Source organism: Pan paniscus, chromosome 9 (assembly GCF_029289425.2).
Source record: "Pan paniscus chromosome 9, NHGRI_mPanPan1-v2.0_pri, whole genome shotgun sequence".
In the NCBI taxonomy this organism is placed as follows: Eukaryota; Metazoa; Chordata; class Mammalia; order Primates; family Hominidae; genus Pan; species Pan paniscus.
In genome coordinates this window covers 92,717,379-92,861,557 of record NC_073258.2, presented here as the reverse complement: position 1 = coordinate 92,861,557, position 144,179 = coordinate 92,717,379, and positions in this window count along the sequence as shown.

The following is a 144,179-nucleotide window of genomic DNA, read 5'->3' as shown; positions in this document are numbered from 1 at the left end:
TATGAATACCTGAAAGGCAAGAATTCAGGAGTATTTAGTGTTAAAAAAATCTAAACACTGAACACTCCTGTGTAGTGTTTAGTTTGTTTTAAAAGAATTGGTTCTGGGGTAAAAAACTATATCAAAATTCATTTTACTAATTGCTGTGGCATGACCTTAGGTGAGTTACCACTCTACATCTCAGTTTCCTTATTTATAACGTGGGGATAATTACACCTGTATGAATGAATTTTGTGAGGATTAAAATAAAGTGTGAAAATTTAGTTTACTTGATGCTTAGTTCATAATGACTCAATTGTTTCTTGAAATAAATGACATATTGGGTGACAGTAAGGAAGGGGCAGGGGCTTAATCATGAAAAATAATATGAATCTCAATTCTAGGGTTAGAAGACAAGGGTGGGACTTAATCATAGAAAGAAGAAATAAACTCTATAACTAAGATATAAGATGAGAGTATTTACAGTGATTTGCCTTAATGCTAAATTCCCAGAAGGGAGGCTCTGAAGGTGGACCCCAATGCCCTCAGGTTGGTGGGCACAGGTGATGCAGAGCTGGGGGACTAACAATATCCCTATAAAGTGGCCTGTAGTCACCTGTATACAATGCAGGGTCATGCTTTCCATTTCACTTTTTGTTGTTGTTGTTAATTTTAGTTTTTTAAGAGACTTGTCTTACTCTGTGACCCAGGCTGGAATGCGGTGGTGGGATCATAGTTCACTGCAGCCTTGAACTCCTGGGCTCAAGCAGTCATCCTATCTCAGCCTCCTGAGTAGCTGGGACTACAGGCATGCAGCATTATGCCCAGCTATTTTTTTTTTTTTTTAGAGACAGGGTCTCGCATGTTGCCTAGACTGGCCTTAAATTTCGGACCTCAAACAATCCTCCCACCCCAGCCTCTCAGAATGCTGGTATTCCAAGAGTGAGCCACCATGCCTGGCCCTTTCCATTTCATTTCTAATATCTTTCCTGGTGACATCCAACATTTTGTGGGTCTTGGCATGTGAGAAGAACTTAATTTTTTCCTTTCTTCCCTCCTTCCTTCATTTTCTCCACCTCCTTCCCTCCCTCTCTCTCTCCCTTTCTCCCTCTACCTGTTTTTCTTTTTATCTCTATTCCCCCTGCTGAAAGTCTCAGAAAGCTTGAGCAGAATTAGCTTAGTGACAATGAATATTTGTTCAACATACACTCAGTTAAAACCAACAGACAGAGCACACACGGTTGGAGACAATTGCTTGTCATTATCAGCACTGACAGATTTGAACTAATGTCCTAGAATGCAAAGAGTGGCCTGCCACTTTCTGAGTCAAATGCAGAGATTCTGATTAAAGAAGGCAGTGTCAATTGGAGATATAATCCATATAATAATAATCCTAAACAAATCTTAAACCTTAATTCTAAAATATGTCCTTAAAAAACTTTGTCTTTGGAATGTTTATTTAATCATACAACAGATTCTCCTTCACTCCAAAAGGAAGTAGGAAGTGAGGAAGAGATGCGTTTCCTGGATTCCAGCTTGGGTAGCTAGGACTCAGACTTTAAGATTTCAAGGGGAACATCAGGGATACACAAGACTTCTCACTCTTGAGCTGTCTGGAGCCCAGCAGCAGGCTGAGCTTGCAGATTACCTAAATGCAAGGGCTTTGGTCATAGTCATGTACCTGGTTGCTTTCATGGGTGCACTGCTGCATTTTAACTAATGCATATTTGTTTTTGCTACAACTGAATATATATAATCCTATATATATACATATATTCTATATATATATATAGTTTTAGGGATATGGATATTGTTTTAGGACATGGTATAGGGTTGGGTGCAATGTGTTGCAAGAAAGAAGAGGCACAGTTAGATACCAAACTGGTACCAAAGGAAGAGTGGCACTGATTGCATCAGGTGGGACCTCGGCCTTGTGAGTGTGGGATGAGCACAGAGCAGTGAACAGTTTTACTTACACATAGACATGATGCTGATGTGCAGATGACAGTGTGAATAAATAATGTGACAACTGTGGGTGATTTAATGTGGCATTTTTATGCTATTGTAGTGATTGGGTTGCAGTTTTTGCTTACAGGTCTAACTTTGTGCTGAGTCTCTGTTGTTGTTGTTGTTGTTGTTGTTTATAAGTCTGTACCCGTAATTCTAGAATTTAAATATGTCCCCAAAAATGAGTTAAGAATCACTGTGGCAGTGCCATTACTGTTTTTGTTCTTTTATTTTTATAATTTTTAAGAAGTATGGGGACAAGATTAATTCTTATTGCATGGCTAGTATATGTCAGTCTGTGCCAGGTATTTTGCCTGTTATTTGTTAAATCCTTAAAGTTTTTAAGGTAGGGATTAACATTTCCATTGTATAGGTGAGAAAACCAAAGTTTTGAGAGACTGAATAAGTCGTTCAAGGTCACAAAGAAAGCAAAGCTGAGCAATGAATTCATATTCCTTGTCTTTACATTCTAGGCCTTTCTCTACTATTGTAAGTGCTTGCTTCATCTTGTCATCCCTCTAGATGGGAACAATAAACAACATTATCTGATTGAAATAACACACACACACACACACACACCCCTACACCTATATGTAACACATATTTGAGACTTATTTCTGGCCCAGGGCAATGACTCATGCCTGTAGTAGGTTCTGGGATGAAGAACTATATCAACATCCATCCTCCCACCACTCTGGGAGGCTGAGGTGGGTGGATCACCTGAGGTCAGGAGTTCAAGACCAGCCTGGTCAACATTGCAAAACCCTGTCTCTACTAAAAATACAAAAATTGGCCTAGCATGGTCATGTACACCTGTAATGCCAGCTACTTGGGAGGCTGAGGCAGAAGAATCCCTTCAATCTGGGAGACAGAGGTTACAGTGAGCCGAGATTGCGCCACTGCACTGCAGCCTGGGCAACAGAGAGAGACTCTGTCTCAAAATAATAATAATAATAATAATAAATAAATAAATAAATAATTTATATGACTCTTAGATGACAAGATCCACAATTTTTGGATAACCTGAGACAGACACAGGCTTGGGCTCTCTTCTTGGCTTCAGTACGAACTGTGTGAATTTAAGCAAATGCTCAACTCTTCAGTATCTCAGTTTTCTAATTTGTAAAATTAGGAGATTTTGGCTATTAGCTTTCAACAACCCATTCAAGTACTAGTCTTCTGTGTCCATATAAAGCTTATGAATAAGAACTTCTACTTGAACCTTTATTTGGGTACAAATAAATAAAATAGAGTAAATAGAGACTTGAATTGCACCAGTGGAAACCTTTAGGGGACCAGAACTCATGGCTTACTAGGTTTTAGTTCAAGTGCTGAGTCTAGTTCCAGCATCGTGTATTTCATGATAGATGAGTGAGAACTGGGAAAGTTCAATTAGTAATAGCCACTACTGAGACACATTGGATCATGGTAAATCAGAAAAATATGGTTTTTGAATAACATAAATTTTAATTTGAATTCTGGGTTGATCATTTACTAGTTACATAAACTGAGCATAACTCTGAGTCTCAATTTCTTGCTTTGTAAATTGGGAGTAATTGTGAGGCTCTTGTGAGAATCAAATGAGATAATGAGAACTAACCAGCCAGCACATGACATGGCACACAGTAGATGATAAATGCTAATTCCCTCCTCCTCCCTTCTCTGTATATGTGACACTGGCTTACACTTCATAAAAGTCTGAGACATATCTGTAAAATATTCCCCAGATGACATCTGTGGACCATAGAACAATTACACGAAGATTAGAATTGCAGGAAAAGAATCTAGGCTAACTCCATTGCCACCTCCTCTTTCAGAAGAACCACACTTTCCTTTGCATGGTTTTTCCGTTACTGTCAAGTGCCTGAGTAATCTCTTTTGCCTTGCTCAGGAAAGTTTGATGTGTGAATACATAGAGGCCTGGTTACACACCATGGATGCTTGATTTTCCTTCTCCTACGATCTCTCATGAAGAAGCCTTCATCAGAGTTGTTGCCAGGTGATGAGATATTCACATTCCCTCTAGCAGCTGCTATTTGTGTATGGTGTCTGGTGGTGTTTAAACACCTGGTTCAATATTTACCTGTGAGGGCTTCATTTTGCCCTCTGACCTTTCTTGCAGAATGGAGCTGTCCAGAAAATGATACCTTGGAGAGTACTATTAAGTATCCCCAAAAGCGGAGCACTCCTTTCCAGAAACATTCTCCCAGGTAGCAAGTTCTGGGATGAGGGCCACTGCCATCTTTCCTTGGACCCTTGAAGCTGTGAGTACTAGGAACATGATGGCTTAATTAAAATAAGCAGGTCCCAAGTTTGTGGGGAACAGAAAGAAACAAGAAAATGAAGTGTTTTGTTTCCTTTCACTATACCCTTATATGGGTTAAGAGAAAAAACAAAACATAACAAGGTCCTGGATTCTGTAACTCTTCTTTTGCTCTCGTACTTGCAAAGTCACATTGTTATAGCACCTAGCAATAAATAGTGTTTGCAGATCCACCCTTTCACTCCAGCAACCCCAGGCTGCTTGGATTAAACCCCAATCAGCACATGGCTGATGTTATTATCCTCATTTGTTGAGGAATAAATGGATGTCTAGAGGAGTTATTTACTGGGCCAAGTCATTTCAAATCCTCTGTGGAATGAAGTGGGCAGTCATTAGACAAAGTAAAACATGACTTTTACAAAGCACCCCATATCACCCCTTAATAACCAGATGTTATGGTGATACTGTTACCATTAACTCATTTTACAGAGGAGAAAACATGGTTACTAATCATGGCTTGATTTGCCCAATTATATCAAATACTTTGAAGGATGATGGAGAAGATGCATTATACATTGTTAAAATAAAATATTCTATGGTAGGAAGTGTGTCATGGAATTTGAGAACGAGGATGTGGATTCAGATAACCCTGTCTTTGAATCCTTGCTTCATTATGGGCAAGTGACTTAACTCATCTGGTTCTGATACTAGTTGCTAATCACTATGTGAGTTCCTGGTCCTTCTGTGCCTCCGCTTCTGATTTTGTAAATGGAAATTAATAATTTTAAATGATCACTGCTGTAAGAACTGAAGTTAACAGTGTGTCTGGCATGTGGTTAGAGACTCAATGCTGCTTTATCCACTGGGAAGTTTGTTGTCAGTGTTTACAATTCCAGAATGGCTCTCATAGCATATTGGTTTGTCTGTATCTTGGCTGGGCCTCTGGGAGTTGAGGAGAAAGAACTGGCTTGAAGCAAATCACCCCTGCACGTACATAGTCCTGGCCTGCTGGCCAGGTCTGAGTCCTGTGTAATTACAATGACATCTCAATATGTTCTCATGTCTCAAGTGGTCTTGCTTGTATCACATTTGCATTTGAAAGTTATAGCTCCGGAACCATAAATGCTGAACAGCCTCCAGGTAACTTGATGCCATGCAGAGCAAAGAGCTCGCCTTCAAAATGCTGCCAGGAAGATTCACTTTTTATAGCACCTTTTATAGAAATTCCCGGGGAAGAGAATTCTCAGGAGAAGAATTTGGCCTCTTGGTTTGAAACACATCTGGTTCTTTGAGTTGTCAAAGAGTAAGTAGTCCATAACAATTGAGAGAATGAGGTAAATATGAAATTGGAGCTAGACAAAGTCAGGAGAAATTCAAACTGCAGACAGCTTTGTTTATCTTTCAAAACATCCTGCTGGTTCATAAAATAGATTTAAATTCTTAAACTGAATCAGAAATGAAAATCCAGTGGAGTCCCAATGAGGCTATGTTGATGTAATTAATTCTGATTATTCAGAGGCTACTTGCTAATTTGTGGACTTCTCAGGGCCCTTGCTTTCCCTCATATACCCAACTGTCAACCTTTGGGTCAATTCCCTGCTTAACTATTTTTAGTAATGTATGGGTAAAGAAGGAAAAATGACCCAGTAAGTTAGCTATCATTGTAATCTAAGATCTTAGTCTCGGTATTTGGTAGTCATTTATGAAATATTTGCCAGATAAAGGAAATCTGCTATGTGTTAGCAGATCTAGACTAACTGAGTTCTGGAGTTGCCATGAGTTTTGTTAGCCCATTTGGTTCTCAGTCTCTATGCAGGTAGCTGATTGGGCCTCAGAATTCATAATCAGAGATTTTCCTGTGGGCACTGGGGCTTCGTCATATTTCCATGATAACCTGCAGGTTACAGAAAATACTTAGATTTGGAATTCTGTGAAAATTTAGTTGTAACCAAGCCAGTAGAAATATCTAATTATCCTAGTCAGAAGGAATTCGTGTCTCTTGATAACTCTTAAATAACTATATTTATGCACTTCCTTTGGAAATGATCACATACTGTCCTGGATTGTACTGCATTGTACAGCCCCATCTCCTTCCCTGGGCTGCAAGGCAACTTGGAGGGCATCTCTGTACTCATACTTGTCATCTCTGGAGCTATATTTGTAATTTTAAATTTTCTACTAGCCATATTAATAAAAATCAGAAACAGGAAGACAGATGAAATTAACTTTCATATAGTAATTTCCCCTTATCCATAAATTTGATTTCTGGTCTGAACTGAATAGAAAAATATTCTTAGAAATAAATAAGTGTGATACCATCTTTGAACTTCCCCTCAAATATTTATTGAGCTGATGGAGATTTCCTGTGATATCAAAACTGATAATTGGCTTTAATAGGACAATGGTGGGCTCTGAAGAGGGGATAAAGTGGCTGTGATTGCGAGGCAATGGAAGTTTTGTAAAAACAACCTCTGAAACTAATGTAACTCACACATCTAAACTGAAGATAATATGTTCCTTTCTCACTGTGGGTCACAGCTGTGTAGGGCACCAGAGATTCATGAAGGGTGTAACATTACCTAGGATTTAAACTTAGATAAACTCTCAGCCTGCAGCTGCCAATCACAGGACATTCCCAGTGTTGGCCAGAACTGAACTGTCACAACATGAAGTCTCCTTTTGCTTTTCAGGTTTGGCTGTTAGGAACACATAAATGTTGACCCTAAGAAGCTTCTCCAATCCTTTCTCTTTCTGTGGATGACGCTCATTTCTTAACTTCCACCAAAAACATGGAGATGAGACTGGGGTCAGAATTGCTGGAGTTAGGCCAATCAATTCTATGCATGGTAATATTGTGTAGAAGATGTTAAATTTTATTTGTTCTTGCTGTTCATTATACCTGATCTTGACTGACATCATCATCTTCTCATCCTTCTGGTACAGCTTAGATAAAGGTAAACAGTTAAGTCCATCAATAAGTGTTTACTTATCGCCACTGAAATTCAATCACAGTATTAGGTACTGGGGCACAATGGGAAGTATTGAATAGGTGTTTGCTATTGTTACCATCCAAAAAGATGATTCTTTGACATGTATTGGTTTCTATATTTTTTTGCAATGGAACTGACTGTGACAGAATTTCACTTTGTATGTGCACTGAAGGTCTTCTGGTAACAGAATGAAAATTCATATATATATATATATATATATATGCACATCCAAATCAGGATTTTATAATTCAATTCAAAGCTGAACAGAAGAGAAACTTGTTCTATCAGTATGAAGAAATATTACAGAGCCAAAACAATTTACAACTTACGATATTACTGCAAGAATAGTTGAATAGATCAATAAAACAGAATGAGTAATTCAGTGTCTAATTTATATAACAACTTCATATGTGATAAAGGAAGCATCATACATTAACAAAGAAAGAATAGAATGTGTATTACACTGTATTGGGAAATTTGCAATTTGGATGAGAAAATCAACATATGCTCTTTTTTTCAAAGCCTGTAAAAAATACAATCCCTGTGGTTTAAGATCCAAATATTAAACATATATATAAGTACATACACAAGATAACACATTTGATCAAATATCTGATCTTTGATTGGAGAGATGACTTCCCATTGCCTTTCAGCAAAAGTCTAACATTTTTATTATAGCTCAAGAGATTTTCTGGTCTCTTCCTATTTCTCATTCTCATCCAGAATCATTTTCCCACTGCTGCCTGCCCTGCCCTGGTATAGGCAGACCTCTCTCATCTCCCAGAATATGCTATGCTCTGTCCTGCTTGCTGGCTTGCCTTTGCTATTACTTTGTGTCAAAGGCCTATTTCTTCTCTCCAACTCACCCCCGTTCTCCAATCTCTAAACCCAATTTATTGAGCCAGCTTAATCATCATTTCTTATATAGTAGCTCTCTCTTATTTGCAGTTTTGCTTTCCACACTTCCAGGTACCCGCATGGTCCAAAAATACTACCTAGAAAATTTCAGAAATAAACAATTCATAAATTTTAAATTACACACAGTTCTGAGTAGCAGGATGAAATCTTTCACTGTCCTGTTCTGACCCATCTGGGACATGAATCTTCCCTTTGTCCTGCATTTCCACAATTTCTACACTACCCACCTACTAGGCACATAGTAGCCATCTCAGTTATCAGATAGACTGTTGTGGTCTCACAGTGCTTGCGTTCAAGTAACCCCTATTTTACTTAATAATGGCCCCAAGGTGAAAGGGTAGTGATGCTGCCATATTGTTATAATTGTTCTATTTTAATATTAGTTATTGTTGTTAATCTCTTACTGTGCCTAATTAAAAAATTAAATTTTACCATAGGTATGTATATATAGGAAAAAGCATAGCATATTAGAGTTTGGTACTATCTACAATTTTAGTCATCCACTGGGGTCTTGGAATGTATCTTCCATGGATAAGAGTGGACTACTCTACTTTATATGATGTTAAATACCTTTTCAGTATGGTTGCACAACATTCTGAACTTTTCTTTTCATAACAATCCTCACACATATAACTACAAGTTGGTGTCTGTCTAATTATTGCACCGCAATGTAGATGAGAGTGGAGGCCATGTCTGTCTGGTTTACTGTTGTTACCCTAGTGTCTAAGCAGTGCTTCACACACATTGGCCACTCAAAAACTATTAGGCCAAATGAATTAAACAGCACATCAAGCCAAGACAGAGATTTGATTAGTTAAAAAACTAAAACAAAAAAACCCTTTTGTATCATTATAAATAATTGTAGAATATAAGCAATTTCATGATAGAGAAGACATCTTTCCACTTTTTTCTATATTCAAAAATCACTCCCAAAATAAGGAGAACAAAAGTCAAAACACAAACATCTTCAATGAAACTCTATGATAAATGGAAGAACGGTAAGTAAATCTGTGGCACAGAAGAAAATTAAAGTGTCTGCAGACTGTGACGCCAATGGGAAACACTACCATTTACCCCACAAACTTGTATAGTCATGGAATTGGAAGCTGCAAGCATTGAGGAAGTTATGGATAAAGTGTTATGTGTCTGTGTGTGTAGCAGGGATTTGTTTTAAGGTTTACTTAAGAAGCAGTTAGATTCCTAGATACTCACTCCTTACTGAGAATAAGCTAGTAAACCTGGCAGAATGGAACCAGAGGAACTAGAGGGAATGGCAGGCACATAGAAATGGAATACTGAGGCCTAGAACCGAAAATAAGTAGACCAAGTGCAAGTCTTCTGATTGAACAGTGCCCAGTTCCAGAGTTTATCAGCCATGCTGGTACTTCTCAAGAAAGAGTTGAGAGAAGACTTCCTTGGAAAGCTAGCACCACCAACAGGAAAGACTAGCAGGTACTGACTGGGAGCATCCCTGTTGGGAAAGGCAGCTGGCCATCAGGTCACCTCATATTGACACATGTCAGTCAAAAGCCTTGCTTCACTCCTAGACCCAGAACCTTCAGTCTGCAATTTAGTGTCTCGTTCAAGAAAATGTAATCTGGCAGGTGTCATTAGTATGTAAGGAAGCCTCTAACATGCAACAAAGAGATTAAGGTAGCCAATAAATAAATTAAAAATAAAATAAACAGGATAGAGATTTGGAGCAACATAGGGAGACCCCTTCTCTACAAAAAAATTAGAAAAACAAATTATTCAGGCATGGTGGTGCACACCTGCGGTCCTAGCTACTCGAGAAGCTGAGGTGGGAAGATAGCTTTTGCTTGGGAGGTTGAGGCTGCAGAGAACCATGATCGTGTTACTGCACTCCAGCCTGGGTGACAGAGTGATACCCTGTCTCAAAGAAAAAAGAGAGAGGGAGAGAGAGAAAATGTAGAAAGAACAAAATATTAAAAAACAAATAAAATCTACCATTAATATATTTAAAGAAACATGAAAATATATTGCATTCATGAAACAAGAAAAAGATATTGTAAAAAAAAACAAAATTTCCCAAGCGTTTAGCAAAGAACAGCTTCTAAAAATAAAATTTTAAGTTTTAAATTAACATTTTAAATGGAAATTAAGATATATTTAATCAAGAAATATGCAAATATGCACTAAATGCTTGCTATATGCCAGGCACTGGTGACATGAAAAGCCCTGCCCTCTGGCAGCTCACATTGCATCATACAGAGATAGGTCATAATGAAATGCAGTTACAAGTAAAACAGAGAGACTGTCAGCTGGCTGACAAGTTCTATGGAGAAGAAAAGTGGGATGAAAAAGAAAGAGCACCAGGAGTAGGGTTGTTTTTTTGTAAAGAGTGATCAGGTAACACTGGTGCAGAGATCTGAAGTAACTCAGATGGTAAGCCACATGGATTTCTGAGCGGGGAGCATTCCAGCCAGAAGGAAAAGCCAGTGCTAATGTCCTGAGGTGGGACTGTGCCTTGCTCCTAGACAAGGAAGCTTGTAGAGGTGGAAGTGATAGGGCCTTGGGGACATAGAGGTGACACAGTACAGATTTTGTAAAGTGCACCCATCAGACCCAGTGGCCTATACCATAGCAAATAATTTGCAATGTTTCCTATATTACCTTGAAATGAAATCCATAGGTAATAGAACCTACTTACACACACACATAACTAAAAAAAAAACCTAATGTTATCCTATAATAGTAATATATGTAAGAAATTACTAAAAAGATATGTAAACCCTAGTGTATGATTACGGTGGAAGATATAATGAAGTAGTCAAGTTCTTTACCCTTAGTCAGAATCATCATAAATGTGACATAAAAATGTTGACTGATACAAGTGTGATATAGTGGTGACTCAAATATGAGTGGCATTTGTGAAGAGAACAATGTTTGATAAAGTTTTTAAAAATGAAGTGATATATGATGTCCACAGAGGACACCAAAAAGTCATGCAAGAGACAAGAAGATTCTTCACTGTATGGGTCATCCACTCATTGCAGAATATCTAGCAACCCTGCCCTGCTCACGAGATGAAGAGTGGCACTCATGGTGTGTCAGGCCATTTTTGTGATATTATAAAGGAATACCTTCGGCTGGGTAATTTATAAAGAAAAGAGATTTAACTGAGTCATGCTTCTACAGGATGTACAGGAAACATGGTGTTGACATTGGCTCCTGGTGAGGGCCTCAGGAAGCTTACAGTCATGGCAGAAGGTGAAGTGGGAGCAGACATGTCACACGGCAAGAGGGGGAGCAAGAAAGAGAGGGGAGAGGTGCCATGCTTTTTTAAACAACCGTGTCTCATGTAAACTACCAGAATGAGAACTCACTCATTATCACAAGGGCGGCACCAAACTATTCATGAGGGATCTGTGCTCTTGACTGAAACACCCCCCACCAGGCTCCACCTCCAACACTGGGGATTACAATTCAACATGAGAGTGGAGGGGACAAATATCCAAACCATATCACATGGTGACAGCAACACCTCCAGACAATTTTACAAAAGACCCCCTTCATAGCATTACCATCCTCGTTGAGAAACACTGATGGGAGGCCTGGAAAGCCATTTTAGATGTTTTTGGCATTTACTAGGAGCAATATGAAAAGCTACTGGAAGATGCTCATGAGAGAAATATGATTTTTCTCATGTTTTTAAAGACCTCTCTAGTTGTGTTAAAAATAGACTTGGGGAAAGGGCAGAAGCAGTTGCATTGTTTGGAGGCTCTGGAATCAGCCAGAGTGGCCGTAGCTCAGGCAGTTGGTGAGAAGTGGCTGGATTGTGGATATCTTTTTATGCAGAGCTAGCAGGATTTGCTGATGAATTTCATGTGAAAAATAATAAAAAGGGATGACTCAAGAATGGCAATATTAGGTACTGGGCTTCTCTGAGGCAGTGTTCTAATGCACTGTCCATGATTCTTTTGTAGTGGTTTCTTGGCATGAAGGCCAATCCAAAGTTGTTGGTTTTTGTGAAACTGTGTCTTCCACTTGTCACTAGTCTGGAAGGTTGTAAGGCCTTCACTTTTGCCTTTCACTTGTCACCCAGAAGCCTTCTTTGGAGATCAGAGCTCTGACTATAGCATTAGAATGGTTACTCTTCCTGAATTTCTTTAATAAAGACTTGCTTGTGGTCTAATACTGCAAATCTCATTAACCTGACCAATATATTCATTCCACCTGATCATCTTACCATTGCACAGCTGGTAAACTAAAGAAAAAGGTGAAATGAGTTTTCTAGTCCTCAAGGGAATAGGGTGAGAGCTGCACAAATCCTCTGTTTTTCATGGACAGAAAACTTCAGTCATAGAGACTAATTACTAAAAACAGAAAATATAACAACAATTTAAAGTGAACATTTTTGTTGTTCACATGCAGCTGCATGATGTTGCTGCAAAGGACATAACAGCATTACAGCAGAGAAGAATCAACTTGTCCCAGTGGTTGGATATAAGAATTAGGAATTATAGCTAAAAATGACCTTCAGTGTGTAATTTACTTATTTTATCCATAAAATTCATGTAAATTTTATATTTCACTCTCTATTATTTTATATTATTTTTAATAGAAAGGTCATATTTTAAATTACTTACTATTAAGTTGGTGTAAAAGTTATTGCATTTTTTGCCATTAAAAGTGATGATTAAAAGTGTGCATCTTCCAGTAGCTTTCCATATCGCTCCTAGTAAATGCCAAAACCTCTGAAATGGCTTTCCAGGCCTCCCATCAGTGTTTCTCAGTGAGGATGGTAAAGCAATGAAGGGAGCCTTTTGTAAAATTGTCTGGAGGTGTTGCTGTCACCATGTGATATGGTTCGGATAATTGTCCCCTCCACATCCCATGTTGAACTCTAATCCCCAGTTTTTGTCATTACTTTTAAGGGCAAAAACTGAAGTTACCTTTGCACTAACCTAATATTAAGTGAAATGGATAAAATCGGTACATACATTATGTGTTTTCAGTGGCTTCCTATACCCATACTGCTATGTATACCCAAAGGGGATTTGTATTAGATTGGGTATAAAACATGGCACAGTCAAATAGAGTAATTGAGGAGGTTCTAAAAAATACACCTATTTTTTTGTTTGTTTTTATAATTTCAACTTCTATTTGATATACAAGGGGTACATATGCAGGTTTGTTACCTTGGTATATTGTACGATGCTGAAGTTTAGGGAATGATTGATCTTATCATCCAGGCACAGAGCATAGTACCCAATAGGTAGTTTTTTAACCTTTGCTTCCCTCATTCATTCTCCCCTCTGGTAGTCCCCAGTGTCTCTTGTTTCCATCTTTATGTCCATATTTATTCGATATTTAGCTCCCACTTATAAGTGAGAACATGTAGTGTTTGCTTTTCTGTTCCCGCATTAATTCTCTTAGAATAGTGACCTTGAGCTGCATGATGTTGCTGCAAAGGACATAATTTTATTTTTTAATGGCTTCATAGTATTCCATGATGTATATGTACCACATTTTCTTTATCCAATCTACCACTGATGAGCACCTAGATTGATTCCATATCTTTGCTATTGTGAATAGTGCTGTGATGAACATACAAGTGCATGTGTCTTCTTTATAAAATTATTTATTTTCTTTTGGATATATACCCAGTAATGGAATTGTTGGGTTGAATGTTTGTTCTGTGTTAAGATCTTTAAGAAATCTCCAAACTGCTTTCTATAGTGGCTGAATTAATTTACACTCCCACCAACAGTTAATAACTGTTTACTTTTCTCTGCAGCCTTGCCATCATCTGTTGTTTTTTTGACTTTTTAGTAATAGCCATTCTGATTAGTGTGAGATGGTATCTCATTGTGGTTTTGATTTGCATTTCTCTGATGATTAGTGATAATAAATATTTTTTCATATTTTTGTTGGCTGCTTGTATGTCTTCTTTTGAGAAGTACCTGTTCATGTCTTTTGCCCATTTTTTGATGATGTTATTTGTGTTTTGTTTGTTGAATTGTTTAAGTTCCTCATAGATTCTGGATATTAGACATTGGTCAAATGCATAGTTTAAGTATATTTTCTTACATTCTGTAGGTTGTCTGTTTATTCTGTTGATAATTTCTTTTGCTGTGCAGAAGCTCTCTAGTTTAATTTGGTCTTATGTGCCAAATTTTGTTTTTGTTGCAATTGCTTTTGAGGACTTAGTCAAAAATTATTTCCCAAGGCTGATGTCCAGAATGGTGTTTCCTAGGTTTTTTTCTAGCACTCTTATAGTTTGATGTCTTACCTTTAAATCTTTAACCCATCTTGAATAAATTTTTGTATCTCATGAAAGGTGGGGATCTAGTTTTATTCTTCTTCATATAGCTAGTCAGTTATCCCAGCAACATTTATTGACTAGGGAGTCCTTTCCCCATCACTTTCTTTGTCAAGTTTGTTGAAGACCAGATGGCTGTAGACATGTGGTTTTATTTCCGGGTTCATTATTCTGTTCCATTGGTCTATGTGTCTGTTTGTGTACCAGTACCATGCTATTTTGGTTACTGTGGCCTTAGAGTTTGAAATCAGGTGTTGTGATGTCTCCAGCTTTGTTCTCTTTGCTTAGGATTGCTTTGACTATTTGGGCTCTTTTTTGGTTCCATATAAATTTTAGAATAGTTTTTTTTTCTAGTTCTGTGAAAAATGATATTGGTAGCTTGATAGTAATAGCGCTGAATCCATAGATTTCTTTGGGCAGTATGGCCATATTATTGACATTGATTCTTGTAATCCATAAACAGGAAATATTTTTCCAATTGTTTGTGTCATTTACGCTTTATTTCATCAGTGTTTTGTAATTCTCCTTGTAGAGATCTTTCACCTCCTTGAATAAATGTATTCCTAGGTATTTTATTTTTTTGTGGCTATTACAAGTGTGATTATATTCTAAATGGGAGTAGGCAGAGCTAAGGAAAACCATCACAGATTAGTAACATACTGCAATGGGTTGAATGGCAACTTTCTTCACAATATGTCCATGTCTCGATCTCTAGAACTGTGACTATTTACTTAAGAGGAAGAAGAGTGAATATAAGTATGGTATTCACTTAAATACCATTAAACATGGTAACAGATGTAATTAAATTAAGAAATTTGAGATAAATAGATCATCTGAGATTAGTCAGGTGAATCCTAAATGCATTCACAAGTTACCTTATACGAAAGAAACAAAAGGAGATAACACAAACAGAAGGGGAGGAGGCAATTTACAGACGAAGGTAGAGATTAGAATAATGTGGCCTCAAACTATGGAATGCAGACAGCCGCCAGAAGCTTGAAAAGGGAAGGGAGGAACTTTTTCGTAAGTCCTCTGGAAACCACTCAATGTCATGGCAATATGGGGGCAGCTACAAGAAACTAATATAAGCACCCTTGGGCTAGCAATCCTAAGGGCCATTACCTATATCAGGCCTGAATTGTCAGAGGGAGGGAGTGGCTACCAGCGCTGTGGCTGCAGCCCTAGCTGAAGCCCTAGGAGAAGACTACTTGACAAGTGCTATGGCCTTTGCTAGAGGAGGGATTGGGGTGGAGTGCAGTGGGGGAGGCAGATACCTCAATCCTCTAATATTTTCTGCATGACCCATTGAAGCCAAACAGAAGCCTGGCATCAGGGGAACCTGGCTGATCCCATCCATAGAAATCAGCCTGTCTGGAGAGAGCAAAGTGAAGCAGAGTAGAGGGAGATCAAGGAAGGTGAACAGAGAATATTTGTCATGCTTGCACTCCAGTTTGATAACCTCTGGATGGTGAAAAGAGTATTGCCTTATCAGTCAGGAGACTTGGATTCCAGTCTTTCTGCCACTAACTACCCATGCACTCATGTATCTCTGCCCTTCATTTTCCAATCTATTAAGAATATGACATTTGTTTTAAAACTTGATGAGTTGAAGAGTTAAGGATGTCTCAGGGATGATCAGCCACTGAGGCTCAGAAGGGGAAAGAGACATTTTATGCCACACTACTGACCACGTCAAAGTAGGGACACAATCTCACAAGTGTTAATGCTCAAAATAGTTTTTCTAGGCTTTGTGGAAGAGATCTGTTGTTATGCACTTAGAAAAGTGGAAAGTGCTACCAAGAGTGAGGTGAGTGAAAGAAATGCTCTTGTTGGAGTGGGGGCCCTCATTTCCTGGGAAATGCTGTGTGCCTTTGTTTCTGATCCTTTCATTGTTCTGCTCCCCATGCCTCCTGTCCTGCTCCTCACTCCATCTTACGTGTCTTTCTCAGCAATGCCTTTCCTGACCAAAGTTGACTTAATCTTAAAATTCTTTGGGCCAACTATGTTCTTTGCATATTTCTCTATTATTTCACTATCACACTGTACTGCAATTATTATACTACATGCTATCTTTTGACAGTAAGACACTGAAGGCAAGAAAAGTGCTATATTTCTCTTTACCTTCGGATCTAGTACAGTGCCTGGCACCTAGCAGATCCTCAGTATTATTATTGAATGAGTGGATGAAATGGCAGAGGCCAGGCACAGTGGCTCACCCCTGTAATCCCAGCACTTTGGGAGGCCAAGGCGGGAGGATCACGAGGTCAGGAGATCGAGACCAGTCTGGCTAACATGGTGAAACCCCATCTCTACTAAAAATACAAAAAATTAGCAGGGCATGGCTGAGGCAGGAGAATCATTTGAACCCAGGAGGCTGAGGTTGCAGTGAGCCGAGATCGTGCCACTGCACTCCAGCCTGGGCGACAGAGCGAGACTCTGCCTCAAAAAAAAAAAAAAAAAAAAAAAAAAAAAAAAAAAAAAAGCAAAGCAAAAGGAAATGGCAGAAAAATGCCTGAAATTTTGGAAGTAAATGACTTTCTCAGAATCTTAGATGTACCCAACTATGTGCTTCAAAGAGTGTTCAGAGATAGGTGAGGCAAAACTTATTAATCCAGGCTGGCTCCTTTTCTGTCCCAGTATTCTCCGATCACCAAAGTGTTCTCATAGCATCCTGGATGAACATAGATCTAGAATATACCACAGTGCATGAAATCATCTCTTCCTGTATGTGTCCTCTGCTATACTGGGAGCCCCTGAAGATGGATGTCCAGCACAGAGATACCAATTGAGTTTTATTAAAATTAACAGAATGTCTACATAGTTGAGATATTTTTTAAACCTTGACAATGGTCATAGCACATAAAAAATGGCTAGATGAATTTTTACAAATTTTCGATGATACGTGTGGAATGGTATGACACAAATTTTAAAAAATGTGTAGCATATGCAAGATTTAGTTTTGAAGGGGGTCCTAGTAAGAAACTCAACGAGTCATCCTTTGGAGTTGCTGAAACTGAAGATCAATGAAGAGCCCCTGTGACTTTGGATCCAGAGAGACATGGCATATGTATGAGAAAACAGAGCATGCTTTCAAGTAGAGCCCCAAAGTGAAAGTCAGGCCACTGGGGTAGGTGCTTTAAATAGTCAGTATTGATTTATGTCAAGGCTGCTTCTCAATTGGACATCTCTGTGTTGCCTGCTCCAGGGTGACTAGCAGCAGGGATTTTTAATTTAACTACAGGTAATGATTCTCACCAGCAACAGGGGACAGCCAGCTAATCTTTCTGATGGCAAGGGCTTTACAAGGACCTTCTAAAACATTAGTTCTCCCAACAACCCTGTGAAGAAGTAATTTTATGTTCAATTTCTATAAGGAAGCTGAAGCTTGGAAATTTAAGTGGCTTGCCCAAGCGCACAGGACTAGCATGTAGTCAGCTGGGATGCAGCTCACCCTTTTCTAATGACAAAGGTGAAGATTATTTCTTTAACTAATGCTGGCTTCACCAATAAAAGTTGTTAAAGACTGTCAGCCTTTCAATGGATTCAGTACTCTGATGAATTGGAGTCCTTTTTCTCTCTCTTATTGATGGATACAAATGTTAGTGAGAAGGAAGCCTCAGTAACTCAGGGTTTAACCTCCAGCCTGACAACTCTCAGGTTTCAGATGTAGCCTTTTGTCTCTTAGCAAGTTTTTAATTTAGTCTTACAATGGTGTCTAAAGGCACAGTTAGAAATTAAGAGATAAGTTGCTGAGAGAAAACCTCAAAGTTTTCTTGAATGTGGCTGAATCCACAACATAATTTCCCTGACTGTACTCTGTGTTAGAAAATGAACAGGAAGAGTGAGCCCATGAGAGACTCAGATGCTTAACGGGAGGTGATGCAAGTAATGAGGACCTATTGCACGCTGTCAAGCAATGTGTCTTCTACTCTTAGCTTCTTGCCAGAGTTGGGTATTAATCAATTACTTCCTGGTTCTGAGCCTCTCTGACAAGGCTTCTGTCTGTCATTTAATGTCATTTACCACCAATTCCCTTCCCCCTGCCCTCCCTCCTGCCAAGTACAGTTGGAGTGACATTGAGTGAATCCAAGTGGTAATTTTCCATCGATCTATTTGGCAATGTGGTTGAATGAGGAATGAGGTGGCGGTCAAAGGTGATCAGCAAGTAGAGTCTGAGGAACGTGCTGAATACTAGGAGAAAATCTGCTTCTGTTGGGTTCCCTGCTAGTGAATAGCTGAAAATTTTTCCACCTCTAACTCTTAGCAGGGCTGGGATTTTAATCTCTGTTGTCTGGCTTAGCTCATTTTAAAAGCAAAGTCGGATGACTTTTGACCCTATAGTGTGAATGTGATGGTAAAAATTCAGAGAAACAGTGGGTTGACTGAGAAGAATAAAAAGGTGCCACACAGTGTCATGGAAATGACCTGTGGAAGCTCTGCCTTCACAGCATTGGCTGGTAGCTATTAGCATGGACTTCAAAGACAGAGAGACCCAAATCCAAATCTCTCCACCACTATTTTCTAGCTGTATAACCTTAGAAAAAATTTTTCTCTCTTTGAGCCTCAATTTCTTCATAGGTAGAATAATAGTATTTGCTGTGTAGTTGTGTGGATTAATGCTTTACAATGTGACAATGCTTAGTATCTACAAATGATCATTTGATAATAGTTTTTAACAGACCACAGTCTCAAGATTGGCTGTGCATTAGAATGACCTGGAGAGCTTTAAAAGAATCCCAATACTCAGGCAACACTCGACATCAATCACGTCTGGACCTCTGGTATTGGAGATGCAGATATCAGTATTTTTAAAAATCTCCCCTGGTGATTCTAACATGTGAACAAGAATGAGAATGACTGTAAAAATGTATTATTAGCACATAAAATTCCATCTTGCGCAGATTCCATTTGTATAAAAGTGAATAATGGAATGAAGCTAAATTCCATTTAAGACCAATTGTAGGCCTGGTGCTCCTCACAATAGTCCCATTTTACAGATAAGCAAAGCAAGAGGTTTGTGGGAGTTAAAATAAGTATATAATGGAGCTGGGATATCAATTCAGGGACTCTAAATTATAATCAATGCAGTTTTCACTACGTTTGGACCCTCTATTTTCTAGGTTAATCTTATGGCGTGGTGCTTGGATTTAGTTTAGAATCTGCTCTTGTTAAATTCTGGGATAAGTCTGGCAGGAAGCAGCCAGGTGATCAACATAAAGCATTCATTGCTCCTTTTTCTTTATCACATGGCTAACAGGAGATTACAGCAGACAATTTGGTTATTTGATGAGCAGAGGCACAGATATTGAACCTGAGTGTAGGATTCTGTTCCTACTATACCCACGTATTTTTAGGCAAGTCACTTACCCTCTCTGAACTTTCTACTCTTCAACTGCAAAACAGCAATAGACTTGAAAATTCTGTGTATTTCTTCTTCATCTTTTAAAGGTGAAATTAGTAAAATGAGCCAGAACCTCATTTCAGCTGGAGGTTCAGCATGGAGGAACTCCTAATAATTTTTCCTCACATACTTCCACACACAAACTCAAGTTAATCCAGACACAAACAAAAAAGAGCGCTGAGAGGCGGAGTCTTTTCCAATCATTGTGGGCTGGTTTAGGTCTCCAAGGCCACAGAATGAAAAGTTTATTGAGGAGAAAGAAGCGCAGTGGCCAGTGTCGGGGGCTTGCAAATTATCCACCAGGGAGCTTCCCAACCAGTGACCCTGAATTGTTATACATGCAGAAAAACTTTTACTCCTTAGTTCTTGGGGCAGCCAGGAAGAGCTGAGGGTGGCCAGAACCACAGATCATCCCTTTGGCTTACATAGTAGAGATTGTGTGCCATGATCAGTGTTTTGTAGGTCAAGAAGTGCAGAAGGTTGGGAGGCACTGTTTTCCTTGTCCCCTCCCTCACCTCCACTGAGGTCTGCCCTGGTTGCCAGGCACTAGGAAGGTTCTGTGAAAAATACTCACCATAGCACTTTGTTGTCTATTGTAGGCACAAGATCCTAGTAACCTAAAATGACTCAGCAGTGGCCATGGAGCCATAGAAGGTCCATTAATGGCCATGATGCTCTGTATGACACCATTCTTGAAGGCTCAGTGCCAGGCAGTAACAGCCCTTTCAGGGAAGCTTAGCCCAGGCCGAAATCCAAAGAATGTGGTGGAACATGCTGACCTTTTTAGTCATAGTGGGGGGTTGTGTGCTTTACACATTTTATTACAAAGCAAGGAGATTCAAATAACTATCCATTAGAGTTTCTGCCCTTCTGGAGGAAAAACATCAAGTTTTTGAGAGGTTTAGCTAAATTGAAAGTGAATTTGCAGACCTTAAATCAATTGTACTGGAAGTTAGACTGAGAATTAACTATGAGGTCCAGCAAATGTAATGACCAAGAATAAAGATCTTATAGCTGTTTACTTTGTCCTAAACTCTTATTAAAAGTATGGAAAAAAGATAAATTTAAATGTTCGCATGTTTGGCTGGTGACTGACATTACTGGTAAGACTCAGTCCTTAGAAGACTCAACAAAGCAAGTCCAACCTCAAGTATCTACAAAGAAAATGTCCTTCAAAACCCATCAAAAGAATGGACAACAGCTTTGGCAGACAGTAAAATTCCAGTCTTCAGAGAAGCAGGTAGCTGCTTTCACAAGAACCTAAAAAAAAAATGGAAGGGAAGAATGGACTCAATTCTTAAAGAGAAAGAAAAACTTTAGAAAACCCTAAACTGCCTATGGAGTTAGTTCTTAATAATAAAGACAGTCAGATTACGTTTTAGATGAACACTTGCTAATGGTGAGTGATTGAGCTGCTTTTTTCAGGGGAATACAGCATGGATCATGAAAACTTGGAGTTGAATATACTGAAGGCATCTAATGGAGACTTCTTACATAATGGATCCAGAGGAGTTTGGAATGTGGTGTAATTACTGACTTACAGTATCTCAAAGTGAGAGTTCTGTCAACTGAGAAACTTTGACAACATAACAAAAGAAAATGTCCAAAGGTTGACTGAGGAGGAACTTGAAGGTTCTGAAAAATATCCTTCCATTCTTGATGTGCTAAGTGGCACATTTGGCAGAAGCACGATCTAGAATCTCCTGGATGATCAGATCCCTGAGGAAGAAAGACCATCGGGTTGTGATGTTGTGATGTTGCAGGTGCAAATGGCCCAATGACCATTGTTGATCTGTTGTCAGCCCCTGGAGTCCCTCCAGTCTGGCCAATTCCATCCTTAGTCATTAGGTTTACCACGACAGCAAGACAGCTCATCTTGGTGCTTCTCATGCAAGCAGAAGCTCAATAACTTCCTTTGATTCAATCTCCCCACAAGATAGTGGGGCAGCCAGCCCAGGCTCTGGTCCTTTGCATTGTCCTCCAGTCAGAGGTCAGATGTGGAGAGGGGTCCCAGACAGGAGTTCCTTGAAAAGAAGACACCTGTGCTTCCTTCTATTCTGGAAAGTGAGACAAAGCTCCCTCAGAGTCCTTCCCACCAAGGGTTCTCCCTGGCCTACCCACTATATGCCATTAGCAGTAAGGAATATCTCAACACCAACCACTAGATTTGCTCCTTTTTCTATAGAACCTGGAAACACAAGGGGATCACATTCAAGCTGATCTGTCTTCCATTGAGTCTACTTTGAAGGTCCAGAACAACAGCAAGATGTTGTTTTTTTTTCCAAATATTTTTTGATCTCTTTCAGTATTCAGTAAGGGACTAGATGATGGCTCCATTAGAAACATGACAGTTTATAATTAATTGTCAGTATAATATATGAGAGTGGGAGACAGAGTCTCTGTCTGTCACCCAGGCTAGCGTGCAGTGGCACGATCTCGGCTCATTGCAACCTCCGCCTCCTGGGTTCAAGCGGTTCTTCTGCCTCAGCCTCCCAAGTAGCTGGGACTACAGGTGCACACCACCACACCCGGATAAGTTTTGTATTTTTAGTAGAGACGGGGTTTCACTATGTTGGCCAGGCTGGTCTTTAACTCCTGACCTCGTGATCCGCCTGCCTCGGCCTCCCAAAGTGTTGGGATTACAGACGCGAGCCACTGTGCCCGGCCTATAACATAAATCTTATATGCTAATTAATCTCGTGTTATTCAATTCACAGATAGTATAGCTGGAATATTTTTGCTGTCATTAATTGAAATAGATGCACGGTATATTGGTTCTTAATGTTTAACATGTTCCTGTAATATCAATTGTAGTAAGAGTTTTACATGGAAAGTTTCATCAGTGGGAACATTTTAAAGTCGAGATTTTTTCTGAATTTCTTAAGATGGATGGTGGTAATGATTGCACAACAGTGTGAATGTACTTGACACTAAATTTTACATTTATTAAAATGATTAAATTAGTAATTTCTATGTTATATATATTTTACCACAATAAAAAAACTGTTTTTTAAAAAAGAAAAAGAATATCCTAGTAAAATCTGCAGTTTGGTTAATAGTAAAAAAAAAAAAAAAAAAAACCTTTTATGTATAGCAGAAGCACATTACACTCTGGTTAAAAAATTAATATTATTTACCCTTATAAAATTAGGTTAATAAAACAAGCCAAACGCTTTATGAACAAGATGATAGGCCTACATTTTGAAGATACTTTTACTTCTCATTGTTCATGTATAAGAAAAATTAATTATCCAGTTTTATTGAGTTATTTTGGAATTCAATAAATCGAAAATACATTGTAGAATACCACACTATTGTCTGTTTTTATGATGATCTAGCTCTACTTTGTAGCTACCGGTGAAAATACAGCCCAGAGAAGTGTTAACTTGCCCAGCAGGGAATAGTAGGTTCATGTCAGGGTTAGGAATACATCCCAGTTTCCTGAATCCCAGTATTGATTTTTTTTTTCCCTTTAAATGATGCTGTTTTCCACCCCCCAAGATACCTACTAATCAAGAAGTATCTGTGGTGGAGATACACTTTTTTACATTTGGGAGATTTTACATTACTTGCTATGTTTAGAGCATTTGCAGAGTACCAGCTTGTCAGATCACCTGAATCATTCTATTATGCTCACAGATTATTGTAGTCAATAGATCATTTGGTTTTTATGAGTATTGCATAGTTAATATTTGGGTGGGGTGGAAAGGAAATATTTAAGTCAATGTTTACTTGTAATCAGTATTAGAACTTGGACTGAGACTTGAGACCTGAATTAGAAGGCTTGTAGAATATTTAATTTTGGGATTTTGGAACTTATAATAAAGTCATTTTATTTTTTCAGCTTAATGTGTCTGCAAGGTCAGTGATTGTAACTGAGCACTGCAATTCCAATAATCCCTGTGGTTTGGCAGAGAATTCATTCCAGGGTGCATACCCATGCATACCTTTAGAAGAAAATAGCCTAGGGTGAATTTCTGTATGTGTGATGTGCACCCAGGGACTTGAATTATTTCAGTGTGTGTATAAAGGCTGAATTACTATTATACTTACCATTATACAGAGTCACTGTTCATCAAACACATTACAGTATAACAAAAAGGAGAGGGGTTTTGTGCTAGAATGCAGTGGGGGCTTTATCTGGAAAAAGTCATATGAAGGAATCTGAAAAGGTCAGTAACAGGAGCAGGAACTGATAGAATGAGATTCAGTCTTGGCAAATGCAACTTGATACATATGGGACAAAATAATGTGAAACACAGATATTAAATGGATTAGAAAAACCTGGAAAGCTCTGATGGTGAAAAATACATTGGAGTCTTGCTTAGGGTGACAAATTATATTTGGGTTTATAATGGGCACGCTAAATGAGCTCATGCTATTTTTGGCTATGGAGGCCAAGTTAAGTGCCATATTATTTGTGATATAAATCTAGTGTCTTTTTTTGAAAAAAAAAACAAACAAACTATTATTCTTATCCTACTGTTCCCTTTTCCCCAATCTAAGCAGCCCCACTTCCCTGGATTTTGCTGTAATGTTGGAAAGAAAGGTTGCCAGTGTGGTATGAGAGAGGCCTGCAGAGTGTGGGGTTTTGTTTTAGGGACATCTCATTACATAGCTACATACATCATTTAGTGAGATAGAAATGACTTAATTGTTAAAAAAAAAAAGAAAAAAAAAGAAAGCAAAACCATCTTTTCAGGAGTAAGTAATTCCCTTTTTCCTACTAGGTTACATGTGAAGAAATATCCTTATCCTGGGTAGGAAAAGATCATTTTCCATAGAAGACTCAACATGAGCCCATATACATTGCATGTACATTTGAATGCCAATTGGCAGTAGGAGGAGATTTAGGATTTTGTGTGTGTGGCAAAGACAAGAGTCTGAAAATCACTGATTTTGTGCTCTTGCCTTCTTAAGAAATTAATAACTGCATTTGAAAAATTGAAATTCCCAACTTCTGATTTGACTTAAAAAATCAGGTAAATCATTTGTCAACTGTACCTTGATATCCATAGACTATGCCTAATAATGGATTACTTACAAATGATTTTTTATTAGGTCCTTTCTGGTATATATGGGTGCTTTAATAAGGATAAAAATTGTTTTTCAGAGTCTGAAGGATTGACTATATGTAAATATAAGAATTATAATAACAGTTTCTCTATGAAGGTAAAATATAATAAGGCAGTTACATACTGAATCTTTCCAAGGATTCCCATTTATACAAGAAAAGTGATCACAGAGAATGCAGTTTTAGATCATTTAAAAAAATAGAGCACTGGAAAACTTTGTGGGTAAAAGAATCACTATTGCAGTGAAATAATGTTTCTTTCCCCTTCACTAATATATTTGATGGCATACTTGCAATTATATATTCATTCCTTATTCTTTCCATTGGTTGAGTGTCTTTCACATAAACAATGTTTTGCTAGGCACAGTGGTGAACGTAGAGAAGTATAAAACCCTACTCAGGAGGCTGAGGTGAGAGGATCACTTGACTCCAGGAGCTTGAAGCTATAGTGAGTTATGATTGCACCACAGCACTTCAGCCTAGGGGACAGAATAAGACCCTGTCATCACAAAAACGAAAACAAAAACAAACAAACAAAAGTGCATAAAACCTGGTTCTTATACTCTGGAAAAAAAGAGTGATAATAAAATGATATACAGACCAGTGGAAATTGTTGGTGTTTATTAACTCGCTGATCATAGCAAATTATTTAACCTCTCCAATATTCAGATTTTTTGTCTGTCAATGGATGTAAATGTATGCCTAATAAGATTTTTGCTGAAATTCATTTAGCAATGTATCTATACATCCATATAGTGGCTGATATCTAGTAAACTTAACTTCTCTTCACCCTTTTAAATGGCAATGTAAAATAATATATGGTAATTGCTGAAGGTGCTCAAGAGAAGATTTCCGTATAATGAAGTAGTCAGAAAAAGCTTTGCTAAAGATGTGGGGCTTTAAAAAGAGAAAGATGGGGTCTACATAAGTACATTTTTTGAATATATCTTTGAAAGAAGTGAGGGCCCCATTGACCAGACACTGGCACTCTTTCCTAGTGGCAGACACTGACACTGTTTCCTAAAGTCAATCCAGCTTTGTAGAGGTAAAGGCAGACGTAGAAAGCATAGTGTAGAGACTAATGTCCTGTGCCTTAGCATCAGAAAGAACTGGGTTCCTATCTGACTCCACCAGTTACATGCTGTGCGATCTTGATCAAGTTACATAAATTCTCTGAGCATCAGCTGCCTTACCTGTAAAATTGGCAGACTGTAGGGAAAACAGTCTGTGAGGGAGACTGAAGAGTCAATTAATTATATGCAAGGTGCTCAGAACAGATCCTGGCATTAACTATATAAGCATTAGTGGATGTTAACATCTCTGAACTCAGGATACATGTTAAAATCAACTACATGTCCATCTATATTAGCTGGATTATCCTAGAAAACAGAGCCTGAGGCCAAGATTGCATACTGATGCTTTACTGAGGGGTGGGGGTGTGAGGCGGAGATTGCATTCCCAAAGAGTGACAGGAAAATGCAAGTGGATCATGAAAGGAGAGATTTAAAAATGGGAGATGTATTGCCAGGCTGGCCACAACTTCATGAGGAAAGCAGCCAGTTATGAGCCAGAAAGGATATGTCTGGAAAAGCTATAAGAAATCACCGTGTCTCAGAACATTTTGTTGTCTGTGGGAAAATGGTGAACAATTTCCTTCTCATTGCCTGTCTTTCATTGGTCACAGTTTGGTTTAATTCACCCACTTCTGGGCTGTGTTATCTGACACCCTCCAGGAAGCCACTGGGAAAGAGAGAGCCTACAAGGATTTGGGTGGGTTGGATGCTGTGGAACTCCCCACAGCCCCCAACTATTAAGTGAATACAGTGGCTGTTTGCACATTGGAAGGCCTAGGCCTAGGTGGCCCTTCCATTATAACCAGGGGACTGCTTGAGTTACTGGAGCTGGAAGGAGGACAAGCAGTCTAGACATGGGAGACCAGTGAGACATATTAGATCTAGTGAAGAGCACAGCTGGGTTCAGTACAGAGGTGCATAAATTAATTAGTTGCATCTTAGATTCAGTTAAATATTATAATATGAGCACCAACTTTTTAGGGATGTCTTAAAGGATTAAATGAGCTTAGCGTTGGGGCTGGTACAAAGCAAGTTCTCATTCAGTTTAAACTCATGCTATTAACACTGTGGCTCTTATTCTTAGAAACTTAAAGAGAAAAAAAAAAGGTTTAAGCATGGCAGTGGAATAAAATGAAGCTTTATGACTAATGAAAAGACTCTCACAGGAAAGTGTATGGGCACCTGCTTGATTTTTGAACTTGTAGTATCCTTATAACCTGCTCTGGAAATAGAGTCCTTCAGATGTATCAGGGTTTTTTGCTGCTTCTTTTTTTTTCCCCTAAAACCAATGTTGGATTCATTTTACATTTAGAGAGGAGAAATGTAAATTTTATTCAGTTAGTACATCTCCACTTAAAGTGTACACATTTGAAAATCAATAATTTACATACACAATTTCTATCAGCAATTATATATTTGCTCATTATACAAGTTGTATGGATGAGATGAAAAAGCAATGCAAGAGACTAGCAAATTCCCAAGAATGTCCACATGCAAACTGATTTTAAGTTTATGCTACTCAGTTTGGGAGCATATTGCATTGAAACTTAGTATAAATCTGAAGAACTTCTCCTTGGAAGAGGATAGCCTTTGATGAAACATGTATTTTGCAGCATTTAGAGGTGAAATTTCTTGTAATTTTTAGATAGGTTTATGGTTGTGTTCCAATTGCCAATGCAGTCCCGAGTCCCAGATACTTTAATGTCTTTCATTGCTTTCTCTTTACAATTGAATTGAATATGCATAAATTAGATATTTTTACTTCTATCAGATGATGTTATTTCTTTTCTCAATTTGTATATAGCCATAATCATGGTGTACCAGAGAGATCTGTGATCTATGAAGAATACATTGAGTACAGAAATGCCTGATGTTTAAATCCTCTGTGTGTTTAGAGTTTTTCCAAAATCTTTTCAAGCAATTTTCTGGATAGTGTGATATTTCTCTAATTGGCAGAGCATACAATATATGTTAATGAGATGCTTCTTATATAGACTAAATTTGTATATTAAGAACCAGAAATAGGCACTTAAAGATTTGTCTATATGTGCAAGTTCAAATATTTGTCAAATGATCTTCAAAGGACATGTAATTCTTTATACACACATGTTTAAAAATATTAGTTTATGATTGCAAGGAAAAAAATTCTTAATCTCATGCCAAGCCCATTTGGAAAAGTTAGTCTCTAGTATCTGCCTTAGCACACAAGTAAGTGCTAGATAATTTAGAATGGTAGCTTTCCCTTTATCAACAGTTTTCACTTTTATTATGAAATGATATTTAATTCAAACTTAACCCCCAAATACCATATGTCTACCAATTAAGAGCAGGGCATAATAAAAACTAGAGAGAGAGTGGTCAAGGACTGAAAGTATGAAGGTACCCCTGAAGGGTGCCACAGAGGGAACTTTGCTTCATACTCCAGCTGGGAAAAAGTCTTCATGTTTGCATTGCTGGATAATCTTCTCTTTGGAATTATACTGAACACTTTAACAATGTAAATGTTATATCCTCAGTGGGAAGGAATTTAAAAAAAAGAATTGTTGGTCCTTGCCCTTTTACTAAATTATTTAATAATTTCCTATTTTCCTTGAGATCAAGGGCAAACTCAGTAGGAATGTGCTATGGACTGAATTGTGACCTCCCCAAATCCATATGTTGCAGCCCTAAGCCCCAGTGTGACAGTATTTTGGAGTTAGAGTCTTTTGGAGGTAATTAAAGTTAAATATAATCATAAGACTAAGGTCCTAATTCAATAAGATGGATATTCTTATAAGAAGAGGCACAAGAGCTCTTTCTCTTCTACTCTCACCACACTATGTGAGGACATAGTAAGAAGGAGCCTACAAGCAAGGCAGAAAAGAAGCCTATGAATAAAACCCACCTTGCTGGCACCTTAAACTTGGACTTCTCAGTTTCTACAACTGCAGGAAATAAATGTTGTTTAAGCCACCCAGTCTGTGGTATTTTGTTATGGCAACCCTAACATACTACTATAGATTTTGGTACTAAGAAGTAGTGGTGCTACTGGAACAAATTAACTAAAAATGTAGAAATTTCTTTGGAACTGGAATGGGTAGAGGCTGGAAGAGTTTTGAGGTGCATGCTAGAAAAAGCATATATTGTCATGAACATAACGTTGATAAAAATAATGTTTAAGGTTATTCTGTTGACGTCTCAGACAGGAATGAGGAATAGGTTATGGGAAATTGGAGAAAGGGTAATCTCTATCATAAAGTAAAAAAAAAAAAAAACGTGGCTTGTGTTTGTTCTATTGTTTTGTGAAAGGTAAAACTGTCAGCAATGAAATTGGATATTTAGTGGAGCAGATTTATAAGCATAGTGTTGAAGAAACAGCTTAGTTCCTTTACTTCCTCCTGATTGATAATAGTAAAATGTTAGAGGAGTGGGATGTATTGAGAAAGAATTGTTAAGCCAAAAGGAATCTGAACTTAAAGATTTTCAAAATTCTCAGCCAATCCATATTATAAAAAATGATGAAGCTTATTCTAGAGAGAACACCAAAGGTGTAGCTGGACAATTACTCCATACAGGGATTAACTATAATATTAATCAATCATCTCAGCAGAACCCAGGAATGCACATGGAATTGTGCCAGCAGGGCCACTGCCAGTTTGAACTAAAGTGGACAGAGAAAGTCAGACCGAATGAAGGAAGGCCATTGGACCTGGATTTTATGGGAATGTACCACAGAGCTATTTGGCTGTGAATGTGTGCTATTCTTCAAGGAAAGGAAAAAATGACCCCAAAGACAATTCAAAGGTCATCAGAGCTGACACCCCCCTCACAGGTCCACAGGGCAAGGCTGTTTCCTGTTCAGTTTCAGAGAGAAGCGCCACTGCGGAAAACTGTGTGGGTGATGCTGTAGCAGAAAGCAGCAGGGTGGCACCTCACCAAGCTGAAGGAATGAGACTGCCTTCAAAGGGCTGTGGGAGTGATGCTGCCACCGTAGTGGGCCTGGAAGGTGGGACACCAAGCCAAAGAGGGTTGTTCTAGAGCCTTAATATCTAATGAAATTTGCCCTGCTAGGTTTTGGAATGGGAATCTCTATCCTTTACTTGTCCCACCACTGTCATTTGGAAGCACGAAAGACAGCTTCACAGCTAGAGAAAAATTTTGCCTCAAGATGAATCTTACCTTGAGACTCACCCATACTTGATTTAGATGAGACTCTGGACTTCAGTCTTTAGAGTTGACTCTGGAATTAGTCAAGACTTCGGGGGCTACTGGAGTGGAATAATTGTATTTTGTGCATGAGAAGGTCATAAATTTGGGGAGCAGGGGTGGAATGTTATGGTCTGAATTGTGTCCCTCCACCAAATTTATATGTTGTAGCCCTAGCCCCTAGTGTGATGGTATTTGGAGATATGGTTTTTAGGAGGTAATTAAGGTTAAATGAGATTGTATGGCAGCAGGGCATGGGGGTGGGGCGGTGTCCTAATGCCATAGGATCGGTGGCCTTATAAGAAGAGAGAGAGAGAAAGAGAGGCCTTTCTGTCTTTCCATCTCCATGTGTGTGCACTGAGGAAAGGCCATGTGGGGACACAGTGAGGAGGCAGCCATCTGCAAGCCAGGAAAAGAGCCCTCATGAGAAACTGAATCAGCCAGCCCTTTGATCTTCAACTTCTCAGCCTCCCAAACTGTGGGAAGAGTTTCAGCCACCTGGTCTATGGTATTTTGTTATAGCTGCCTGAGCTGACTGATATAGTTTAGGGGCACTCAGAGGCTGGCCACTCCAGTGGTCTTTCAGAATTCTTCTGTCACTCTCCCCAGTTCACCTCAAACCCTACTTCAAGGTGGCTGGAATTACATATTCCGTTCCTTTTCTGTTTAACTCGTCCTTTTCTTATTAGGAAAGACATGCATAAAATGAAACTTGGTTTATAAGCTTTCTCTCATCACTCCAGGCAGTTTCCCTGTCCTGCCTCTCCCATACAACTTTGTACCTAACTCAGATAATAGCCATTTTCACACAATTCTACAATTATTGATCAAAGTATTTCACACATTGCACTGATCCTGAAGGCAAAAATCTCATTCTATTGATATTTAAATTATTTAGCCCCCTAGGGAACCATGGTTCAGTGGTTAAGGTCTAGGAAATCAGAGTTGCAGCCTAGGTCTATAACTTTTTGACGTGGGCAATTACTCAAACTTTCTTAGATTCTTTATCTGTAAATGGGGAAGATAGAAAAGCTAATCATGACTGCAGGGCTTGCTAAAACACAGATGGCTGGACCCTACCAGGATTTCTGATTTAGTACATCTGGGAGAGGTGGGGTTCAAGAGCTACATTTCTAATATGTTCCCTGGCGATGCGGATGCTGCTGGTCAAGGGGCGCAGGGTGAGAAATACAACACCTTGTGAATCATCACAACCAAGTGGTTCATACATTCATTCAACATGTATTTACTAAGGACCCTTATGTGTCAGCTCTGGGTAGGCATTAGGGATACAGGAGTGAATAAGTAAAATTTCATTTCCTCAGAGACCTTAAAAATCTCTTGGAAACAGATGTAAAACAATAAACAACAAAACCAACAAAAATAACTTAGGATCAATGTGAGGGAGATAAGACAGTTTCTTAGGGAGCCAATGATTAGGTTGATGACAAAAGGCCTCCCTAAGAAGGTGACCTTTGATTTTGAGACAGTACAAGGAAGAGACTGAGTCCTGGTAGACAAGTGACAGGGTAACCAATGTCCTGATGGCTCTTACATTCCTCCACTACTTTTTGGCCTCCCTTAACAAGCTGACCCAACTCACATGATCAGGAAGGGGGACCTCTACCTAACTTAGCTGGCCAGGTTGAATTTCTGGCCATAAAAGGAAGAACATAACCATCTAGCTTTTCAGTGATGCCTTCCAAGGTTGCTGAAGCAAGACTTTGGCATTCCTGATAAGAACCTCACCAGATACAGCTTCCTGAAGACAAGATGGGCTCCAGTGCCAACCTTTCACTGACTTTTTCCTCATTGTAATCTCATTGTAGTACTACAGTTTCAGCCCAAGGCAGGGCTCATCTGCTACTTTCTGGTCCTGTGGTGCATGTTAAAGCATGATATCCCACTGTGCAAGCACAGGAAAGACCCTGCCTAAACATGCTTGGATGGCATTCTTTTTCCAGCCTCACTTTTCTTAAAATGACAAGAGCTGAGCCCCTCAGGGAGCTGGTACCCAGATTTCTTTCCTGTATGCCGCTCCCTTTTGTATTTGAGCCACAAATACCTATGCAACATTGCCTGAGAAAAATTTGTTTGACTTGGTGTTCATTTCTACTTACACCAGAGCCAAAGAACCCGGGGTCCAAACTGTAGTAACAATTTGAGACCTGAGGACGGGAAGGAGTCTATGTTGACTACAGGGGATTGAGGAGAGAGGAAAGCAAGTATGAAGTCCCAGAGGCAGGGCAGAACCTGCAGTGTTCCAGGAAAAGCAAGGAAACCTTACTTTGTGCAAAGAAAATAAGAGATAAAGTGAGGTAGGCAGGAGCCAGGCCACTCATTGCCTTACAGACCTTGGTAAATTGGATCTTATTCAGAATACACTGCAGGTTGACACAGAAGAGGGACATCATCTACCTTATTTTTAAAAGATGAGTAGCTGCTATGTGAAAGTTGTAGGGGCTAAGAATACATGCTGTCTTCAGGCTTTGCAAAGTTCAGAGAAGAAATAGATGTGGCTGACACTAGAATAAAGGGATTGGATATGAAGAGCAGTGGACAAGATTTGATAGGGAGTTTGAAAGCAGAGCTTACAAGACCTGGAGAGGGATTAGGTGTGGTGATTAGGGGAAAAAGAATAGATATTAGGTTTTTAATAAGAGGAAGTGTAAATGCCTGAAATGCCTTTAAAAATGTCTATGAAGTCTATGCTTGGCATTTAGTTTATTAAAAATAGTAAGTCATTTTGGATTGAAGATATATATTTTTTTCTAGATAGGGAACTGCTGACTTAAGCTGCCAAGATATTTCGGGCACTGTATCTGAGGAAGTGGGCACAATATCAGGAGCACTGATAAACTTGTTAGGGAGCTTGTGATGGAATATGGATAAACACATTTCTACCCTGAATTCTTAATTGTGAAGCAAGCCAAAGGCTCAAGAGTAAGAATATTGAGTCATCCGGAGGAAAAAGAAGATTGAGCAGTGGTAGGGGCTTTCTTCTATCCATACCTTTGTACCTCCTCTCTATAAGCCCTGATTGCTTGTCTTTTCAAAATACCCTTTTAGAATTTAAGATAATAATAGTTAAAAAATGGTAATGACATAAATGTACGACAGTAGGAAGTAGGTTAAACACATTTTGATACAGATGTACAATGGAATATTATTGAAACCAGATGTTGTTTTGACATTTGATCAAATGTATTTTCTCTTCTTGGTTGGTGTTGCCCCTGAAACCCTTCCTCCATTACTGCCAGGACTTCTGGTTGAGCTTAAGGCCTATGGAAAGAAAAGAAACAGAAGAAATCATTGCTTTGAGTTTCAAAAAATTCTATCTTAAAATTAGTAGCTACACTTTCAACTCATATAGGTAGGATTTAATATATTTTATACCAATGTCCAGAATCTTGATTATAGAGAAAATAAAAGAGTAACAAAGAGGATCCAAGGGCAAGGTCCACAGTCCCCAGCAGTTGGTCATAGCATGATTCTCAAAAGGCCAGATGGTACTAGCTGTACCTAATACCAGATTCTGGCGAAGAAAAACCAGTGGCCAGTTAGGCTAAGCTCTACTCTAGTGAATACTGCAAGGACCTGAAAATACATCAAAAGGCCCATTTTCCCCCATGTAATGCCATAAGACTGTTACCATTGGAGAATTTAAGAGCAGCAAGATGAAACCCTAAGACAGAGAAATTACTCTGACATGAGTGTTTTAAACAGGAGGATGGTGATATTTTTAATTGGCAAAATTTAAAGCTTAATCCACAGTAAATATGAAAGCTCAACAATAAAAAGAGATTTGCAATAAAAAATAAAAAAAATCTTTTTGAGATTTCTTGCTATATTTAATATTTTTGTACATCTGTGTGAATGTTTAATCTAGCTATATTTACACTATGTAATCATTTTTAAAATACTGGAAGAAAACATTTTACACAAAAAACTTTTACCATTGCTAAAGTTTAACATAAAAAGGCCACAAAATGCTATATGAGAAATTTATGGAAAGAGTGAGTATAAAAATATACATACATCAAAATTTAAATCATTATCTGTGGGAGATGGAATTATGAGTAATTTTTCCATTTTGTTTGTGATTCTTTTAGTTTCCCTTACATGTAAAAAGTGTTTTCTTAAAAAATCAACTTTATTGAGATGCAATTTACATATGGTCAAATGCAAAGATTTTAGGTGCACAGCTTAATCTGCTTTGACAAGTGTAAGAGGGGACCTCAAAAAGTTCATGGAGAAATGGAATTAAATAATTAAAATAAAAAATATAGACTTTACTTTTTAACGTAAATTCCATCAAGTTCAAGACACTTTTGTACTCAGTGACATCAGCCAGAGTCCATCCTTAAATAACTGTCCTGGGAATGTAACCAGGTCAATGCAGTATTTTTTTTTTTTTACATTATTAACTGAAGAAAAATGGGAATCCTTTAAATATTTTTTAAGATTAAGAAATAAAAATAATTCAGGAAAAGCCAAATCAGGGCTGTACAGTGGAATCCTAATGATTTCCCCTTAAAACTTGTACACAATTTCCTTTGTTTGATGAGAGGAATTAGCAGGAGCATTGTCATAGAGGAAAATGACACTCCAGTAAAGCTTTCTTGGACATTTTCTGCTAAAACTTTGGCTAACTTTCTCAGAACACTCTCATCTAAGCAGATGTTATTGTTCTGTGCCCCTCCAGAATGTCAACAAGCAAAACGCTTTGAGCATCCAAAAAAACTTGCCATGACCTTCACTCTAGATTAGGCTTTACTTTGATTGGACCACTTTAGGTCTTGGTAGTCATTGGTTTGATTGTGCTTTGTCTTTAGGATGATACTGGTAAAGCCATGTTTTATCTCCTGTTATAATTCTTCAAAGAATGCTGCAGGATCTTAATACTACTTTTTAAAAAATTTTGTTAAAAGCTCTACTGTTTTCTGCAGCTGATCCAGATGCAACAATTTTGGCACCCATTGAATGGAAAGTTTGTTCAACTGTAATTTTTCTGCCAGAATTGTGTAAGTTGAAGCAATTCAGATTTTTATGGTGGTCACTATTGTTTCTGCTGTTAATCATCAGTCTTCTCCAATTAGGGCAAGAATAAGATTAATTTTTGTTCTTGCAAACTGATGTGGATGGTTTGCCACTGTGGGCTTTGTCTTTCATATCATTTTATCCCTTCTTGAAATGAATTATCCATTTGTAAAGTGCTGACTTTGGGGGGACTTTGTCCCAATAAACCTTTTGTAAAGCATCAATGATTTCACCAATCTTCCATCCAAGTTTCACAATATATTTGCTGTTCATTCTTGCTTCAATTTTAGCAGAATTCATGTTGCTCAATAGGGGCTGTTTTCAAACTGGTGGCTTATTCTTCTTAGTGCCTCTAGATAGAATCTGTTCAGACATGTTATAATAAGTTATTATGAGTTTATTTTGGTGCAAAAATTATTAAAATTCATGCATAATTTTTTATAATATGCATTTTCCTGAACTTTTTGAGAACTGCTCTATAAAACCATAAAATATTACTCCTATAAATATTTTTGAATATTCTCTTTGTGCCCTTGCAGTTGAAATACTCCCTTCACCTCACAAAAACACAGGTTTTATTTCTATCACCATAGACTTTTTAGAATTTGTGTTTACTTTCTTTGGGTCAAAATAGTGTCTGTGGATTTTATCTATCGTGCTTTATGTGTCAGAAATTTACTTATTTTCAATTTCTAACTATTATTCAATTATATAAATAGATCATAGTGTAACCCAACCCAGGTTTGGTTGCTTGCCACTTGAGAATAAAGCTCTGGAGAGACAAGAGTTGTTGGGAGGAAAAGCGAGTCTATTTGGAAAGCCAGCAAACCAAGATGATGGTAGACTATCATCCTAAAGTACAATGTTAAGTCAACATAAATGTTAGGCTATTTTTAGGTTAAGGGCAGGGGGAAGAGAAAGGGGTTGAGATGAAGAGCTAACCCATGACCTCAGACATCTGGGCATGAGCAAGGACCTGAGGAGTTTGGGAATTTCTTGGTCAGGTCCCAGTGCGCCTATAAATCTTTAACAAAGAGTTGTTTACATGTTTTACACACTTTCCCTTTAATCCCAGAGTTAGTTTTAAAAACTGTGATTGTCTTTTTGCATATTATCTCAGTGCTCTAAAATTACCCTAGCCCACATGTAGGCATGGCTAGAGGCTTCTTAAACAAAAATGTATTTAGTTGTGTTAGTTCCTTTGCTGTTTCCCTGTTAGAATAGTTTGAATAGAATAGTTACCCGTTAATCTATCATCAGATATTTCTATTGTTTCTTGCTTTCTAAATTCACTTTTAATTGGCTACTCTAGTGATTATCATATGGTATTCACAGTCTTAAATTATCAGAGTCTTCTTAGAATATTAATAATTAAATATTTTACACTTCACCCTTCCAAAATTATATTTCACAAATATACAAAACTTTCAATAGTACAATTCCACTTACCCTATTCTTTGTGCTGTTGTTTTCATATATTTTATTTCTCTATACATAATAGATACATATTGTAGTAATATTATTATTGATTCGGTCATTTGCTTTTCAAATAAATTAAAATTTAAAAAGCCAATCCTTTTTATTTTGCCACAACTTATTCTTTTCTGAGTTCGTCCTTTCTTTATGTAGATCTGTTTTTATCTTACAACGTTTAAGCTGGCAGAAATTCCTGTAGCATTTCTTATTTATTGATTTTATTATATATTATTATTATTTCAATAGTTTTGGGGAACAGGTAGTGTTTGGTAACATTGATAAGTTCTTTAGGTGTGATTTATGAGATTTTGGTGTACCCATCACTGGAGCAGTGTACACTGAACCCAATGTGTAGTCTTTTATTCTTCACTGCCCTTTCACTATTCCCCTCAGGTCCCCAGAGTCCACTATGTCATTCTTATGCCTTTGCATCTCCATAGCTTAGCTCTCACTTATAAGTGAGAACACGATGTTTGGTTTTCTATTCCTGAATCATTTCACTTAGAATAATGGTCTTCAATTCCATCCAGGAGTCCATTATTCCCATGGTCTAATGCTGCAAATGCCATTATTTCATTCCTTTCTCTGGCTGAGTAGTATTCCATGGGGTATATATACCACATTGTCTTTATCCATTCATTGGTTGATGAGCATTTAGGCTGGTTCCATATTTTTCAATTGTGAATTGTGCTGTTATAAACATGCATGTGCAAGTGCCTTTTTCATGTAATGCCTTTTTTTTTTCTTTGTAGATACCCAGTAGTGGGATTGCTGGACCAAATGGCAGATCTACTTTCAGTTCTTTAAGAAATCTCCATATTGTTTTCCATCGTGGTTGTACAGGTTTACATTCCCACCAGCAGTGTAAAAGTGTTCGCTTTTCACCACATCCATGCCAAAATCTATTATTTTTTGACTTTTAAATCATGGCCATTCTTGCAGGAGTGGTGTTGTATTGTGGTTATTATTTGTTTTTCTCTGATAATTAGTGATGCTAAGCATTTTTCCATATCTTGCTGGTCATTTGTATATCTTCTTTTGAGAATTGTCTATTCATGTCCTTATCCCACTTTTTGATGGGATTATTTGTTTTTTCTCTTGCTGATTTGTTTGAGTTCCTTGTAGATTCTGGATATGACTCTTTTGTTGGATGTATAGATTATGAAGATTTTCTCCTACTCTGTGGGTTGTCTGTTTACCCTGCTGATTATTTCTTTTGCTGTTCAGAAGCTTTTTAGTTTAATTTATTTCCATTTATTTATCTTTGTTTTTGTTGCATTTGGTTTTGGATTCTTGGTTATGAAATGTTTGCCTAGGCCAATGTCTGGAAGAGTTTTTCCAATGTTATTGTATGGAATTTTAATGGTTTTGGGTCCTAGATTTAAGTTTTTGATCCATCTGTTATTGAATTTTGGATAAGGTGACTGATGAGGAGCCAGTTTTATTCTTCTACATGTGGTTGACCAATTATCTTAGCACCATTTGTTGAGTAGGCTGTCCTTTCTCCACTTTATCTTTTTGTTTGCTTTGTCAAAGATCAGTTGGCTGTAAGTATTTGGCTTTATTTCTGGGTTCTCAATTCTGTTTCATTGGTCAATGTGCCTATTTTAATACCATGATGATTTGGTAACTACAGCCTCGTAGTATAGTTTGAAGTCAGGTAACATGTCTTTGGATTTGTTCTTTCTGCTTAGTCTTACTTCGGCTATGCAGGTTATTTTTTTGTTTCATATAATTTTAGAATTTTTTTTCTAGTTCTGTAAGGAGTAATGATGGTATTTTGACGGGAATTGCATTGAATTTATAGATTATTTTTGGCAGTATGGTCATACTAACAATATTGATTCTACCTATCCATGATATTGGGGTGTTTTTCCATTTCTTTGTGTCACCTGTGATTTCTTTCAGCAGTGTTTTGAAGTATTCCTTGTAGAGATATTTTACCTTTTTGGTTAGGTATATTTCTAAGTGTTTTATTTTTTTGCAGCTGTTGTATAAGGAGACGAGTTCTTGATTTGATTCTCAGCTTGGTCACTGTTGCTGTATAACAGTGCTACTGAATTGTGTACATTGATGTTGTATCCTGAAACTTTACTGGACTCATTTATCAGATCTTGGAGCTTTTTGGAAGAGTCTTTAGGGTTTTCTAGGAATATGATCATATCATTAGCAAACAATGACAGTTTGACTTCCTCATTACCAATTTAGATGCCCTTTATTTCCTTCTCTTGTCTGATTTCTCTGGCTAGAACTTCCAGTACTTTGTTGAAGAGGAGTGGTAAAAGTGAGCATCCTTGCCTTGTTCAATTCTCAGGAAAAATGCTTTCAACTTATACTTGTTCAGTGTTAATGTTGGCTGTAGTTTTGTCATAGCTGGCTTTTACTACCTTAAGGTATGTCCCTTCTGTGCCTGTTTTCCCAAGGGTTTTAGTCACAAAAGGGTCCTGGATTTTTTCAAATGCTTTTTCTGCATGTGATTTTTGTTTTTAATTATGTTTATGTGGTGTATCACATTTATTGACTTACGTATGTTCAACTACCCTGCATCTCTGGTATAAAACTTATTTAATCATTGTGTATGATCTTTTTGATAAGCTGTTGGATTTTATTAGCTAGTATTTTGTTGAGGATTTTTGCATCTATCTTCATCAGGGATAGGATCTTGGTCTGTAGTTTTCTTTTTTTGTTATGTCCTTTCCTTGTTTTGGTATGAAGGTAATGCTGGCTACATAGAATGATTTAGGGAGGATTCTCTCTTTCTCTCTCTTTTGGAATTGTTTTAGTAAAATTGGTACCAATTCTTTGAATGTCTGATAGAATTTAGCTCTGAATTCATGTGGTCCTGGACTTTTATTTGTTGGAAATCTTTTTATTACTGTTTCAATCTTACTATTTGTTATTTGTCTGTTCACAGTTTCTGTTTCTTCCTGGTTTAATCCAAGAGGGTTGTATATGTCCAGGAATTCATCCATCTCCTCTAGGTTTTCTAGTTTGTGTGCATAAAGGTGTTTATAGTATCCTTGAATGATCTTTTGTATTTCTGTGATATCAGTTGTAATATCTTCCATTTTGTTTCTAATTGAGCTTATTCACATCTTCTCTCTTTTTTTCGGTTAATCTCGTTAATGGTTTATTGATTTTGTTTATCGTCTCAGAGAACCAGCTTTTTGATTCATTTATCTTTTGTATTTTTTTGATTACTTATTTCGATTTCATTTAGTTCTGCTGTGATGTTTGTTATTTCTTTTCTTTTGCTGGGTTTAGGTTTGGTTTGTTATTGTTTCTCTAGTTTCTTGAGTTATAACCTTAGCTTGTCTATTTGTGCTCTCTCAAACTTTTTGATACAGGCATTTAATGCTATGAACTTTCCTCTTAGCACTGCTTTTGCTGTATCCCAGAGGTTTTGATAGGTTGTGTCACTATTATCATTTACTTCAAGGAATTTTTTAGTTTCAATCCTAATTTCATTGTTGAACTAAAGATCATTCAGGAGCAGGTTATTTAATTACCATGTATTTGTACAGTTTTGAGGATTCCTTTTGGAATTAGTTTCCAATTTTATTCCACTGTGTTCTGAGAGAGTACTTGATATAATTTCAACTTTCTTAAATTTATTGAGACTTGTGTTGTGGCCTGTCTTATGGTCTATCTTGGAGAATGTTCCATGGGCTGATAAAAGGAATGTATTTTCTGCAGTTGTTGGGTGTAATGTTCTGTAAATATCTGTTAAGTCCATTTGTTCTACAGTATAGTTTAATTCTAGAGTATAGTTTATATCCATTGTTTCTTTGTTGACTTTCTGTCTTGATGACTTGTCCAGTGCTGTCAGTGGAGTATTGACATCCCCCATTATTATTGTGTTGATGTCTATCTCATTACACAGATCTAGCAGTAATTGTTTTATAAATATGGGAGCTCCAGTGTTAGGTGCATATATATATTTAGGATTATGATATTTTCCTGTTGGCCTAATCCTTTTATCATGATATAATGTCCCTCTTTCTCTTTTTTATAACTGCTGTTGCTTTAAAGTTTGTTTTGTTTGATGTAAGAAAAGCTACTCCTGCTCACTTTCGGTTTCCACTTGCATGGAATATCATTTTTTATGCCTTTACTTACTTTTATGTGAGGTCTTGTGTGTTAGGTGAGTCTCCTGAAGATAGCAGATACTTGGTTGGTGGATTTTTATCCATTCTATCCTTCTGTATCTTTTATGTGGAACATTTAGGCCATTTACATTCAACATTAGTATTGACATGTGAGGTACTATTGTATTCTTTATGCTAGTTGTTGCCTGAATATCTTGGTTTTCATTTCATTGTGTTATTGTTTTATAGGTTCTATGAGGTTTATGCTTTAAGGAGGTTCAATTTGGAGTACTTAAAGTTTTTGTTTCAAGAGTTAGGACTCCTTTTGGCATTTCTTGCAGTGCTGGCTTGGTAGTGGAAAATTCAGCATTTGTTTCTCTGAAAAAGGCTTTATCTCTTCTGCATTTATGAAGCTTAGTTTTGCTGGATACAGAATTTTTTGCTGATAATTATTTTGTTTAAGGAGGCTAAAGATAGGACCCCAATCTCTTCTGGCTTGTAGGATTTCTGCTGAGAAATATCCCATTAATCTGCTCGGTTTTCATTTACAGGCTACCTGATGCTTTTGCCTCACAGCTCTTAAGATTATTTCCTTTGTTTTGACTTTAGATAACCTGATGACTGTGTGCCTAGGTGAAGATCTTTTTGTGATAAATTTCTGGGGTGTTTTGTTAAGTTTTCTGTATTTGTATGTCTAGATTTCTAGCAAGACTGGGGGATTTTTCCTCAATTATTCCCTCAAATAAGTTTTCCAATCCTTTAGCTTTCTCTTCATCCTCAGGAACACCAGTTATTCTTTGGTTTGGTCATTTAACATACTCCCACATTTCTTGGAGGCTTTATTCATTTTTAAAAAAATCATTTTCTCTTTTTCTTTGTCACATTGGGTTAATTCGAAAGACTTCTCTTCAAACTCTGAAGTTCTTTATTCTACTGGTTCCATTCTATTGTTGAAACTTTCTAGCGTATTTTGCATTTCTCTATGTGTGTCTTTCATTTCCAGAAGTTGTGATTGTCTTTTCTTTATGATATCTATTCTTCTGGAGACTTTTTCACCCATATTCTGTATTGTTTTTTAAATTATTTTCAAGTTGATTTTAACCTTTCCCTTCTGCCTTCTTAGTAGCTTCTGAATTCTTAATCTGGCAATTCAGTTTTTCTGGGGGGTGGTGGGGGTGCGGTTTGGATCCATTGCTGGAGAGCTGATTTGATCTTTCGGGGCTGTTATAGAACCTTGTTTTGTCATCCTACCAGAATTATTTTGCTGGTTCTTTCCCATTTGAGTAGATTGTTTCAGTGGAAAGATCTGGAACTTGAGGGCTGCTGTTCAGATTCTTTTGTCCCATGAGGTGCTCCCTTGATGTGGTGCTTTCTCCATTCCTTTATGGATAGGGCTTCCTGAGAGTCAAACTGCAGTGACTGTTATTGCCCCTTTGGGTCTAGCCACCCAGTGGGGCTACCAGGCTCCAGGCTGGTGTTGTGGAATGTCTGCAAGGAGTCCTGTGATGTTATCCGTCTTCAGGTATCCCAATCATGGATACCAGCACCTACTCCAGTGACAGTAGCAGGGGAGTAAATGTGGCTCTGTGGGAGTCCTTCATTGTAGTTTTGTTTAGTGTGCTAGTTTTTTCGAATGCTGGTTATGCTAGCAGTGGAGTTGTCACATGGACAGACTCAGGACCTCTGGTTAGCTAGGATGTTGGTAGTAGGGTAATTAGCTATTGTTTTTTCCTTCTTTGGACCAGGGTTGTTTTGTTATGAGTTGTTGTTTTGGCTTGAGTTGGTTGGCCTCCAGTTAGGAGGTGGCAATTTTAAGAGAGTGCCAGCTGCAGTAGTAGAAGGGTGATATAATCTTGCCTTAGGTTGGCCAGGATGAGTACTCGGGTTTCTCAGGTGATGAGTGGGGTCATCGAGCTCCAAAAAATTATGTCTTTTGTCTCTGGCTACCAGGGAGAGTAGAGACAAATCACCAGGTGGGGGCAGGGTTGGGTGAGTCTGACTTCAGACTATCTTTGGACGGGGCTTGCTGTAGACACTATGGGTGAGGGGATGGTGGTTCTCAGGCCAATGGAGTTATGTTCCCAGGGGCATTATGGATGCTTCTGCTGCATCATACAGGTTGCCAGGGAAGTGGAAGAGACAGGTCTCACCCAGCTTTCACACAGCCAGCAAGGCCAGTCTCACTCCCTCTGTGCCTCCACAACCACATTGAGTTTTTATTCAGGCAGCCAGTGAGCAGGGCCGAGATCTTTCCCCAGGCTACAAGTCTCCCTGCTGAGAAAGCAAGCAGGGCTCTCAGGACTTGTCTCTCCACCTGTCCTCACCTTTGGCTGCTGTTTCTGTGTTCCTATCTGCACTTCCCGTTAATCCCCAACCCCACTGATTCTGCTCAGGAACGTTTGTGCTCAGTTAAAGTTATTACAAAATCAGCTAGGAGCTTCCTTCACCTTGTGGCCCCTCCCCAATTCTGCTGACTGCCTTCCCTTCTCCCAAGGTCCTCTGTGGGATAAAGCCAAGGATAGCTTCCCTGGGGCTCGAACTAAGGACCCGGAGTGCCTACAGGGCTCTTTCTACTGCTTCTTCTACTTTTATATTTTGCTTGACTCCCTAAATCCATTTCAGCTCTTGGTAAGTTTAAATCCTTCTCCTGCGATCTGGATTTTCAGGTTCCCCAGTAAAAATGTGTGTTTGGAGGCCAACTTTTTCCTCTTTCGCACTTTGGGAACTCACAGTTTTGCAGTTGTCTCATGGCATTTGCAGCAGCAAAGCTGCTTCTTTTAAAGGGTCTGTGAATTCTTTCAGTTTTCCTGATATGTTCCTGCGGTGGTTCTTGTAGCAAAAGTTCACAGCATGAGTCTCCAGATGCTGTTCTGTCTGTCTAAGCAGGAACTGCACCTTAGTCCTGTCTCCTACTGCCATTTTTTACCTCCTCCAATAGTATTTTTGGCAGCACATTCTCTCAGCTTTTATTTATCTGAAAATGTCTTTATTTTGTTGTTACTTTGGTGGGATATTTTCACTGGGCTTATAATCCTTTGTGAACAATCCTCTGTTTTGTCCTCCCTCCCTCACCATTCCAGTTCTTTAAAGATATCATTTACTTGAATTACAAACTCCATTGTTTCTAATGAGGAGTCAGTTGTCACTTTTTTGTATGTGATGTTCCATTTTTTTTCTGAGGGCTTCCAAACATTTTCTCTTTAATTTTAAATTTTAGCAGTATGGCTGTGATGTCATACACAGTATGACTATAATGTGAATAGGTTTTGTTTCCTTTTTATTTATTTTGATCAAGCTTAGATAAATATTTGGGGTCTATATATTGATATTTTTCATCAAATGTAGGAAAAATTTGATGGCTCCCTTGAATTGTTTTTCTTCCTATTTTTCTCATCTTATTATGGGACTCTAGTTACATACATATTTAACTTATTGGTTGGGCACAGTGGCTAACACCTGTAATCCTAGAACTTTGGGAGGCCAAGGTGGGTGGATCACTTGAGGTCAGGAGTTGGAGACCAGCCTGGCCATCACCGCAAAACCCAGTCTCTACTAAAAAGTACAAAAATTAGCTGGGTGTGCTGGCATGCACCTGTAGCCCCAGTTACTTGGGAGGCTGAGGCAGGAGAATCACTTGAACCTGGGAAGCTGAAGTTGCAGCAAGCCAAGATCATGCCACTACACTCAAACTGGGCAATAGAGTGAGATTTTGTCTCAACAACAACAGCGACAACAACAGCAGAAAAACAACTTCTTAATGTTTTACTGTAGGTTAATAAGGGGTTATCACTTTCTCTATCCTGTTTCTTTGTTTTTTTTTGCCAGAGAAGTTAATTTCTGTGGGTCTATCTTAAAGTTTATTGTCCCTTCTACTGCTATTCATAATATTTTATTAATGCCAAACACTGAGTAATTGAAAATTTTAGACATTGTAATTGTCTTTATCTGTTCAGGCTGCTATAACAAAATTTTGTTGTTTATAACAAAATTTATAAACAACACAAACTATTGCTCACAATGTAGAGGCTAGGAAGTTCAAAATTAAGGTGCCAGCAGATTTGGTGTGTGGTTAAGACCCATTCCTCATAGGTGGTGTCTTCTAGCATGTCCTCACATGATGAAAAGCACAAATAGGCCCCTTCAGGGTTTCTTTTATAAGGGCACTAATCCTATTCATGTGCACTCTGCTATTTTGACCTAATCACCACCCAAAGGCTCCACCTCTTAAAAATCATTGCATTATGGATTATGTATCAATATATCAACTTAGTGAGGATGCAAACATTCTTACCATAGCAGTAATTTTCAGAGTTTGTATTTCTATTTGGCTTTAAAGAAGTAATTTCTAGTTTCTATTTCCTAGATGAGATTACCTATCAGGTTCATTTACTTATACCATATTTTTGTTTAAATCATTTAATCTATGTCATGGCTTCTTTAAAGTCATTACCTGCTAATTCTGATATCTAGGGTATTTTAGTGTCTTAAATTTTACTTTGATATTTTTCCTGATTATGGATTAATTTCTTGCTCCATGCATATAATTTATATCCTATGTATAGAATTTTTTAAAAAAATATTTAATGCTGGACATTATGAATAATACATCAGGGAATGCTTGGACTATGTTTTCTTCCTTAAAAAAGCCTTACATTTTATTCTGACAAGCAATTGATTACTAGAAGTTCTCATTCATCCTATTGAGGTTCTGGTTAGTATGTAAGGGCAGGCCTGGAGTGGCTTTATCCTAAGACATAGTTTTTACCCCTGAGATTTTGCCATTCTGGTGTTTCAGCTGCACGTTCAGGGTATTAATGTCTTTCCACTCTGACTGGGCCAATGTTTCAACATTTCCTAAAATATCTTCAGACCTCCACCTTATGGAAGTCACTCTGATAAGCCCTACAGAATTTCACTCTGCATATGTGCAGCCTAGACCTTGGCCAATGATCCATAGCATTTCCTCCCTTTGTCCACCCATGGCATTCTGTTGCCTCTCATTGTGTAAGTTTCTCCTTTCTGGTAATCTGTGTTGCAACTTCCAAGTATTAATACTTCAGGAGCCCTGCATGTTGATCTTTGACTCCTAAGTCAGTAGACCCCCTGGCTGTTGTGAGGGGCAGGGTAATATTTCTCTGTACTGTGGTTGGGAAACTGTATGTATCCAGGCAATGACCAGGAGATTATGGAGCGTGCCTCTTCTATTTGCCTTCAGTGAGTGCAGTGCTGTGCTGTGCATTAACCAGAGCCTGAAGGCAGTAGCATTATACATTCTTTCCAGTTTTAGTTTGTTTATGGCAGGAAGGTCAGTTCAGTACCAGTTAATTCATTATCACAGGAAGAAGGAATCCTTCAAGAAAATGCTATCTTTGATAACAGGAATATACATAAATGTTATTGAAAAAGTATTTCATGTTCCATTTTGTTACATGCAAACCTAGAGTTACAGGGTAGATGATTCAATATTAGTTCAAAGATATGGGTATATAGTACATAGTTAGTGCTTAAAAATATTTGTTACTGACTAATTGGATTTCTTTTTTGTAGTCAATATGATTTCTTTTTTCAAATTCAGATTGTGTCTCTTTTATTTACAGATTATACAATCAACTTCACTCTGTGACAGATAAGATTTTTACATACACAATCAGGATTGAGCCAGGAAATGGCTAATACGTGTTGTCATCTATCACAGGAGAAATTATTTCATTTTGCTCATTGTGAATAGCCAAGAAAAGAAATTTTTTTAAAAAAGAGAAATGTTGTTTCACATCTTAAAAACTGGGAGTCTATATAAACTACTTAACTTTTTTTCTTTCCCCTCTTCTTTTGATCTGTATTTAAAAGAATCCTTCAATACATACTGATATAGAATTTGCTTTATTTATCTTTTCCTTATATACTCTATTCTACCTTTTCTACTAGCTCAAAGATATAACTAAATACATTTTAGAACAACCAAATCAGTTTCAAAATCAGATGTAAGGCGTTTTACCTTCTGACAAGTTATTTGAAGGACCCATCTATTTAAGAATATGTCATCTCTAGAAGAGCAATGCCTGAAAAGAGAAAAATGTCTGTTTATTTTAAAATATTAAATCAGGTAATACTTGATTATGCAGCTGATTTCCAAGGCATAGCACAGTATGTCTGTTTGTTGCTGGTGGTGTTTGTGGTCTACTCCTTTTGTAAATTTAGAGCTAATAGTGCTATTTTTGAATTTAGTATGTCTTGCTTCATATTATATATATTTTATATTTTCCCATAAGTCTTTGGGCAAAAAAAATTTAACAAACAACAGTTACAAGTTATTAGTTTTCATTATTGTGGCTTATGGGGTTTCCCCCCACTTTTAAATATAACTATTTTGCTTCTGGTTTCTTAGCATACTACTCAGACTGGTACTTTCCTCATCATTCCTAGAAGATAAATGGCTCTGGAGTCCATTAACTGACAAACCAGTAAACCTTCTTGTCCTGAAATGCTCCTGGAAAAATCTATTCATGGTACACTGACTCAGTGCCACACCAATGGTCATTCAGCTTTGCTAGTAAATTTTTCTCTCAGATACACATTTACACAGCTCCTGTTCTTGGCCATACCAAATTTTAAATGGTGCTTGAAATTTCTGATTCTGTAAGACACAGTGGAAAGTTCAGTGAACGTGGAATCAGAGAAACCTAGATTTGATTCTTGGCTTCATTGCTTGCAAGCTGTGTAACCTCTTTGAAACACAGATTCCTCACTTGTAAAATTCAGATAATAAATATCCTTTGCCACTGGGGAACTCAGAGGATTTATGAGCTAAAGTAGGAGCTCTTAGCTAGTATCAGGTATTTATAATTCTCTACAAATTCTAGTCACTTAACTGTCAGGAAGCTTGGAAGTAATAGGTCCTATTTTCACCAGAGTTGATTTATCAAATAATTTTTTAATGTTTATTTTGCAATTAATTCATCTGCTCTTGGGGAGAGAGCCCTCATAGCCCTTTAGGCCATCTCTGCCCTAGCAGTTGGACCAGTGGACTTTCCCATGTTGACCAAGTTACATGGGAGCTTAAGTTACTTGTAACTTGCCTGGCAATAGGGGTTTTTCAAAGAAAAAAAAATGTTTTTTTGCAAGTTTAAATTAGCTATCCCTTGCTGTAGTTCTCATTTGAAGTCTTACTAGGTTTTCATTAGGACATTTTTAAAGACAGACCATGGGCCTTGCAGCCAGAGGGAACTTAATAAAATCCCAACTTTTCCACTTACAAGCTGCATGACATTGCCCAAGTTGCATATTCTTTAGGAATCTCATTTTTCTTACTCATTAAATGGAAATAGCAGCACCCACCTTTCAGGTGTGTGTCACGATTAAATGGGATAGCTTACGTAAAAATGTTCATTCTTGGCTTTTATCAAATATTAACTCCCTTTCCACCTTCTCATTCTAGCTTTGATATATGCTGTTCAATAATGACTTATAAAATCTGTTGGATTTTTAGAACCCAGCTTATTCAGCCTTATCACCAAAGAGTTTACCTTGTACTTTGGCTTTGGTTTAATAATTCATAGAATTTCTGAATGTCAGTTTCATTTTAAAGTTTTGGCATGAAAACACATGACTGAAATTGTACAGATAGAATTGAACCATTTGGCATTTTTCTTAATGTTATTAAAAAGTATACTTTCATTGTCAGAATCATGGCTCCAACATGATTCCTACAGTCTGGTCAGAAGTCATCCTTGGATCTTTACTCATGTATCAAGATAACCCTGTGTATGCATGATATCAGAGGTTCAGAGGTTTTGAATCAGCAATGAGGAAAGTATTTAAAAAACTTGATTGACATTGGCACAACACTGCCCTCATCCCCCAGTAAGGCTTTATTATTTAAACATGATAACAAATACCTCAGTAAATGTACAGATTTGAGATTACTGCATGATCATCTTTTGGTTTCCAAAGGACTAAACTGTCCATTTTTAATCATTCTGGAAGGTAGTGAATTTTAACACAGGACTTGATGTCTAAGGGGACAAGCTTTGTGATAAAATAAGGGAAAAACTTTTTCCTTTCCCTACTGCTGAGAGACAATTTGGTTCAGGTACTGAGCCATAGAGATGACCTGAGCCTTTTGGGAAGTGAGAATGGGGAACCACATTTGGCTACAGGGAGACAGCCCGTAAAGGAACACCAGGAGTTACCTGGGCATATGCAGTTTGCTATAAATTATTATCTATCTTGCTTATTTCCATTTCGTTGTCTCTGAATCATCCATTAACCCTCATAAAAGTTGTGTGATGGTCTTTCCGGTTTTGTGAGGGATTAAGGGGAAGGTATGTTCTATATTTGGAACAAATTAAAAAAAAAAAAGGCAGGCATGGTGGCTCAAGCTTGTAATCCCAGCACTTTGGGCGGCTGAGGCAGGCAGATCACTAGGTCAGAAGTTTGAGACCAGCCTGGCCGATATGGTGAAACCCTGTCTCTACTAAAAAACAAAAATGAGCCGGGCATGGTGGCGGGTGCCTGTACTCCCAGCTACTCGGGAGCCCGAGGCAGGAGAATCACTTGAACCCGGGAGGTGGAGGTTGCAGTGAGCTGAGATCATGCCACTGCACTCCAGCCTGGACAACCAAGTGAGACTCTGTCTCAAAAAACAAAAAGAAAAGAAAGGAAGCAGCTCTACCCTTTCTCCTGAGGCTAGAGTTGGTGGTCGCAGTATGGTAACCAGCAAGGGTGGCTGTTTACATCAAAGAAGTGAGCCCTAAGCTGTTACTGGCGGCAAAGACAGTCAATGGTGGCCTGCCAAAAGGCGGAGAGGAGATGCATCAAGGAACACAGGGAAATTGTTTTCGAGATGGTGACCTGGAAATCACTCAGACAAACCTATGGACATATTCAAGGGTCTAATTACTAGAAACAAAGGCAGTAAAAATACTTAGTTTTGAAACTTGAATTGCACATTGACTAAATAAAATTCATTCATAGGCTGCTTTGAATTAACAGTTTAACATCCGTGGAGAGAATTAAGGAGAACTCAATTCAGTTATAGATAGTTTTATGTTAATCTCAAAAATGATGTTCTTTAAGTAAAGTCATAAAGATTTCTAATACCTTGCCACCTGGAAAAAGAAATTATTCTCCAGATTGGGAATAGCTTGAATTAAAGGTTAAGATGGGGAGAAGAGACTAAAGAAATAGAAAGATAGATTTTTATTTCTGTGCAGGGAACATGGGCACTGTTGGAAGAGGAGATTCAGAGAAGCTCTTTTGTGAAGATCATAGAAGACAGTTTGTAAAGATATTTGAGATAAATAGAAGGTGCGTGCTGGATGCACTTCAGCTGCATAATTAATGCCACTTAAAAAAGCAAAATTTGTGCATTCTTCCTTAAACAATCTATTTCCAGCCTCTGTGATGGGTTTTCTCCATCAGGTATGTACTTCTTTGTTTGGACAATATTGATTATTTCCCTCTTTTTCCAATGGACCTTAAAATAAACATTTTTTGCTAGAACTCTTTTATGCACTAAAGTATCCGGACACTAGCCACATTTTTACTTCTGGAAGTTAATGTTAAAGTGACAGATAATGATAAAGACTGCTTAAAGTCGTATATTGTTCCTTAAGAAAATATCTCGGCCGGGCGCGGTGGCTCATGCCTGTAATCCCAGCCACTTGGGAGGCCGAGGTGGGCGGATCACAAGGTCAGGAGATAGAGGCCATCCTGGCCAGCAGGGTGAAACCCTGTTTCTACTAAATTACAAAAAATTAGCCAGGCATGGTGGTGCGCATCTGACTTCCAGCCACTCAGGAGGTGGAGGCAGGGTAATCTCTTGAACCTGGGAGATGGTGGTTTCAGTGAGCCGAGATCACACCACTGCACTCCAGCCTGGGCAACAGAGAGAGCGAGACTCTGTCTCAAAAAAAAAAAAAAAAAAAGAGAAAAAAAGAAAACATCTCACTAGGTTACACCTCTTTTCTTCTTTGTGTTGAGTCTTTTCTAGGCACAGAATCTCAAAGGCTGAAGATGTATTCAGTGTAACATCAAATTTTAGCTTTGGAAGTTATCTAAGATATCATCTTGTCTGATCGTCTTATCCATTCAGTACTCTTTTCTGCATTTTTTTTTTTTTTTTTTTTTTTTTACAGAGTCTTGCTCTGTCACCCAGGCTGAAGTGCAATGGTACGATCTCGACTCACTGCAACCTCTGCCTCCTGGTTTCAAGTGATTTTCCTGCCTCAGCCTCCTAAGTAGCGGGGTCTACACACAGGCACCACCACGTCCAGCTAATTTTTATAGTTTTAGTAGAGATGGGGTTTCACCATGTTGGCCAAGCTGGTCTCGAACTCCTGACCTCATGTGATTCACCCACCTCAGCCTCCCAAAGTGCTGGGATTACAGGTGTAAGCCACCGTGCCTGGCCACTTTTCTGCATTATCTTCATCTTTCTTTTGATTAAATGTTCTACTTCCTATTCTTTACAAGTAGTACATTCCATTTGGGGCAACTCTAGTAAAATTTGACATTCACAGGTACCTAAAAGTTATGAGCTTAGTAAAGTTTGAACTATTAATCCTCAAATTACTTACAGGGAAAGCTATAGCAAATTTTACCACCAGCTTGGACCTTGTAGATTCACCAGTCTCTCTTGAACAGTTGTGAACCTCCCTGCTTACCCATGGGAGGTTGAGCCCAGTGATCTCTAAGATCTCTGCCAACCCCAAAGCTCTCTGGTTAATCGGAAGCCTGTAGTCTGTGAGCACAGTTAGACTTTTATGTAACCATCTTACTCTGTGAGAGGATTAACCAACCTTGGAAGATGCTTATGGATAATTGGGAGATCCAGAGCTTTTCAATTACTGTGGGATTATCTGCAACACTGCCTCAGTTGCATCCCATTACTGGTCATAATTAATGTGAATGGAAAGAAACCAGCAGTACAGTATAGCTAGATACATGTTTTAACTATGGTGCATGCTCAGGGATGCAGCTGAATATAGACTGGAAGCTCTAATGAGTAATGGTGTACCTGGCACAAGCAACAGAGGTAAAATGAGGAAAGTTATTATAGGACTTAGTCGGGCAGGATGTTGAAGCATAATCTCTATTGGACTCATGGGAGGTTCCCCTTTTCCGATTTCTGCAGTGTTTCTACATCTCTGCTGCTGACTTGTACTTGGTGAGCTTCTTAGTCTACTCAGCAAGATGTTATATGTAAACCTTTGATGACTTGGTAGAGATGACTTTCAGAGTCATGCATCTACAATGTGTTCAGCAACTATTCGCTGAACACCCATTACCTTCTAGCATAGTGCCAGAGCATTTACCTGCTTCACCTTCCTGTTTTCCTCGTCATGAACTATAAAGCAGATATTATTCTCTCAGATTTACAGATAAAGAAACCAAGACACTGAAAAGATTAAATAATATGCTCAAATTAGCTAATGAGGGGTACAATTGTACTAATAGCCCAAAATCCTGTACTAGTTTCTATTGCAGCCATAAGAAATCACCACAAACTGACGGAAAAATAAAATTTATTATCTTACAGTTATGTAGGTTAGTAATGCAACATGGGCCCTGCTGGGCTGACATCAAGATATCCACAGAGCATGATTCCTTTCTGAAGCTTCTATAAGAATTAATTTTCTTGCCTTTTCCAGCTTCTAGAGACCACCTGCATTACTTGACTTGTAGCCTCTTTTCAAATCTTCAAAGCTAGTAACACAGCATCTCTCTGACCCTGCTTTTATCAGCACATCTCTTTGTCACCATAGATTGGAAAGGTTCTTAGTTTTTAAGGACTCATATAAGTGGATTGGATCCAGGACAATCTCCACATCTCAAGGTTGTTAATCATATTTGCAAAGTCCCTTTTGCTATGTAAAACAACATGTTCACTGGGACATTCCCATCCTCCACAATGTGAAAACAGCTGTCTGTGATATCCAACTTTGGGGGCTAAAAATGTCTGCCACCTTCTTCAGCAACAAAATAGCCTTCCAGGTGCTATTCAGGTGTATCTTAGAGCAGTTCACAGCCATGTTCATGTGCAAGGCCTTCCTGCACTGGTACGTAGGTTAGGGCATGGATGAGATGGAGTTGACTGAGGCTGAGAGCAACATGAAGGACCTGATGTCTGAGTCCCAACAATATCAGGATGCTATGGGCAAGCAGGAGGGAGAGTTTGGGGAGTGGGCCGAGGAGGAGGTGGCCTGGAGCATTCTGTTACTGAGTGAAGGGTGGAAGAGGTGTGAATTTTTCATTCACTCACAACGTGTTCTATGATAGCCATGTCTCACTCCGTGTGCACTTGCTGTGTGTTCACCTCTATTCAATCATTTTCATTTTCATAGAAAAAAAAAGCCCTAGTCCCCAAATTAAGACACAAACATGGATGTGGAAGGGGCATTATTCTTACTGTCACCCCTCCTTTTGATCCTCCTTATGTAAACCTTTTGCTCTAAACTACTTACTAGCCTTGCTTAATCAATTTTATGACAAGTCCAGTGTCTAATCCATTCCAGAAAAATGGTGAATATTCAATAAATATTTTTGAAAAAGTTAGTAAATATCAAAAATACCAGAATTTGGAGGTGTTGTTTTACTACCACACAAATGGACTAATTATGATTGATTTGAGAGGTAATTGTTTGTAACATCATTCTAGACTTTTAAATTGGGAGATAAAGGTTAATCAGTTTACTCAGAGGAGCAGAGTTGCTTATTCTGTCTGCGGTTGAAGCAACAACATGTGCTCTTGCTGTACAGCCCTGGCTAATTAGTTGACAGCATTACTAATGCATGTCCTTTCAGGGGTATTATAGATGTAACTGATCTCTACTTTAAGGGTGATCCCTTTGGTCTTCAATCCTTCTGGGAAAAGCACATTCAGAAGCTCAAGTATGCTAAAAAACACAAACAGAAAACATTGATGAGGTTTTCTTTATGATACTTTAATTTCTTTTTTGGCCTAGTTCAAGTAGAAACTGGGTATAAGCAATTAGTCAAGATGCTAGAAAGTAAGATTCTTATGCATGTGAATTACTTGGAGTCAGTGAGAATGCTGCAGGAATATTCTCTGAGTTCAACTGTTAGTATTAGCTAGGAAAAGGGGAAAAACGAAAGCCTGAACATTTGGTAGGAAAAAAAAAAAATTGTTCCTTGGATTAGGCCTAACTGAGTTGAGGGTGGTAAAGTAACCTAGAGGAAGTGACTGGATAAACAGGAGTTGCATGACAGATAGCTAAAACCAGCCTGAATGCTGAGAATTGACGATGGGGTTGGAGTCAGTAGTCTCCCTTGATAGTGCTGCAAGCAAGTACAATCAGTACTAAACCAATTTTTAGACAAAGAGTGAAATTAGATCAAGGATCATTGAGAGTACATAATGAAATAATACCTTGACTAGGAGTTGGCATCTTTTTGTGATGAAGAGATCGCATTTGAACAGGGAGTGAAAGATGGTGCAGTGCTTTTGGCCGGATTTCAAAATGCCCAGTGTTTCTCTTTGGGTTTCCCCAAGTCTTCCCAGTGACAGGTACCTATGGGCATTACACAAACCAAAACAGGCAGCTGAGAAAGGCAGACAAACTACAAAGGGGAGATGTGTGCCTTTAATGAAAAACTGAAGGTGTAAATTTGGGCTTCCCAAAACAGAGATAAATATATGCATTTCTCAGCGGTACTGAGAAATAACTGTGAACGTAACAGCCATGTCACTTCAAATTACTTGCTGCTTGCATTAGGGGAGGCAAATGTTTTATTAATAAACAAGCAGTTAACACACTATTTGTTCTCAACTATCAGTGTCTGGAAGGGCAGGGGAGGCCAGGCTGAAACATCTGACAAGAGAAATGATTTACCAATTTAGTGTGACTGACAGACCTGGTGATGAAAAGGGACTTTACTGTGTAGCATCAGGGAGTGGTTTAAGAGATGTGGTTCTGCTGAGTGGAGGTGGTCAGAGGTTCTGGGAGGCCCACCTTTGCCAAGATAAAGAGCTTCCTCACAGGACTGAGAGCCTGACTGGATTGATGGGGTTGACTGGAAGCGAGAGAGTAAGGGGAAGAGGAGGAGAAAGGGGAAGAGACAAGGAGAGGGGCAGAGGGAGAGAGGGACAGAGGGAGAGAAAAGGAAGGAGAGATGGGAAGTGAAAGAGGTAGAGAGGGAAAGAGAGAGTTACTGCTTTATTTGGTGCAGGGTAAAGTTTAGGAACTGCACACTCATCCATCACAAGCTGGCTAATAACTGATCGATGACTGCAAAGCACTTGGAAGAAAGGAAGTTTTACACAAATGTTAAATAACAAAAATGTTGGAATTTAGTTGATGATTGCAGCCAAATCTAGCCTGCCAGCAGAAAGCTGGGGAAGTTATTTGTTTGGAGAAGGGTCTGGGTGACTCTTGGTCTCTCACTGCAAACCACAATTGGATTTCCCACTTGTATGGCAGGGTGGGAACAGGATGGGGTGGGGTGGAGTGGTAAGGTTTTCACATGCAATTTAACTGTGCTGTAATTAGGAGTATTATGATCCAGGGGTGGCCCCTCCTGACTCTTCTGGATCCTTTGCCATTACATTAAAACTGGCCTGCTACAGGCACAAGCTCACATGACTCATTGGCATGAATGAAACTTCCCGATTAGGGGTTGCACTGGTTGTAATTTATTAGTGTAGAGCTGTCATAACAAAGTCATTGTAAAGACATTCAGCACTTACCACCAACACAAACACTGCCTTCTGCAAAAGGCTTTGACTTTTCATAGCCACCTGCACCACCTGCCCCTCCCGCCCCTAGAAATGAGACCTGAGTCTGGTGATTTTTCAACCTATTACAGCTCTTTGAAGATGAAAATCTCACACATCTTTCTGACCGAAACTCCTTTTGGTATTTTAGGATCTATAATGGTTCTGCACCCCTAGTTCTTACTATACTTGTTTTGTTTGTTTTTTAGGAGGAGAGAAATAGTTCTTCTCATTTAGGAAATTTAATAACCAGGGTATTAATCTGTCAATTTTAGGCTGCTCAATGAATTCTTATTGCAAAAACAGCTGTAGCCAACAATATTGCAATAGTGTGTTCTTAAGCAAACAGCAATGTCTCTGGAATGTATGCACATAAATATTAATTAGGAAGAGAAACAAGACAGCAATGAAACAGTTTCTATTAATTATTTTGGTTCCTTTTCAAATTTGTTACAGTTTATCTGACTTTCTTTTTCAGAAACTCTGGGAACAATCTGTCTTAGCCTATTTATGCAGTGAAGGTGTCTGAAAGTCAGTGACTAAATTTAATGGTAAGTCTTCCTGAGAAGGAAATTTTTTCTTCTTTGCTAGTCTGGGCTCATGATGAAGGCAGAGAGGACTTATTTTGATTTTCCCTGTTGGGCCAGATGGTTTTTGTGGACAAGCTGTCAGGGGGATTCCCAGGACTTCCTGGCTCTAATTGAGGCCTGTTACCAAAAATTTGCTGAAGAGATCAGATATTTCCCATGATAAGGAAAAGATAAAGTACAAACGCAGTTGCTTCTTAGTTATTCAGAGAAACTTACATGGGGGTATCTATTACCTGTAGCATAGTCAAGACCCAGAAGCAGGTCACCGCATTCTCTTAGCAACCCGAAGTTTGCCCAGAGTTAATTTTAGAGTTAATGTTACATTTTGTTTGGCAAGTTTGATTATCTTTCAATTTTGTCTAGTTTTTAATTTGTGTTTTTAGCTCATGGAACATAAGAAGGTAAATACAATGCAAGCACTAACTATTTGTAAGATTGGTAAGAAGAGGTGATAGCTGATGTGAAGTTTAGAGAGGTACTAAAATGAGCAGACATAGCAAGTGTGAAAGCCAGGGCTAAGCCACTGAGAATATCAAGAGAGAAACCTTTACATCCCCTTCACCTTCAAAGACCTTCCATAAAATATTCTACATTTTTAGCTATAACCTTGTATCATTAAGAAGAGAATCGGGAGGCGGAGCTTACGGTGAGCCGAGATCGCGGCACTGCATTCCAGCCTGGGCGACAGAGCGAGACTCCGTCAAAAAAAAAAAAAAAAAAAAAAGAAGAAGAGAATCCATTTAACTCACAAAAGAAAAATTGCAAATGGCTTATAAACATGAGAATATTTAGCCACAGGTTAGCAAAAAATGAAAATTAAACACGAAGGCAATATTTACTTATCTGTCAAATTGGCAAAGATTTAAAACACAAATGATAGCTACTATTGCCAAAGGGGCAAGAAAGCAGGCATTCACAGCTATCTCAGCTGAGACATAAACTGGTACAACCTTTCTGAAGGGCAATTTGGCAGTGTATGCCAAATGCTTTAATTTTTTTTTTTTTTTTAGACACAGTCTCTGTCACCCAGGCTGGAGTGCAGTGGTGCAATCTCAGCTCACTGCAACCTCCACCTCTGGGTTCAAGCAATTCTCCTGCTTCAGCCTCCTGAGTAGCTGGTACTACAGGCACGTGCCACCACGCCTCGCTAATTTTTACTTTAAAATTTTGTACAAGCATTGACCCAGCATTTCCAAATATGACAATTTATTCCAAAAAATCATTAAGTATGTTCATAAAGATATAACCTCAAAGATTGTCAGCAGAAATTGTTGTAATTGCCAGAGAGAAAAAATATTCCAATATTCTGAAAACAAATTATGATATATCAAAGTAAAACAACACAAGGTAGTTACTAAATGATATGACAATGTTGTAGAAAGTATTTATTAATATGGAAAGATTAGATGTTCCTGATAAATAGAAAAAACAAGCAGATTACAAAAAATGAATAGTATGTCTCCACTTTTTGCTTAAAAACACACAGACAAAAAGAAAAATACATATCAAAATACCACTAATAATCTGAGTACTGTATTTGGGTGATCTTTTACATTTCTTATGTTTACCTTCATTCCTTTACTTTTAAACAAAAATATACACTACTTATGTATTAACATGGGTAAAAGTTACAAACACAGATTAAGAAATGCTGTATATTTTCTGAGGAAAACATTGAAGAGAAACACAAACTCCTATTATACGAGCACATTTAGTTTAACAAATAACAGAAAAGGGCAGAGTACATTTAAGAATTATCTCATTTTTATGATTTCCTCATTCACTCATTCCTTTGTTTCTCCAGCAGTATTTTCTGAGCACCTACTATGGACTAGGCGCTGGGTGTACAACAAGGAATGAAAAGCCAATGGTCCCTGCTATAATGAAACTTACTTAGTGATATGGTTTGGATTTATGCCCCCACCCAAATCTCACATTCAATTGTAATCCCCAGTGTTTAAGGTGGGGCCTGGCGGGAGGTAATTGGATCATGGGGTGGTTTCTCATGAATGGTTTGGCACCATCTCCTTGGTGCTAAGTTCTCCTGAGATCTGATTGCTTAAAAGTGTGTATTTCCTTCCCCACTTCTCTCTTCTTCCTGCTCCAGCCATGTAAGACATGCCTGCTTCCCCTTCCTTTTCCACCACGATTGAGAGTTTCCTGAGGCCTCCTCAGAAGCTGAGCAGATGCTTCCACTCTTCCTGTACAGCCTGCAGAACCATGAGCCAATTAAACCTCTTTTCTTGATAAATTATCCAATCTCAGGTATTTCTTTATAGCAGTGCAAGAATGGACTAATACACTTAGGGAGATGGACAATCTTATAGTCCAACATACAAATTAAAAAGTACAAGAGTGACAAGTATAAACAGAGAGCTACAGAGCCCATCAGAGGGAGTTAGGATGAGGGAGGGAGGTGACAACACTGTAGAGGGCCCTTGCAGAGAGAGGATGTAGGGAACATGATGGATTGAAAGAAGACCTCTTTGGACAGCACCCCAAGTAAAGGGCTCTTATAAAGAATGTGGGCCCGAGACTAAGTGTGTAGGATGAACCATGCTGTCTAGAAGTCCATTTTTAGTTTTCTTTTTATCCCAAGAGCAATGGGTAGCTTTAGACATTTTTATGCATAGATAGGAATAATTTGCCTTTTGGAAAGGTAATTCTGACTTTCTTATGGGAGGCATATCAGAGAGAAACCTGAATTGGGGCAGATATACAAACTAGAATGCTATAAAAATAAGGGAAGCTAAGGGATAGGAGAGGAGGTTGAAACACAGGGTAATGGTGGTGAAGATGGAGAGAGGGATGTCTATCTGAATGTGATTCAAAGGGTGAATTTGATGGTGGAGTGGATATGGGGCAGAGGGAGAGGAAAATCAAAGCTGACAACCGCTGCTTTGTTTGTGCTGCTGACTGAATGGTGATAAGATCCCTTGAGGTATGAGACAGTGACTGCCAGTCAAGTTGGGGGCAGGGTGGGACCTGGTAAAGATTTGAGTTTGGATGCAATAGTCTGAGTTATTGTTGTGACACTGTCTCAGTCTCTTTTATACTGCTATGGTAGAATACTACAGATTGGGTAATTTGTAGTGTAGAAATGTATTTCTTATGGTTCTACAAGTGGGAAGTCTAATATCAAGCCACCGCCGTCTGGTGAGGGCCTCCTTGCTGTGGGATGATGGAAGGTGGAAGGGCAAAAGGAATGAACACGGAGTCCTTACATGGCAGCAGAGTGGAAGAGCAAGCTAGCCAAATGCTGCACAAAGTCTCTTTTAAAAGGGCCTTACTCTCACTAACAAAGGAGGAGCTCTCATGTCTAAAAATTCAGACGGGTACGAGGGCTAAGACCCTCCAGACCATCATGGAGGGTAATAGTGAGACTAAGTTAGAAGCAAAAGGGAAGTGAGTGTATTCTGGTCATTTCATTTTGTGTTGTTATAATCTCCTTTGAGAGCAGGCAGTGTATTTACACACTTGCTTCATTTCTTGAACAATGTCAAACACTGTGCTGTTATTTCAGTATATAGCTAGCAAAGTCAATCAATGAATGACTGGATGAATAATTGTGCAAATTTAATTTATTTCATCACTATTCATTGCTCAGTTACATATGGCAGATGTTGTTATGCATAACAGGTATTTCAGAAGAAGAGATGATGGTAAAGACCTGGAATTCCTGGCTGGTTCAGCTACTGCCTTGCTTTGTTCTTGAGATATAAGTACGGAAAATAGATCTGGAAAATGCACACTGTATTGCTACTGAGAGTTTAGCAGCTAGACCTTAGGTCACCGGGACCAATAGACTTCTCTTGTTCCATCAGCATGAAAACAGTTTGAAGGCATGCTCTGAATGTCCTTTCACCATTTTTTTCAACCTGCGGTGATGGAAAAGTACAAAAGAAAAGAGAGATATTGAATCCACTTTCATGTAGTGGAAACAAGAACATAACCAACAGTAAGAACTTTGGTAGATAAAAAACTAACTAACTTGAGCCATCAATTCACGTACACACCCAATTTACGATTATACAAACATCTCCTAATTTAAGTGTGTGATTAAACAGAAAGTTATAATTTTTCTTATCAGATTTACCACAATTAAAATAGTTGATTGTCTTTTAGCATTGCCAATGGTGTGAGGAATATTTTTGTCTACTGTTGATATAAATTGGTACAATTATTTGGAGGAGGAATGGTGGTCAATTCAGCAGCATACATTGAAATGTTAAGTGCACATGCCCTTGGATCTAGCAAAATCTCTTCTAGACATTGATCATACTCTCAGTAACAGCTAACAGCTCTGAATTCTGGCCATGTGGCAGTTGGCTTTATGATTTTTAGTGGTAAAAGCTGTTTATTTTTTACAAAACTCTGTGAAATAGTTTCTATTATTGCTGATCTTGTACAGATGAGGAAATTGAGTCACAGTGAGGTTAAATAATATTCCAGAGCCACACAAATAATGAGCTACAGAAATCAGATTCAAAACCAGGTAGTATGGCTCTGGAGCTTGTTGTGTGTGTAGGGCCTGCCTTAATTAACTTCTTGTACAGATGGGCAGGCAGGATGTCATGGCTTTGGAGAGTTCAGGCTCTGTGAAGGCTGCCCCACCTTCTCTTCTGATCCACTTATAGACCCATTCCGAGAATAGCAATGGCACTCTGATGCCACCAGACTGACAAGTGGGATTCAGAAATCGGTAGATGTTCTTTGCCTGAGCACAGACACATTGACACTTCTGCACCCTCCTTTCTGGTCTATCTGACACCTGGCACTGTTCTTCATGAATTAATAGGGTACCTGGAACTTCTCTATATATCTTTATTAAGTGCTGGTTCCAGGGGTGGGTATGTGAACAGAAAACTTCTGCTTTCCAGGTGAGAAGACAGGGTGAGACTTACTTTTACAGGTCATTAAATAACAGGCTAAGTTATTTTAATCTTTGTTTTGTAATATGATGATGATATAAATAATTACAATGATGAGAGCTATGCGTGAGTAAATCCTTTAGGTAATTTTTTGTATAGTATCTCAATTAGTCCTCACCAAAAGAAAAAAAAAAAAAACAGACACACACAAAATAAAGACAAAATCCCATGAGATAGGCACTATATTAGTTCCATTTTGCAGAGAAGACTGCACAGCAGTGTGACGTTATTTAACCTATGCTCTCAAAAGGTTTATTTGGGAGCATAGTCAAGACAAGATGTAATGAAGGCCTGACCTTGCTTGTGAATGAAGGGGAAGGGAGCAGATGCAGGCAACATAGTGGGAGTAACATCAGTAGGACTTAGTACCTAAACAAACATCAGTGATAAGTGAGGATAGTGCTGTCAATCTTCTTGGGCCTTTGAACCTATAGTGTACTGGAAAGATAACAGTGATATATATTCATTAATGGATCTCTATCAGATAGTCATTTTGGTAGCAAGTAGTCAAGTTTGTGGGGTTGGGGATACACCATGTTACTCACCCTAGGAAAGGCATGATGTACCAATTGTTTGATTGCTGAAAGGTTCAAAATGAACTTGTTCTTAGGCTAGGAGAAAATGAGTTGAAAATTAGAGCTATTTTCAGAAGGGACATACCACAGTAATTGTTTTCATATTGGGATCAGAGGGAAGGAATCTGATGTTTATTAAGACTGTTTAGTGTTAGGTAAGTTTATCTACTTTGTAGTATGTATTTGTGTAGGCATTATTTTCCTATTGTCATTTATGGATGAGAGAAGTAATTTGCCCATGGTCACATGAATGGTAAATGACAGAATCATTTTTTTCCTCTAATTTCAGCACACTTCAGATCACCAAATAGCCCATCATTGCTCCTTTCTTAATTTTTCTTTTCTATGTTTTAAAATATAAGATTTTACATCTGACACTCTCCTCAGTTTCTTTAGCAGTCTTGTTCATATCCAGTGGTCCTATTCTTAGACCAAAAATCTGTGACTTTTCTGGTCTGTGACTCACATCACTCTTATTGATGGGCCATGGAACCATGCAGTAGTAAGTGATTTCTGAGGCATTTCAGCTTCTTATTTCCCACCATGAGACCTTGTTCTGGGAAAAATGATACAAAACAGTTTGCCTTTGGTGTCTTTGTTTTCTTCCATGTTCTCCATTTCAATGACCATGCCCATCGTTTCTAAATGCCCTTCACATGGTCAGATGTCTGCACTGGGTGGGAACTGATTTTATTGTATTTTATTTTATTTATTTTTGCCTTCTCCATAAACTTATTTATCTTGTATATCATTCCTTCAGAGTCTACGGAGTTGAATGTGGCAATGAATGATGCTGACTTCTTTTTCCTTTTCCTAACAAAATTTGTCCTTTGTATTAATCAGGAATCTCTAGAGAAATGGGAACAATAGGAACAAAAATACACATATACACACACATACATATATATATATATACACATATATATACACACATGTATATACACATATATATACATATATACACATATATATACATATATATATATACATATATATATATATGACTCATGATAAGGAATTGGCTCATACAACTATAGAAACTGGAAAATCCAACTCTGCAGTGTGGGCTGTCAGACTTGAGACCCAGGAGAGCTGATGGTGCAGTTTCAGTCCAAAGGCTGGCAGCCTGGAGACCCAGGAGATCCCATGGTGCATTTCCAATCTGAAGTCCGGCAGTTGAAGACCCAGGAGAGCCAATGGTACAGATGAAGTCCAAAGGCAATTTGCTTCAGAATTCTTTCTGGTTCAGGAAGGCTAGTCTTTTTGTTCTATTCAGGCCTTCAATTGATTTGATGGGGCCCAGTGTGTTAGTTTTCACACTGCTATAAAGAAGTACCTGAGACTCTGGGTAATTTATAAAGGAAGGTGTAATTGACTCACAGTTCTGCATAGCTGAGGAGGCCTCAGAAAACTTACAATCATGGCAGAAAGTGAAGAGGAAGCAAGGAATGCCTTACATGGTGGCTAGAGAGAGAGAATGAGGGAGGAACTGCCAAACACTTCTAAACCATTAGATCTCATGAGAACTCACTATCACACACTCATGAGCACAAGAACAGCATTGCAGAAACCATCCCCATGATCCAGTCACCTCCCACCAGGTTCCTCCCTTGACACGTGGGGATTAAAATTTGAGACGAGATTTGGGTGGGGACACAGAGCCAACCATATCACCTGCCCACAACATGGAGGGAAATAAGCTTATTCAAAGTTCACAAATTTAAATGTTAATTTAGTCTAAAAGCACCTTCTATTTTGACACAGAAAATTAACCATCACACCCCTTTAAGAGGATTTCTGGATAATGCATTTTATATGGTGCAATTGCTGATGTGTTTGGCAGGTTAAAGAGAGGGATTCTGAGTGAAGGTTTTTTCCACAACCTCCTCCCCACCATCAACTGTATAATTAACTGCTTTCAATTGTAATTCATGAGAATGGGCTATTTGGAGGCATCTAGCTAAAACATCTGTCACCTACGATGCCATTTATTTTGCTCTTAAAGAGAGTATGCATGGGCTCATGCCAGGTTCAGATGACACTTATTAGCTCAGCAAATACATGAGGTGCCTAGGTTGCCAATCCTGAAGATAGAGCCTGGTTTTCCATTTGCTTTTTCATTTATTTCCTTAATCCTCATAGCTGATTATCACTGTGAAGACCATAATCTAACTTTCTTCTATGTCTCTCTGAGTCGCCCCAGAACTTGGAAATGATTGCCTGCATCAAGTGTGCTGCTTTTTTGTCTGGGGTGATAAACAATACATCACAGCAGACCCTGGGTGCATCCACAGGGAAACACATGAACAAATAAGGGGAAAACTCTCCAACTTGAAATTCTTATCTAGTTATATTCCCCACTTGATTCTGTAGAATCAAATTAGACACCTGCATTTTTCAGCAGCTTGACATTTTGGCAGCTGTGGATTCCTTCCTTCCTCTTCAGAAGCTACTTGAATTTGGGCAGCCACTTCTACACAGGAGCAAGCAGTTCTACCTGAGACCTAAAATGCTCTTCTCTAGCTTTATAGATCTTGCTGCTGCTGTCAGAAGTTTTGGCATTTTACTAATTATATAGAGCTATGAAGAAATACGTGCCCAGTGTCACCATTTTTTCATATATATATATATATATATATATATATATATATATATATATATAATCCAATCATCTCAAAATTATGTACCCATTTATTTAAAAATTCTATTGATTATTTCTTCTGAACAGGTCATATATAAATGAGATTTTAAAAAATATACACTAAAAAATGGCCATGCTGGGCACTCTTTACTCCATGTCTTTGAGGCTGCCTCTGTATAAGCCCTCCAATTTGACAAGTCCTCCCTTCACTGTACGAATTGACTTACCATTCTGGGCTCTGGTAGATGAGATTGAAATTCTGCCACATAACATTCTCCTAATCATCAAGGTTTGTAACCCTATTAAAAATCCATCCAGGACCTCAAAACACCTGGGCTTTCTAATTATTTTTTAAAATCTGGGTTTATGTATTATCTGTTCAGATGAAATGACAGACAGATTAACAGAATTTTAAAATAAATGGAACATAATGTTATTGAAATTATTAAATTTTTTTTTTCTAAGAGAAAGCTGTAGTGACCCCTAGCTTATTCCATGGACCAAAATAAATTGTAGAATGCTAAATACTGTTAGGCTTTAAAATTCATAGAAGAACCAGAAATCATTATAGATGGAGATTTATATGACACAATAGGGAAGGATTTTCCAAGACTTATAATCAAAGCCAGATCCAGAAAGTGTGAAGAAAATGATGAGTAGATTTTACTACTAAGAAACTAAAGCTTATAAACATTTCTCTGACAAAAAGACGCAATTAAGAAACTTGTGAAATGATGGCAAACTGTTTTTAACATATAGGAGAGGCAAAAGATTAGTGTCCTTATTACATGGCAAAGTATTTACAAATATTTGACGTGAAGAAAAATACTTTTAGAATAATGAGCAAAAGACATAAATAAGTCACAAAATGCAAAAATGTTTAGGCTCACTAGTAATAAAAGCTGCAAATCAAGATATAGATGTTTACCTCCGAATCTGGAAATACTTTGAAATGATTTTTGGGAGGCTGTGTTAGGGGGAAATTAGAAATCACACACATAGCCAATGGGAAATAAAACTGGGAAAATTCTAGGAGATAGTTTGGTAAGATGTATCAAAAGTCCTAAAAAGCTGCTTACCTTTTGACCCAAGAATTTTGCTTTTAGGAATCTATCCTGAAGGGTGTGTGTGTGTGTGTGTGTGTGTGTCTGCATCTGTGTTTATTTACTATGTATCTTTGTATCTATTATCTATCTATCTATCTATCTATCTATCTATCTATCTATCTATCTGATCTCCCTTTTTCCAACTAGAGTATAAGCTCCACAAGGTCAGTGACTCTATCCATTTGATTTACTATGTATTTACCTGAGCATAGAAAATTGCCTTTCCTGAAGAAGATGATCAATAAATGTTTACTGAATTATTATGGTTGTTATTTTTTAATATTTACAAAAGATCTTGGAATCGTATAGCATATCTGGCAAAGAATGACTAGGATGTTGAAGGAATTTGAAATTACATCATGAAGAAGCAAGAGAAAAGAAGCACTGCTGGAGGAGTAGAAAGCAGAGGATCAGACAGTGGGCTTCAAACATTGGAAGGGTTACTACGTGGAAGAGAGGTTTGCTCATTCTGTATCACATTTAAGTGAAGAAGTAGATCAATGAATAGAATTTATAGAGGCAATGTGGGCCTCCACTTGATAAGGTACTTTCAAACAATTAGAGATGTCCAATATTGAATCCACTATCTTGAGAGGAAGTGATTTACTATCCCTAAAAATATTCAAGTATAAGTACTTACACAGAAAAGTAATATACCAGAATAAGACTTTTATTAGATAACTACAAATTTCTTCTACTTAAAAGACTCACCTCCTTTTCCATTCTAACATCATCTTCTATTCCCTCTCTTTTTAAAACTAGTTATTTCTATTCACTCTTCAGATCTCAGCCTAAATATTACCTCTCTGAAACCTTGGCCTGAATACTCCAATAAATCTTCTTTGTTTAGGTCTTTTACAGTCACCTCTCTTTTGGCCTGACTGTTCTGCACTAGATTATGAACTCCATGGAGACAGGAACTTGTCCCTTTTTTCTATCTTATTCACCTTTTTATATCTGGTGTATCGTGCCTGGCGCATAATAAAATGAAATTGATCTTAATGAAGTATGTATACACGTTGAAATAATTTTATATTTCATTTGTTTGATAGCCAAGAGTCATTAAATTAGGGAGGCTTATCTACCTTTTCCCTTTTTTTCATTCAGTTTTCAATTCCTCATGGTTCTGTTCACCTTGCTGGTATACTGTCCTATTTATATACCTTAGAAGATATGAAGCGAGGACATATCACGCCTTCCTCCCTCTCTCGCTGCTCCTGCATACTCCAGTTGTCCGAGATGCATCTTCTTAGTCATCACATGCAGATTTAGCTCTAGCTATTGGTCTAGATATTTTATTAGGGAGATTATATAAAGCTTGGTAAATTTTTTGGAGGTTCAGCATGCTCAGCTTTGATGCAAGCCTTTCTCAGATGTTAAACTCAAGGTCTGGAAGGTGGATCTTTCATTTTTACCAAATTGGAATTTATTTATTTTTATTATTATAAATGTCAAATACAGTTATAAAAATTTTATTAAAACAGAAAAACATAAAGGATAAAGGAAAATAGAAAAATCATCCATAATATACCTGAAGATAAATTTTATTAACATTTAGTGTATATCTTTCTAGACTTTAAATAAAGCATTTTATGACAAAATGCTATCATAATATAGAAACTGTTTTATAATATACTTTTCCACTTGATATATTGAGAAGTCCCTTCCAAGTCAATAAATATATATTTATGATATCACTTTATCATGTCTGAATGCAACTGATGTATTTGACCACTTTGATGCTCTGTGAGTTATTAAGGTAATAAAGTTCCCTTCAACCTACGTGATAAGAAACAAAAAAAATTGATACAGCCCTGAGACAAGATAGCAAATATGTACTGCTGTCCCTGCTAGGTAAAGGCAAATTTTTTTCTAATTTAAAAAAATACTGATAGGAATAGGGGAAAAGCATTTGCTGGGTTAAAAGTTGCATATCAAAAGCCACGGACTGTGTGGATTTATTCGATAAAAATTCCACATTCCAAAGCACACCTGTAATTGTCATTGCCTCATGATTAAAGCATCCAGCGTTCCCTTAGTTGAATAGACCCAGGTACATGAATTGACTTACGTCGTTCTGGAAGTTGTGTTAAAGGCTGTAAATTCTCATGACTGATATTTGAATTAGGTTTTTGTCCACTAGACCTTTAAGTTGTATCTTAGTGGGCTGCATATCTATTTTCCTATTTTCTAGGAAACTTGTGATCAATTAACCATTGTCATGGATCTCTATGGGTCAAAACACTCTGATTTCCACTCTTTCATGTCTTATTGTGGTAATTGCACCTACCTATACTCTGAGAGTTAAGTGCCACAAACTAGCCCAATAGTCCAGCATCCCATTATTCCCCTTGAAGTCAAGGGCCAGCTAATATAGCGATCTCAACCAAACTATAGAGGACAGCTGCATAGAGCTCTTCAAGAAAACTGCCATTTTCCCTCAGCCACCACTCCAATATTTTTTGTAATAGGAAAGAAGTATTTTCTGGTTCCTCCAGTGAAACGTAGTTTGTGGATGAATGGACACACAATTGATTCATTTCATTGCTCCTCTTTCTTCAATACTTGGGTCTTTATTCTAAAATGTACCCAGGATTTTGTTTTAATTCAGTATGGCAAAATGACAGATATGGAAACAACTGCTTTGAAAAAAGAATTTATTATCCACAATTCCCAAAAGAAGGGAAATGCCATTCTATGCAAAACTATATGGGGAAAGTACTCAGGTCATCCAGGAGGCAGAAGGAGAGAAGGGACAGAAGCAGGGGCCCAAGTCTTTATTGTGGATTTCATCAGGGGAAATGAGCAAGGTAGAGAAGGTACATTGAGTAAGTTTAGGATTAAGTGGTCTGAATAATTCAAGGGGCACTGAGAAATAGGGGTGGTCCCAGGTTGTCAGATACCTAGCCCTGGGGTGATTTACAGCAGGGGGAATATTGGCTGGGTGTGTGAGTTTGATAAATAAAGTGATTGGGAGTATGGGCTCTAAATTGGGTGGTTTGCATATCAAAGGTGTGCTCATAGGCAAGTTATTTGCTATCTCTAGAAATGAACTAACCTGGGGAGGTGCAATTCCTCCTTGGGTCTGCAAGGCATTAAGATGTCAAAGCATCATAAAATATAGAAAATTAAAAAAAAACACAATTAATATAATTTTTCTCTATGGCATACTAGAAAAGTTATGGAATTTTGATCTTATTAGCTGTAAGACCACTTAGTAGTTAATTAATGCCAATCTCATACATTTGAGCCAAATTAGGTGAATAAATTCATCTCAATGAATTTGGGCTAATCATGACCTTAATCTGTCTTCCATTTTTTGAACTTAGAACTCACTCTCACAACATAAATTCCAGGGTTATGGTGATACAGAATGGACTGGTTCTATAAATCTTTCTGTATATAGGTTATCTTGTCTCAAATAAGGCTGTGCATTCCTCAGTTTGAACTCTATTAAATTTAACTCTAAAGTATGGACCTAGAGGTATTAACAGATGTTGTGTTGGGACTTTCAGAAAAATTGGGATCAGTGGTGAAACACGTCCTAGCTTTAAGTCATTGAACAACTTTCAAGGAGGGAAAATCTGGTTCCTTCATGGTGGGATGGGCCTCTTTGACCAGTAAAATTGTTCAAGCAGATTTAGGATCTGTCTCAGGGTCTTATTTTTTCCCTGTCAGTGCATAAGAGATATGGTAGACTTCAGCTCTAAATTGAAATGTTATTCTGCTCTCCTTATGATCAAGCCCTGAGATAGCAGAATAGCTATTCTGTGACTACCTACAGGAGATGAAAGAATCCTGCTATGGTGCTATAAGGCTTTATGATTTTTCTCACTGTACTCTAGATTACATGGCTTTCAATTTCTTGTTTTCTATGTTTATTCTTTTGGTTCTCTATGGCCATAAAAGGAAGTTACATAATGCCATAATCTCTATGATCACTATAGCAACTAAGGGCCATAACCCATTTGATGTCCCAAAGGTACTTTCATCTATGGCACCATTGGAGATAATTTGAGTCATATTGTTGCCGCAAATTTTGTGGATTACTCAAGTCCAAGTTGCCACCAACTGGAGATTATCTATGTGTTCCTCAATGATGTAGGCAATCCAATCTCCAAATATCATACTTTGCATCTGTTTCCTAAAATCCTGATGCCAATTACTATACCAGTTAGGATTCTAACAGGAAATAAGCGGCAGCCTAAAACTGAATAGTTTGAGGAGATTTTGATCAAGAAACTATTAACAAAATTGAGGCAGAATGTGGGGAAAGGCACTCACTTGTCCGATGGAGCCACCCTCCAGATTCCACCTTTTCCTTATCTGGTTGATTCTGATTAGCAGGATATAAACTAATATTGTTTGCATTTCCAGCTGATATTTTTGTATATTTTTCATTTACTTTGTAGCTAAAGTTTGGTTGTATTTCATTGGTTATTTGAAATTGACTTGGACTTGTTGCTTGTAGCTTTAAGCCATTAAAAAGTTTAATTGGAGATTCAGGAATGGAATCCATTTAGTTCTCCAGATTTATTAGCCCGTGAGTCACACAGAGGAGAAACAGGATTGGTGGAGCACTCTCTTCCAGATTTTGAGTTACTTCATTGTGGTTTCAAAATAGAGAAGGCAAAGTTTAGGGCTTTTTGCTCCAGGTTTAAACTCTTGACATACAGAGCTCTGGATTCCTTCCAAAAGTTCTAACACTTTAAACAAGTTGTGTACTTTTGTTTTATCGTGGTGAGAAAGGATTTTCATGCATGTAACAACCTTCCCTTAGCTCTTCACCTATCAGTCTTTCTGACCAAGCAAGCATTTGAGCGCATAGAGGTTAACTTGAGAGTGGCCACAGGGCAAGGCTGGAGTAACTGGACCATGCAGAATTGTGCTGAAGAGCTGAGCTTTGTTTTTACCTTGTTAATTGCACTGGACAGAATCGTGAGTCTGCCTGAAGCGAGCTCTAAAACAGACCTGCTCACCACGCGTCTGGTCTAGTATCTGTCTGCCCCTCATTAGGCAGGATGTGAAAACCGGCAGCAGTGGCTGCAAACCCAAGCCTCCTGGAGGGCATCCAGTGCAGCTGGAGGAGGGCACAGCATTGCAGGGAGGTTCTGCTGGGTTTCTCTCAAGATCCCAAGTGAGGGTTATGGCTTCACAAAACTCTGCCCATCATGGAGAACGCAGGAAGGTGGCAGAGGGGAGGTGGCCCTACTTGGGGCCCAGGATAGTCACATGCATTCATCTGAGCTTCCGAGGTCCGAGGTTGGGCAGAATTACAAATTACAGAGTCCCTGATGGAGAAATAGGAAATCAGAATTCCAGTCCTAGCTCTGCCTTTAATTGCTACGTAAGTGAGGTCAAATCACTCAGACTTTTCTGGGAGTTGGTTTCCTTATCTGTAAAGTAAGAATAATTAGTCCTGCCCTATCTCTCTCAAAGAGATGATGAGTACTAAATGAGAACATTAATGAGTGTGAAAGCACTTTGAAAATAGTATGAAGCGCAAGAGAAAGACACTGTTATCACTGGTGCTAATAAAATCTACTGAATCACTAACACCACAATGCTTTCTATTTCAAACACCAACTCTTCACCCAGACTTCAAGTCCTTCTCTCAACTGCACTCTATCTTTGTGAGAAAGGATTATGTATACCTTACCCGGTCTTTGGTTCAGTTAAGCTATTCTGATGATTCTTCTTTCCACATCACATTTTCCTCATTCCTACTTTTCTGCACTCTTCATGTTTTCCATAGTTTATTTCTGGTTTTCCAAACAACTCTATTTTTCAGTTTTCTTCACAGCCCCCTTTATGTCTCTTAAAGCTAGTTCCCTCAAGTGGCTCCATTTAGTCCTCTTCTCACCCAAAACACTCCTTGGAAGGCTCCATCCACTGCCATGGCATCTATATGCTGGTAAGTTAAGTTCTTCCCATTTCACAGTTAATGGCAATGCCATCCTCCCAGTCACTCAAACAAAAAACCTGTAAGTTAGACAGGACATATTCATTTCCCCCTCTTTCATCCTTTCCTTCCTACTCCACATTTCCTTAGCCATTAAGTCCTGTGGCGTTTATCTCCCACATCTGTATATCATTGCCATGACTTTACTTTGGGTCCAAATCTCTGATAACTTGGATTACTGTCACAGTTTTCAGATTAGATTCTCTGTTTCCAGTCTCTTTTCCTGCCAGTACATTTTCCACCCTTCTGCCAAGCTGATGTTTCTAAAACACAAATCTGATCATGCCATTTCTCTGCTTCAAATGCTTCAGTGGCTTTCATGCTTTTCAGAATTAAATTCAAAATTGGCACACTGGCACCCAAGCCTCATCAGGGTCTGCCCATCTTTCCCTCTCCTCACTGTACGTTGTCCCTTTTTAGTTCTTGAGCTCATTTAAGCATCATAGAAAACAGAAAAACGGGTAAGGAAAGATTTGCAAATAAATTACCATTTGCTCCTGGATCCCATCTCTGCCACACTTACAGAGCACCATGTTTGTGGTCCCTGTTCCAACCTCTCTCCACATAGACACTTGGCTGCAGACAGGTAGAGGTTTTTGGAGTTCCCCAGTGATAAGTGGATTTTCCTGCTTGTGCCTTCATAGTTTATGTCTGCTGGTAATTCCCTTCTTACCTTCCTGGCCCAGCTAAAGAGCACTTGTCTTTCAGAACCTAGTCCCAGACATTATCACCTCAGGAAGTCTTCTCTGATCCCATGTCTCATTTACCTATCCCTGCTTTACAGTTCCAGAATACCCTGAATAGTCTTTCGTCCCACGTCCTTCTAATGGAATTTCATCCATAGTGTATTCACTTGCTAGATTATTTAAAGGTTCAGATCTTGTCTTAACTGGCTATGTATTTCTAGCTCCCAGCATAGTATGTGGCATAGAATAAGTGCACAATAAAATGCTTGCTGAATAGAATTGAATTGATTTCATCTGGAATAATTTTTCTCTCTCTTTCACCAGTATACACTTATAGGTCTCTTAAGGTTGATCACAAAGACAATCATTCTCTTTGTGTAATCTTGCTTCATTATCCCACATCATTTAATGATCTTCTATTTGAATTTCTCTGTTGCTAGATGTGTGGCTTTTGGCCTTGTATATTTAGAGGTTGCTTTAAAATATATCATCCCTAAACATCACTATTCTTTAAGCATGTGATATAATGGAGTGTAAAGTGTCTTATGCAAGGCATCAGAAGACTTAGTTCTAGTTTATCTGTGCTGTGAAATATGTGACCTTGGACAAAGCGTTAATTTTTCTCTCCTTGGTTTAAGTTTCCTCATTCTTAAAATGAGCTATTTGGGCAATTTCTAAGATACCTGCCTGTTAAAAGACTATACACTACTAATTAGTCTTGAACTCTTTCATACGTCCTTGCAGTCATACTGGGTTTTTCTTTTTTAAACAGCTCTCTGTTTATCCAGCACAGGCGCTCCTCATCTCCTCTTTCATCTTAGCTTTTGAAAATCAGCAGCAGCCTACCTCTGCCATGGCCATATATATATAAAGGGCTGAACCCTGGGTTACAGATATTAAAAGAGTTGTAGCTGAAACAATTGTAGCTGAAGCAATTCCACATACCCACGAATATGGGGCCCTAAACTCCAAACACTGTCTCTTAAAGAATAAATTCAGTTTTTCCTTGACTAATTCAGATTGGATATGTGGCTAAATCTGCAAGTCATTAAATAGTTAATCCACCTCCATCAGCTGTTTCTTTTCTGTTGGTCAATTTAGGTGGGCAATAGTCTAATTTTCGTAAGATTGGCAATCAGAATTATTTGATTAATTTTATATCTCCACCAACAGTGTACCCAGTATATTTGACACCCAGAACAGATCAAATTTTAACTCTCCCCTTCTTTATGCAACAAACTTATTTTCTGTAATGATTATTATTTCCTTTAACACTTGTTGCAATACATTATGAATTCCCTGAAGTCAGAGACCATGTCTTACTTATTTTTGAAACTTTAGGGGCTGGTATTTCCCTTGATTTTTAGTAGGTATGAAAGAAATGCCCATGAATTGAATAAACAAAGAAATGAATGTATTATTATCTCTAGCATGGCCAAGATTCTTCCTTAGTGACTTTTAATATGTTACAGATCATACACAATTAATTAAGCAGAGGTTTGCATTTTCCTTGGTATGCTTAGAAAATGCCTACAAAATTCTATAAAGGACTTATACGGTTCTATCAGTGGAAAACCTATGGACTTGACAATAGATTCATATATTCCAATGTCAAGTCTGATCTCTTCAATTCTACTCTTTCAAGACCATAGCTCCTGGCATTTCAAATGCTTCAGCCATAGGCCCAAAGTGGGTCAGATGCCTGAACTGCCATAGCTAATTTCCCTTACTATTGAAACTTTGTTCTGGATGTCAGAAATTATACAATTGTGTCTCTTACCCTCTAATTGCTACTTAATTTTTATTTTTCACACTCATTTTGAAAGCATTGAAGTGCAAATTAAATAGTAATTAGAGGGCAAAAATATACAACACTGAGATTCTGCAGTCTTCTGCACAATACCAGTTGCTATGTAGAAATTCTCAAAAAAATATGCGAAATCAAGCACCACCATTTAAAGAACTTTGGTGCTCTGCTACTCTGGGGATGGTCCATTTTCAAATAACCTTTCTGTTAGGACTTCATTTATTTGTGGCTATAAAGGCAAGCAAGTAAACAAGAATGCAAATTATGTTTTAATATGTTACTCCTTTGCCAGTTTTACAATTTCAGCCTGAAAAAATAGGCAATTCATATAAATGACTAAGAGCTCAATTTGCTTCCCAAACTATAGAGAGTTATTTTCCAGCCTCAAAGTGTGACAACATATTCATTTGTTTGATTCAGTGATATTTTGAAGAATATCAGGCCTTAGGAGGCAGATGTGTATTGTCTTACAGCACACTTTGGAGAGTCTTTCAAGTAGTCTAGTCTTCAAGATGGGACCAGGCTAGTGTAGGAGAACATGGGATGGGGCTTTGGGAAGGCCATTCCCCCTCTTGATTAGTGTCCTGGCAGTTCAGAAGGTTGCATTTGTGCCAGAAGAAATTCCAGTGGTCTAGATTAGTTCTTTCTCTCTCTCTCTTTTTTTTTTTTTCGCTTTTAACATTTGCTAGATTTCACTATTTGTATTTGCCTGACACTATTCTAGCCATCCTTGCATAAGTTATATAATTGACTTTAATTTTTTCAATAACTCTGTGAAATGGCTTTTGATTTCTCTTCCTTTACACATGAAGCAACTACAGTTTTCAGGTAATTAGCAAGTATTTAAAACTTGGGTTTCTTATTTCATGTGCAGTATTCTTTTTATGATACAACAGCAAGGACAGTGGGAAGGAGATCATTGAGTTACTTTCTCCTTTCTAGTCTTTCCCACGCTACCCCCCACCCCCCCGCCATCTTTCTTCAAACACAAGTTTTAACTAAACTGACCATTTTTCAGTGTGAAACTTGCCAGGCATTCTCTCTTACCTCCTGACTTTTCAGAGCTATTCTTGAGGATCACTATTTCCTTTCTCTCTGCTTGACAAAACTCTGCCTTCTGGAGCCCTCATAAAGGATTTTACCACCTCTGGGTCGTCTGCGATTTCCCTTAGCACCTGGCACTTGTACAATTACAGCACTGTGTTCTAACGCCCTGCTTACTGTTTTCCCCTGAGCTATAAACCTTGTGAAGCAGGAAGGGGCCTAGCAGAAGCACCTATCATAGTACCCAGAGGATAGGAGGTACTCAATGTGTAACTGTTGGTTGACTGTTGCTGTGTCTCATTATAATTTCTCTGGTTCCTCTTTAAACCTTTAGTCTAGAATATAGAAAGAACACTAACAGTGATTGTCTCTGGACTGTGGGGCTAGGACGTAAGTGGGAGAGGAGCACACTTTTCTCTATACAGGCTTTGGTATAGATAGTTTATCAGCATGAATTAACATGTAAATAAAATAAATATGTATTAAAAACACAAAGTCTGGCAATATGGTTTTGAAAGACTGTACTTTTCTCCATGTAGTCTTTCTCTAAACTCTATGTACTGGCAAACCAACAGCTCTCATCAGAATAACCAATTGACCACATAAGGCTGAGGTCCATGTAAGGCTAAGAGCAGGAGTCTGCCAGGCAGCTCCTAAGTAACCCTTCCTGGCTGTGAGCCACACTGCTGCTACTGGACGTAGCATAGAAAGCCAAAACTAGGCAGAAACAATTTGGACATGCTGGCCTTATGAAATAATCATGCCAAATATTTTTGTTTTTGAGACAGAGTTTACATAGAAAACTTTAATTTTCCCAAATATACAATATACACCATAAATCATTTGGAGCTTGAAGAAAACAAGATATTTTGGCTGAAATGTAATAGGACATTCTCTTTTGATAAGAAAACAATATAAATGCCCTTGAGATGAATCAGGCCCAATAAATAATCAAAGGGATTTTTAAGGTAGAAAAAAAAGTTTTTCGAGGCTATAAATCTATCGGGAAATAGACTTCTAAAGAATAGATTGAACCAACTAGGAAGCAAACTCCATTAAGGGAAAAGTAAATTAAAAGCACTGAATGACTTCAAAGTGCCCTTGTTTCTAGGGAAAATATGGGGACTCCCAAGTGGAAAAGGAATGTATTGTATTTGATTATAAATATAACCTGTTTATGAAGGAACACAAATTAATTTTAATTCAATAAATAGCTATTAAGTGTCCACTCTGGGAAAAGAGCACTCTCTTAGGTACTGGAAGGGGCATAAGGACGTAAGGCTGAGTCCTTTCCTAGAGGAAATTTACAATCTAAATGGTGGATATGATAAGACAAGTATTCAAATATCCACAATAACCAGAAATTCAGAATTATCACCCACCCAAGGGGACACACAACATCCTATAAAAGTGAAAGAGGGGCCCGGGCACGGTGGCTCACGCCTGTAATCCCAGCACTTTGGGAGGCCGAGGTGGGCGGCTCACGAGGTCAGGAGATCGAGACCATCCTGGCTAACATGGTGAAACCCCGTCTCTACTTAAAATACAAAAAATTAGCTGAGCGTGGTGGCGGGTGCCTGTAGTCACAGCTACTCGGGTGGCTGAGGCAGGAGAATGGCGTGAACCTGGGAGGCGGAGCTTGCAGTGAGCCAGGATCCCGTGTCTGCCCTCCAGCCTGGAGGACAGAGCAAGACTCTATCTCAAAAAAAAAAAAAAAAAAAAAAAAAAAAAAAAAAAAAAAGTGAAAGAGGGGACCCTCACACATTAGAGTCCAGAAGAGACCACATTCATGGCAAGTGGGATTTGGGATTGGTAGTAGAGCAAGGGACATGCTAGCAAGAAGGAATAAGCAGGAGCACAGAGGTATGGGGAGGTATGGAGAGGGGAATAGCAGAGTCTATTCTGGCAGCAGCAGAGGCTACATGTAGGGAACTGGTGGGAATAAAGCCTGAAAACCTATATTTGGGGTCTATTTCGACTGCCAGTGGGTATCCGGGAGACACTGGAGGTCTTAAAGAGAGCAAAGCCCTCAGAAGAATGGAGCTAAAAGTAAAAGTAAAAGGCATTATTCCCATTCAGTCAGATATCAGCTTGAGAAACTAAATTGCGCTGTTTATCTAGAATTCAGTGTGTGTTCTCACCATATTTTGATTTCTGAAATTTATTTCCATGAGCTCCTAAAGATTTTCTTGGAAACAAACATGTTCTAAAGGAAAAAAAAAGAAAAAAAAAAGAGTTGAGAAATTAATGGTAGTATGTGTAGTGGATAAAACTCCGAAGTCAGACGTGGAATTGAATCCTGACTTTCTTAGCTCTTATGCTATGCAACTTCTCTAAGTGATTGAGATAATGATCGGCATAACGTATAGTTAGTACTTTAATAGAGAACCTGAAAAATCTCACATGTTAAATAAATTATGACTATTATTATTACTTTTAGGATTATCATTTTTATGCTTGGTTTAAGGACATTGGGCCAGGGTAAGGGTGAAAAAATACGGATCAATTGTATTTTCTGGTAATACGATCCCAAAGATAAATGCCTGAGACCAGAGAACGATGTGACAGAAGAGAAAATTCACAAGGTGTGGTGAGCACAAGGGACCAACCACAACATTGTGGATCATGGGAGAGACTGACAGGGAACATGGCCATGAAGGCTATTGAAGCCCATTGGACATGGCACCCAGTGGTCAGAGCCACTGATTACAGACATCACATTTGGAACAAAGAAAATGACATGATACTTTAGCATCTTTGTCATGGACATAGGTAGGTCCTGCAGCAGGCATCATTGCAGTAAACATTTATCAAATGGTCATGCCTAAAAGGGGAGGAAAACGGTAGAAGGCAGCAGTTGCTGAAGGGAGAATGTAAAAGCACACGTACGTCAACTCTGAGGACTTTTGGAAACTTTAGGGAGGAATTTAAGGAAGCTGGGGTAGAAGGCAGTGTTCTACTATTTAGTCATTGTTTCTTGTCCCTTTTGTCCCTGCTCCTCCTGCCCTCACTCCCTGAGCTGGTGTGATGTGGGACACCAATGCTTGCATTGAAATTATGATGTCCAGAACTATGCATAGGAAGATGGTAGGGTGCAGGGAAAGGTCTAGGGAGGAGCTGGAACAGAGAGATTTGTCCAATAGTACAGGCTGTGCTCTCCACCCCACAGGGTGGGCAAGACAATTTATTATCATAAGAAAAAAAATATTAGAATGGCTGTATCTATTTAACAAAAACAAGAGAAAATAAACTCATCTAACATTTAAGGTTCTATTTGACACTGGCTTCTGATTTTGTTTCTCCTATCGAAGGGTAAGAATCCTAATTAAGGCTGATCACAGCAAATTTTAATCACTTTTAATTGGGCCTGGATAATATAATCTTGTAGTTCAATAGATGGGTCTTCAGTTTGTTAAACTTTATGACATTTAGGGTTTTGGGCAACTTGTTTTGGAGCTTCTAAGTAATGTCTTGCTATATTAATATTTGCTTTAATATTAACAGTATATGCTCTTGGTGCCCATGTAGTATTATCCCAATGTACCTCTTGATTCCCTGCCCCTCCCCCATTTTCCTGAGGTAGTTATAGAGTGGGTTTTTCATTTCAACCTGCAGGTGACTTTGAAGACATATTGCCATATGGTGCTAAAAACATTATAATACATCACCACTTGTTTGCCAGATGTTGTTCTACTCTGCTAGGCAGTGATTCAGATGCTCTGTGATGATTTTGCAAAATGAATCTTGCTAAATTGGAGAGTTTTAGTTGTCATATCCCATCTCATTATTATTGTCTGAGTATTTCAAACATACAAGAAAAACTAACAGTTGGAAATGAATCCACTAGATAATGCAAATAGCAGTGTTTTCTCCCTCCTCAGTGGCTGCCATTCTTGCATGTGACGGCATCCCCATTTTGCCAAGTGAGAAATGGAGTCATGAGACACTGACTCCATGGGGGGGGATTTGAACATAAATGGGTACTAATAAGAGTTCATTTCAGGCATTGGGATTTCATTGTAGCTGTTTTCTACATTGTGAAAGCAGAGAGAGGCCCAACCTTTCTCTAGACTGAATAGCCAGCTATGTAAGTGGTGTGATTTCAGGACCAGGAAGGGCCCCAATTGTCTATGCAGCACTGCCTACGTGTCTGCCATTACTAACTTAACATTTGAAGTAAGGAGGTTTTCTCCAAAATTTCTCTTTTCAAAAGTCATATATTAGAGGGGTGGAGCAGAGTTTGTACTGTGTAGAGGTTAAACTTAGTCACCCATGGTCTTCTTTATTCTAAATTTGTCATCAATCTGATCTGGTATCCTTAGTGCCTCCTAAGCACTTACTAAATATTCATTGAGTGAATAAATGAATGAATGAATGCATGCATGAACAAAAGAACATTGCTGCCCTCTCTGGAAGACAGCTGGTGAGGAATGCTCATCTTAACATGTGTTGTAGTGGAGAGAAGCTGAGGATGGGAGGAGAGTAAAATGGTAAGTCAATTCATTACTGAAAGTCCCTTGGAGGGACAGGATGTGTTGGGTGGGAAGATGTTCCCCCTAGAGGTCATCTCCAGGGGGTGACTGGCTGTAGTTTTGGGGGATGGTGTGTGAACTCCCAGTGCTCTGCCCAGCACAGCTGCTTCCCTAATGGGATGGACCTTTCTCCCCTTAGTGAATGAGAAGGCTTTCTCAGATGCATTCTGTGCTTGTCATGATATACAGCCCTAGTTTTTTTAATCCTGTCCAGTGTCAAGTTCCAATCTGTCTAGTACCACTGTCAATGACAGAGCTGCCAGTCTGGCAGCCGACGGTCTCATCACTGGTTTTCAGTCTGATGCCTGCTGTCATGTGTTTTGGCATCTGGACCACAGACCTTCTTCTGGCAAGATACCAGACTCTTACAAAAATGCCTTTAACAGGGATAACCCTGTAACCTGGAATGCATTTGAAATCATTACAGCAGGACATGGATTCATAGTCAGACTTAGGTATTCACCACCACAAAGGAAAAAGTCAGACACTGATGGATTTATGATAGTACAGAATGAAAACAATTCAGATGGGACAAAAAGGCAGAGCTAAGAGAAAGACGATTCCTCTGGAGGTGATGGCTTTAGTGAATAACAAGTGGATTTCAGGACAAAATTCACATTTTCACAGTGTTAATTCAGACTATGGTGAGAAAATGCTGACATATTATAGAGGCTGGAAATAAAAGGAAATTGTAAGGTTTGAAATTGGTGATGGGCTAAACAAGTAATTCAACTTCTTTAACTTCACCTTGGAAAGAAATGGGCAACATTTCGTATCAACAAGTATTTAATGCATACTTGCTATGATAGAAACTACTTTTACTGAATGTTAACTATGCACTAAGCATAATGCTAAATATATTTTAGGTGTCATTTCTCTTGATCCTTGTCATATTCCTATGAAGCAGGTATTATTATGCCCATTTTACAGCTAAGGAAACAGGATTAGGGATAATAAGTGGCATAGGTCACACAGCTAATCTGTGACAGATAGTAGACTTCAGAATTGACTTAAGTTCTAAAACTGGCTCTACTCTGTGTCCTGCGACCCCTGCCACTGTGCTCATCTACTTTGCTAGGTGCTGTGGCACCTGCCCACATTCCTTTACAGGCCTGCATGCCCTGCACCTAGCTGCTGTGTTAGTCACCAGTGGCTTGCAGCTGCCCTGACCCCTTTTCCTGGCTGCCTTCCCTAAGAAGTTACTCATTCCTCTACCACCATTGTGGCTCATGACCTGTTGACGCTTAAGCCTGGCAACTCTGTGGAATGGCTTATGCTTTTGATAGCCTTACCCTTTTATATGGGGCCAAGAATGTACTTGACTGGGACCACTTCTTTATCTGATGTTTCCACTTTCCTATCTCTCTCTTCTTTTGTAAGTTTATCCTTAAGAACCCTCTGTCAATAAATAATGTCCATCTAAATCCTCATCTTAAACTTCGTTCCTAGACAACCTAACCTAAGATAGGGGTATTGCCAAGGAACAGCTTCCTTGTCTAAGAAGCATATAGTCTTAATGCAAGAAAGAACGTTCAAAATGCCCAGTGCTATTCAAAGAGAACAAACTGGGTCAATACTGAGTTCCCTCTCCCAGGAAATATGCAATATAGGCTGGGAACAAAGATCAAAGATATTGTATGGTGGCCAGGCATGGTGGCTCACGCCTGTAATCCCAGCACTTTGGGAGGCTAAGGAGGGCAGATCACGAGGTCAGGAGATTGAGACCATCCTGGCTAACACAGTGAAACCCTGCCTCTACTAAAAATACAAAACATTAGCCGGGCGTGGTGGTGGGTGTCTGTAGTCCCAGCTACTCGGGAGGCTGAGGCAGGAGAATGGCGTGAACCTGGAAGGCGGAGCTTGCAGTAAGCCAAGATCGTGCCACTGCCCTCCAGCCTGGAAGACAGAGCAAGACTCTGTCTCAAAAAAAAAAAAAAAAAAATTAGATATTGTATGGAAACTTCAGGCATAAACTAGAAGGTAGTACTAGATGAGCTCTCATCCCTAAGATTCAAAGATTCCAGGAACTGACACTTGTTAATAATAGTTTTTATATGCATATTGTGCCTTATATTTCCTAGAGAAATAATATTGCATGGTGGCTCATGCCTGTAATCCCAGCACTTTGGGAGGCCGAGGTGGGCGGATAATCTGAAGTCAGGAGTTCAAGACTGCCTAACCAACCTGGTGAAACCCCATCTGTACTAAAAATACAAAAGTTAGCCAGGTGTGGTGGCGGGCGCCTGTAATCCCAGCTGATTGGGAGGCTGAGGCATAAGAATCGCTTGAACCTGGGAGGCAGAGGTTGCAGTGAGCTGAGATCGTGCCACTGCACTCCAGCCTGGGGTAGATAGAGTGAGATTCTGTCCAGAAAAAAAAAAAGAAAGAAAGAAAAAGAAAGGAAGAAAGAGAGAAGGAAGGAAGGAAAGAAAGAAAGAAAGAAAGAAAGAAAGAAAGAAAGAAAAGAGAAAAGAAACAATATTGCCTAGTTAAATATAGCAATACTATAGCTTGACTTCCTGATTCAAATCCTAGCTTTGTTATTTATGTCTAATACAACCTTGGACAAGTTTCTTTACCACTGTACACATTAGTTTTCTTATCTGGAAAATGGAGGCAATAATAGTACCTAACTCAAGGGCTTTTTATAAGGACAAAATGAGTTTCTAACCTGTAAAATACTTAGAACAATACTTGGCATGCAACAAATGTTCAATAAATATTAACTATTATTTCATATCTCTCTGTATGTATGATACAACTCACCAATGCTTAATTATATTGAACAAAAAATGTTTTGCATTGCAAGCAGCGGTAATAGTGCAAATAGCAATTTTTTCTCTTTTCTTCTTATTTTGTTGTAAACTCCTTGATTAGAAGGAACTCTGACTTTTTTAAAAATTGGGAAATAACTCACATATCATAAAATGTATCCTTTTAATATGGACACTTTCGTGTGTTCAGCAGGCTGTGCAAACATTATCACTGCCTAATTCCAGACCATTTTCACTACCACGAAAAACAATCCATGCCCATTAATAGTCACTCTTCATTTCCACTTCCCTCTACCTAGCAACTGCTATTCCTACTTTCTATCCCTATGGATTTGACTATCTTGGACATTGCATAGAAATGAAATTATACAATATTTGGCTTTTTGTGACTGGCTTCTTTCACTTAGTATAATATTGTCAAGTTTTATCCATATTGTAATATGTGTTACTGTTTCATTCCTTTTAATGGCTGGATATGTTTTCATATTTATCTGTTCATAAATTGATGAGCACTTATTTTTCCCATGTTTTGTCTATTATGAATAATGCTACTAAGAATATTCATGTAAACACTTCTGTGTGAATATATGTTTTCAGTTCTATTGAGTATATACCCAGGAATGGAATGGCTGAATCATATGATAACTCTATATTTAACTTTATAAGAAACGACCAAACTGTTTTCCAAAGTGGCCACATTATCTTTACATTACCACGAGCAACGTATGAGGGCTCTAATTTCTCTATGCTATGGTTTGAATGTTTGTGTCCCTCCAAAATTTATATGTTGAAACCTAATCACAAATGTGATGGTATTAGAAGGTGGGCAGGACCTTTGGGAGGTGATGAGGAGCAGACCCTTCATGAATGGAATTAGTACCCTTATATAAATGTAAGAGTCCCCAGAGATCTTTCTTGCTTTTTTATGAGGTCAGAGTGAGAAGCTGGCATCTATGAAAAAGCTGGCTCTCACCAGACACTGAATCTGCTGGTGCTTTGATCTTGGACTTCCTAGCCTCCAGAGCCATGAGAAATAAACTTCTGATGTTTATAAACTACCTGATCTATGGTGTTTTGTTACAGCAGGCCCCAAAGAATAAAGCAAAAGTTGGTACCGAGAGTGGGTTTGTTGTTATAATAAATACCTAAAAATGTGGTAGTGCTTTTGGAACTGGGTAATGGGTAGGGGCCAAAAAGTTTGGAGGTTCATGCTAGAAAAAGCCTATATTGATATCCATGGACCATTAATGGCCATTTTTGTGAGGACTCAGAAAAGGAGAGCTGTAGGGAAAATTTCAATCTTCTTAAAGAATATCTAAGTGGTTGTAAACAGATTGTAGAAATATAGATGGTAAATGCCATTCTGATGCCATATCAGCTGGAAATAAAGAACATGTTATTGGAAACTGGAGGAAAAGCAGTTCTTGTTATAAAAGTAGCAAAGAACTTGACTGAATTGTGTTCATGTCCTAGTATTTTCTGGAAAGTAGAACTTGCGAACAGGATATTTGGTGGAATAAATTTCTAACAAAGTGCTGAAGGTACAGTATGGCTTCTGTTGAATGCTTATAAGATGAGAAAATCTATTTAAACATACTTTTTTTCTGTCATACTTTAAGTTTTAGGGTACATGTGTACAATGTGCAGGTTAGTTACATATGTATACATGTGCCATGTTGGTGTGCTGCACCTAGAAACTCGTCATTAAACATTAGATATATCTCCAAATGCTATCCCTTCCTCCTCCCCCACACCCCACAACAGGCCCTGGTGTGTGATGTTCCCCTTCCTGTGTCCATGTGTTCTCATTGTTCAATTCCCACCTATGAGTGAGAACGTGCAGTGTTTGTTGTTTTGTCCTTGCAATAGTTTGCTGAGAATGATGGTTTCCAGCTTCATCCATGTCCCTACAAAGAACATGAACTCATCATTTTTTATGGCTGCATAGTATTCCATGGTGTATATGTGCCACATTTTCTTAATCCAGTCTATCATTGATGGACATTTGGGTTGGTTCGAAGTCTTTGCTATTGTGAATAGTGCCGCAATAAACATACGTGTGCATGTGTCTTTATAGCAGCATGATTTATAATCCTTTGTATACATACCCAGTAATGGGATGGCTGGGTCAAATGGTATTTCTAGTTCTAGATCCCTGAGGAATCGCCACACTGACTTCCACAATGGTTGAACTAGTTTACAGTCCCACCTACAGTGTAAAAGTGTTCCTATTTCTCCACATCCTCTCCAATACCTGTTGTTTCCTGACTTTTTAATGATCGCCATTCTAACTGGTGTGAGATGGTATCTCATTGTGGTTTTGATTTGCATTTCTCTGGCCAGTGATGATGAGCATTTTTTCATGTGTCTTTTGGCTGCATAAATGTCTTCTTTTGAGAAGTGTCTGTTCATATCCTTTGCCCACTTGTTGATGGGTTTGTTTTTTTCTTGTAAATTTGTTTGAGTTCATTGTAGATTCTGGATATTAGCCCTTCGTCAGATGAGTAGATTGCAAAAATTTTCTCCCATTCTGTAGGTTGCCAGTTCACTCTGATGGTAGTTTCTTTTGCTGTGCAGAAGCTCTTTAGTTTAATTAGATCCCGTTTGTCAATTTTGGCTTTTGTTGCCATGCTTTTGGTGTTTTAGACATGAAGTCCTTGCCCATGCCTATGTCCTGAATGGTATTGCCTAGGTTTCCTTCTAGGGTTTTTATGGTTTTAGGTCTAACGTTTAAGTCTTTAATCCATCTTGAATTAATGTTTGTATAAGATGTAAGGAAGGGATCCAGTTTCAGCTTTCTACATATGGCTAGCCAGTTTTCCCAGCACCATTTATTAAATAGGCAATCGTTTCCTGATTTCTTGTTTTTGTCAGGTTTGTCAAAGATCAGATGGTTGTAGATATGCGGCGTTATTTCTGAGGGCTCTGTTCTGTTCCATTGGTCTATATCTCTGCTTTGGTACCAGTACCATGCTGTTTTGGTTACTGTAGCCTTGTAGTATAGTTTGAAGTCAGGTAGCATGATGCCTCCAGCTTTGTTCTTTTGGCTTAGGATTGACATGGCAATGCGGGCTCTTTTTTGGTTCCATATGAACTTTAAAGTAGTTTTTTCCAATTCTGTGAAGAAAGTCATTGGTAGCTTGATGGGGATGGCATTGAATCTATAAATTACCTTGGGCTGTATGGCCATTTTCATGATGTTGATTCTTCCTATCCATGAGCATGAAATTTTCTTCCATTTGTTTGTATCCTCTTTAATTTCATTGAGCAGTGGTTTGTAGTTCTCCTTGAAGAGGTCCTTCACGTCCCTTGTAAGTGGGTTCCCTAGGTATTTTATTCTCTTTGGAGCAATTGTGAATGGGAGTTCATTCATGATTTGGCTCTCTGTTTGTCTGTTATTGGTGTATAAGAATGCTTGTGATTTTTGCACATTGATTTTGTATCCCGAGACTTTGCTGAAGTTGTTTATCAGCTTAAGGAGATTTTGGGCTGAGACAATGGGGTTTTCTAGATATACAATCATGTCGTCTGCAAACAGGGACAATTTGACTTCCTCTTTTCCTAATTGAATACCCTTTATTTCCTTCTCCTGCCTGATTGCCCTGGCCAGAACTTCCAACACTATGTTGAGCAGGAGTGGTGAGAGAGGGTATCCCTGTCTTGTGCCAGTTTTCAAAGGGAATGCTTCCAGTTTTCGTCCATTCAGTATGATATTGGCTGTGGGTTTTTCATAGATAGCTCTTATTATTTTGAGATACATCCCCATCAATACCTAATTTCTTGAGAGTTTTTAGCATGAAGCGTTGTTGAATTTTGTCAAAGGCCTTTTCTGCATCTATTGAGATAATCATATGGTTTTTGCCATTGGTTCTGTTTATATGCTGGATTATGTTTATTGATTTTCATATGTTGAACCAGCCTTGCATCCCAGGGATGAAGCCCACTTGATCATGGTGGATAAGCTTTTTGATGTGCTGCTGGATTTGGTTTGCCAGTATTTTATTGAGGATTTTTGCATCGATGTTCATCAAGGATATTGGTCTAAAATTCTCTTTCTTTTGTTGTGTCTCTGCCAGGCTTTGGTATCAGGATGATGCTGGCCTGATAAAATGAGTTAGGGAGGATTCCCTCTTTTTCTATTGATTGGAATAGTTTCAGAAGGAATGGTACCAGCTCCTCCTTGTACCTCTGGTAGAATTCGGCTGTGAATCCATCTGGTCCTGGACTTTTTTTAGTTGGTAAGCTATTAATTATTGCCTCAATCTTTTAATCAAACAAGAAGCAGGATTTAAATATTTGGAAAATCTCAGTTTGCCCATCTTGTAAAAACTGAGAAACAGTGTTCTGGAAAGAACATCGATGGTGGGACCAAGAAACTCTTTGATAAGGAGATCAGTATGGACCAGCAAGGTGCTATTCACCAAGACAATGCAAGAGTGATCTCAAAAACATTTCAGAGATCATTTAGGCTATCCCTCTTATTACATGCCCAGAGTGCCAGAGCCTGAGGTGACAAACTGATTTCAAAGCTCTGCTCCCTGCAGTCTTGCACAGTGTTACTTCCCTGTCCCAGGTTCAGCTCCAGTGGGCCCAGGGGTGATGCACATCACAGTGGCTGCCCCTTTGGAAGTCTGAGGCAGTAAATATTGGCAGCACCCTCAAGCTGATATCTCTGTTGGCTCTCAGAGTGCATGAGCTGTGGTAGTGTGGCTACTTCCATCTAGATTTTTTTTTTTTTTTTGTGACAAGGTCTCAGACTGTTGCCCAGGCTGGAGTGTAGCAGCTCGATCTCCGGTCACTGCAACCTCTGCCCCCCGGGTTCAACTGATTCTTGTGCCTCAGCCTCCGGAGTAGCTGGAAGTAGATGCGTTAACACCATGCCCAGCTAATTTTTGTATTTTTTAATGGAGGCGGGGTTCATCATGTTGGCCAGGCTGGTCTTGAACTCCTGACCTCAGGTGGTCCGCCCACCTCGTCCTCCCAAAGTGCTGAAATTACAGGCATGAGCCACCATTCCTGGTCCTGCTTAGATTTTGAAGAATGGAGCCTCCTAGAACCTCAGACAGGTAACCCAGGAAGAGGGCCACCACAAGGGTAAGGCCTCTGCAGAGAGTTTCCACTAAGCCAATGCCTAGCAGAGCCTGGGGCAGAGCCACCCCAGAAACCCCAGACCAGTGGAGCCACTGACTTGCAATTTCAGCCCAGTATCGTTATTGACACCAGACTCCAATGTGTAAGAGACGTGACTTAGGGTGTACCCAGCAAAGCCATGATGATGGGGCCTCCTAAAGCCTTGGGAGCCCAATTTCTGTCCCACTATGTCTGGAAGGCAGGCTATCAAGTCAAAAAATGTTATTCTAGAGCGTGAAAATTTAATGTTGCTTGTCTTAATGGGTTTGGACTTACTTGGGACCTGTTACTCCTATTTTCTTCCTTTTGGAATGGGAATGTCTATCCTATGCCTGTCTCACCAGTGTATTTTGGAAGCATGTAACTTGTTTGAGCTCACAGGCTCATGACTGGAGAGAACTGAGAAAAATTTACTTCGGAATGAGTCATGCCTTGTATCTCACCATATGTGTTTTCGCTAACATTTAGATGAGACTCTGGACTTTAGACTTTTGAATTAATGCTGGAGCCAGTTAAGACTTTTAGGGCTACTGGGATGGGTTGAATGTATCTTGCATGCAAGAAAGACATGAATTTTGGAGGGGCAAGAGCAGAATGCTATGTTCTGAATGTTTACGTCTCCCTAAAATTTATATGTTGACAGCAAATTATCCATGTGGCATTAGGAGGTGGGACTGCTGGAAGGTGATGAGGCAATGAGAGCAGAGTTGTCATGAATTAATGGGATTAGCGCCCTTATAAAAGAGTCCCCAGAGATCTAGCTTACCTCTTCCACCATATGACAACAGAGTGAAAAGGTACCATCTGTGAGAAAGTAAGTCCTCACCAGACACTGAATCTGCTGGTGCCTTGATCTTGGACTTCCTAGCCTCCAAATTTGTAAGAAACAAATTTCTGATGTTTATAAATTATCCAGTCTATGGTAATTTGTCATAGCATCCCAAATGAATTAAGACACTCCAAATCCTTGCTAACAATTTTTATTGTCTGTCTTTTTGATTGTAGTCATCCTAGTGAATGCGAAGTGGTATCTCGCTGAAATTTTGACCAGCATTTCATTAATACCTAATAATATTAATAAATTTTTCATATGATTTTTGGCCATTTGTTTATCTTGTATGGAGAAATATCTATTCAAGTCGTTTGTCCGTTATTAATGGGTTATTTGTCATTTTATTATTGAGTTATCAGAGTTAATTACATATTTGAATATTAAACCCTTATCAGATATATGGTTTGCAAACATTTTCTCCCACTCTTTCCATTGTCTTTTCATTTTTATGATAGAGTCATTTGAGAAACAAATGTTTTTAACTTCAATGAAGTCCACTTAATTTACCTTGTGCTTAGGTGTTATGTCTTATGCTTGTGCTTTAGGTGTTATATATAAGAAACCATTGCCAATCCAAGGTAATGAGGATTTATAGCTACGCTTTTTTCTAACTCTGTGTTATTTTTTTTTTTTTGACTTAGGATCTCCAGTGAGAAGCACGGTGCCTAGAATTGAGTATATTCTCAAAAATTGTTGGTTGAATTAATGACTAGATGTATTCAATGTTTGGCTAGACTGTGTGGGCACAGATTGAAGTGTTTCATTATCTCTGCGTTTCTACCTAGCATCTGACATTACATCTTCAGTGTAGGCAGTGCTTTGACACTTGATTGATACAATCAATAAGCCTTATGAAATTCTCATGACAAACTTAAGATTGAAGCAGGAAAGCTATTATTAGCTCCATTTGATAGACGATAAAACTGAGTACCAGGGATTAAATGAGTTGTCTGAGCAAGACCACACAACTTGTGGGAGAGCTCTAACTTCCTTTCAGGCCTTCCTCACTCAGCTTACATGCTGTGGTTTTTGTTTCTAGGTAAATCTGTCCCCAGTGGTTCCTGGCTGTTTTATCTTCAGTCACACTTTTATAACTATCTGTAGGACTTATAAATGTGTACCTAGTTCTGTGTGCACTGAGTTCACTGAAACTTAATAAATCTTCAAACAAATAATCCCCAAAGTAGTTTTAGTCCTTATTCTCATGCTCTCTTTGCCTTGGCAACATGTGCTTCATTCTTTTTTCGCAGTGGACAACCCTGCCTTAAGACCTACAAAACCTATTCTCTGAGTACCATCGGTATTCTATTTTCTGTGCTGTACAATTCACCATTCAATTTCTGTATGTGATATTCTAGATTGTTCTTCAATTATGTGGAGTGCATAGTTCTTTTCTACTCAAATTAATTGTAAGATCCTTGAGCACAGGCAATATATCTTAGGTGTTTCTTACATCCTTCCACAGTAGGTGGAAAAATATTTTTATCCTTCTGAGGTTTCTGCTACTTTGTTTTATGCTTCCATCCTGTTTATCTATGCATTAGCCGAACATCGTTCAGTTTATCTGCTACTTTCTCCAGGAAGCCTTTCCTAAGCACTTCTGAATGCACAGGACTCCTGGCTTGAATAGCTTAGGTGTTATTTATTCCACACTTCCCACTATCATGGGTATTTATGGTCATGCCTTATTTCTCCTACTATTCCTAGTAAATTCTAAGGTTCTTGAGAGAAGCCATTATTTATTATTCAATTTTATGCTTTTCTGTTCCCAAAACAAAATTGGTGACTTGCTCATACAAGAGCTCAAAACAAATATATGTTTCTTGAGGATCCTTAATATTGTAGAAAGTACACAGGGTTTAGATTCATAAGACCCAATGTGAAATTTCATCTCTGTCATTTACTGACTGTGTGATCCCTGGCAAGTCACTTCTTGTTAATGGGTCTACAATTCCTTATCTGTAGCAATCCCTAGCTCAAATGAGATTTGGAAGATTTAGATAATATAATGCATAGGAAAGCATAGTGAAAAATTTATTAATGATAATGGCAGTCATTTTTCTTGCCATTCTGAAACAACAGACAAGACTTGATTGCATCATCAATAAGTATATATTACATTGGAGCATCTGGTCTCTAGAAGCCATCATCAGATGCTGAAAATCAGATAACAGAAAGAAACAAAACAAAATCCCCAAAACAACCTCACCAGGTTCCCAGGAATAGGTTCAGTGCTCAAACGTGTGATTTGTTGCTAGCCACTTTGCTTTTTCTTGAGAGTGCTTTCAGACTTAACCTGACCTGTGTCTTTGTATATAATTCAGATTGTGAGCCTCCTATTTGCTTAATTATTCCATTGTTGACCAGTATACTGCAGCAACTGATAATAAGAACATGTCTATACGCAATACAGTTTCTACCTCACTGTTGGTGTTCAATGAATGTTGATATTAGATACTTAAAATAGAACAGCTTCTAGTGTAAGGAGAAAAAGCATTTAACAAAAGTCAGCTATTCTCTCTCCTTAACATACAGACATGATTATTAAAGAATCGCTACTAAAATGAGTTCATTGCATCAAATATTCTCAGTGAACAGAGAGCACACTTTAAAACCTCGGATGGCATATTTAGCAGGAATTGCAGTGATAATGTCTGGAGCCCATTTTCATTCAGTTCATCATCCACATTTAAGATAAAACTAACTGATAGGTCGCCAGAGCTCTCTGGGGTTCTGAAAGGGCAAGCTCATAACTGCTTTTCAATTGAGCACCTATATAAGAATGGAAAACCAGATTATTTTCATTATTATCATTTTTTTTAAACCAGCAAATGAGAGAGTAGAATAGATTCAGGGTAAGTATCAGGTAGCCTCCACTCTGCCAGCCAGTGTATGCTCAGATGACTTTCTTATAGGGCTGTGCCTCCAGGAGGTTCTTTCTGTGGTCTTGTTGTGTGATCATTAGCTCCTTTTGTAGCTTCTTTGTACATTTCCATATCCAGAGTCTTTGCATAATAAGCAAGAGCCAGCTATCTAATAATCAGCAGTACATTGAAGATGCTTCCTTATAAGCACCAGGAAATTAAATGAATGCAATTACTTCTAGCGTGGCAAAAAGTCTCAGATAATCTGTGGCAGACAAATTTGACAAAACATGATGAAATATTTATATGTCTCATGATATGTTAGGAATTAAGAAGCTGACTTCTTAGTGATTATTTTGAAAATTCTGCATCTTTCTCAGTCTATTCAGGCTGCTATAATGAAATACCATGGACTGAGTGGCTCATAAACAGCAACAATTTTCTTCTTAAAAGTTCTGGAGACTCAGAAATCCAAGATTAAGGTAGAGACAGATTTGATGCTTGGTGAGATCCCCTCTCCTCACAGATGGTTGACTTTTCACTGTAACCTCATCTGGTGGGAGAGGCAAGAGATCTCTCTGGGATCTCTTTTAGAAGAACACTAATCCCATTAACGGGTTTGACCTCTACCTCATGACCTCATCACCTTGCAAAGGCCCCACCTCCTAATACCATCACCTTGGGGGTTAGTATTTTCAACACATGAATTTTGGGGAGACATAAACATTCAGTTCATTGCGAGTCCCAAAGTAGAATATTAAAGAACTACAAGAGGTGACTTAAAACTACTCAAGTAGTAGATGTTGACATTAATTCTTTCATTCACAAATTTTTCTAAATGACCTCCTACTTACAGACATGATACTATCTTGTTCTTTATAAAAGTATTCACAGCCTATGGTTAATAAGCAAAAAAAAAAAAAAATGACCTCTACCCTCAAGAGATTTACAGTCTAGGAAAGAATATGAGTGAAAAAATATGAAAGAGAAAGAAGAACTAAGTGCTAAACTTTTGAGGCATGACTGAAAATGCAAACAAAATTTTTCTTAACCTTTTTGGATACAAAGATCTCACTGAGGTGCTAGTAAATTAAAAGGATAATTATATCCACTAGACAATTGTGCATGAACATTTACACATAAGAATTTCAATAGAATTTCAGGGAAATCCTTAAGTTTATTGATGGCACTAAGGTTAAGAGCCTATATAGTAGGTATTTAGATTTTTTTAAAAATTCAATATAAAACACTTTCTTCTAGGCTTGATGAATAACTTAGGATTTTAATGAAAGGAAGGCTAGAGAACACAAAATGTACACACACACACACACACACACACACACATATGAAATTCTACAGGAGTATTACATTGCTAAAGCAAGAAGATTATTTAACAGGCTTGAGGGTTTGGAGACAGGAATTCTGGATGGTTCAACCTACTTGAACAAAAGTAGAGAGTTGAGGAATAAGCTTGGTGTAGCTTGGAATAGGAATTCATGCTGGAAAATATTAAGGTGCAAGGTTAGATGAATAGTGAAATATGAATTTGAGAGCCATTTTTGGCCTTTGAACAGAGACTCATTATAAAATTAAAAACCCCAAAAGTTGTAAGATGTATTTGAGCTGATTGATTCCAATCTCTTGGCATTACAATACCTCTGGCAAGCTGTCATTTAGCTCTGCATGAACACATTAGTGGGGGAGTCACAATATGATATGCCAGCTATCCCATTTTTGAATGGCTCTAATTGATAAAATTGTGTCTTCATATCAAAATTACTTTGTTTTTTTAAAATCACACCTCCCCATGCCATATGGGTCATCATTATTTTGCTCTCTGGAAAGACAAAATAAAGCTAATCGTTCAAGTGCTAGAAAACAGCTAACATATCCCACTTAAATCTTCTCCTTAAAGGCTAAACATCTTCAGACTTCAATCTTTTGTGTTGAATGTGATATTTTAAGAAGGTTAGTTTGGCAAACATGGATGAGAGCAGGAATAAAAAAATGCTAAATTTGGGGATACCCATTGGAATGCTATTGCAACAATTATGGTTAGGGAGAAGTAGAAAGAAAATGAAGAATGAAATGAAATTTTACAGGAAGAATTGATAGTACAGGGTGACAAATAACTATAGGGGATGAAGAGATTTGAGTCAAAGATGTTTTAAAGAGTTCTAGCTTGGGACCCTGGAAAAATTATTTTATTTATTTATTTATTTATTTTTATTTTTTGAGATGGAGTCTCGCTCTGTCGCCCAGGCTGGAGTGCAGTGGCGTGATCTCGGCCCACTGCAAACTCCATCTCCAGGGTTCATGCCATTCTCCTGGCTCAGCCTCCCGAGTAGCTGGGACTACAGTTGCCTGCCACCACACCCGGCTAATTTTTTTTTGTATTTTTAGTAGAGACGGGATTTCACCGTGTTAGCCAGGATGGTCTCGATCTCCTGACCTCGTGACCCGCCCGCCTCGGCCTCCCAAAGTGCTGGGATTACAGGCATGAGCCACAGCACCAGGCTGGAAAAATGATTTTATTATAGCCATCAATTTGTAGCATGGGAAAAAGTTTGAGTGTCTTTCTATTTAACTGCACTGGGAGGTGTTATGGTGTAGTGGTTACTAGTGTGAGCTGTAGCCACAGAATAAGTGGGGTGGTTTAAATTCTGAATTTATCACTTTTGTGACGTGGGAAAATCATTTGACATCCTCATATCTCAATTTTAAGATCTGGAAAATGTAAATATTATGATACATATAAAGATTTCAGCTTGTTGTCTGGCACAGAAGCAGCATTAAGTAACAATAATCTGTTAATACTCTGATGATTTAATTGAAGGTAGGTGAGGTCAGGAGGTAGAAGAGGTTTAATTGAAAGTAGGTGTTTTGAATTCAGAACAAACTATGTAGGAAGGGAGCCATCAGCTCATGATCAGCTCATCACAGAAACAGACAGCAGATGGAAATGAGGTTAGAGCACACAAAAGATCAGTGTCTCACCTAAGGCCAGAACAGATGCCTTGGAGGTCAGAGTGTGGAAAAGTAGGTAATGTACCTTTTTTTTTTTCTCTTTTCAAGATACTTGGCAGAAACAGGGCAGGTTTGAAAAGGCACTTCTCCAGTCTAGGACAGTTAGCCTTACATCTTAAAAACTGGTCTTCCCAATACTGTTTTTCTCCACCTGACTCTTACTCAGGTTAATCCTTAAATGCGCAGATTACCTTTTTTTCTCCAGGGTGAGGCGGTTAAGAATCACCTGGTTAAGGACCAGGTGTGGTGGCTTATGCCTGTAATCCCAGCCCTTTGGGAGGCCGAGGTGAGTGGATCACCTGAGGTCAGGAGTTTCAGACCAGCCTGGCCAACATGGTGAAACCCCGTCTCTACTAAAAATACAAAAATTAGCTGGGCATGGTGGCAGATGCTCCCCAGCTATTGGGGAGCTGAGGCAGGAGAATCACTTAAACCCAGGAGGCAGAGGTTGCGGTGAGCCGAGATCACTCCATTGCATACCAGCCTGAGCAACAAGAGCGAAACTCCGTCTCAAAAGAAAAAAAAGAATATTACCTGGTTAAGGATGTCAAACTTCAGGAAATGGGCAAACATGCATACAGAGGTGTTTTATAAGCAGTTGGAACTCACCCGGAGGTGTACCTGGTGGTAAGTAAAGGTCCCTTTATAGGTGTTAGTGGATGCTTTGAGAATGGTTGCGCTTACTATATCTTAATGCATTCAGTTGTTGCATCCCTGTTATATCTCCGAGGGATGTGTCTGCTCTTTTGGTGTCTGCCTATCCTGAAAAAATCTCTTCCTATCCTTAGAAACTGTAAAATCATTTTCAACAAAAGTTGATAAAGTACATGCAATATATGACAAAGCAATACATGTGGTTTCAATCATGGACAAGTCAATTACTTTTCTGAGCTTGTTTCTTCATTTGTAAAATGAGAATAATAATAACACCTACTTTGTAGAATTACTGTAAGGATCACATGAAATAGGATTTATCCAGTTTCCTTGTGCAGCATCTGAAAATGCAGGTCGAAGTGAATGATCACTATCGTCAATTATCTATTGAAACCTATTCTGTAAAAAATATATATGAAGTATCCTATAGTAGAGAATCACTCTGTTGGGTTTAATTTACTCATTTTTTTACAATGTATTTTTTACTTAATACGTCTAATTCTCACCTCAGAGTTTCCGGAAACCAGGTAAGTGTCACCAGAGTTTTTAACTGCCCTTTGCTCCAAATGCTTGGCCAGAAAAGTCATTCCATATGTTTATTCACCAAAAATGCTGAGTTTGCTGTATCCAATTTCCCTGTTTACTCTTGCCATGCTAACGTGGCTTAGCATATACAAATATCATTCTTTATCATTCCAGGTAGGTCTTGGGTTTAATTATGAATTAGGAGAAATGAGCTGAATGTTTGAGCACTTTGGAGCCTGGTGAGACAATTTGTTCAGAATGGTTTAAGGCACTTCATTTTTTTTTTAATTTATTGAAAAAAAAAGTCTGTTTCCGCTCACTTGCAATACATGAAAGATGAAGTGTGGCTGAAGTCAATTGATGGGACACAGACCTCCCTCACTCCTCCACACAACAAATTGATTCATTAGGACCTGTGTCAACATCCCCCGAGAGGCACACATGCTCTCAGATGCTTAGAGGATTGAGAGGACATATGTGGCCTCCTGGGAGGAGAAGTCAGCATGGAGCACACTCCTCCAAGTCAGTTGAGGAGCAATGAAGGTTTGTGAGCTGATTAGCAGTCATTTCCTCATGTTTTCTTTCTGTGCACCTCAGAGGCTGTGCTTGTTAGGAGCATCTTTTCCCTACAGGGGGGTTATGGCACTGTGAAAAATTCGCACTTTGCAGATAATTAAAAGTAAATTGGTTTAAATGAATTTCTGGCCTCTTTCCTAAATAGGGGAACTGAGGCAAATTAAGAAGACAGAAAAAAAGGAAATATTAAAAAACTGAATGTATGAATTAATTATAGGAATTCCCAATTTATAAAATAAGAGGTTAGGCATTTCAAATGGGGCAAATGGTACCTCTTATTAGAGCAAGTGAAAATTCAAATTTATTCATTCATTTATTCAATCTTTTATGCAACAAATATTTCTTGAGCCCTCATCTGTATTAGATACTGCACCAGCCACAGAGGATGAAATGATGAACAAGATATAGTCTTTGGAAGGCCTCAAAAGGCTCATAGTCTAATGTGGGTGACAGAATTGTAAACGAATGATATCAAAACAGGGTGAAGGGTGCTGTGACAGAAAGGAGCACTGAAAGCTTGGAATGCTGAAGAACAGAGGAGAGAAGTTAATTCACTCTGAGGAATAGTCCAGGGTGTCTTTCCCAAGGAAATGATACAGGAGCTAGGACTGGAAAGACAACGAGGAAATGGCCAGCTAAGAAGGGAGAGGAAGGCCTTTCAGATGCAGAGCACAGCCTGTGCAAGGGCTTAGGGATGTCACGACCACTAAAATGAGGGGAACTGCAGTGTGTCCAAATCAGACAGTGTGATGTGAGCATCTGTAAGAAATGGAGCTGGAGGAGACAACAGCTAGGTGGTTAGTTTGCACTTTTCCTTATAAAAGTCTTTGGGCAAAGATAGGTTTCTTTTCTGGTGCAAGTGGCTCTCAGAAACTTCCTTTAAACCAGTAAAGCCAAGCACAAGGCATATAAAACTTACATGACTTTTGTAATAATTGAAAGTAAAGCTAGGTACTTTAAAATCCCAAAGTCCTCCTTTCTCTCTTAGTAATACATGTTTTTCTAGCTCAAGATCAATGCTTCATCTCATTCCCTCGAATAGTTACTTGCATACCAGGTACTCGATGATGGATGGGGGAAGATACAAAATCTTGGTGAGATGAAAAATGATCAAGTTCTCACTAAACGTATAAGATGGCCTTGATTGGAAGCTGAAACTGATGCTTTTGTGCCTGCTTTTGGCCCTAACTTCTGAGACATGAGGTCACATTGTTCGCTCAGCACAAATAGAAATATAATGCTCAATGCTGAGGCACAGGCATAGCTTCTTCCTGGTTCACTGCAGTCCACGGCATTGCTACAAGCAGAGTGATTGTGAAAAGTGTGAGTTCCATGCTCATTGGAGATTAGCTCAAGGAAATACTGTAGATCAGATGATGAAATCCATAACTGACATATAAAGGTCACTGGCAGATGGAGATAAGTGAGATACTTCATTGTTTTGTTGGTAATTCCAGGAATATTCTGAGATAATGTTTTCCAGTTGGCTCTTTCTGTTAGGATGATTATTAACTTGAGAGTGGTGTGCTTTGGCTTGGTAGTTCAGGTAGGCCTAAAAAAGGCAAATATGATTTCCAACAAGGTGAAATTAGGGTACCCTCAGGCTGCAAACATTTCTACAATGTTTTTATTTACTTATTTTTACTTTTGCTTCATATATACTCAAATTTTACCATCTTTAATGTGTTTAGTGTAAAATGTCATGAGGCTTGCTACTTAAATTACATGGTTTATATATACAACTAAGCTTCATTATTTACAGATTCCGTATTTTCAAATTCACCTCTTCACTAAAATTTATTTGTAACTGTAAGATCAATACCCATATTGCTTTCATAATCATTTGCAGCCGTGTTCAGAGTGGTGAAAAATTGGAGTCTTCTGATGTACACATTCCCAGCTGAGGTCAAATGAGGCCACACCCTGACTTCTTGTTTCAGCTCTCACACTGTAAACTAGTGTTCTTTTTGCAGTGTACGTGGTGCCACGTCTTTAGCATTCTTTTTTTGTATGTGTGCATTTTGTTGTTGATTTTGCTGCTTAAAATGGCCTCCAAGAGTAATGCTGCTGGTTCAGTCTAGTATTTCTAAGCACAAAAGGTTGTGTTGGGCCTTACAAAAAAAATACATACATTAGATAAAGTTCATTTAGGCATGAGTTATGGTGCTGTGTCTATGAGTTCAAGGTTAGTTAATTAACAATAATAATAAATAAAATGTCTTTAAATGGAAATACATATGAAACAAGGTTATATCTTGATTGGTTAATTAAAATATTTTGATGATAGGCTCTTAAGAAAAAAATCTTGTATTTTCCCTTGGATCAATGGCCTAATATTCTCCAGTTCACTGTTTGCAGTGATTTTATAGAACATAGCTACCTCAAGTAATGCAAACTGACTGTATATGCACCTACATGTACATATGTACACAAACACTCATATACAAACAGATAAAGCAAAAGCAAGTGAGCTCAAATGTAATCTTTGCAGTTGGTGAATCTAGGTACAAGATTTCTGACTGTTCACTGTACTATGCTTAGTTTTTTTTAGATAGAACACTTTTAAAATGTTGAGGAAAAATATGCAAGTTTGAGGATTTTATGATGTATGTAGGCTTTTTGTGATAATTAATTTCCCAGATTCAAAAAAGTACAGAAACTTACAGCTTGTGAGACCTTAGTGATCAGCTGTTTTAGCCCTTCTGTTTATTAGAAACCCAGGTTCTGGACTTATTCTTGCCTTTAAGTTCGCATATAATCTTGGGTAGGTCAACTGCCTCTCTAGGAGTTCTTCCTCAAAGAAATTAAGTTGCTGTAGGAATCTCTTCAAGCTCCACTGCTCTATCATTTTAAATGATCTTCAGACAGGTTAAAACACGAAAATAATTTAGATATTTAGTAGAGAGTTAGTCTTAGCCTCCAGTCCAATGCTAACTTTATGATGCTAAAGTATAAGAGTTTTTAAAAAGCACACAAATACTAAAAAATGACAAATACTTAAATAAAGTAATTCTTTTATACAAAAATCAGGACTATTTAAAAAGCAAACAAACTATACCTTCAAATTATATAGAAAGTTTCTAGTGACAAGATTACCTCCTTGGGCAGTTCCTATTTGTTTCCATTTCTATTTCAGTAAAAAATGACATAGAAAAATATTTATTTGGGAAAATTTGTCTTCTGCGTTCATAGCCTTTCCTTCAAGTGTCTTGTAGACACTATTTTGTCATAGAAAGAACACAGGGTTTAGAGTAAATCAAACTGAATTCTAATTTGTATTTCTCCAATGTTCTATTTGTGTGACCTTGGCTGAATTATGAATCTTCTCTGAGTTCCAGTTTCCTTATCTGTAAAAATGATGATGACAATATTTTCCCTGCAAGAAAAAAGATAATGAGATAATTTTGCCAAAATGTCTGGCAACAAGGGGTGTTCAAAAATGTTAGTTTTTTTTCTGTCCATCATTTACCATTATTTTCTATAAAGACTTACAATGTGCTTGTCAAGAACACACTCTTTGGAGCCACACTACCTGAGTTCAAATCCTTGCTCTGCCATTTACCAGCTGGGTGCTGAGAGCAAGTTATTTAACCTTTTTGTGCCTTAGTTTCTTGACTTGTAAAATTGGGATAATAAGACGAGTACCTAACTTATAGAGCTTCTGTATAGTGAATTATTAACAATTATAAGTTGCTTAGAACAGTGTTGAAAACCATTTTACTGTTTGTTATTATTTCTAAGAATTTCAAGAAATCTGTATATATTAATTAAGAAAGCAAAATTTTAGATTCATAGAGAGTCTTGAATTGTACAAGAGCTATGTATAAAGCTAACTCTAAACATTAGCCAGATTTTGTCCTTCTGGACAGCCTGGAGGAGGGAATAATCCTTAGTCACTAATTGCTTGATTAAATTTTACTATACTATAGCATAATGATTGTATTTTAAAACCTTCCCCTTGATTTCAAATCTTGGGATGCATCCCTAGTTCTTTCATATTATATCTTCTTCTAGTAAGTTGTTGAAATGCATACTTTTCATTAATAAAAATGGCTACTTTTTTTGAGCAATTCCTAGGTATCAAGTCTAAGAATTAACCCCACTAGTTAGGTGATAAGTTAGTCTGTTTTATGGACGCTGAGAAGAGACAAGATTCCTAAATCAGAGACAAAGAATATTTTATAACACATAGTAGAGCAAGCATCATGAGCATCAACACGTGTGTCAGTTCTCCTTGGCCCCAAAATCTCACAGGGTTAATTGTGATAAGGACCCACATGGATGCTGTGCACATAACCAGATTTCACTGTAGCCAGGGAACACCAGATCTCAGGCACTCACCATTTTGTAGCAAACAGTAAATAAGTATGCTCTTAGTCCCAGAGGGAGACATTCCTTCATCTTTCAAGGTTGCTTGCTGCAAACACAACTCTGAGAATGGCCCTGACAAAGAGCCTTCAGGGCTTTGCATTGTTGGCACACCTAGCAACAAGTGCAAGGCTCAGGGCTCATGGCATATTGCCTCTTCCAACACTATCTTCCAGGAACAATGCCAAATACTTTAATAGGGGCATTTTTTAACTGATTTATCATGATGTAGCTAACATTGTATGTGCATTTTACTCCTTATAGCTTCTTAAGGTTTCATGGAGACATTAACAGGGTTATCTCTGGGCAGTATTACAAATTGGGTACCTTTTGGTTTTGCAGCCCATCTTCCCATGGACACCACTTTTCCTTAGGCAGTTCTCCACTTTCAAGCCTTAACCTGTAATGGCCCTAACTTGACTGCCCTTCTTCTTGGCCTGCTCCCCTGCCTCAGTCCAGCTACTTCCTTTTCCCTCTTTGCCTAGAAATAAGATTTCCCTGTTTTATGGTCATTCTCTTACAGCCCTTCTTTCTCATGAGTTAGTCACAGAGAGGCAAATCAACATTAAAACATGTTAAATCATAGAAGGGCGACTCACCAGAGAAAATAACATTTTATTTTAAGACAGAACATTTGAAGACATGCTGCTTTAACCAAGTAATAACCTGAATGGTGGAAATTTGGGATTTCAAGAATATACTATTCTATATGTTTCCTCTGTGCAGGATCAGCCTTGGTAAGGAATAAATGTAGTTTTGATTTTATATGAAGCATTGATTTTATGTTCTCTAAGAAGAAAAGATATTTTGAGTTATAGATTTAAATGCCATTTCCTTTTCACTCCCTATTGTCCAGGGGTTTGTGAGATGTAGTTTTTGATCTTAGTGAAAGCTAAGAGCGGTCGTGACTAACTCTTTATAAGCATTCATAATATCAGGTGTTGCTCCCCTAGTAATAAGCAAATTATTACCAAAACCATACTTTTTAATTGCAGTGCTACCGAGAGAGTTGACTGCAACACATTTGAATGTAGAAAGTGGAGCTGTACATAGGCCACCGAGCAGCCGTTCCATGACCTAACGCTTCTATTGGCACCTGCATTTCGGGTCTGTAATGTTTTCCTAACTGTGTTTTCAAGACCCAAGTGATTTTAAATGAAATGACTGCATTCATAAAAATGGGAAACTGTAAACCAGCATAAATGTCAGTTTTTATGTTGATATTTACATTCATTCCATGGAGAGACTGAATTGTTTATTAATGTGATTTAATATTTGGGGGTCAAATATTTTGGTAACATTCACAGATCAATAAATTAGACACATTCCATCTTAAATGATCAGGAATAGCTTCGTTTCCCAATGTGAAGCCAACTTAAATTTTCCAGCAGGGAATGTTCCCTGCAGAATTCTTAATTGCACTGATGCTATAATAGTATTACATTTTAACTACAACTGTGTTAGATTTTCAAGCATCTCAGAGGTTATAAACTAGTCATTAAAATTCATTCCTGTTGGCAATTTGGTCTGCAGAGGCTTTACCCTGAAAAGCACAAGTCTAATATTTATGTGATTTCCATTTTAACACAACTATTCGAATTACTTGAAATACTGTAGCCTTTGTGCTGTGCTCCTTTTCTTATCCCCTCTCAGGAGCTCTCACTGTATTATCTGTTAACGGTGAGATTACCTACATTAGAAAAGTGTTTTTTCTCCCCTGTAATTTCTCCTACAAAGGGCCCATGTGATGGAAGCATGTTGCTTAAGGTGATTGTGGGAATGCCATTTTTTATACTATTCACATGAAGCAAATATGTGGAAGATATAAACTGTGTGAACCGCCTCAAAAATAGAGAGGTCTAGTACTATTTATTTCCACATCCTTACAAAATAATAGCCCAGGCAGTTATTAGGGAGCTGCCTTAAAGAGGTCAGCTTGCAGTTCTTAAGACATTCATTTGTCTCTTCTTTCTCGTCCTTTTTTTTTGGTTTTCCTTCCTAGAGTGTTATTAGTACTCCAACCCTGTCTAATAGTCATCACCTCATTCATTTCCCCTTAGAGTGGGTGGTACTTGACAGCATGTTCCTCCCTTTTCTTCCCAAGCACCTAACTCAGTGCCCTACAGTTAATGGATACACACAAGGAAATGTAGGGAATGAATGTTCTTATAAATTTCTTTTATTTCATTTTAACTTGAGAGATTTGCTTTAGGCAGACCTTGACATACTTTAATTGCAGTCTATTTGATTATTTTGCACCCAAGTGAAAAAAAAAACTTACTGATTATTTATTTGGCAAAATTATTAAGTATCACCAGAAACTGAAAAGTGTGATGCAGTCTGTGTCCTTCAAAAATTCACAAATAATAGGGTGGGAAATAAGAATATTAAGAAAAGTATGCTGTACTACCTAAAAGTTATAAATAAAAACCAATGAATCTAAAGGGTCATACCCAATTTATATGAAGTGAAACATATTCATGGAATATTTGATATATGGGTTTGAAAATGAGGTGGAAATTACTCAGGATGACTTGAGATAAAAAATTTTTGATCGGGGGAGTGACATAATGAGACATTAGGAAGATTAATTCAGTAGTGGTGTAAGGATAGATTTGAACAAGGGTGAATTAGAATACAATATGACTAGAAGGCAGGAGAGGGGTTAGGAACCCATTGAATAGTTTAAGTGAAAGGCAGATGATGGTATCCTACACTTCATGTTACCACTGAGATGCTTGAAAGTGAACAAATTTGGGAGATGTTGTTGCAGCAGAATTAGCAGAACTTGGCAAGAAAGATGAGTTGAACATGACTCTAAGGTTTTGAGCCTGCATGATTTGGAAAAATGTTGGTGGTATGAGCAGAAATAGGAAAGGCAGCATGAGAAATGGCACAGGGAGGCAAGGGGGGAGGAAAGAGAGTGACATTGAATGTTTGTGTTTTTAGGTATTTGAGATGCTGGGAAACCTCTTGGGTCTACTAAGGTAAAAAACTGTCACATAGGCAGATATGGCTAATAAAGAGGATGCCGTCAGTTTGATAGACAAGTAGTTCTGTTAGTTGCCAGCTCTATGACCTAGGGCAAGTTATTATCTGACCCCATCTGGTTTTAATTTTCCTTGTCAGTATAAGAGAGAACTGGCTTTAGTAAAATCTGGCTTAATAGATTGATGCACCCTTTGGCAGGTACGAAGTGGTTTGGAACCAGTTGCCAAAAGAATTTGTCCTAGATTTTCTACATGCTTTGGATCAACCCTGCTATCTCACTATGGTCTCTCTCAAAACTTAAAGAAGGTTTGCTGTTCCCGTGATCACCAAGATTGCCCAAGTTGATGTTCATAGATGCCCCCAGAACCTTTGCCTTCTGGACCATGTATACATATAGTGAAAAAGAGGCCTTTATAAGATATATGCTGTTAGCTTCCCAAAAGCCTACTTCCACTAAAATAAAGGCACAATTGACTCCGTGTCTTTTTACTCCTTTTCCACCTTCTGAAAAAAAATGATAAAAAAATACCTCATAATTTTAATGGAAAAAGATGAAAGAAATCCTGTATTAATTTCCTTGTTTTTATGGGAAATTCCTCATTGTAGGACTTGAGTCCACCTTTCCCTTTTTAAGCACCTACTTTATCCATCAACATTTGCCTGAACAGAGTGATGTTGCCAATGTTTAGTCAGTAGTGACCTCAAAATAGAGATAAAAAATGGTGAAAATGTTGCTCAGCTGATTCACCTGCATCTGATTAAAAAATCTGATGTTCTGTTTGGGATATTTTATTGTATAATTAGAATGTAAAAGTTTGGTGTTTACAGCTGGGAATATTTCCCTGCTGGCTTTCAGTTCATTTTGTTTCTCATTAACCTTTATAAATATTCTAAACGGAAATACCCTTTTATTTAAGATGCAGTGCTTTCTTAGCTAAAGAATGAAAGAAAGCTTTAATATTGCTGTTATGTTCCTGTATCACCTCTCCTAGGAGAAACACAGGGAAAAGCAGTGTGGCATTCTTGGAAAAAGATTTTGGAGTTACAAAGACCTAGAATTCCACTTTGGCTCTGTGACCTGGTAGCTGCATGACCTAGAGCAAATTATTATTCAGTCTTTCTAGGTTTTACTTTCTTCATTGGTGTGATGGGGTTAATGCCTGTGTATTCCAACAGTTGTTAAGAGGATCCAGTGGTATAATGGTGGCATTTGTCTTTAAGCACAGGAGTTCTAGAGTTATACTCCATGGGACCAAATCCTGGTTATATTCTTGTGAAGATAATTTACTTGCCTAAGATCCTTTTCTCATCATGAAATGAAGATTATAATAGCACCTACCTTATAACCTTCTTGTGAAGATAAATAAGTGAAAACACACATTGACCAGCAAATATTAAATGTGCAGTAAATATTAGCGATATTGATTAGTACATACTAGGCACTCAATAAATAGAAACTGCTCTACTTTTCCTCCTTCTTGTAGGCATCGTCAGGTTCTCTTCCATATTTTAAGCAAATAATCCTTCAGAGTGTCTCTTTCATATATTAAGCAAAGCAACTCTTAGGATATAGGAGAAAACAATTCTTACATCTTTGCTGCTCATCTACAAAACAGAGGATCATTTGCTGATTTTAGGTATTACCTTCTTTTGAATATAAGGCTTGGAAATTTGAAGACCGAAGGAAAGTGTCATTTCTTTAGAGCAGTTATAAATGTGTACAGTCTCCTAGTTATCGAAATTGCAAGCTACCCTGCCTACCCCAATCTATTCGTCCCAGCTTCAAACACATTTTGAAAAACCCTCTGGGTGCTATCTTTCTTTTTAGTTATCCCTAGCCTTATTTCTTTCTTTCTTATGAGAACATTTCTCAGCCTCCTCAAGGCACTGGTTTCTCTTATGACAGCTTTGAAACTTGTAGTTTTATTTACATTTTATTTGGGTGAAAAAGCACTTTGGCTAGTAATGCAGCAGAATTTAAAGCCAAATAATTAATAACCAGTTTTGCAGTTTACTCTCCCTAAACAAGAAATGATAATAATGTAGGAAATACAATGGTCTAGAATTTTCAAGAATTTAGGACATAAAAGAATAATCAGAGTCCCCAGCACAGCTTATAATGAGCAATTCCACATTTATCTGTTTGTTTACCCAATCTCTCACTATGCAGTCACTCAGTGCCTAATGTAGGCAGAATGTTTTAGCAGTAATATAAATACTAACAATAGTCATTAATATGGAATAAACTGTGTCCTCCTCCTTCAAATTCATATGTTGAAGCCCTAGATTTCAGTATCTCAGAATATGATTATATGTGGAGATAGGGTCTTTAAGGAGGTCATGAAGTTGAAATGAGGCTGTAAGGAAGAGTCCTAGTCCTATCTGACTGGTGATCTTATAAGAAGAGGAAATTTGGACATAGAGAAACTAGAGATGCACATGCATAGAGGAAAGACCACATGAGGACACAGAGAGAAAGCAACATCTGCAAGTCAAAGAGGGAGGCCTCAGAAGAAACCAGCCCTCCCAATAGCTTGATTTTGGACATCCAGCCTTCAGAACTTTGAGAAAATAAATTTTCTGTTTTTAATGCCACCCTATCTTTGATATTTCATTATGAGATACCCAGAACCTAATACAGTAATATTTTAAATTTGTATTACGTTTATACTTTTGTAAAATTCATGTTGTTTTTAGTGGCCAAGGGTATTGACCTGGAGCCAGACCTCCTGGGCTCTAATCTACCCTCTGTGTGACCTTAGGAAGTTTTCTAGCCTTTCTGTGCCTCAGTTTCTTCATCTGTAAAATGGAGTTGATTATAGTGTTATTTAACTAGGAGGCTTATTATCGGGATTAAATGAGCTAATGTTTGTAAATCACTTTTTTTTTTTTGAGACGGAGTCTTGCTCTGTCACCCAGGCTGGAGTGCAATGGTGCAATCTCGGCTCACTGCAAGCTCCGCCTCCTGGGTTCACGCCATTCTCCTGCCTCAGCCTCCCAAGTAGCTGGGATACAGGCGCCTGCCACCGCGCCCAGCTAATTTTTTGTATTTTTAGTAGAGACAGGGTTTCACCGTGTTAGCCAGGATGGTCTCGATCTCCTGACTTCGTGATCCACCTGCCTCAGCCTCCCAAAGTGCTGGGATTACAGGTGTAAATAACTTTTAACAGTGCCTGGTACATAATAAGTACTAAAAAACAATTTCTGAAATTAATGAAAGTAAATACATTCTATAATCATTTTATTCTTCCTAAATTCTGTGAGCTGTGGGTAGAGAAAGGGATGTAATATTTACTGAGTCTTTTATGTGGTTAAAAAAATGTGATGGCAATTCTACTCACATTTGCCCTGGTGAGATTAAGTTTTCGGCCACATTTACGTACTGCAAGAAGTGGTGGGCTTGGGACACTCTCTCATCTTGAATCTAAATCTATAGTTCTTTGTTCTATTTGTCATTACCCTTCTCTACCAGGCAGAGTGGTGAAGTCTAAATAAAATGAAAAGGATAGTAATCAAACTGGGCATGGTATCAACCAAAGTTCACCCAGAGAAACAGAACCAGCAAAACACACACATACACATACACCCTATACACATGTGTATATGTGTGTTTGTGTATTGCTGGGTCTGTTTCTCTGGGTGAACTTGGGTTGAAATGTGTGTGTGTGTGTGTGTGTGTATTGCTGGTTCTGTTTCTCTGGGTGAACTTTGGTTTATATATGTGCATGTATGTAGGGTGTGTGTGTACATATTTACACACATTATCATCTATTTATGTGTCTATGTAGTATCTATTTATCTATCACATGCACCCATCTATGTAATGATACAGTGGCTTATGCAATTAGTTTTGGGGCAGACAATGAGTAGACAGAGACCCCATAGACACAAGCTGGAGCTTGTTATCCATAGGTGGAGTCTCTCTCTTAAAGACCAATTTGTCTTTTAAAAGGCTTCCAATAAATTATCAGCTCTGCTGAGGATCATCCACTTAATTTAAAGGCTACTGATTAGGGACTTTAATTACATCACTAAAATACCTTCACAGTAGCATCTAGAGTTTGATTAAATAGCGGGATAAGGTACCTGCTTATTACAAACTGGCTGCTATTTCCTCTCCATCCTCCGTCTCACAAAAGAAAAACAAATATCTTTCATAGCTCACCTATCTTGAAACATGCCAGAAGGGGGATTCTGGGAGATGTAGGTTAGCTTGGTCAACCTGAAACACCATGAAGCCATTGCAGATATTAAAAGAAAATGAGGCTATAATTTACTGTGCAAGCAACTGGGGCACATTTTAAATCGAGCTTCTTATTTAACTCTCATAATAACCCTTGAAATAATAGTACCATTTTATGAATGAAAAAACAGTGCCCCAAGTCACAAATCAAGATAGTATGAGAGCCAAAACTGGAATTCAGAGCTGACTCTGAAGTCTATCACATTTAAGAGTAATAGAAAATAACCCCAAACTACCTTCTTAAATTATAAGTGAACTTTAGGAAAGAGGAGAAATCAATGTTGGTTGGGATATGATAGCCAACCTACATTTTGAGCAAGTAAGAAACATGAATTAGCAGATGAGAATCTACAATTTTTAGTGCCCTCACCAAATTCTGTTTATAAGCTCTTAAGATTTTCTTTTGGGGATAGTAGTGCATTTATAGGATATTAGGACATATCCTAATATGATATAAGAACATGTGTGTATGAGTGTGAGTGTGTGTGTGTGTGTGTGTATGAGTGTGTGTGTGTGTGTGTGTGTCTGATAACCTCCTCTAAGAATGGAATCTCTTAGTTTTATATTTTGGATAACTCCTTAGTGAACCAGACATTGCCTTTTCAGAGTTCTGTGATGGATTTTGTGATGCCTGAATTAATGTTATTTATGAAACAAAATTAAAATGCCCATATTTAAATATTTCTTAATGACTGGGCTGCCTATAAATTGGTAGGTAGAATCAGCACCATCATAATTATTACTATTTTGTATTTTAGTATATGTCAATAATTCTACTTAAAGCCTTTGCATACCACACTCTATTTAATCCCCTTAGTAACTTCTTGAAGTTTGTGGTACCCTCATTTCATGCATAAAGAAATAAAGGTTTAGAAAGAGTAAGCAACTTGCTCCAAGTTTATCACCTTGTGTATTGAAGAATCCAAGTGCAACCAAGGTCTCACTAACTCCAAAGCTCAAATATTCACTCACTGAGCAAACAACATCCCCTCCCCCCAGAATGTTTCAGTGATATTCAATTTATTAAAGTTATAAAACTGTCTTATCCCCTTTAAAAAACAGGGTACCAGGACTTTAAAAGATAATTTTAATGAAATTATTGTATTGATGTAAAATCAATATACTCAAGTAAACTATTACAAATGAGTGAATCTTAGTCTTTTGAAATATTGTTTCAAACACCTGGATAAGTTATCTTTGTGAGTTTTTATTTTATTCCTTTTGATGAGAATAGTGAAGCCACAAAGCCAGCTTCATTAGACCTCTGACATACATTCTAGTCTCATTTTCTACTGATCTCTCATGATCAATTCTAATTCTGTAAGAAATTCTTTAAGTGCCCATTTGTTGACACACAATGGATTTTCAGAAAACAGTATTTTTATGAGTAAATATTCTACAGCTATATCATCATTTGACTGTAATTACAAATGTTAGTTACTTTGGAGACAATAATATGAATCTCATATACATTATTGCAGAATGTAGGCTAGTATACAAACAGAACCCATTTGGTAGAGTCCTGTTTTTAGTTCTGTAGTTAAAAAATAACATTGGTTAAAGTTAGTATAATCCTCTGCTTTTATAGTGGCTGTTTAAAAATATATGAAAATTCTAACAGATATTGGTCTTCTTTGAGAAAATTAGGACTGTACAATGGGTTATGTGTGCTATGGAGTTTCAGCATATCACATCTCAGTGTAATGACTATAATCTATGACAAATTCAGTCCAAATTTCAAAATGGGGTTCTAGTTAACAATAGAAGCTTAAAGGTTACTGCAATTAATGAATGTGCTTGCAGTATGTTAAGTGTATTCATGTATGTTCAGACTTATGAGGCATTTAAATCATTTTAGACACACACTCAGAAACCACACCCATTGTATTTAATAGCTGAACACTAAATTTTTACCTGGGAAGTAGAATTTATATCAGAACTACCTGTTGTGTAGTTCACCGCTAGTTCTTTGGATATTAACAGTTTGAACATATAGTTCCAAAACTCTAAATCCCTTAGAGAAAAGACACAATTTGGTTTCTAGATGAATAGGCCAACTTTAAGGAGTAATTAAAAAAAAAAGATAGAAAACTTAAGTTCACTAATCAATCAGAATGATCCTCAAGCTTAGTAACTTGTCCAGGTTTCTAGGCTTATATTTTCATGGAAATGTGAGTAGATTTTTTTTTCCTTTATCGGCCTATGTTTCCATCCACACGAAGTAATGTAAATCAAAGATCTCTTTCACAATGCAATTATTTTCCTCTTGTGGAAATGCATGGTACTAGAATAATGCTTTCCAAAGTAAGAAAGAATAAAAAAGGTAAATGTTCTCCCCATTAGTAACCTCATTAATGAAATGGATGCACATTTTGGTACATTTGGAAAGACACATGCACACACACAAATAACAACAACAACAACCGCAACAAAAACCTCTTGCTAAAGGAATGAGACAACCACTGCACTTTGGCTCAGATATTACTTTTCTATGATGAGAACACAGCTAAAGTGTTTATTAACTCTTCCTAAAGCCTTTAATCATGGCAAACAAATTTTGACAAAAGACATACAGAGCAAGCACTTTGAATGAAATGGTGTTCTTGTGAGCAGAGAGACATTTAAGAATGACTTCGTTACTTCTGGGAGAGAGAGTAAAAGAGGAAAAAGGAGAGGGAGGAAGGAGGAGAGAAAAATAAAGGCTCACATCTTTTTTTAAATTAGCATTTGCCTGTTGAAATAGAATTCTGACTTAGTCTTCACATAAGTATCATGAGATTATCTGGGAATCTGGTTTTAATTAATGGGCCTGGACACAGCTGAATTGAATGAAAGCAACCTCTTTAGTGAGCCATGTATTACCAAAGCTGTGCTGACCTGAAATGAGAGTGGTCAGAAAGGACCGGCCCAGCTAGAGATTTCTTGGGAAATCCAAGCTTCTAAAGCCCACCTTTCATTCTGATTATTCAAATGATAATATACAGACAGGGGAGGGAGGAAGCGGGTATCAAGGTGACCTTCATGCCTATAGCGAACTATCCAGTGAATGAACAAGATTCCCCATGAATCAGTCACATGATTTGTAAGGAGGAAGAATGAAATAAGGCAGATTAGAAAATGTGTCTCAATTTGGGATATCATCCTGAAATCTAGCTCCATCAAAATTCATTTGCCTCTCATCTTAACATCCTTGCTCAATACGCATACAAAGAAGGGAAGTAAAACAACCAATAGAACTGGCTCCCTAAAAATCCATTTTCCCCTTCCTCCTTCACTGCAATGTAAGCTCCATCTCAGTTTCAGTAGAACTAAAACATATTGAGGGTCTACTGTAGGCAAAGCACCATGCCACCTTCAGTGACGTGTACAAAGATAATTGACACATCGGTCAGTACTACGGTTTAAATGTATCCCCCAGAGTTAATATGGGAAACTTAATTCCCAATGCAACAGTGTTGAGAGCTGGGACATGTAAGAGGTGATTAGGTCCTCTTAATGGATTAATGTCATTATCTCAAGACTGGGTTATTATGGGAGTGGGTGTCTAATAAAAGGATATATTCAGCCCTCTTCCCTCCTGTTGTCTCTTGCTCTCTCTTACCCTTCTGTCTTCTGCCATGTGATGGTGCAGCAAGAAGGCCCTCACTGGATGTTGGCCCCTTGATCACGGACTTCCATCCTCCAGAACCGCAAGAAATAAGGATCTGTTCTTTATAAATTACCTAGTCTTCAGTATTTTGTTATAGCAGCACAAAATAGATTTAGAAATTCAGGTTTTAGGAAAGTCATTCAGGATGAAATCAGAAGCCTGGGATTTAATTCCAGTCCTATTCCTAGCTCAATGATTTTGAATGAATTATTTGATTTCCCTGAGCCTCGAAGTCTTCATCTGTAAAATAGGGGCACTAATAGTTGACACTGTCATCATCATTGTCATCTTTTCTTATAGGATACTAAGGATCCTGAAAGCAAATATATGTAAAAAGATTTATAAATTTAAAAGGACTGTTGTTGCTCATTGTTATTATTATTTTAAAACAACTTTGTCTCATAGAACGTGCCATTCTACAAGTTATTCCCCTATCAGTCTGCCTTTTCTGGAATTTCACAACCCTGGGGACAGATGGTAGTGACCTAGAAAAGAAAAACCTGAATATCTTTTTTGGAAGTCTCACTATCCTGCTAGATAATCAGCTCTCGCATCTGAATGACTACACACTGCTTATGATGATTGCCAGTTGGTGTTGCTTTGGGTTTAATAAGGGAAAGTATGGTGGTGAAAAGAACCCTCTTATGGGCAGCTGAATCTCAACTCCTGGGTTTAGTCTACTAAACAGTAGACTGAATGTACAGTCTTATAATTATGACTTCCTTAAATAAAAGCCCCATAGTGACTATGGAGAGTGAAGGTTATTCAGTAAGCCATCACATAATACCGACCATATGAATTTAATGTTGGCTATGTTAAGTACTTATTACTTATTTTTTCTCAGTAGTTAATAAGCTATAGAAAGCCAACACAATCTTTTGAAATAATGCATACTCTAAAAACAGTTTTAATTTCCTTGCCTAGGAAACCCTTGTAGATTAATTACTGGACTGATAAGCATCTGTTCTGGCAGAGTTACTTTGGTGTTTTAACAAAAATAGAGCATTATATGATTCAGCATAATGATTAAGAACCTGGATTTTGGGAGCAGACTGTCCTGGGTTCAAATCCAACCCAGCCACTTCATACATGTGTGACTACTCTTAGCCTCAATTTACTGTAATAGTATCATCATCAAGACTTGTTGAGAGGACAAAATGTGATAATGGGTAGAAAGGCATTGGCAAAGTTAATCATCAATACTAAATTTTCTATTAGCTGTCTACTACTATATAACAAATTAGCTCAAAATTTAGTGACTCAAAACAATAAACACTAATTATTGTACAGTTTCTGTAGGTCAAAAAGGAGCAGATATAGGTGATTCTGGGTGGGTCTTTAATGAGGTTGCAGTTAGGAAGTTGGCCAGGTTTGCAGGCATCTGAAGACTTGACTTGGGCTGGGAGATCCAATTCCAAGATGGTGTATTCACATAGCTATTGGCATGAGGCCTTAGTTCCCTGCTGGCTGTTGGCAGGAGGCCTCAGGTTCTTGCCACATGCACCTGTCCATAGAGTTGCTTGAGTGTCCTCACAACATGGCAGCTGCTTTCTGCCAGGGTAAGTTATAAAAACAAAAGCAAGATGTTAGTCACAAGATCTTTTATGACCTAGTCTTTGAAGTCACCCTCTACCATTTCCATGATATTCTATTGCCTACATATTAGCCATATTCAATGTGGAGGAGAGTGGCTACAGAAAGAGCATAAATATTATGAGGCAGGAATCATTGGAGATCATCTTGGAAACAGCTACCACAGGTGGTTAAGGTGAGAATCTATTTGTATATTGCATTCAGAAAGTCCCAAAGGTAAACTCTTAACCTCAAAGCACTGAAAGGAAGTAAAGCACTGGTGTGTGTAATATGATGAAGAGGGACCCCAAAAAAAGATGGCAGACAAAAATAAAACCCTTCTCATGAGCACTGATAAAGTCAAATCTTTGCAATTCTTCTATTCTGGATTTAGCATTTAATCAAAAATCCCTATTTCTCTTTGTATAGCTAAGGTCATGATCTAAGTAATCAGGTTTTTCTGACCTGATAAGAAACATTTCTTAAAATACCCAAAAGAAAAGATAATATGTTCTAAAAACCCTTACACCTGTTAAAAGGGGGGGGGGTTATTACTTTTAAATACTTTTCTTGTCAGTTGAATATGTTTAATCATACTCTGTTGGAGATGAATCATACATGGTAAGGTCTAAGTTTATTTTCCAATTCTGTTGTACCCAGAGGTGTCTTGAAGTGTTTTTCTTATCAACTCTGCTTTTATTTTTCTCTCTTCTAGCGTTGTCACAATTCTTTATACTATTTTATTCTGAGTGGTGGTGGATGTGAAAGAGCTTAGTAAAGCAGGTCTCCTGTGACAAGAATGGGAAATGAAATGTACTGTAAATAGTGGTTTTCTGCTGTTAATGAAAATATTTACTAAAGGCCTATACATTGAGTATTCTATGGGTCAGGGGTAGTCATAAACCTGGAGGAGCACTTCAATGCAGGCATCATATCACTCTGCCATCTTCTAGCTATGAGATCTTGAAACTGTGAGAGGTCCTAGAGTAAAATAATAAATAAAGAAATACACACAAACACACAGACATTTATATAAGGAGATTAAAATTCAGTAAGAAAGATAGGCATATCTATAAATAACTCTAAATTAGCATGCATATCACAGTTACATGGGCAAAATATCAGCTTACCTAAAATGCAATGGTTGTGTGTGGTAGTAAGCAATCAGTTCCAAAACGAGACTGTTGGGATTTAAAACTAATCCATAAAAATGCATTTAAACTAATCAATAAAAATGAGTTGGTTCAGGCAGACAGAAAAGGGAGGAAGGCACTCCAGTTGGGCCATAGCTAGAGAAAGGTATGGAAGAGGTTATGGAGTGACAGATGCTCTTCAAATCCTGTTGCTTGTATTTTCTTCCCAGTTTCTAAAGGAAACCCAGGAATGAGTTTGTGCACCTCCTCTGTGCTTCCATCGCACTCCTAGCAATATAGGGTAGAATTCAAGAGCAGAGACTCAGAAGTTAGATCTCTCCATGCCTCAGTTTTCTTACCTATAAAATGGGAGATTTTTGTAAGCTTAGCTGAGTGAATATATTTAAAGCCCATTACAACAGTGCCAGAACGTATGCTCTGAAAGTGTTAGCTATTAAGTAATCATCACAATATACTATAATTGTGGGCTTGCTTATCTATATCCTCTGTTAAACTACAATCTGATTTATTTTGAATAATGTCTTAAAAACAATAATCACATCAGTAAAAACATTGTAGGAGAGTGAATCTCAAGGTTCACTGCATGAAGGTCCATCATCACCCAAGAGGGAGAAGTACCTCCTGTCTTGGAAGTGGGCTGCAGTGATCAAGAGAGGAAGACAGGCTGACATGCTCTGAAAGCAGGGTCTGATGTTGGCCTGTGAGTTGCCGGGTCCACATGTCAAAAGCTTCAGGTGTGATCAGGCAAGAAAGACTGTACTGGTTTAATCTCCTTAGGCCCCTGGCAAGAGAAAAGAGAGATTGGGCATAGGGTGTGGGAGAAAGCCTGGGAAATAAGATTGCCGAGAAGGCAGGAAGAATACTGTAAACTTTGATTCACCTCACCGTTTCCCATCCAGCCACTTCATATGGCAGCAACAGATGTGTGTTGCCTTAAGGTACCACACTTTATAAGCCATTGAGGTGTTTGAGAATTATTGTTAGAATAATAGCTATATGTATTCTAGATTCTCGGATGTCTGGGTCAAAGTAGCTCCTGAGAACTGTAGAGTATGTGAATATTATACCTTCTGGGAAAGGTTTAGTTATTTAGCACCAATCTCATCATTAGGTCCAGGGTCATCACAAAGCTGCATTTATATTTTGCCCTTTTATACCCAGCACTAACATTTAAATGAGGTCACTGTAGCCATTTGAGCACTATTAGGTTGGGTTTAAACATGGTCCTTCATTCTTACGTTTCAATATGTGATCAGGAAGCTAAAGGGGAATATTCTTCACATTGTATCTGAAAGTGCTTATATCAAGCCCCTGTTTCTAGCTCTCTCTCCCTTTCACTCACCTTATTGTTAAGATATTATTGTCCTAGCCATTGAATTTTTGTTTTTGACATTATTTGTAATGGTAAATTTAGGAATACAGAAATAGAAAAAAAGAAACTTTAAAATTTTATCACAATTCAAAACTCAGAGATAACAAACACCAATTACCTTATTTCTAGTATTTTTTTTCTGCTATTACAGATGATGTTGCTAAGACCATTTTTGAATTTTCTCTGGTACACATGTGAAAGAAGTTCCCTAGAGTAGAGCAAAAAGTTGTTTGGAGCAGTATTGCTAGATCTCAGGATATTCACAACTTTACCTTTGGTGGATAATGTTGAATTCCACTGTGGCTGAAATTATTTGTACTCCACCAGCAATGTAAGGGTTCTATTGCTCTTAAATCTCATCTACACTTGACTTTTCAGGCTTATTAGATTGGTGAATAAGTAATTATGGTTTTGCCATTAAAGTGATTAAAAGTAATGGCAAAAACCACAATTACTTATGCATGAACTTAATACATATTAAATATTATTTGCTTTTAGAATTAGGAGTCAGTTTTTTTCATGTTCATTTAATTTTTGTATGTCTTACTTGGTGATTTGACACTCACAGTCTTTGTGCATTTTGGGCAATTTTTTTTAAGTTGTAGTTGCTCTAAGTTAAGTGCTAGTGATTCAGCTTCCAAGTATTAATACACTTATGTAATCCTCTTCTACATTGTTTTCAGGTTTTCCTGTGTGAATGGTAGAATATAACTGAAGTGATGGTATATGACCTTCAAGCCTAGGTCATAAAACACAATTTTGTGCTTTGTGGACTCTCTTAGATCACTCTCTTTATGGAAAGTTAGCTGCCACGTTGTGAGGACACTCTAGGAGCCCTAAGGAGGGCTTCCTGTCAATATCATGTGAATGAGCCCTCTTGGATGTGAATCCTACAGCCTGAGTCAAGGCTTAAAATGACTGCAGCCACAGCCAATATCTTGACTGTAACCTCATGAGATGCCCCTGTCAGGGCCACCCAACTAAGCTGCTCCTGAATTGCTGAACCACAAAAACATAAAGATAACAAATGCTTGTTGCTTAATTTTGAATGCTGCTAAGTTTTGAAATAGTTTATGTACCAATAGAAAACTGATAGAATATTGATTTATAAAAGCTTCTCATACACAAATATAAAAGTATAAAAAACTGTTATTAATCATACATGTAAAAATTTTCTCATTTGTACTGCTTTCTTATACAAAATACATTTTGTCTTTCTAACTAAACATTTTCTGGAATTCTACTAGAGCTGATTTTGATATATTAAACCATTTTTTTCTGTCTGTTTTTCTAATTGTTTTGATCAAAGCTTATAATTATAAAATTGTATTAATTTTTATTGTTGCTAATTGCATATGATCATGTTGTTTGAAAACTGCATTCAGATTATTCAACTTATAATTAGGGTGTTTAACTTTTTTAATCTATTTTGAGCAAATGTGTTTTATTTTATTTTACTTTTATATTTTTACTTTTTTTTGAGACTGAGTCTCGCTCTGTCACCCAGGATGTAGTGCAGTAGTGCGATCTCGGCTCACTGCAAGCTCCGCCTCCTGGGTTCACGCCATTCTCCTGCCTCAGCCTCCCAAGTAGCTGGGACTATAGGTGCCCGCCCCCACGCCCGGCTAATTTTTTTGTATTTTTAGTAGAGACGGGGTTTCACCATGTTAGCCAGGATGATCTTGATCTCCTGACCTCGTGACCCGCCCGCCTCGGCCTGCCAAAGTGCTGGGATTACAGGCGTGAGCCACCGCGTCCAGGCGTTTTATTTTATTTTTACATTTTTGTTTATTCTGTTTTTTTGTGTGCTTTCTTGTTGATTCATTTCTTTTACTGAAGTGTGTTTTTGGACTGTGGATTCTACACATCCTTATTAAAACTATAGTTTGAAGATGTGTTTGTAAAATAATATTTAAGCTAATCTATTTGTCAAGATTAAGAAAACGCAAAGACAAATTAACTATTTTTTAAAATTGTGGGCTACAATACAATAGTAGGTCATAAAACCAACTTAGAACAGTGTGTCTCAAGCCCTTTTTAGCTGTGGTGCACATTAAAAACTCATTTTACCTAACAATCAAGTATGTGTGTGTATATATATATATACACATATATGTGTGTGTGTGTATGAATATAAAATAACATGTTTGATAAAAAAGATGTTTGTGCTGGATAGTAATACAAAATTAAAAAGGGTTTTTTATTATGAGTTATAGTCAGAATAATTTGAAGAATGTTGATTCTTTTCTCCATAAAAATTGACAAAGTTAACATGTTCTGTTTTTGTCAATATTCCCCTGCCAACATCCTAATTTTTATTACTAGTAATAGGTGATTTTAGGTAGAATGAGTATTACTAACATATTATTTATATTAGATGCATATTTCAGTGTTGTCATCTGTATTATTTTTGTGACAATATTAATATCAAATGTATATTCTTGTTTTATTTAATTGCTTTAAATGCTTACCACCAGTTCTTTGTAACCATAATAACCCTGTTATTGAATTTTTAAATTAGATTTTTCATCAGGTTGGGTATAGAATTTCTCTGAGTAATTCCTTGAGGAAGGTTTTATTATTTTAATATAATTAAACCTAGGAACTGGAGAAGTATGAATTGAGCAACTGCTAAAATTCCTGAATATATACATACATTTGTGTATATATTTGTGTGTGTGTGTGTGTGTGTGTGTGTATTTGTAATCAATCTAAGGTGTAAAAGTTTTGGGTCTTTCTAGCATGCATTTCAAAACTTAATAGACTGAAATGCTTTTTAAAATAACTCTCAGTTAACAAATGTTTTAGAAATACCAATTATTTGCCAGAAATTATTATAGGCTCTGGGAATGCAAAAAGAATATGACATCTGACTATAAATGGTTAACCAAAATATATGGGATGGAATTCATGTGCAGACCTTAATACAATAATAATGAAGAGGATTATATTAGTTAAATCTTTTCAAGCACTTAATGTATGCACCTCATGCTATTCTGAGTTCTCTAGGAGTATTAAAATCATTAAGGGGTTAAAGAAACTAAAATTCAGGTGCTAATATTATCCCCATTTTACATTGATGAAATGGAGGCACAGACAGTTAAGTAATTTACTCAAGTAGACAGTAGAAGAACTAGGACTTGATACCAGGTGGTTTGCTTCCAGACCTATATGTTAATTGATATTGAATATAATATAATAAGGTTGAGTTTTACAATTATTTTAGAATTTATTTCTACACATTTTTAATTAATAAAAAATTTTAACAGGTGTCTTTTAATTCTAAATAGTGGATTGAGCTGACAGAGATGCCACCTACTACAAATATTTATAAATTCTGATTAAAACATGACCAAAAAGCAAAGCATGTAAGCTTAAAATGAAAAACAAGGAGAAATTTTCACAAATTGGAAACACAGAGAAAATTTAAAACCAAACAAGTGCTAAAGTTGGAAGTGTGGTGACTCTGCGGGAGTGTTGCACAGAACATAACTGAAGCCCTAGAAAGGCTACCATTTTATGAAAACAAATGAGGGGAAAAACTCTTCCCACCAGTCAAAGTAAAGCTGTAGAGAGTGTGAGTTATTGGCTCTGAACAAGAAAAAGACAGTAGTTGCCCATGAGAAACTGATGTGGTGCAGGAATGACAGGAGGTGACATTAAGGTAAATCTGGTACTGAGCAAGAGAGTACCTAAGGGCTCCTTGCAGAAGCAAACACAAAATCCATGGTAGGCATGCTCCCAGGACAGGGAACACAGGGACTACACAGTGAAACACCCCACAGTGAAAATAAGCTCACAATAAATATTGTTAATCAAATACTACACCACAAACTGGAGGATTAGCAATCAAAGAATTTCAGATAATAAAACAATAGAAAGGGCTCTAAAAACTTACGTTTAAAATAATTCTGAAGATACAAAAAATATAAATCATAAACTTACTATTTAAAAATTTCAGGGTAAAAAAATGACAAAACTTTATGAAATAAAAATAAATATACACATTTTATGATCTATAAAATATTAATTGAGTACCTGTGATGTGTGCAGCATTTTTTAAGTGTACTGGGAAATATAACCGGGGGGAAGGTTTGATATTGAAGCAAACCCCTGAGAAGAGGGCAAGTGAGTGGTGCAGAGATCTCGGGAAAGAAAGAGATTTGTAGGCAAAGGGAAGTATATGGGAGAAGAGTAGTTGGCGTGTTCATGGAACAACAAGTAAGTCTGTGGGCTCTGAGTGGACTGAGGGGCAGAGCAGTGGAATAAAAAGTCATAGAAGTAGCTGAGGGTGACAGTGGGGCGTGGAGGTGTTTTAGGGCCTTTGCGATGAATGGACCTTCAGTTTTACTTGAAGTGAAATGGGAAGCTATTGGAGGGTTTTGAGTAGGCATTACATGAGCTGAAAAGTATCTTTACCAGGATTATCATGTGGCCACTGCTTGGAGAATAAACTGTAGGAAGAAAAATGTCAAAATAAATCAATAAGGAGCCTACTACAAATTCTTAGGAACTAAATGATGATGGTTTGAACCAGGGTGTAGCAGTGGAAGTAGAGAGAAATAACCAGGCTCTGTGTATATTTTTAAGGTACAGCCAGCATTTGCCCGTAGATTTGATGTAGGTGTTAGAGAAAGAGAGGGCAGGATGGTTAAGCGTATGTAAATCTAATAAGAATTCTAGAAGAGGAGACTAGAAAACGTGGGGGAAGAAACAATATTCAGAACAATTTTAGCTAAGAGCTTTCCAGTATAAATAACAGAAATATCAATCCTTAGGTTAAAGAAGCATACAAAGTCCTGAAGGGATATAAAAAACCAGGTAGTGACACTATAGAACATGAAAACAAAGAGATTACCATTTCAGCAATCAAAGAAGAAAGACAATTAAATAACAAAGGATTGACAATTAAGCTGAGAACAGATTTCCAGGAGCAAAATAGATGCCTGACAATCATGGGATATTATCTTCATAGAGATTGAATAACTGTCAATCTGGATTCAGTGCATGACCAAAGAAATAGAGTGAAATAAAGATATTTCTCAGACACAACTGATTGAGAAAATAATCCACTCAGTGAACTTCACTGAAACAAACTGCTGAAGAATATACTTCAGGAAAAAGGTCTAGAATATCAAAAGCCAGAACTTACTCATAAATATGAGGTTAAAACTAAATAAGCTCCAACTGAAATAACACCAATAGCAAATAATGTGGGATAATTAAAAACAAGATATCATCTCGAGAAAATGCTTTAAGAAGCATAAACTAATCATTAAGTAGAAGAAAGGCAAAAAATGAAAATAAGAGCAAATATTCACATAAATATAAACATAATTAATGTAAATAGAAAACAAACATAATGAAGAGGATCAATAAGCCAAAGCTTGATTCTTGAAAGGATGAATAAATTTGATAAAATCTTGGCAAGAATTATCAATAAAGAGAGAAAAGGCCCAAATAACCAATATCGGGCATTAGCCATTTCTATAGACATAAGATCATGGAGCTTATAAGTTGTGCCAAAATTTTTGAATGTGTAGATAAAATGGGTGAATTACTAGGAAAACTTAACCCTATTAAATTGATGAAAGAAGAAACACATAATTTGAATAGTCTAATAATGATTAAAGAACTTGAATTCATAGTTAAAATATGTTCCACAAAACATTCCAGGTACAATGTAATTTTTCTGGTGAAATTTACCATACATTTAGGGAGAAAATAACATCAATCTTACACCAACTTTTTCAGAGAATAGAAAAGACTGGAATCTTACAGCTGCTGAAATATTAAAGGTAATAACTTGATCCTACAAGTTATTCTTGTGAATTCTACAAGTTTCTACAAATATAAATGCTAAAATTCTACAATTGTCTATGATGTTGGCTTTAATGGATTGTAGAGTTATGAGAAAGTTTTTGTAAATTATAAATAATAAAAACAAATTCTAATCAGCCTTACCAGAGGAAAGCCTCTATCTTAGCAGTGAGAAATCTTATTAATATTTCCAAATCACTGTCACTTTAACAGGTGATCTAAGAGCATGCAGTTGAAAAAAAAGATAAAAGTACTATAGAGATGTGTGATAAAGCACTTAAGAAACACTTTTGATATGCGATATGGTTTCGTTCTGTGTCCTCACCCAAATCTCACCTTCAATTGTAATAATTCCCACATGTCAAGGGCAGGACCAGGTGGAAATAATTGAGTCATGGGGGGCAGTTTCCCCCATGCTATTCTTGTGATACTGAGTAAGTTCTCAAGATATCTAATGGTTTTATAAGGGGCATCCCCCTTCGCTCGGCTCTCATTCTCTCTCCTGCCACCCTGTGAAGAGGTGCCTTCTGCCATGATTGTAAGTTTCCTGAGGCCTCCCCAGCTATGCAGAACTGTGAGTCAATTAAACCTTTTTTCTTTATAAATTACCCAGTCTCAGGTATTTCTTCATAGCAGCCTTAGAAAGAACCAAAACAGCATGTTTTCTAGATTTTTGTCATGTATTTGATATCAATTTTTCAAAATTGGTACCTTTTTGAGATTTATTTTCCCATGTGAAATACACATTTACTTTGCACCTAATATTGGATTTGTTATTTTTCATTCTCTTTCTTAAAGAGAATATGCTTCAGATGACACAAACCTGGATCCACTTCTGTTCATGGCATTTTTGACAGTTATTCAAGGATGTATGTAAAATATGAAGCATTTAGCCAGGCACTTTGAAAGCAATAAATAAATACTAATGTTCTTGTTGTTATAACATCCTTGGAAAGTGGTTTCTCCAAATATTACAATCTGTGGAGTGGATTTTTATGTCATACTTACATGTTAGAAAAAAAAATGGCCCCTATTAAGAGATTGAATGGGCTACTTGTTCAACTGAGAGCTCCGGTGATCCAGCAGCACAGAAATTGCTTGGCTACTTGGAAGTAACAATATAGAAAGGTTTTTAGTTCAGATAGGAGGTTGAACTAACTTATCTTTCATGTCACTTTCAACACTATAATGTCATTGTGATGTGCTTATGACTGCACCTTCTTTTCTTGGTCTGAAGAAATCATTTCTGATAACAGGATTCTGAGCCCGAGGCCAGGATTTTGGAAATGATAAGAGAAGTCAGGTCTCGACCTCTGCATGCAGGCCTGGAAGGACAGCTTTGGGATGGGCTTGAACTGTGTCATGAGAAGATTGAAATGCCTGATTCAAGATTTGTTTAAAATTCTGCGAAGTGCACATATCAATTCTAACTCTATCAGAACGGATTCAATCACTCCTTAAATAACACTCTGTGGCAGTATTTAATTTTTCCAGCTACATATATATCTAACAAATTATGGAGGCATTTTGCATATATGCATAAGTCACAAGCCTGTGAGATGTGCACAAGTCACCCTGAACCTGAGCCTCTCGTTTTCATGCAACTGTTCTTTTTCCTCCCCTAGGTAGCTGACACCAAGATAAATGCTTTTTACAGGATAATGAATTTCTGTCATTCCACAGGCAGTTAGTTTGATCAGAAATTAAAGTTAAATATAGGTTCAAAGGGGAAAAAGGCAATATTTAACTTTGGAAGGATACATTTGCCTTTTAGCAATCTGGAAAATGGCAAAGGATTACTGCATCATTTCCTTTTGCAGAAAACAATTGCTCCTCAAAAGAAGGTTGGACATTGCTTTGTTTTTATAGGTTTGGGTCATTTATTTCCTTTCTTTGGCTTTTTCTGTGTTTCTTCTTTGATTAACATACATTTGGTAAATCTCCTATCTGAATACAGAGCTGCGATGAAACGTGCATGTGTGTTTGATATTGTTTATACTAGAAACCTATGAGAGGCAAATATGTAAGGGAGAAAAAAAATGGAAATATCTCACTGTAGAAGTGAGACTCCTGGCAACCCAAAGGATATTTTCCATATACTCTAGTGGAAATAGGGCCTTTTATTCCCAGCATGTATTTCCCACATCATAAAAGTAAAAATTCCTTCTTTGTCAGGCTCACTTTATGGCTGGTCCTCTGACTGTGTCCACACAAATCTAGAACAGCTCATAGATTCATAGAGTCACTGAAAAGATCTGTCAAATTGCATAAAACATTCTGACTGGCAATTTGACAGAAACCTGACAGGATAACTTTGCATAGTGGGAAGCATTGTGGTTTGTCTTTATCATCCTCAGTTTCTTATATTTGTCATTTTTTAAGATAATATTCTCCCATTTGTCAAATTTACTAGGGCATTTTGGTGTCCTAATCACAGTGCTAGGCATGAGGAAAGATCTAAAAATGTAAAGGATTTAATTTCTTTTCTCAAGGTGTTCACCTCAGTGAGACAGTGGCACAAACAACTATTAAATACAATGTGAGGAAGGCAGGTGAGGCCAGGGTGCTAGGGGAGCATACTTCAAACTAGCTGAGACACACTGGACAGCATGGAAGGAAATCACATCAAGGATATATCTCTGGATCCAGAAAGTGTGAAAAATACAACTTAACTTTTTTCTATAACTTGAAAATTTCTTATTTCCGTTAGGGGCTGATGAAAAACTAATTGCAGTCAATCTGTGGATCACACTCTAACATTTTCCCCGAATCTCATTACATTTCAGGAAGTTTATTTATTATTTATTTATTTAGTCAGTCAGTTAGTTATTTTTGAGACGGAGTCTCGCTCTGCTGCCCAAGCCAGAGTGCAGTGGCGCGATCTCGGCTCACTGCAAGCTCCGCCTCCCAGGTTCACGCCATTTTCCTGCCTCAGCCTCCCGAGTAGCTGGGACCACAGGCGCCCACCACCACGCCTGGCTAATTTGTTGTATTTTTTAGTAGAGACGGGGTTTCACTGTGTTAGCCAGGATGGTCTCTATCTCCTGACCTCGTGATCCGCCCACCTCAGCCTCCCAAAGTGCCTGGGATTACAGGCATGAGCCACCACGCCTGGCCAGGAAGTTTATTTTTTAACAACATATTAGGATGGAACCCATTGGGTCCTCTTTGTCAGTAATCATGCTAGCATCCTCTGAGACCCCTATTGTCCCATCCGTTGCTTTGTCAGTGTACACAGGAGTCCCTGGAGGCATCACTTGTTTCCATATTAGCTTTGCCATATTCCAGTCATTCTTGGGGGCATGCATGTCATTCTCCTATACCTTAAGGGCCTGTGAGGTTCTCTAAGGCCCTTTCTATCTGTACGCATCTACGTATGATGGAGTGATTTCTCCTCTGGAGTTCTGCCTCATTCCTGAGGATGCACCCAGGAGGAGGGCCCAATGCCCCTCCATAGCACATGCTGCCTCCCAGAGTTCATTCTGGGCTTGTCCCTGTGACACACATAAAAACACCTCTGTGGCTGTCCTTTAGTCTCTGCCTTCCCTTTCAATGGCATACCCTTGAGGGTGAAAGCTAGGGAGGGCCAAGTTGTTTTTATGATATTTTTGTCAGTTTGTTGTCTAAGCTGTATACCCTTTGTATTTTCCCAAGTGCCTGAACCTCTAATGCACAAAAATCAAGGCAGAGACTCTCTCTCCGTGTGAGACGTCACATTCATTTTCTAAATCCTTGAACACAGAAAGCCTGACTGCTGGAATGGGGAGAAATGCCAAATGGAAAGAAAAAAAAAAAAGAAAATCTGGAAAAATATTTAATTATTGCTTTATGTTATTATCTTACCTCAACATTTGTTTTGAGTAGACTATAGTTTTAGACACACCAAGTTGGAAATCATTTCAAGAGATTAACTGTGAAAGCCTCCCACCACATGTAGGGATCATCTATCCACATGGACAAAGAGCTATCTAGGGAGTTCAAGGTGTTTTCTTGGCTGGTAAGTTTTAATGTTGGGATTCAGGCTTTCCTGTTCTTGAAGGTTTAGTGCAATACTGCACATTGCTGCCTGATTGAACTTTAAATAAATCTCTTCATATAATTCCTCTGCTCAAAAATGTTCCTTTGTCCTCATTTATTATGCCTTCTCAGGACCTCAGTATCTTACTTGGATGAGTACAAAAAGTTTGGAATTGATTCTCTAGTTTCTACTCTTTTCTTGTCTAGCCCATTGTAAACTCTGCTACTAGATTAAGCTGTCTACTTTTGTCCTGGCATTCAAGGCTTCCCATGGAGCCCACCATGGTTTAGTCCCTGTGCTGTGAAGGATGAAGTAAGTGATCTGGGGTGTTGAAACCCCATTCATTCTAAAGAGAGAACTGACTCTTGATACCTCCTTGGAGATAACCAGTAAGCCTTTGGAATATTTTGCCTGATGAGAGTGTCTTTATATACCTAAAGCCTTGAGATATGCCAGATAGTCTATGCTAACAATGTGATTTGTGGTGGCTACCTTGGACCATGCTGTATCAGTTGCACACCTGGAGGGGCTGGAGACTAAGTAACTAAGTAGTCAGCCATGCAGATGCTCCATGCCTACATGACTGACTCCCAATAAAAACCATGGACATGTAGGCTTGGGTGGGCTTCTCTGGCTGGCCATACTCTATACCTGTTGTCACTCATTATTGCTGAGAAAATTAAGTGCTGTTGGTAGGAGTCCATTGGGAGTACACAACTGGAAGCTTGAATGTAGTCTCTACTGGACTGTGCCCCATGCACTTTTTACCTTTGTTGATTTTATTTGGTAACACTTTGTAATAAACTGAAATCATGAGTATGTCAACGAAAAGAGTCAAACTCTGTAAAACATTTGAAGAGATTTATTCTGAGCCAAATATGAGCAACCATGGCCCATGACACAGCCCTCAGGAGGTCCTGAGAACATGTGCCCAAGGTGGTTGGGATGCAGCTTGGTTTTAGGGAAGCATGAGACATCAATATATTGAGAAATATATTGTTTTGGACCAGAAGGGTGAGACAATTCTAAGCAGGGGAGCTTCCAGGCTGTAGGTAAATTTAAACGTTTTCTGGTTTACAATTTATTGAGTTTGTCTAAAGGCCTGGAATTAAGAGAAGGGAAATGTTCAAGTTAAGATAAAAGATTGTGGAAACCAAGGTTCTTTTGAAGTCTCATAATGGCTGCCCTTAGAGACATTAGATGACAGATGTTTCCTATTCAGACCTTTAAAAGGTACTAGACTTTTAGTTAATCTCTTCAGGATTGGGAAGGCCTGAAAGAAAAAGATCTAGCTATTTAAATAGAGATTCTTTACAGATGCACATTTGCTCCCACAAAGGATGGCTTTGCAGGACCATTTCAAAATATGACAAAGAAACATGTTTTGGGGTAAAATATTTTGATTTTCTTCCTTGTCATGTTATGCCAGAGTCAGATTGGAAAATAAGTCATAATATAAAGATTTAAATAAAACCCATCTGATGAGAATTTATGGTTTGTAGGGCGTGACTCACCAGACCCCTGAGATAGGAATTTGGGCGACATAAAAAAGTCAGAGCTTAGCAAATTTCTGAGTTATGTGAGTCCTTTTTGAAAACAAGAAAACCTGAGGGTGATTGGGTATGGCATGACTTTCACATCTTGCTCAATATACCAAACTTTTCATTCATATATAATGGTTTCCTTTTAGGCATGCTTGTTCTGGGCTTTCCTATGCCCAAGTATTTGTTTATCCTGTCTTTTCTCCATAGAAAGAAACAGTTGAATGAATGAAGGCAAAAGAATCACAAAATGGCTTATTTCAAATCCTCAGCTGCTCTACATACTTCGACTTTTGAAATATTGTTTTTAATATTTTTGTAGAGATGGGAATCTCGCTACGTTCCCCAGGTTGCTCTCAAACTCCTGGTCTCAAGCAATCCTCCTGCTTCGGCCTCCCAAAATGTTGGGAATATAGGTGTGAGCCACTGTGCCTGGCCTGAATTATTATTAAGATATATTCTCTCATGGGCCTGATGTTCAGAGATCAGTTTAAATATTAACATAAGGTGTCCTGGCCATGCTCCCAAACCTCCAGCAATTTCTCTACAACTCTTTGAATCTAAAATATTTTCCTGATTTTCTTTTTGTACAATTTATCACCCGAATCAATTGTTTGTAACTTCCAGTTGTTTTGCCTTTCAGATTGGCAAACAGCATACTTCTGACCCCATGAGGAAGTTTTTCATCCTTATTTCAGATCCACACACATAACAACTGTTTTTAAATGCTAGAAGGTTGAGACAATTTGAAGAAGAGGGCTAAAGTCTCAGACCTAGCAACCTATATGTCTATACAAATCTGAGGCCTGCATTTGTTATTCCTCTGGGCAACAAAATACATGCATACATCTCTGTATAGATAATTTCTGGTGAAGAGAATCTTAAGTATTCCCTACACAACTATGAATAATGGAGACTGAAAATTTTTATGCTTTATTAAAATGTATTTTCATAGGAAAGATGTATAATCTTCTCTTATAGGAAATCCCAATTGTTACAAACAAGATATAATAACAACAGATCAAACGCAAACGAGTAAATAATTTACATTTCTAAGCAGCAGAGCCTGGAAATATTCAGGTTTACATTAGAAATCCTTCAAGATCTCACATACGGAAACTGCATAAATTACCAGTGGCTTTGTAGAAGCAGATGCATGATGCCATGACAGCATTAAAGACAAAAGAGGAATAAGTTGGCCTCTACTGCTGAGGTCTGGGTAGAACAGGAGTATTCTCCTGTGGGCACCTGCGCTTTAGTTAATGCTGCAAGCAGCTTTCCATTGTTGTAGGCCAGCTTTTGTCTATACAGAGTAATCACGGATCAGGTGAAAACTGGAAGCAATCAGGTGAAAATGCTTCTGGTTATAAATGACAATGCTGGCCGGGCGCAGTGGCTCACACCTGTAATCCCAGCACTTTGAGAGGCCGAAGCGGCCACATCACGAGGTCAGAAGATCGAGACCATCCTGGCTAACACGGTAAAACCCCATCTCTACTACAAAAAATACAAAAAAACTAGCCAGGCATGGAGGGCGCCTGTGGTCCCAGCTACTTGGGAGGCTGAGGCAGGAGAATGGTGTGAACCTGGGAGGCAGAGCTTGCAGTGAGCCGAGATCGTGCCACTGCACTCCAGCCTGGGTGACAGAGCAAGACTCCTTCTCAAAAAAAAAAAAAAAAAAAAGGGCAATGTAAATCTCAGAGGCCTAACCTTGGAATTTAGAATAAGAAGTTTCTTAATATTCTCTCCCATGGAGTGCTATTTCTATGATATCAACTCTCCTTGCTGACTTACATTACCTGGAAAGAAGAGTTTTTTGTTTTTTTTTTCTTTACAAAAATCCCATTTCTTTCCTCAACACTTGCCTAAAAGTTTGAAACCTGTGTGGTAGTTTTGCCTCCAGGAGTCAGGAGGTCTATTTTGGAGACTGAGTGCTGCCATCCAGATGGTAGATGGTACATCACAAGCTGGATGTGGCCTTAGGCAAGAAATTAAAATATTGAACCTCAGTGTCCTCATCAATAAAAGGGGGATAATAACTTCCCTGCCTGCTTCACAGAGATATTGTGAAAATCTGCTAGATGCATGCATATGAAATGCTCTGACCCTAAGCTACATAGAAATGTCAGGTTTATCTTTTCTATTCTTTTATTCTTTTAAAAACCTCACCAAATATCTTCATCACCCGGTAAAAACAGCAGTGTATTCTTGAGCTACAATATGAAGATGCTTTTAATAAATTTGAGCCAGCTCTTCCCGTCTGCTGACCTACTATGCTTGTGCTGTTTGCAGACAGGAACGGTGCTTTCTTGGCAAAACCAGAGGTGTCCGGCCAAGACTGGCCTGCCTGAGGAAGGCAGAGAAGATCTCTCAGAGGAATTCCAGTTCACAGGATTCAAATAGCATTTAGCCTAGAGCCCTGAAAGTGGTTCCTCTTAGAGAGCATTTTGCTTTCATGGGCTTGACTCAACTATTGTGTTTTTCTATTTTTATATTCTTCTTCCAAATAACATTAATTTTGACAGACCAAAGCTGGAAAGAAATAACAGCTATGAGACCAAAGAGAAGACAATTTTTTTCTGATTGGAGGTAAAGTATATGTATGAGGTAATACAAAAAGGAAAAGACTTAGGGCTTTCCTCAAGAAGTTAATGGTCTAGTTTTGAAAGAAATGTGCACCTAAACAAGAGGTGAAGTTAGGGGAAGAGGTAGGCAGAAGAAACACAAAGCAGGCTGTTGTATGGTGCTGGGGGAGAGACACTGGAAAGGCTTATGGACAAAGAAGATTGAACAAAGGAATACTGAAGATTTTTCCAGGATGTCTAATATAAATGCAAAAGTCCAGAATTCCTCTAGGGGGAAATTTCTACTCTATAGAAAACTTGGTGAAGTAAAGGCAATAGTTAAAAAAAAAAAAAAAGAAGAGGGAGAGACCTGAGTTTCTCTCTTGAATTGTGGAGAGGACAGACAAGGGCTTTCTAAAAACAGACTCCCTGGACGGGCACAGATAGAGACAGTGAGGGATGGGGGGCGGTCTCATTCCTGGGACCACTGCTAACAGTAAGCTTTGTTGTCTTGTTTTTATAAAGAACTGTTTCTGCTTTCTTATACAAATACCTCTTTTGATCACCTTGAGCTACACATGACTTTATCACTGAGAGCATCATGCGTGTATGAAGGTAAAGTGCATGTGTGTGTGCGTGCATATACATGTGCATGCTTAGGGTGGCACAGGAAGAGGTGGTAATTAAAAAATTCCATTTGAAAAACAATGTGCTATTCAGTATCAACAAATACCAAGCACAAATTGTGCACTAGATGTAGCAATAGGGTCTAGGGTACAGTAATGTTCAATTCAGATATGATCTGTATCTCCATTGAGTTTATAATCTAGATTATAGGAGGGGTAAATTCTAGGAGATATGGCTTTTTGGGGGCTATTTTATTCTTTTCATAGCATATTGGAAATTGTCTGGTGGCTAAGCTAAAAGTTACATTTTCATAAAAAATAATCCCCTTTCTTTGCAATGAGATAGAGCATTAAGAATTTAGGTGAAGTCATAAACGTGATCAGCACAGCAAGCTGCACCAAGGCGCATAGTAATTGAGGCCACAGGGAAAGCTTAAAATGCCATTGATTTATTGTGCACACAGGCATCCCAAGCCTCTGAAATGATAAGAAAGCAAAGTGGAGGCAGGCTGTAAGATGATGAGGCAAATCACATTCCATGGGAAACCAGGAGCTCCTCAGAGACTATGATCTGAACTTCAACAGCTGCTTAGCGTTAGGGAGTTTGGTGAAATGTGGATTTGGATAAGGATGGGAATACAGGGGAGAGGGATAAGGGCCCAGAGAGACTCGTGAAAACTTTCTCCCACCAGCGGTTGCATGGAAGTCTGACATAGTAGATTTTCCAGCTCTGTGGTCAGGTGAGGTGGGTGTCTCTTGGTCAAATTGTCCCTTTATAGCATGGAGGTATGTGTTATCTAGGCTGGAGGGGAGCAGGTGCTTGGCTGATTTTATGTGTAATCACAGAGATGGAGAGAGAAAACTAAAACAAAATTCAGGTACCAGGGGGCCTTCCATTTAATACTCCCAGAGGGATTCAGGCACCATGGGCCCAGGGCCATGACAGTTAGAGCTGTGAGTTTTCTAACTTCCTGTGTTAGTCATCTTGTGTTGTCCCCTTTACATTTCCTTCTAGTCATTGGCAATAAAACTCTTATAATGAAGAAGTGTATTTTTCTTCAGAGGCAACAGGATATTAAATCACCTCCGCAGCCATGGTTTTTTCCTCCTCCCTGTTGTGAGGGGAGAAAGAAATGAGAGAGTAGTGACTACTTTGAGAAGATGGGAAATTGGGTTGTATTCTCAGGTTTTTTGCATAGAAGAATTTGAACTGGGCACTGTCTCTGAGCTAAACCTGTGTGAAAACCCTGAAGCTAGTCTTGCACTTGATTCCAAATGACATTTTCTTTTTTCTGTAATACTTTTGCATGCTTGTATACTTTTCATTTTCCATTTGCCTGTCCCTCCCAACTCACCCAGCTTCCTCCTCTGCTTTTCTCTGTCCTGTCCTATACGCTGAGTGGGCTGACACCTCAGATGATCACACCTCCTTTGCTGCCTGGATTCCAATGAGGCTTAGCTTATGGAAGGCAGTCGTAAGAAATTGGAGGGTGGGACAAGGAAGAGGTATTCACTCCCCACTTCTTTTCTATGCTGGACACATTCTGTGGCAGAGCATGTCCCTCTGGGAATACGTCTCCTGCCGGGCAGCCCTTCTCCAAGATTCCCATGTTCACTGGGCTTTGTTAGTACTATTTCCTTGCCTTGCCTTGCCTTTCTAAGCCTAAGGTAGTGGTGGCTTTTGATTCTTGATAGTTTCTATGTTCTCTACCATTTTTGCTGACTTGTCTAATGTTGCTCATGCCTCTGTAGATAATCCATTCCTTGAAGTCTGAGTAGGATTCTGTTCCCTACAAAATACAGCTCAAAAGAGCTACTTAAAGGCAGGCTCTGTATATAATTATTGTTTTTAACCTTTTTGTTTCTAGGCTTAGTCAAGTGCCAGACACTGAAGAAACTAACAGATTCAACTTCCTCCACATCTAATCCATGAGGAAGTCTGACTGGTTTTACTCTAATGCATAACTTAAACTCATCACATTCTTTCCATCTTCAGTGCTATAACCCTAGTCCAAGTGGCATTAATTGTCATCGGGATTCTGCAATAGCCAATCGCCTCCAATGGGTCCCTTTGTTTCTCCTCTAATACCATGTAGTTGAGTCTCTACACAGAAGCCAGTCAAAACGATCTTTTATAAATTTGAAGTCAGATCATGTCATTCTCTGCCCAAATGTTTCCAATGGCTTCCCACTGCATTAAAATTAGATTAAAAGCTATTGCCCTGGGCAACAAAGCTCAGCATGATCTGTCCCTGTCTACCTCCTAGAGCTCATCTACCTCTGCCCTGTCTTGTCCGCAAAGCACTTATTACTCTGCCTTCTTGAAAATGACAAACTTATTCCATCTTAAAGTGACATCTATGCATTGTATTATTTCTTCTCTGTGCTCTCACATGGCTGGTTCCTTCTGGTCATTCAGTTCTCAGCTCTGACTTTCTGAAAGCATCTCTTTCTGGACGCTCTAATGCAGCACCTTGTTCTTCCCCAAGTCATTCTTTAGTACATCATTTCATTTTATTTTCTCATGGAACTCATCTCCATCTGAAATTATGGCCCTTATTTACTTACTTTTTTGCTTAGAGTCTGACTCTCTAATGAGAAGGGAAGATCTATGGGAGCAGGACATATATAGGAAAATATCTTGCCAGTCTTATTTCCTACCATTGTCTCTGCAATGTATAGGAATGCCTAGCCCATAAGTGCTACACACGCACACATACACACACACATGCATACACATAGACACACACAGACACACACACACAGACACACACACAGAGCAAGAGAGAGAAAGAGAGTGGGGAGAGAGAGATGAAAGATTTACTGATCAACATTCTTCTCAATGCTTTACATAGATTATTTAATTTAATCCCCAGTACAACTCCATTCATCAAGAACTATTATTATCCTTGTTTTACAAATGAAGAAACTAAGCACAGGGAAGTTAAGTAACTTGCCAAAGGATATACCCAATTAGGAAGTAGCAGAGCCAAAATTTGAAATCTGGCCATCTGGCTCTTAGCTGCTCTTAACTGCTAAACTATACAGAGTCCTAACATTTGTTCAATATATTAATGAACACTTCCTGTCAGCTTCTTCCGTTTCACACTTGGACTTTAGAAAAAACGAAGCTATCCAATTTTTAAATGTGGGAGCCTGCCTGACCCCATGCTGAGGGATTTTCTCCCCTTGAAAAAGGATACTATGAGCCCAGGACAGCCAGTGAGGCACAAATCTCTTTCTTGAATGCAAGCCCTTTGGGGAAAGTTTCCAAAGATCCCCAGAAGTGCTGAGCCTGTGGTCTGCCAGAAATGTGGCCCGGAACTTCACGGCAGGAATATTTTTTTCTCAGTTTTCCCTCATTAACTAATTCAGAAAACATTTAATAAGCAGTTCTGTTGCACCAGACACCTGAGACACAGAGATGAATAAGACAAGTGCTCAGCTCTTAATGAGTTTATAGGCTGGTGGAACATCAACTCTGTTTTTGGACACACCTTCTACTTGTTCATCTATTTTTATTTTGAATCAATTAAAAATGAGAAATTAGAACAGTTATCTGAACTGACCAACTCTGTGCCTGGAATGGAGCTGCAACTTTGTCCACTGCTGAAGCTGGCCTCAGGTTCAGACTCATGCCAGGAAGCCTAGTGTTCACAGACTCGTCTACAAGTGTGGTGCTGTTTCTTTTACAGCTCCTTTTTGATGACTGTGCCATAGTGGCTGCGCATTTGGAAGTACTTGCCGACTTTTTGAAACTACCCTTTCCTCTCTCAGCCTTAATCCCATTTTGACAGGTAACACTCCAGCACAGGCTTTTCTGCATTAGAGCAATGTTGCTCCCATGCTGACCTCCATCTTCTCTCTCCCTTGGCACTGGAGGAAATTACCTACACCCATTTATCTCCTTTTCTTGTAATTCAATCACTCCTATTCATTATTTCTATAGCTGTCTTCCAATTGCTCCCAATTTGTCTATTTCATGCTATTACCCAAGCACCTGAAAACCAACATGGTCTACCACATGGCAGCTCCATATAGGGATCACCTTGCAACCATGTGCAGTAACGCATCTTAAAATACAGCCAAGAAATGCACCCTGTTTTTTATTCGGTTTCACTGCACCATAAGCTTATATTGAAGTGTCTAATATCACCTTCCTGTTCTTTTTATTCTTTTTTTTTCTTGCTGGTCTTGTTGCTTTCCAGTTTTCTCCCTGGAAATTTAAATAGCTGTGTTTCAGGTTCCTTTCCTCCAGATGTATTAATTTTCAGGTCTCCTTGCTAAAGCTCATTTGGTCATTTCCTGACTATATTTCTAAGCACTGAAGCCACTTTATATAACGTGCCTCTCCTTAGTGATTTTGCTATGACTTTTATTTCAGCTTTATCTGCAAATTTAATTAGTGAGTTCCATGTCTTTCCATTTTAAAGAGTACATAAGATAATGTCAGTTCTCTACAACAGCAGGTGGATAATAGAAACAAACAAGGAGGGAGATTGTACCTTGAACTGCTCTCTGCAAAGTAAGGAGTGAGAGAAATCAAAGAAGATGTTGAAGACATGACACAACAGCTGGGAATGTGACCTTACTGTAGCAGATGCCCCCAAAATTTGCTGGGCTGTTATGCACAGATGGCGTGGCAGTACCTACCAGTACAGTTTCAGAAGCAAAAAAGCAAAAGAAGATTGAGGCAGAGAAGTGCGATCTCAGTTTAGAAAAGGGCCTAGGGAGACACAGCCTCAAATATGAATGGCTTTTGCAATTTAATCTCTAGGAATAAAGTCAACATCTGTCTTAGGTCAGATTTCCGGGAAACAGACTCAGATGGAATTTTACTGGGGAGTTCTCCCAGAAACAACACCTGTGAAGGAATGAAGGCAGTAGGGCTGGGCAGAAGGAGGAATTGGACTGTTAAATAGTATAAACAGGACCTCAGCTGATCTCACGGACTGTCTTAAGCTGAGATGCCTCTTCAGCAGGATCATACTTTGAGGCAAGGGACTAAGCCTTTATATCCCCCATGGGCCAGTCATTGGACTTGAGCTGCCTGTAGAAAGGGAGCATGAATTTGAATGAGGCTGCTCTTGAGGAAGGCACATTTCTGGAAAAGAACTTGGCTGAGATTCATTGCAGCCAACTCTCCCAGCAGTTGGGAGAATGATTTTCTCAATCCTGGAGGGCATCTGGGTGGCATGCCACATCACCCACTACAACATCTTAGAAAGACCATGCAAACTCACAGCGACATCTCACAATATGCATTCCCTATTCAGCATTCAGCAAAAGGCTTCTCTCTTATGTCTTCTGTGACTCAGCTGTCATTTGGCCTTCTTGACTGCTCCTTCTCAGTCACCCATTGTTCTCCTTTTTTTTTTTTCATTTGCCTTTTAAATAGGGGCACATTCATTTGTTCCTTCAACAAGTAATTATTAAGTGCCCATTTTGTTCCAGGTCTTCGGTAATATACTATTTTTGACTCTTTTTAATTCCTTTTTTTTCTGTGCAGTCTTATCCACTTAAATTTTGCCTTGATTCTCTCCTTTAGTAATTTCCAATTCTGTAAGTACAGCTTTAGCCTCATTTCTAAAAGAGCAATCCAATTTCTAACTCTTGACTGGTGTGCCTCACATTGAATGTGTCCAGTAGTGGAGGCAGTCAGTATCTTCCCCTGATCCAAGCCTATCTCATTTAATGAAACATCACATAGCCAGTTTCACAAGAAGGAAATACTTGGAGTGGTCTCAAATCTAGTTGTTGAACGTACAATTCATCAGCATTGACATCATCTGGGAGCTTCTTACAAATACAGAATTTTATGCCTCACTAGACCTACTGAATTGGAATATCCATTTTAACCAGAACAATGATTTATATGCATATCAACATAGGAGAAGCACAGATCTAAAACTTTCTTCTCCTCCAAACTCCATACCCAATAGGTAGGTAATTCTGCTTTGTCTTTTAGTCCCTCTCTCAGGAATATTAAAATAACTTCCTAAGAAATCTTACTGACTGCAGTCTTTCTCTTATAATTGATCCTTCAGACCTATGTATACCTATCATTCTAAAACACATCACGTCCTCTTGCATAAACTTTGAATTGCTTCCACTGGCTAAAGGATAAAGTCCAAGTCCCGCCATGAAGTTCATACCCTACCTTTCTGTTTTCCCCTTCTACATACTCACACTCTAGCTTTACTCCTTTACTCTTAATACACATTTACACCATTACACCTTTACCACCATCATGTCATCTTTCATGCTCTTCTTTTGTAGCATTCTATTGCCTCTTACTTTGCCTAAGCAAATCTTACTTAGCTTTTAAGATCAAGCCTAAATGCCTTGTCTTCCTTCAAGCTTCCTGCCTGAGTGAATACCAAAACACATTGGTCATCTCTATTTTGCAACATTTTCATTCTACTTTGTGTGAAGCCTGTCTTTTATACCTAGAAAAAGACTTAACACATCATAATAGGGTACACACACATACACAGTCATATCTCACTTAATGATGGGGATATATTCTGAGAAATGTGTTATTAGGCAATTTCATTCTTGTCCAAACATCACAGAGTATACATACACAAACCTACACAACATTGTCTACTATACACCTAGGCTATATGATATAGCCTATTGCTCCTAGACTACAAATCTTTATAGCATGTTACCTTACTGAATGCTGTAGGCAACTGTAACACAGTGGTATTTGTATTTCTAAACATTTTTAAACATAGAAAAAGTACAGCAAAAATATAGTGTTGCACTTTTATGGAACCACCATTGTACATGCAGTCTGTCATTGACTATTGTCATACAACACATGATTATATATGTGTGTGTGACTATACATACGTATGTGTGTGTGTATCTCAAAGGTCTGCTAACCATAGTGTCTAGACTTTGTGGAACAATCCTAATTTCAGTAAGTTTTCAAATTTTCCCATGAACATATGTTTTATATTTGATTATCAGCTTAAAAATATGGTCCTCATTTTCATCATCTCTACGCTGCATCACTTCTGACATCGGCTTTGGGGGTGCTGCATCGTTCAATGTTCAATGAATGGTGGATTATGCTGAGATCTCCAGGGCAGGATCATCTGAGGTTTCCCCATTGTTTTCCCCAAGCCTGGTTGCTTGACTTCACATCTACACATCCTGCCCTCCTCCCTTCACTTTCCCTGTCTCCCCTTGTTTCCTACTGCAGGAGTGGAAGGAGAGAGATCTATTTCCCTTTGCTAACTCTGTCTGAAGTGGCGGGGTTGATCAATGAGTTGCCGTGCCTGTCCAGGAAAGCCAGTTTGATTGTCCTCCTGTGGCTGGGCTGACAGCATTCAGCCTTTTATGAACTGAATAGTGAAGCGCTCTTTGTAGCTCAGTTTCATCTGTTTATGGTAGAGTCCAGCTGTATTTTTTATGTCTGCTGTTGTTATATTGTTGCTATTGGTATTAATCTCCTGCTAGTTTATTTGCTGTAGATTTATAATGGCTTTACATCATAAAAATGAAAAAAGAGAGAGATCAAACTTTAGTTACTGAGGAGGTCCAAATGAAAGGGTGAAGATACTGTGGGCTAATTAAAACCTACATAGCTTCATAAGTCTATCTGTACTCCTGGAAAAGGGAGATCTACTTGGATGATGATTTCCATGCCTAATGAAGATGAAATAAGTTTTTTTTTTTTTTTGCTATAGCAACAGAAAGGCTCATTCCTGGGGTATGAAGCCTGCTAAAGCAATCCCTACTCCACGAGTAAGAGAGAGAGCAACATGGAGTGAGGTGCCCTCAATATCAATTTGATTTTCAGTACTAGTGGTTAAAAGGGTACTTTCAAAAAATTTTTCATGAAGATCTACAATTCCAGCTTAGGACTGTGGCCACATTCTTAAAACTCCATATTCTATAATTTTCATAGCAAAGTGTGTACATCAGATTCCTCCAAGCTTGACAGACACTGTAATTTTCTTGGCACATATGTTTTGCCTAAAAATGAATGCATTTGTCAAAGCAGAAAGATACCAATGATAGGTGCCATGAAAATAATTAGATAGATAATCCCCCTTTGATAGGTGAGCTATTAAAAAAATTAAAATTTAAAATATATTCAGACTTCAATCTCATTAACATACTTCATTAAAATGCTTTAAAATTCTTTTCTAAAAAATTGAAGTAGATAAATAAACTTTAGTTAAGGAGGTAACCCTCTAGAGTGTACCTCTATATCTGACTTTCTCATGATGAGATTGCCCAGGTATTAAGACCATCATTTATGGAAAAGTTACTTACAGGAAGAATGAGACATAGGATTGAGATCGTTAAGTAAGACATGGGTTAAAATGCTTGCAGAGAACAACTAATTCTTTAAGCTTCAGATTTGTCTCTTCTGTGGGGAAGCTGTTATGATTGGTTCCACTTTCTTTTGCTGTCCCCCAACAGAGCTAATTATTCCCCTCATTACGCTGCTGTTCCTTTTTGACTTCTCTTTCATGGTGCCTATCATGTGGTAGAACACATACCTTTCATGTGTTTGTCATTCCTGTGAGACTGTGGGTTCCACATGGTAGCTTAATTGTTTTATCACCACAATCATCATCTCCTCTTTATCATCACTTTACCAAAGCTAATGTTTATTGAGTACTTACTATAAACCAACCATTATTCTAAGCAATTATATGAAATCTATGAGATAGTTACTTTAAAAGTCTTCATTTTAAGGTGAGGAAACTGAGGCTCAGAGACCTTCAGTGAGTATCATTTACTTCCATAACCTCATTGCCTAGCACTCTGTTGGCACAGAGTAGGCACTCAGTAATATTTGTTGAATAAATGTCTCCTTAGATAATCTCTGTAGTCTGTTACTTATATATAAAATTAGCTACACAGTTGAATATGAAGACTGACTTGAAAATATTCTCTCCTGCTTGTTTAATTCAAACTTAGTTTAATAATACATTTCATGTTTATCTTGGTTGATTTTGATTCTTATGGACAAAGATGGAAATGATCTAGAGTTCCCTGGGAGATGCATATGTAAAATGGTGAAGACTTTAGGGGCACTATTAAGGTGACTCTGGACTATGAGCTCTGAAATATACATATACTATCTGCCCAATTTCCCCCAACCACCTTCAAATTCATGTCTGTGTTCTGTCTCAATTGTCTGATTCATTTATTCATTCAACAAACCTTTTTTGAGCTTAGACACAGTTCTAGGCCTTAAGATACAACACTGAATATAACAGAAAGAATAGCTGCTCTCAAACTGCTTATCATCTAGTGGAGATACGTAGCTAGGACAGGATAGAAATTGATAAATACCACCACAGAATTTAACAAGGAAACACAAAAATTATAGCTAACTTTGTCTTATGAGATGTCAGGAAAGTCTTCCTTCTGTATTAAGACATGAAAAATAAAATAGGAGGCAAAGAAATTGTAGGAAGAGTATTTCAGGGACTAGGAATGTGCAAAGATCTTAAGGAATGGCTATCAGAACATACATGGCTATCAGAACATGTTTGAGAAATTGCAAATAGTTCAGTATGATTTGAACATAAATGTGTGGTTACAGACAAAGATGCAGAGAGAAACAGGTCAAATCATGAAGGCTCTTGTATGTCACACCTGTCCATTTCAACCGAGGAAAGGCAAGGAAAAGTTATCAAAGAGGTATAAGGATGAGAGTAAATGTAACATTTTAATTTTGAATATGCTGCTATAAGCAATAGATAGAATTTTCATCCTACAAGTACTTACTATGTCTCAAAACACAGTAGTATGCAATACTTGGTGGATCAGAGGGGTCAAATTGGAGGCAAGAAGATCAGTTGGCAAGAAGAATGTTACAATATATATTGAAGAAGTAGAAATAAAAGAAATTTATTTGTAGTCTATTTTCTTGATATTCCTTCCTAATGAGGACAATCATGAAGCAAGAGTTTATTGTTCAGTACAGTTACTTAGACTTACTACTTAGCTTATAAGTACCTCACCATGTCCTTATCTGACAGACATCTACTAACTAGACTGGAAAATGGTTCAGTGGAAAGGGTAAATGCTTTGGAAGGAAACAGTTTTGAGTTCAAATTATAGCTCTGCTACTTTTTAACTGAGTGGATGTGAGCACCTGTCTCATGTAGGCTCTTTATTTTTTATATGTTTATACATACCTAGTAGGTATATATTTATAGAGTATATTAGATATTTTGATACAAGAATACAATGCATAATAATAACATCAGAGTAAATGGGGTATCCATCACCTCAAGCATTTATCATTTCTTTGTGTTACAAACATTCCATTATACTCTTTTAGTTATTTTAAAATATATAATAAATTACTGTTGACTGTAGCCACCCTATTATACTATCAAATACTAGATCTTATTCATTCTATCTAGCTATATTTTTGTACCAATTAACCCTCCCAACTTCTCCCCAGCCCTGCACTACCCCTCCCAGCCTCTGGTAACCATCCTTCTACTCTTTGTCTCCATGAGTTCAATTGTTTTAATTTTTAGTCCTCACAAGTGACTCTGAATATGCAGTTTCTTTTTCTGTGCCTGGCTTATTTCACTTAACATAATAACCTCCAGTTCTATCTATGTTGTTGCAAATGACAAGCTCTCATTCTTTTCTATGGCCAAATAGTACTCCATTGTGTATATGTACCTCATTTTCTTTAACCATTTGTCTGTCGATGGACGCTTAGGTTGCCTCCAAATCTTGGCCATTGCGAACAGTGCTGAAATAAACATGAGAGTGCAGATATCTCGTCAATATCCTTATTTTCTTTCTTTTGGTCATATACCTAGCAGTGGGGTTGCTGGATTATATGGTGATTCTATTTTTGTTTTTTGGGGAACCTCCAACCTGTTCTCCATAGTGGTTGTACTAATTTACATTCCCACCAACAGTGTACCAGGATTCTCTTTTCTCCTCATTCTCTCCAGCATTTGTTATTGCCTGTCTTTTGAGTAAAAGCCGTTTCAACTGGGGTGAGATGGCATCTCATTTCATGCAGGTTCTTAAGGCAGGCAATTCTATTCCCTTATTTCCCTTGTAGAAACCTCACCTTTACATGACTTCCATTTCTATCTTTGTTGTAAAATGACACCATTTTAGGTTAATGCCATCAAAAGGGAGTCAAAATTAGAAAACAGGGAAAGGGAAAGAATGAATTATATCCTAGAAACTTAGAGTAATATGTATTATTTGAAGGGTAATCTCATTAGTCAAAATTCTTGCCTTATAAAATACCAAAAGCATGTATCTGAAGATTATTTTTTCTGTTGTGTTGTAGGTCATCATAAGATAATTTTAGTTGGATCAACTTTTATGCAACTATGTGTTAGTACTAGGTGTGCTGAGCACTTCACATGTGTAATCCCAGTCAATACTCACCATGCATACATGGGGTAATTATTATGCATTTATTTTGCAGATGAGAAAGCTGAGGTTCAATGAGATAAAGGTACATGTCCCCCCAGAGCACCAAGAGGGCTGAACCCCACCTTTAAGGTCATCAAGCTCTAAGGCCCATGTTTCCTCCAGGACACATGGTGATCTTTTCCATGGAAAAAACATTCAAGTCACAGAAAGAAAACACTGGAGAAATAATGTCCCTTTCTGCCCTCAAAAAATGTGTAATATGGTTTAAAGCACATATAGCGATGATGACTAACAAGTCTCCAGCTGCCACTCCATGTTCACCTGACATAGACTGACCATGTTGATGAGGATGCCAGTATAACATTTTCTCACCCCACCTTATTCCCAGGTACTGATCACCATGGCCCTGCCATCATTCCCCGCAGGCTCTTTGGAAAACCATGGAGGTATGAGTGTGCCAAATGAAGTGTCATGTACAGGCTGTCTCAGCTGAGGAGGATTAGTGAGAATTAGTGGCACTGTTGGAATCAGGCTAAAGGACATTGCTCTGAACAAGTTAACTGCTCAGCCAGGGCAGGGTTCTGCACACTGAGCCAGACGGCTGCACTCAGCCGCGACTCAGGATCAACTTTCTGGCTACTGAAATGAATAATCAAGTCTCCAGGCAATTCCCACAGAGCCTCTTATTGGAGGCTTGGCCTGCCTGGTTTGGTTGACCAAGCAGTATAATTAGCCAGGAATGTTCAGAAATAAACATTACTGAAGGAGACATAAAACTGTTACCCATGGCTGCACCTATCCTCAAAATGGCAGAGACTGCTCCTGGAATGACTAAGTAGACCAAAAAAAAAAAATTGTTTTAAAGCTTCAATTTATTTCAGTAGAGTTGGCCCCACTGGTTAATTTTTAAGTAAAGGTTGACTCTTCCCAACCTCTGCTTTACATTAGAAGGGATTTTCCCTGAATACTTCTGGCTCTTCTCCACCCTATGCACTCAGCAACCTGAGGAGAGGGGAGGGGGCAGTGCCTCAGATGATTAATAAATTTGTGAAGAATAAAGCTCAGCTCAGCAACTTCTGTTGGGAACAGGTGCCCACAGGGAGCAGGGTCTCTTCTTTGTTCACTCATTCTGCAAATCTTAGCTGCATGGGCCTGGGATTTGTCAGGCAGAGGAATAAGTCTTATCTATTCAAAGGTTTATTGTTAAGAAGCCTGTTTAGTTGTCATATGAGGCTGCATCCTCTGCCTTAGCTGTTAGTGGTCATAAAAGGATATTTTGATCGCCATCTTTTATTCTTTTCTCAATTTATTCAGAACTCAGGTGAGAAAGAGGGTCATCAATTATTCTGGCTGGTTCAGAGACCCCTACACCCCCATGAAAGTAAAGTGCAGTAAATCAGATTATTAAGTCCATGTGGAAGAGGAAAGTGGAGGGGCCAGAATAGACTCTCTGGAAAGGGGCTGAGCTTCAGCAGGCCAGTTTATCTCAGACATGTGGGAAAGCCCCTGCTTACATTGGTTACATGACCAGAAAAAGAGATTACCAAAGAAATTGGTAGAATTGTCTCCACACAGGTGCCCTTAAAAATCTTATATGTGGGGGGAATTATGTAGATAGTCATCACAACCATTAATAAAATCTGCTGAGTGTGGTTAGTCACTCAGAAAGCCTGTATGCCTTCTTGGTGATAGGTCTGGCAGCAGGACAAATCCCCTCAGGCCAATGGAGCACTTATTACTTTGCAGACTACATTAGTAGCTCTGGTAAAGAAGGGACTCAGAAGCCTAGTGTTACAAACCCTCACATTCATTCCAAATAAGATGTTAAAAGATCTTAGACAATAATCTGTTACTAATTTGATTTCATTTTCTTCTCCTCCACCTCATTTCTCAACACCCTTACTCAACTAGTTGAGATCTCTGCTTTAACTCAATAATGTATTTCCTTCCAATAGATTGTAGTAAGTAGATCCTGGACTATAAAGATTTTGGAGACCTAAGTAGAGGTGAAAACAGAAGAAAGCAAGGCTGTGATCATCACTCATGAGGCTTATTAGATTGTGGGAAAGGGGAGAATGGTAGATGTAAAGGGAAAAGTTTTGGATCCCCAAGATTAGTGACAGGAATCACTTTACAGGCTTTGAGGTCCAGTTGGAGAAACAGAGGGATACAGTTAAGTGTTAGAGTTAAGAGCTTGGAATCACCCAGAATGTGGCTCTGAGAATTCTTCCTGATCTTTTCTGTTGTTCCCATGTGTTTTATTGTGCCACATGCTTCCAGTTTTACACTGGGACTATTGAAGGTGCCATTGATTAAAAAGAAGTTACTTTCTACACTCACTGTGTTATCCATTGTCTGTCCATTGAGGGCCTGCTGGGTGTCAGACATAGTCCTCAGCTAAGGGGAGACGAAGGGAAAATGGAAAGTGCAGCTTCTTGGTGGCCAACATGGAGGACACAATGTCCTGCCTATTGGCGTGGTACCTTATTAATATGCATTACTCCAGGCTTAACATTCTATGAGTCAATAGATTAAGTAACATTTTTTAAAACTTGAATTCTCAATATGATGGGAGGATATGTAAGAATAATGGTTGTTATTTTATTGTCCAGAGTAATAAAATTTGCCCTAAACCTTCAGTAAGCAAATGGCTCTCTGAGAGAGGTGGTGGGAGCAGGCAGTGGTTTCAAGGAGAAGAGATTTGCTGGAATTCACTAATGAAGACATGAAAATGTCAAAACTCAATCGAAGCCTTAAAACATATCCAAGGGCACAGATTTGGAAAAGCACCTTCTTCAAGAAAATGCCATAGTATATGTATTGCATAGAACTGATCATTATTAGAATATGAAAAATGGCTCCCAGTTATAAATTCAAGGGTGACTGCTCATAATAACCACAGAGGACCCTGTATGTGCTGCCAATTGGCTAAATCTTTCTGTAGAAATTTTATGAAGAATTAGCATAAAGGAGGAATAGGTGCCCTCTCTGTTGCTCTTAGAACTAAAAAGTCAGGGTTATTGTTAATGAAGGTCATCTAGCTAAGCTACCCATTTGAAAAGCAGATTTCCAAAAGACATTCAAATGGTAAAGT